This window comes from Dromiciops gliroides, chromosome 1, assembly GCF_019393635.1.
Source record: "Dromiciops gliroides isolate mDroGli1 chromosome 1, mDroGli1.pri, whole genome shotgun sequence".
NCBI classification, from domain to species: Eukaryota; Metazoa; Chordata; class Mammalia; order Microbiotheria; family Microbiotheriidae; genus Dromiciops; species Dromiciops gliroides.
Genome location: NC_057861.1, coordinates 75,491,898 through 75,635,255, shown reverse-complemented (window position 1 = coordinate 75,635,255; position 143,358 = coordinate 75,491,898). Strand labels below are relative to the sequence as shown.

The 143,358-nt window shown below is 43.8% G+C and overlaps 3 protein-coding genes across 5 annotated transcripts; 1 reads left to right on the top strand and 2 right to left on the bottom strand.

The window, feature by feature from the left end:
• Window positions 1-30,244: 30,244 nt before the first annotated feature.
• On the bottom strand, window positions 30,245-90,538 carry IQANK1 (IQ motif and ankyrin repeat containing 1). Its single transcript, XM_043991136.1, has 14 exons — window positions 90,382-90,538; window positions 75,134-75,226; window positions 68,236-68,369; window positions 67,915-68,079; window positions 66,920-67,111; window positions 66,024-66,149; window positions 57,798-57,937; window positions 57,585-57,639; window positions 54,692-54,784; window positions 31,692-31,800; window positions 31,411-31,504; window positions 31,121-31,255; window positions 30,650-30,778; window positions 30,245-30,419 (listed from the first exon to the last, which is right to left on the bottom strand). Exons 1-14 carry the CDS (start codon window positions 90,536-90,538, stop codon window positions 30,245-30,247), a joined length of 1,797 nt encoding a protein of 598 aa, XP_043847071.1.
• A 5,935-nt stretch (window positions 90,539-96,473) lies between these two features.
• Window positions 96,474-122,250, top strand: FAM83H (family with sequence similarity 83 member H). Of its 2 annotated transcripts, XM_043978723.1 has the most exons (6): window positions 96,474-96,575; window positions 104,413-104,907; window positions 117,007-117,171; window positions 117,384-117,508; window positions 117,735-120,745; window positions 121,532-122,250. In XM_043978723.1, the coding sequence occupies exons 2-6, from the start codon at window positions 104,431-104,433 to the stop codon at window positions 121,537-121,539; spliced, it is 3,786 nt and encodes a 1,261-aa protein (XP_043834658.1). In that variant the 5' UTR covers window positions 96,474-96,575; window positions 104,413-104,430; the 3' UTR covers window positions 121,540-122,250. The 2 variants fall into 2 exon arrangements, with proteins under 2 accessions (XP_043834658.1, XP_043834657.1); XM_043978722.1 differs by having other exon boundaries at window positions 117,735-122,250.
• A 1,461-nt stretch (window positions 122,251-123,711) lies between these two features.
• MAPK15 (mitogen-activated protein kinase 15) lies at window positions 123,712-138,377 on the bottom strand. Of its 2 annotated transcripts, XM_043986943.1 has the most exons (14): window positions 138,119-138,377; window positions 136,346-136,444; window positions 136,189-136,218; window positions 134,462-134,552; window positions 134,195-134,325; window positions 133,585-133,748; window positions 133,167-133,306; window positions 132,732-132,789; window positions 127,868-128,005; window positions 127,322-127,427; window positions 126,538-126,775; window positions 126,117-126,235; window positions 124,573-124,707; window positions 123,712-124,206 (listed from the first exon to the last, which is right to left on the bottom strand). In XM_043986943.1, the coding sequence occupies exons 1-14, from the start codon at window positions 138,185-138,187 to the stop codon at window positions 123,985-123,987; spliced, it is 1,740 nt and encodes a 579-aa protein (XP_043842878.1). In that variant the 5' UTR covers window positions 138,188-138,377; the 3' UTR covers window positions 123,712-123,984. The 2 variants fall into 2 exon arrangements, with proteins under 2 accessions (XP_043842878.1, XP_043842963.1); XM_043987028.1 differs by lacking the exon at window positions 126,117-126,235 and having other exon boundaries at window positions 123,985-124,206.
• Between the last annotated feature and the right edge of the window lie 4,981 nt (window positions 138,378-143,358).

The window sequence follows — 143,358 nt, the reverse complement described above, 5'->3', positions numbered from 1 at the left end:
TAAAAGTGGAATTGCTGGGTCAAAGGGTATGCACAGCTTTATCGCCCTTTGGGCATAATTCCAAATTGCTCTCCAGAATGGTTGGATCAGTTCACAGCTCCACCAACAATGAATTAGTGTTCCAATTTTCCCACAGCTTCTCCATTCTATCACTCTTTTGGGGGTAATTGTATCAGGAGCTCTGTGCATTTAATGTCTTTCCTCCACCATCTTGGCTCTGCCCCCTATTTGTATCTAAATACCATTTATTTTGTGAGTAAATGCCTTTGCTAAAGAACTGAGTCATCTGGATGGTTGTTAAGGTAAAACACACTAATGGGGGCTTCCCCTCCTATTTTCCTGCAGGGTTAGAGAGATTATTACACCCAATTGAGTGTGTACATTATTTCTTCCTTGAGCCAATTCTAATGAGATTGAGGTCTTTGAGCCAATTCTGATCAGTTTTAGGCTCATTTACTGCCCAGATTAAGCAGATTACTACACCCAGTTGGGTGTGTCTCTTAGTCCCTCCTTGAGGCAGCTCTGATGAGTTTAAGGTCATTGAGCCTTTTCTGATGAGGGTAAAATTCATTTACTGCCCTGCTCCTCTCCCATCTCTTCCCCCACTCCATAAGCCTTTTCCTGTTACTTTCATGTGTAGGATGTCACTTCTGCCCTTCCCCCTCCCCCAGCGAATTCCCTTCATCCTTCAATTTAACCCTAAAGATGTCATCACCTAGCTAAGTGACACAGTGGACAAAGCATCACCCCTGGACCCAGGGGGATCCCAGCCAAAACCCGGCCTCAGACACAAGACAGTCACCCACTGTACAACCCCAGGTATGTCCCCCAGCTCCAATTTTTTATAGTTCTCTAGGGTCTTGTATTTGAAAGTCAAATTTGCCATTCAGTTCAGGTCTTTTCATCACAAATATCTGAAAGTCTTCTTTTTCATTAAAGTCCCATTTTTTCCTCTGAAAGATTATGCTGAGTTTTGCTGGGTAGGTGATTCTTGGTTGTAATCCCATTTCCTTTGCCCTTTGGAATATCATATTCCATGCCCTCCGATCCTTTAATGTAGAAGCTGCTAGATCTTGTGCTATCCTGAATGGGGCTCCACAGTACTTGAATTCTTTCTTTTTGGCAGCTTGCAATATTTTCTCCTTGACCTGAGAGCTCTGGAATTTGGCTATAATATTCCTAGGAGTTTTCCTCTTGGTATCTCTTTCTGGAGGTGATGGGTGGATTCTTTCGATTTCTATTTTAGCTTCTTCTTCTAGAATTTCAGGGTAATTTTCCCTAAGAATATCTTGGAAGATGGTGTCTAAGCTCTTTCCTTGATCATGGTTTTCAGGTAGACCAATAATTTTAAAATTATCTCTCCTGGACCTATTTTCCAGGTCAGCCGTTTTTCCCAGAAGATATTTCACATTGCTCTCTATTTTTTTATTCATCTGGATTTGCTTTATCGTGTCTTGGTTTCTCATAAAGTCACTGGCTTCCATTTGTTCAATCCTAATTCTTAGGCAATTATTTTCATCAGAGAGCTTTTGTACCTCCTTTTCCATTTGGTCAATTTGACTTTTCAAGCTGTTGACTTTTTTCTCATGTCTTTCCTGCATCACCCTCATTTCTCTTTCCATTTTTTCTTCTATCTCTCTAACTTTATCTTCAAAGTCCTTTTTGAGCACCTCTCTGGCCTGAGACCAATTCATATTTTTCTTGGAAGCTTTAGATATAGGGGCCCTGATGTTGACATCTTCCTCTGAGGGTGCCTCTTGGTCTTCCTTGTTACTGAAGAAACTTTCTATGGTCCTCACCTTTCTCTGTCTACTCATCTTGCCTTTCTTTTACTTGACTTTTAGCTCCTTAAAGTGGGGCACTGTTTCCAGGCTGCAGTATCCCAAGCTTAAGAAGTCCCAGGTGGTATGATTTAAGAAGAATCAGGTTCTTCACTCGCCTGGCCTATTCCCTGGTCCTTAGAAGACCCCAGACCAACTTGCTAATCAACCAGCTTTGTGTGTTGTGGTTTTTAGGCCTGATGAGCCTGTGCCCCACCTGGGCCACTGCTACTCGAGCCTACCTCCTGGTTCTCAGCAGGAGTATAAAATCCAAGTTCTGCCTTAGCACCAGCATAGAGCCCTGTAGTCTCCCCCCTGCCCAGGGCTCAGCCCACTCATGAGACTGTGAGCTTAGTTCCAGATAACACTGGTGCTTCAGCTGATTCAGAGGCTCTGGGGGTCTGCTTTTCTGGGGAGGCCTTCCTGGGACTGGATCTGTGTCAGGGTGACTGTGGGGTTGGGCTCAACTCCTGTATCATCACAGCAGTTCCCTCCTTCTGACCTTCCAAACCGTTCTTTCCTCTTTTTATTTCTTTAAAAAAATATCGTTTATATGGGATAGCTTGCTGGTAGGGGAAGAGAGAAGGAAGGATACGGGGGAAATTTTAGATGATATGAAAACAAAACATTAATAAAATTTCATTTTTAAAAAAAGATCAATTTTTGCTCTCTGGGATCATACATGGTTTTGTAAGATAGATTTACTCTTGGATCTCTTTTCCTTTACAGTAGCACCTGCCAAATCACAGTTGATTCTGACTGTTGTATGTTATTACTTCAACTCTTTCTTTCTGGCTGCTTGCAATATTTTTTTCTTTGACCTGAAAGTTCTGGATTTGGTTATGACATTTCTGGGCATTTTATTTGAGGTTTCTTTAAGAAGACACTGAGTGGATACCTTCTATCATCACTTTGTCTTCTGATTCTAAAAGATCTGAGCAGTTTTCATTTATAATTTCTTGAAATATGGCATCCAGGCTTTAATTTTTTTTTCTTGTCATGGTTTTTTTAACAGTCCAATGACTCCTAGATTATTGCTCCTTGACCTATTTTCCAGGTCAGTTGTCTTTGATAGTAGATATCTTATATTTTCTTCTGTTCCCCCACCCCCTGCAATGTTTTGATTGTTTTCTACTATTTCCTCTTGTCTCATGAAGCCATTGACTTAATCTTGGTTCATTGTACTTTTCAGAGAGTCCATTTCTTGGGTGAGGTTTACCACTTTTATGATAAACTGATTACTATTGTTCTTTTATTTATAGCTCTAATTTGTTTATAATTACATTTTACTTCTCTTGCTTCACTTCTTCCAGATAATCTAATAGTGCCTTTGGCAAAGCCATTTTCTTTTCTGAAGCTCTGTGTGCTATTGTTGTGGGTTTTTTTTTTTAATTATTCTTTGGGGTTGGTCTTTTAGGCCTTTTTGGACTCATACTATTTCTTTTTTTAAAAAAATAATATTTCCCCCCAATTACATGTAATGACAATTTTAAACATTCTTTTGTTTTGTTTTGGTTTTTGTTTTTTTTTTGCAGGGCAATGAGTTAAGTGACTTGCCCACGGTCACACAGCTAGTAAGTGTTAAGTGTCTGAGGCCGGATTTGAACTCAGGTCCTCCTGACTCTAGGGCCGGTGCTCTATCCACCTCACCACCTAGCTGCCCCAAACTTTTTTTTTTTTTTAAAGAATGTTTAGGGGCAGCTAACTAACCTATGCTAACTAACAATATGTTAATAACAATATAGAAAAGGAAGAGAGGAAAGTTTTGTCCAGAGGGGCAATTTTTTGTCCTCATGAACCGACGCTTTGACATTAGTCTTGCAAAGGGAGGGCCTCTGCAGAGGGTACATGTTACAGATGGTGTATATTATAACAGAAAGAGAAAAGAGAAAAAAACCAACAACAACAAAACAAAACTGTTCATTTAAAGTCTCTGAAAGTCTTTTCTCAGATATCCTCTAGGTGTAGTCTTGGAATGGAAGTCTTTTCAGGGGTTGATGTGTGGATGCTGGTAATCATCCAGGAAAATTTCCTACAAAATTGAGCTTAACACAACTTTAAAATAGCTTTGTCAATAATCAAACAATGAAAGTTCTCAAAAACATGTCTAAGGGAATTCAGAATCTTAGTTGTTACACATGAAACATATAATAAAACAAAAATTGAAACATTCTTTAAAATTATAATATTACTGTAGTCCCCCTTATGGAGGGTAATTGAGAAGACAATTGCTGCAATATTAATTTTTTAAAATAATTTTTATCTTTGTCTCATCACTTTTTGCATCATCTGCCTAATTATCCTCATGCCATTACAAGAAATTTAAAAATCTAATATAATTGGTAACAGATGTCAAGGCCAAATTCAACACTGTATTTATCATGACACCTGAGATAATTATGGGGGTTACCATAAAAGAACAGAGAAATGATGGGATATGAGCATTCCCACACTTGAGCAATATATACTGCCCATGCAGTATGCCAGGTTTAAAATAGGTGGATGGAATATATGTCCATGCCACCGAACATATTGGAGGAAACTGAGTCAGACTTAATCAGATGCATGGGATTGAGATGTCCATGGCATCAGGCATATAGGAGGGAGCATAGAAGCCAGGTGTAGAAGTGAGATGGGTGGGATGAATACTTCCAGCCATCTGTACAATATTGTGGGGAAAAAGAGAATAAAATATTAAACCAAGAGAATCCAACCTCAACATTAGTCAAAAGCCGTTCCCTCGGCTATACCTTGACTTCATGCATGTCTCCCCTCATGTGACAGTTTAATGTCTGCTCTTGCATGTATTCCTCTTGTGATTGGATAGCATCTTGGCCAACTGGCATCTGATAACTCAGAATAAAGGCAATTAATGTCTTAAATGATAAGTTCCCATAATCCAAGTCTCATATGGATTTAAAAATTGAGGATAATAAATGCAAAAAAAGTGAATACATCTTGACTCAGAATATAATATATAATTATGCAACAATTTCAAATAATACCTTTTTTTTACTTAGTATACAATTACTTTTGTGAAAAATCGGAACACATTAAATACAAGTTAAAGCACAACACAATCTCAAAGAAAACTTTTTTTGATAAAAGAAAACTTTTACAAACATTCCCCTCTTTTTTTTTGGAATATGCTTATCAAAAATAATACTTCTAGAATCAATTTACAGTTGCCATGGCAACCAATTTGCCAGGGAAATGCTTTAAAGAGTTTGATCAAATAATCAGTTGAGAGAAAAAAATAGCAAAAACAAACAACTCAGAAAATGGGAGCACAATACTCCTAGAATTAACATTGTATTATGAAATCAAAACCATCTTGCAATGTTTCAAAATTAGATAGATGAATGAATAGAAGAAAATACACATGGAATAATAAAAGACAATGAAATTCAAACTAGGGAAATCTTAATGAATATGAACTTAACATTAATAAATTATAAAATATAAACTTGATCACATGACTATAAAAAACTTTTATAAATATTCTCCTTGTTTTAAAAACTAAGTATAAAACACAATATCAAAAGCATGAAAATCTCTATGAAAATTAGGGGCAGCTAGATGGCACAGTGGTTAAAGCACCGGCCCTGGATTCAGGAGTACCTGAGTTCAAATCCGGCCTCAGACAGTTGACACTTACTAGCTGTGTGACCCTGGGCAAGTCACTTAACCCCCATTGCCTGCAAAACAAAAACCAAAAAAAAAAGAAAAAACCAAAGAAAATAAACCCATACCATTAATTTCAAAATGTATATGTAATAGCATAGAAATCCTATGTAACCTCTGAACTGATACTATTACTGAGTGAATTCAGAACACTTTTCATTCCAATATCTAAAATCCCCAATACTCATATCAATACCTTGTTGCTTACTTCTACATTTCTGTAAAATATGTACCCTTCCATGGCAAAAGAAGCAAAGTCTTGAACTATGATTGTCATTCTTATTCAGCTTAAGTTTTTCTTCTTTAACCCCTCTATATTGTCTGTCGGGCTTTTCACCATACAAATGCTTTATAAGATTACTAATTAAAGACAAAAGCAGGTTAGCAAAATTATGAACAAAACGAGCATATCTGGAATTTAAAGGGTTTTCTAAGGTTGTCTCAGAAGCACAGCCAAGCTGGGGAAGGGCTGAGCCTGAAGCTGCAAATGTAGTTAGAGAAAGTTGCGCATGAGCATTAGATCTCTGGACTTCCCAGGCGGGGGAAGCAATGGGCTTGGCCATGGGAGGAGTAGAGGGTGGGGTCTGGAGAGGAGGGGAGGGACCAGAGCAATTTGAATCAGACAGGATTTTGAACTCAGGCCTGGATTCCTCTTCCCCCACTTTGCCTCCAGGTGCTAGGGGATTAAAAGCTTCTAGAGGGTGGGTCATTGCCTCCAGGCATGCAAAATTAGAGCAACAATTAGTGTTAGAACTGGGAAAAGCTGCAGGAATCTCTTCAGGTTTCTCTGAAAAAGCATGGTTGGGAGAGGGGGAGATATTTCCTTGTGTGAGTATGTTGCTGGCTCTTCTAACAAAAATAAAAAGAAAAATCGAAAATCCACAAAAACAAAGCATTAACATGATCTTATCTCCCATTTTTCTGGTTAAACAGACTAAAATCAAAAATAGGGTAATTAGGGAGTTTAAAAGGTCCATTTGAAAAAATTTAAAGGGAAAACACCAGGCAATTCAGCAGTACTTCGGATTTAAAGGTTTAGGGTAGGGGAAATTTCTTATCCAACGGAAAGATCCGAAGTGAGGTTCAGCTTTCCTCTTCGTGGTCAGCCATCTGTTAAGGGCTAAAATTCTAGCTAGTCTGTCTAAAATATCTAATGAGTGGTCGCCAATAAATTATAAGCTTTAGCAAGAGTTAGACTTTTAAGCATTTATTAAGGAGAATGAGAATTTAGTAAAGAGAAAAGAAAAGGCCTACATTCATCTATCTATTAAAGGGAGAGCACATTTCTAGCTCCACTCTCCACCAGAGTCCAAAGGAAAACCAGAGAGAGCGCTAGTCTCTTCCTTCTTCCTCCCACTACCCAATGTCACTTCCTGATGCCCAAAGAAAAGACTCCTGGTCTTGCCCTCAAAGACCTTCGCTTCATGGGCAGAACTCTTCTACAGTAAGTCTCCAGCAGGTGGCGTCATTCCAATCGTTATACACCCACAGTATATTAGTTGCACTTATAATATTTCTTGATAGTGATTGGTATTATCTTTTGTTTATTCATCTCCAGCCTCAGTTCCTGAATCAGGACTATATGCCAGGGTCAGGGTCTGTCCCCTTCTGCCCTTTTGAGTGGAGTAATTGGGTGTTGTTTGTTCCTGATCTTGACTATGTGGGATGGTTCCTGCTGCTGACTACTACTTCCCCTGTATATCTGCTCTCAAAGTGCTGGTAATGTTCATTCTCCCCCTCCTCGAACAAAGCCACTGAGATTCATAGCATTCGATCTTCAGAGCCCTCTGAAGAATCTCATGTCAGGGTTCTGTGGGCTTCCAGATCCCCATGGGTACCTCTGGTCTGGATGTTGCTGGCTCCTGATCCACATCCAAGGGCTTACTCCCATGCCACAATCCCAGCTGTGATTCCCATTCGGTGATGGAGGCCGAGCTAATCTGCCATAACACAGTTGCTGACTCCAGCTGAAGCCACTTCAGGAGGCATCATTCAGGTCTATGACCACCCTAGAGCTTCCTCATCTTAATCCTCTAGTTTTTTGTTCACAGTCACAGAGTACCATACACTCAAGGTGTCTCTAACCCCTCTTGGAAGACTGCCCACCCTGCCCATTGGTCTTTCTTTTTGTCTGGTCCTGGACTGCATGAAGGCCCTTGTTGTGGTTTTTCTCTGGAATACCTGATCATCACTCTGTCTGATGCTACCATTAAATGTCCCCCAGATTACATAATTTATCATGTAACTCTCAAAACTGTCCTATTTGTCCATGACTCTTTCTGGGCTTCCTTTTGTTCTTGTCTGTGTAGCTATCTATCTATCTATCTATTTGGTTTTTTAAAATTAGATTAATTAATTAATTTTTTTGCAGGGCAATGAGGCTTAAGTGACTTGCCCAGGGTCACACAGCTAATAAGTGTCAAGTGTCTGAGCTCAGATTTGAACTCAGGTCCTCCTGAATTCCGGGCTGGTGCTTTATCCACTGCACCACCTAACTGCCCCCATGTTTAGCTTTTTAAAAAGATGTTTCACTGAACCTCTTTCTCTACTCCCAGCCCCCACACTTTTGCTTACTCTATGTCCCCTTCTCCACATTAGAAAAAAAGAAAAGAAAAGAAAAACCAAGCTCAGTAACAAATATTCATAGTCAAGCAAAACAAATCCCTACATTGGCTGTATCTTGCATTTCTTATTCTGTTTCTTGATGCAGACCTTTTTGTGATAGGAAGTGGGTAGCATCACCTCTGTGTCAGGAAGTGGGCAACATGTTTCATCATCAGTCCTCTGGAGTCATGGTTGGTCATTGCATTGAATAAGTGTTCTTAAGTCTTTCAAAGGTGATAGGTTTTAAAAATTGTATTATTGTTTTTGTATAAGTTATTCTTCTCTTCTGTTTATATTACTCTTCATCAGTTTAGTTCCCCTGAGACCACCTCTTTTGTTTATTCTTACAATGCAACATTATCCCACTATTTGTTATGAGGGTCTGGGATCATGCACATTTGGTAAGCCTGTTTCTGGGAAGTACCTAATGACTATGAAGGAAGGAGCATGGGGTCTCCACTTCAGGGTATTTAGAAGATAAGTTTCTTGTCAGCTTACCTTCACTGCCACTGCAAGAACTGAGAGTATATTGGAGAGGCACTAATCTCTCATGGTGGGCAGCTAGGTAGCTTTGTGGAGAGAGCACTGGTCCTAAACCTGGGAAGAACTAAGATCAAATCTTCCTCAGACACTTGACACTAGCTGTGTGACCCTGGGCAAGTCACTTAACCCCGATTGCCTCAAACATTTGAGGCCATCTCTAATCATCCTAATATATATCTTTTTTTTTTTTTTTTTTGCGGGGCAATGAGGGTTAAGTGACTTGCCCAGGGTCACACAGCTAGTGTCAAGTGTCTGAGGCTGGATTTGAACTCAGGTCCTCCTGAATCGAAGGCCAGTGCTTTATCCACTGCGCCATCTAGCTGCCCCCTAATATATATCTTGCCACTGGACTCAGGTGCCTCTGGAGGAGAGAGTAAGGACTGGTGACTTTACATAACTCTCCCTCACTTAAATCCAATTCACTGCAAGTCATGATATCAAATCCTGATGTCATGATTCTCTCCAAGGATGAAAGACAAACAACAATTTGTCATGATGCCTTCTTTTCCTGCTTGACTTAGTAGGAGGAAAGAGACATTCTATGAGCCTCTGGGTGGGTGGAAAAGCCTTGGATCATTCCCACACAGAGCCAAGATAAGGCCTGTGAACTTGGGCCACTGTTCTTTGCCACTGTGCGTGTTCTGTTGTGGTGAAAATATCAGAAGCTATGAAGTCCAGGACCTCCCTGAATGGCCCTGAAGGTTACAGACTTGCCTTTCATGAGGTATGAGAAAATGGGTAGTTGTCTACTCTCAATGGGGATATAACAGTCAATCATACTCCTCCTGACCTGTTTTTAGGACAAAGGTCTCAGATCCCCTCTTCCCCCTCAGGCTAACAAAATCACATGGTTAAAGGAGTACTGGTTTGAATAAGTTCTGCTCCTGAGTTGTGTCCATATAAGGAAAAATAAGGTGCATTCCTGAGTTATACCCATATAAGGAAGAACTCATTAGGGATGGGAATACTGTATTCTGATTAGCTAGTTTTTGTGCATAGATTGTAACCCTTGAGTAATCAGACCAATGATGAAAAAGGGGAGGGTCCATTCGCTTTAGGGACTAGGGTTTAAATTAGGGCCTTTGAGCCCCCTTTCTTTGCACCCACTAGCTGCACACTAGGGTGCCTCCTTCTCAGGAGAAGGAAATAAAAGAGCCTTTGTCACATCACTGCTGAGTTCCTGAGAATTATTGAAAAGAGGATTGTTTTCCCTCACATGAGGCATGTTAAAGGTGTGTCAAGATAATGGAATGTGGTAGATGAGAGGATTCAGCAGATACTCAGGGGCCCACCTGGAGATCTAAACTGATTGAATTGGGTGAGAGCTGCTGACTGGTTAACTTCCAGTTAACTAGATTGTAAGCACATCTAGCTGGGACTTAAGAGGGTATTATTCTCAGAAGCTAAAAACTTTGAACTTTACATCGAGACCACCTTTGGGTCCAGTGAACCAATGAATTTGAATGACACTAGCCAATCAGCTTGAGGAACCTCCCATTTCTGGGAGGAGGACATGAAGGAGGAAGTGAACGCTGGTGGCAGGATTTCACATGGGAGTTCAGGAAGACTAGGATTTCCATGCTATAAGAAATCTGTTCTCAATCTTTCTCTCTTTACTATCTTATATCCTTTAATAAATTCTTAAAAGCCTAAACTCTTGGTGAATTTATCAGTGATTTAAGCCAGTTTCCCCCCAAATCTGGGGGGGACAGATTAGAACCCACATTTAGATTTTTTTTTAAATTTTTTTTTTTTTTGCAGGCAATGGGGGTTAAATGACTTGCTCAGGGTCACACAGCTAGTAAGTGTCAAGTGTCTGAGGCCGGGTTTGAACTCAGGAACTCCTGAATTCAGGGCCGGTGCTTTATCCACTGTGCCACCTAGCTGCCCCACATTTAGATTTTTAAACAACACAAAGGAACACTTTCTCAGTTCTGTCTGATGCCAGGTTAAGGCAAAAAAAGTTTTGGATAAGCGTATATTTGTACTTTCAAGGTCCATATTCAAGGGATATAACAGCTGGTCCATGGTCTAACCAAAAGGAGTGTAACTATTGGAATGACGCCACCTGCTGGAGACTTACTATAGCAAAGCTCCGCCATGAGGAGAAGGCCTCTGAGGGCAAGCCATGTGGTCAAGGTCCTTAGCATCAGGAAGTGATGCTTGCTCGTGGGTACTGTCTACCAACGCTACCAGCCAATCAACTTGAGGAGCCTCCCATTTCTGGGAGGAGAACATGAAGTAGGAAGCGGATGCTGGTAGAGGGTTTCTTCTCTTTTTTTGTTCCTGACCTCACCATGGCTGGTCAGATGATGGGGTCTCTTAGAAATAGTTAGATTTTTACCTTTCTCTCTGATCCTAATGCTCTTTAATAAATACTTAAACATTTAAATACTCTTGCTAAAGCTTATAATTTATTGGTGACCACTCATTAGATTTTAGATAGTTTAGCTAGAATTTTAGCCCCTTACAGGAGGTAAGCAAAGCAAGCAAGAGGAGAAGCAAGCAATGGGGAGATGAATCAGGCTGGTCTTGCCCTTATCTTTCATGCATTTGCCCAATCCAGTCTTCCCAGAAATCTATACCTACCTAAAACTGACTCCACTTTTACATGTTGATCAGCATTCCACTAGGGATGACTAATTTTTCCCTTACATGAGGAGTTGCTGATTTATCGCCATCAGCACTTTCACCTGATCATAAATCAATCTAGCCAAATTAATAGTCTCAAGAGGTTATACCTTACATAGAGAAGTTCTACTGCCTATAGCTTAGAGCAAGGTATAGTTGTTCCTGTGTTGATAGTAATTACTCAAGGCATTGGGAATTGTTTTGCACTGTAACATAATACATGGTAATACAATAAAAAAATGCAAAGATTCAGCAACAATTCAACATCAGTAAGCACAATAATCAATCAGTAATCAATAACCCAGTGAATTAATCTATAACTAATTATTCCCCTCTCTCATTTCATGATGTTACTAATAATACAGATAAACAAAATAATGGATGAGTTGGGTAAATAGACCTAAGGTCTATAAGTGATGTTAAAAATGTTATAGGGGACAAGGTAAGAATGTTTTCTCTCAAAACCTCAACAAATAACATGTCCCTTTCCTTGTTTCCATTTCCTCCCATGCTTTATTTATAGTAGTTGTATTATAGGATTTATGCAATCCTTTCCTCTTTTGTGAGGAAATGTCTTGATATTTGTTTCAGAACAAGAACCAAGTAAACCTGTATAACATAGGTTTGAAAAGACAGGCTTTAAAAAAGCCAATTGTATTTTAAATAGAGCTTCTCAACTACCCTTTAAACTCAACTCACTCTGGCTTTTATTGAATATCCAATAAAGAGCCCCAATCCAAGCTTCTATGGCTCTTTGTTTAGGTTTTGAGGGTTTAGAATGAGTGTAAATGACAATTGTTTTCTGTTTTGGTCAGAAACTGGGGCTCTTGCCCTACCAGATCGATAGTTTTTCTGATGATAAATTGAACCATCTTTAGTCATTGAATGGGTGTAGCCTCAGACAAACTGAGACCTGGGAAAGACCTTCATTTAAAAAGCCCAGAGTCACCTACTGCATCTAGGGCCACTGCCTCAGTTATATCCAATTCATGTGAAATTCAAGACATTACCCTCTTCATGTCTTCAGTCCTCTTCAAGAATGAAGGATGAACAATAACAACACAAACGCAAACTTTAAGGAATATAAGCAATATTATTTCACATACAAAAGTGAAACTAAATATCCCCCTAATACCAACTTTTGGGGGTCCTTGAGAGTCCAAATAAGCCAGTGTAGGACACAGACAGGTAAACAGATATTTATTTACTTAAGAGTATGATATGTACCATCAATAGATGATGGGCATATGCATTTCAATTCCTCAGGTGACATATATGTGTATATGTATGTGTATATATATATGTGTGTATGTGTGTGTGTGTGTGTGTGTGTGTGTGTATACATACATCTATATATATATATATATACTGTAAGGGGCAAAAATTCTAGCTATGCTATCTAAAATCTAATGAGTGGTCGCCAATAAATTATAAGCTTTAGCAAGAGTATTTAAGTGTTTAAGTATTTATTAAAGAACATTAGGATCAGAGAGAAAGGTAAAAATCTAACTATTTCTAAGAGACCCCATCATCTGACCAGCCATGGTGAGGTCAGGAACAAAAAAAGAGAAGAAACCCTCTACCAGCATCTGCTTCCTACTTCATGTTCTCCTCCCAGAAATGGGAGGCTCCTCAAGTTGATTGGCTGGTAGTTTTGATAGACAGTGCCCATGAGCAAACATCACTTCCTGACGCCAAGGACCTGACCCCATGGCTTGCCCTCAGAAGCCTTCTCCTCATGGCGGAGCTTTCCTACAGTACCTCTCCAGCAGGTGGCATCATTCCAATCGTTACAATACACAGACACATACAGACATATTCTCTCTTCCTGAGCTACTCAAGCCAGAGTAACAGCTTCTTACAAAGCAGTTTTACTAAGATTGTAGGTAGGAGAAGGTACGTATGAAAACAAAAGGTATCACACAGAAAGAAAAAGAAAAATAGCAAATACAGGACTAAAAAGAGTCAGCTATATTTTCCCCAAAATCCAATTTCAACACCTCCTAATTAGAACTAAATAACTTTAAAATAGAACTAAACCAACATCTAATCAAATAAGATAATAATTGTAAAGTGCTTAATACAAGTGCCTGTCCATAGTTAGCCCTATGTAAATGTTAGGCCTGGGAAAGACCCTCACAAGTGCTCTTGTCACAGGACTTTGATGACTGTGGAGGAGAGAATGAGGCTGATCACTTTGTTCAACTCTGCCTCACTTAAATCCAATTCATCACGAATCAAGCCCTCACCCTGTGATGCTATTGGTCCACTTTGAGAACAAAGGATGCGCAGCAACAACATTTTGAATAAGAGTACTGTAGTTGGCCTAGGGTCAGTCGGAAGGTTCTTTCTGTGAAGAACAAAATGATTAGTTGACTTGTTGACAAGAGGCTAGATATGTATGGTTTATGATTAGAACTAGGAGGTACCAGGAGCTTAGGAATGTAAACAAAACTGTTTCAAGCATCCCCAGCCCCCCAAAAGCTGTAATTTTCCATTTCCAAGTTACCCCCATCTACCCCCCTCCAGTTATTTTGCAATCTCCTCACTTAGCACATAGCCTTCTTTGTCTGTGAACTTATATAAGATCAATTCTTTCCTCACTCAGAGAGGTAGTTTCCATCTTGCCTTTGCCTCCTGGCCATGTATTCCTGTTTTCTAATAAACCTCTTTATTTTACAAGATTTGTTGTGAGCCTCCAATTCTTTGGGTGAGTTAGTCCTCCTGAACCAGGTCAGAGTTCTGGAGTTCCATCCACAGTGTACATGCTTTACATATTTCTAAGATGTACTGATGTGTGCTAGTGGGTACTATGGAATAATAGATAGAGAACTTGCCTCAAAGCAGGAAAGACCTACCTGCCTCTGATATATACTGACCACATATCCATAAGCACATTATTTAACCTTTCAGTGCTCCAGACCAAAGCTTCTTAAACTGTGGGACCTATAACTGAATGTGGAGGTTGTGAAGAATTTGGCAACAGTAAAAATAGGTATGAATACCCATTTTATATATCTATATACCTCGGGTCATAAACATTTCTTGGGTGAAAAAGGATCTCAAGTGGAAAAAGTTTAAGAAGCCCTGCTCTAGGCAACTTTTGAAGACATAGATAGAAGGGAAACTTTGGTACCTATGAAAGGGATTACATATTAACATTTGCATTTTCCCATCTCTGTTTCAAGAGAATGACTTTAAATATAAATTGAACTTATCTCTATCTAAAATTAGATTTAGGCTGGCTGTTAAAAACAAGATACATTAAATTGCAGTTATAATTTACTACTATATGTTTCAGAAAATTAACTATATCCCTGAGTAATCTTTTAGTTCTACTTTGGGACTTATACTTGTTTGTGGCATAGGAAAATTAATTTCTTCAAGGTCTATTCTCATGTTGAAAGAGGAGACTGTAGGGGGCAGCTTGGTGGCAAAGTAGATAAAGCACCAACCCTGGATTCAGGAGGACCTGAGTTCAAATCCTGCCTCAGACACTTAAGACTTACTAGTTGTATGACCCTGGCAAGTCACTTAACCCTCATTGCCCCACAAAAAACAAAATAATTACATTCTTAATATTCAATCCTTGTAAGCTATACTGTTTCCAAGCTATACTGTTACTAATAGCACCCCTTCTACCTCCACTTTCCCATCTTGAAAACTCTTCTTCCTCCTTTTTCTTCTTCCTTCTCATCCCCCTCCTCTTTTCCCTCTGTCTAAATGGGGACCCTTACATGAGGGTGCTCTGTCCAAAGGAATATAATTTTTTTAATAAAGTATTTTATTTATTTTTTCCAGTAACATGTAAAGATAGTTCTCAACTTTTGTTTATACAAGCTTTCCAATTTCAGATTTTTTCTCCCTCCCTTCCCTCCCTCCCCTCTCCCCTAGACAGCAGGTAATCTGATATAGGTTTTATATATATATATGTGTGTGTGTGTGTGTGTGTGTATATATATATATATGTATATATATACACATACATATATATAATAACATTAAACATATTTCTGCATTAGTCATGTTATAAGAGAAAAATCAGAGCAATGAGGAAAAACCTCAAAATAGAAAAACAACAGCACCCAAAACAAAAGAAATAGTATGGTTCATTCAGCATCTATACTGCACAGTTCAGGAATATAATTTTTAATTGCTTATACTTGACAAGGTAACTTGGGGTTGGGGGTAGATTTTTATCTTCCCTATTTATTCTTTTTTTTTTTTCAAAAATCCTGGGACAATTAAGTCTTTTGTCTCGTGTGGTTTTCATTTATGATTTCTTGAAATATAGCTCTGAAAAAACAGGCTTTGATAAAGTCCATTGACTATGCCTTTAAACCCAAATCACTCTGGCTTTCACTAATTGGCCAATAATAATGAGCCTCACTTGCTCATTGTTTGGGTTTTGATGGCTCAGAGTGAATGTAAATAGCAATTATTTCTGTCCTGGATAGAAACTCTGAGAGTCTTCCCCTCCCAGATCGATCCTTTTGTGAAGGCAAACTAAGCTATCTTCTGTCTCATTTTTTACCTAGCCTTAACTCACTGAATGGGTGTTGCCTCAGACAAACTGAGACCTGGGAAAGACCTTAACTTAAAAAGGTCAAGGTCTCCCATTGCATCTTGGCTATTGACAGTCATCTTGATTTATATCTTGCCACTGGACTTCAATGACTCTGGAGGAGAGAGTGCAGCTGATGACTTTGTGCAGCTCTGTCTCACACAAATCCAATTCACTTGCAAGTCAAGACATCACCCTTCTTATATCATTGGTCCTCTTTGAGAAAAAAAGGACAAACAGCAGGCTCACTCCAGAAGCCTTGATTAACTAAAATATATAAAGTATCAAGAAGGAACAAAGGACAGTGATTTAGATGACAAGCTTTTTAAGCTGACCTTGGGAAGGGCAGTTTATTGTTCTGTATATGAGGGGTGAACAGTGGCTTGTAAATCTGTGTTGGCCTGGGGATGGGGGCAGTTATGAAGGAAGCCTCTGTTTCTTCTCTACTGGAGTAGAGAGAAAATCTAAACAGAAAAGGGAAGATGAGCCAGCTCATTTATAGTGAAATGGTGACTAGTTTAAAGATGGAGTCACTCATGTCAAGACAGATGGTACAGGGCCCCTCTCTCTTTGTCTTTACATAAGCATGCCTCTGTTTTTCCACTGGCAAGCCTCCTCTGCCTGTATTTTAAATTAATTCCAGGCCTTGGCAACAGATTGAATGTCAGGAGTGAAAGAGAGGAAGGAATCAGAGACGAAATTCAGATTGTTAAACCTGGGTGACGTGGAGAATGCCATACCCTCTACAGTAATGGGCAAGTTAGGAAGGGAAGGGGGTTTGGGAGTAAGGTAATGAGTTCAGCTTAAGGCATGGAGAGTTTAAGATGTCTACAGGACATTCAATTTGTTTTTTTTGTGTGGTTGTGGTTTTTTTTTTGGTGAGGCAATTGGGGTTAAGTGACTTGCCCAGGGTCACACAGCTAGTAAGTGTCAAGTGTCTGAGGCCAGATTTGAACTCAGGTCCTCCTGAACCCAGGGCCAGTGCTTTATCCACTGTGCCACCTAGCTGCCCCAGGACATTCAATTTGAGATGTACAATTAGATAGTTGGAGATGTAAGAATGGAGGTCAACAGAGAGGTTAGGGTCGGATAAGTAGGTGTGAGGATCATCAGCATAGAGATAATTGAATGATATAGTGGGAAATGGGGTACTTTGGTGGGAGTTGGGGTTCTTAGGAATTCCTCTTTAAAGAATTACACCCTCTTACACACAAAAGTAGTTAGAATAAGGTGGTAGTTTATTTAGGGCCAAGGGAAGGGAAGGGTAGGGGGAGGGAAACCATGAAAGAAATCCTTGGACTTTTCATGGGGAGATTGGCATAAAGCACATGGCTCAGAGGTACCAAATCTCCTCGAACAGGAGACTGGAAGGTACTTTTATAGAGGCCTGATGAGGGTGGACCATCTGCCTGTGGAAAGTTCCTTTAGTGAGGGAGGACCATCTCCCACTGGTGGTAGCTGGGGGAATTGGGTGAGGAGTGGAGGACCATCCCCCACTGGCAGTAACTAGAGGAATTGGGTGAGAGGTGGCTACGGATCCCTCTTCAGAACACAAAGGCCGCAGCCACACCCAAATTTATCTCCCTAGGGTAAGGGAGACCAGAATGAAGGTTGGGAATCTGAAGCTAGCTCAGTCTGATTTGGTTCAGTTTATCTCTCTAGGCGTTATCTGTCCTCTCGTTTAGTTTCTCAAGGAGAAGGTTCCTTGATGTGCCCCAGAGAACTTCTAGGGTGCTCTGCACCCCATGACAAATCCATGGACAGTCATGAAATCATGACAGCTTCACCTGGAAATGCATCTGGTTAGTCAATTACCAGGTTATGATGAATCACAGTTAGTGAATGTAGGGGGCATCTGGATGAAAATCCATCAAAGGACAGGGAGAAGGGAAGGCCAGATAGGTAGGAGTAGAACTGGGAGAGAGTGGTATCTGGGAAAAAACCAAGGGAGAAGAGAGCATCAAGGAGAAGAGGGTGATTAAGTGTCAGAGGCTGCAGAGAGGACAAGAAGGAGGAGTATTGAGAAAAGGTCATTGGCTTTTTTTTTTTTTGTGAGGCAATTGAGGTTAAGTGACTTGCCTAGGGTCACACAGCTAGTAAGTGTTAAGTGTCTGAGGCCGGATTTGAACTCAGGTCCTCCTGACTCCAGGGCCAGTGCTTTATCCACTGTGCCACCTACCTGCTCCTGTCATTGGCTTTTAAGAGATCATTGGCAACTTTGGAGAGAGAAGTTTCAGTTGAATGATGAGATCAGAAATCAGACTTGTGTTGAGTAAAATGACACTGAGTTAAGTTTTTCAGGCAAGATGACAATTTAGTAACAGTGACTCATATAGCTGGGATGGGGGAAATGCTCTTTATTGAGATGCGGGCAAGGTGGAGTTCTGGGTGTTTGGGGAATATCACAATTGACTACAGCTGGGAAAGGTGTGTTGGTCTTCAGGTGTGCATGATCATGTCCCTCTCTAACAATTAAGAAATGTTAATTACTTTATGGGGATCCAGCTGTATCCTGAAGTCTATGCAAGGGGAAGACTTGCTTTCTCATAGGAAGAGATAAAAACTATCTGAACTAAATGAAAAAAGGAAAAGACAGACCATGTCTTTTGGAGATGGTAATTTTGTGGGACTAAACAAGTGAGTGTCCAATAAGTACCCAAGGGCATACCAGCATGAGAGGAGAGATGACAACCTTTCTTTTAAACTCAACTATCAGCTAGCTCAGTTGGATTTCTGAGCTAAACTGAAACCAGATGGATGCAGATCCAATTATAAAATTAGTTCAGCATAAAATCAGAACCAATACAGGAGAAATCAGAGGTACTATTAATTTTTATCTCTCACAGACTGTAGAGAACTAGGAAGACAGTGAGAGGAAAGGAAATGGAAGCACTAATTAATTGTAGATGGCTTTCTCAAGGAATTTAGACACAAAGGGAGGAGAGAAATGGGATGACAGCTAGTGGGGAAGGATGGATCAAGTGAAGGTTTGAGGATAGGGGAGACACAGATATGTGCGGTAGTTTTCTGTGGCAGCTTCCTGACACAGCTTCCCTTACTCTGATGTATCTTCCTCCTCACACACAACCTGCTCCCCACAACTTCTTTCATTTCTCACCCCCCTTCCCTAGTGAATTCCCTTGTTGAAGCTTCTTCCCGCTATGAAATCTGATTGACCCCAGCTTCTCTGACATGGCTTCCTGGCTAGGGTTCAAAATCCCAAACCATGAGGACTCCATTCCTCTGGGACCTGATGGGTGCTTGTGACCATGTGAGTCACCATACCCCGACTGACTGACCAGATGCATTTCCAGGTGTGAAAAAACAATGGGGTTCTGGGGGACCCAGAGGACCCCCCACTCGAGGGAGCCTTGCTTGACCTCTTAAGGCCAGCCCAGAGTCAGTAGAATTGCAAAGGAGGGGCAGCTAGGTGGTACAGTGGATAGAGCACTGGCCCTGGATTCAGGAGGACCTGAGTTCAAATCCGGCCTCAGACATTTAACACTTACTAGCTATGTGACCCTGGGCAAGTCACTTAACCCCAATTGCCTCAAAAAAAAAAAAAAAAGAATTGCAAAGGAAATGTAGATAGACCTTCCTGACTAGCTCAAGGAAGTTAATTCACCTAGGCGACCCTCCAAGTCCTATCAATCAATGGACTGGCCAATTAGCTTGGATCAATGTGCAGTGACCCACCTCTACCAGAGAGAGGATAAAAACCCTTGGGGCAAGGGGCGGGGGTGTTGTTCTTTTCTCCCTTGCTCTCTTGCCCTCTCTCTCTAGGCCTGGGATGCTGGAGGGGGCAGCCACACTGCTCCTGCTCTCTTCTTTCTCTAACTAGGTATGTAGGGCTTCTGAACTTTCAGAGCTATATGCTCTTTCTTTACTAACATTTAATATGCTTTAATAAATGCTTAATGCCAAAGACTGATGCTATAGCCTCTAATTTATAAGTAGCAATATATTAGAAACTCCAGCTAAGTTCCCTAAAACCTAGGACAGAGACAGGCACCCCCATATATTTTGTTTCTTTCTTTTTTTCCCCCCCAGGGCATTGAGGGTTAAGTGACTTGCCCAGGGTCACACAGCAAGTAAGTGTCAAGTGTTTGAGGCCAGATTTGAATTCAGGTCCTCCAGAATCCAGGGCCAGTGCTTTATCCACTGCCCCATCTAGCTACCCTACCCCCATATATTTTCAAATGACATGCAGGTGAAGACAAAAGGGGCTGTGTCCAGAAAAGCTAGGTGCCACTATATCCTTGTAGTATATCCTTGCTGCAATAGGGCAAAGTAAACTTCTCCTTTGTTAAATGTTCAATGTCTCATGAATGCTTCATTTCATGCCAACATCTAACCTGACTTATGAGGGTGCTTGACATGCTCATAATAGCTTGTTTATAGGCAGTAGGAAAGCAGCCTCTAGACAAGGAGAGATTGAAGATAAATAAAAGAGTGGGAATGATAGAGGGGACAATCTGTTGGAGAAGATAGGATGGAATGGGATCACATTGGAAAGTGGAGGTGTTAGCCTTGGCAGGGAGAAGGACCCACTTCATTATGTGAGACAGTAGTGAAGGAAGAAACAGTAACAGAAGGCTTCTGTGTGACGGATGGTGTGAAAGGAGGAGGAGGGGAGAAGAGGGAGTTCTTAGTGAATGACCTCAAACTTTTTCAGTGAAATATGAGGCAGAGTTTTCAGCTGAGAGAGTGAACGGAAGCAGAGCTTTGGGAGGCTTGAGGAAGGATGAAAAGAATTTGGAAGAATCACTGTGGTAAGTGGCAAAGTGGGTCAGTTAGGAAATGTAAAAGGATTGCCTTGCTGTGGTGAGGATCCAGTTGAACTTGTGAAACAAATTTATAGTGGAGGCAGTTGGCATGGTTTCATCATTTTCTCCAGCATCATTAGGGGGCAAGAGAAGAAGATGGCATAGAGTTGAACTGCTTCACAAAGGGTCAGTTTGGAACGGGGGAGTGTGTAGCCAGTGCGGGGGTGATAGCTTAGAAAAGAGCTGAAGGGTAAAGGGATTGGAGGATGATGTGAGGACAAAGAACAGGGTTTTGGGGTTGCAAGGGAAAGGAAAAATCAGAATGACAGCAGATTGTGATCAGATAAGGGATTCTGATTACCATCCCCAGGCCCTTGGGTGGAAGGGGCTTCTAGACAAATGCAAGGGCACCATCACTATTTGTGTTGTCTGGTGTATTTCTTGTAAAGGAGGTGATTCTTTCAAATATCCCATTGTGGGTTGCTATAGAAGGACTTTGGGTAACCTTCTTTAAGTTAAAATGCCCCAGCACATTCAACTCTGCATTGTGTTTCCTTTTGGTGCCTTTAACGATGTAACGATTGGAATAACGCCACCTGCTGGATACTAACTGTAGAAGAGTTCTGCCCATGAAGCGAAGGTCTTTGAGGGCAAGACCAGGAGTCTTTGGTATCAGGAAGTGACGCGGACTAGTGGGAGGAGGAAGGAGGAGACGGAGGCGCTCTTCCTTTTGGACTCTGGCGGAGAGCAGGAGCTAGAAATGTGCTCTCTCTTTAATAGATAGGAATCTAGGCCTTTCTTTTTTTTTTTAAATATGCTTATCAAAAATAATACTTCTAGAATCAATTTACACTTGCCATGGCAACCAATTTGCTTTAAAGAGTTTGATCAAATAATCAGTTGAGAAAAAATAACAAACACAAACAACTCAGAATATGGGAGCACAATACTCCTAGAATTAACATTGTATTATGAAATCAAAACCATCTTGCAATGTTTCAAAATTAGAGATGAATAAATAGAAAAAAATACACATGGAACAATAAAAGACAATGAAATTCAAACTAGGGAAATCTAAATGAATATGAACTTAATATTAATAAGAGTATTACAAAATATAAACTTGATCGCATGACTATAAAAAGCTTTTACAAATATTCTCCTTGTTTTAGAAACTAAGTATAAGACACAATCTCAAAAGCATTAAAATCTCTATGAAAATAAACCTATACCATTAATTCCAAAATGTATATGTAATAGCATAGAAATCCTATGTAACCTCTGAACTGACATTAATAATCTGAGTGAATTCAGAACACTCTTGATTCCGATATCTAAAATCCCCAATACTCATATCAGTACCTTGCTGCTTACTTCTACATTTCTGTACAATATATACCCTTCCATGGCAAAAGAAGCGGAGTCTTGAACTATGGTGATGATTGTCATTCTTATTCAGCTTAAGTTTTTCTTCTTTAACCCCTCTATATTGTCTGTCAGTCTTTTCACCATACAAATGCTTTATAAGATTACTAATTAAAGACAAAAGCAGGTTAGCAAAATTATGAACAAAACGAGTATATCTGGAATTTAAAGGGTTTTCTAAGGTTGTCTCAGAAGCACAGCCAGGCTGGGGAAGGGCTGAGCCTGAAGCTGCAAATGTAGTTAGAGAAAGTTGAGCATGCGCATCAAATCTCTGGACTTCCCAGGCAGGGGAAGCAATGGGCTTGGCCATGGGAGGAGTAGAGGGTGGGGTTTGGAGAGGAGGAGAGGGACCAGGGCAATTTGAATCAGACTTGATTTTGAACTCAGGCCTGGATTCCTCTTCCCCCACTTTGCCTCCAGGCACTACGGGATTAAAAGCTTCTAGAGGGTGGGTCATTGCCTCCAGGAATGCAAAATTAGAGCAACAATTAGTGTTAGAACTGGGAAAAACTGCAGGAATCTCTTCAGGTTTCTCTGAAAAAGCATGGTTGGGAGAGGGAGAGATATTTCCTTGTGTGAGTATGTTGCTGGCTCTTTTAACAAAAAGAAAAAGAAAAATAGAAAATCCACAAAAACAAAGCATTAACATGATCTTATCTCCCATTTGTCTGGTTAAACAGACTAAACTCAAAAATAGGGTAATTAGGGAGTTTGAAAGGTCCATTTGAAAAAATTTAAAGGGAAAACACCAGGCAGTTCAGCAGTACTCAAGATTTAAAGGGTTAGGGTAGGGGAAATTTCTTACCCAACCGAAAGATCAGAAGTGAGGTTCAGCTTTCCTCTTCGTGGTCAGCCATCTGTTAAGGGCTAAAATTCTAGCTAAACTGTCTAAACTATTTAATGAGTGGTCGCCAATAAATTATAAGCTTTAGCAAGAGTTAGGCTTTTAAGCATTTATTAAGGAGAATAAGAATTTGGTAAAGAAAAAGAAAGGCCTAGATTCCTATCTATTAAAGGGAGAGCACATTTCTAGCTCCTGCTCTCCGCCAGAGTCCAAAAGGAAGAGCGCCTCCGTCTCCTCCTTCCTCCTCCCACTAGTCCGCGTCACTTCCTGATACCAAAGACTCCTGGTCTTGCCCTCAAAGACCTTCGCTTCATGGGCAGAACTCTTCTACAGTTAGTATCCAGCAGGTGGCGTTATTCCAATCGTTACAACGATGATGGTGGTGATGATAACAGTTAATATTTAGATAGAGTTTGCTTCATGCTGGCACTGTGCTAAGTGCTTTACAATTAACATCTCATTTGATTTTCACAACAACCCTGGGAAGTAGGTGCTATTATTATCATCCCCATTTTACAGATGAGGAAACTGAAGCAATCAGAGGTTAAGTGACTTGCCCAGGGTCACACAGCTAGTAACTGTCTGAGGTCTGATTGACTCTAGGCCCAGCACTCTATCTACTGTGCTGGTTGGTTAGTTGTTGTCTTTTGTTCTCTGAAGAGGACCAAAATGACATAACTACATTGGAGTCAAGGTACAGTGTGGCTAACGGTGGCTGATCAGGCCAATATGAGCTTGGAATGTTCTACCACAGCTCAGGCACAAATAGTTCATATGAACATTTGGGGTGGAGATGTCTCTAAATTTGTGCATTTTTTTTTTTTTAGCTACTGAAATTCTGCTTTGCTACCAGAGCACAGTCTTCTTTGATGAGGCCATGCCACGTTGGATGATCCTGTGCCAGTGTCTCCCATGTCAAGCAATCAATTCCAAAGTTTTTCAGAGATAACCTTCTCTCCCACACTTTCCTCTGTAGCCTCTCAAATACTGTGCTAGCTCTGGCAATGTGTGTGTCAACCTCATTATCAATGTGTACATCCCTGGAAAGTATACTTGCCAAGGTAAGTGAACATATCCACGGTATTCAAAACTTCTCCATTTCCTGTAACCAATGGTATCGGGTATGGATGGTGTGATGCTGGATGGTGGAGAACTTGTGTTTTCTTGTTATTGTTAGGTCAAAATTAGCACAAGCAGCAGAGAGTCAATCCATATTTTGTTGCATCCAACTTCAGATCATACAGATCATACTTCTAAGGTTCTTTAAAGCTCTAAAATCAGAATATACAATCATCTGTGAACAAGAAAATCATGCACCAACACTCCCTCCACGTTAGTCTTGGCTTGTAGCCTTTTAAGTTAAATAATTTACTACCAGTGCAGTAGCATGAGAGCATCGTCCATTATCCAGAACCCATGCAAGCATGCTGTTATGAAACTGATGTACTGTACTGATGAACTTCTCCAAGCAACCAAATTTTGACATACTTTTCTAGCCACCTAGCTACCTAGGAAATGAGCATTGTGTATGAGAAGTAGGGCTTAAGAAAGGTGGTTATGTTATTTATGCATAGTTTCCTGATAACCTATTTGGGTTCCCCATCTATTCAAGTACACAACACTGAGCCTTATTATCCCATGAATCTCTTTTAGACTAAGCTAGATGATACTTGCCTTTAAAGCAAAAACATTTAATATCAAGGTACTAACAAGTGAACCACAGTGTAAATCTTCTCCAATTAATTCTCCTGTCCTCCCAACAAAGCTGGAGAAGGACATATGAGTTCAAATAGATGACGTGGGTGTCTGAAATTGTCTCTTTTTTTTTTTTTTCATTTTGGCCAGCAGCTAGCAAGAACTTTCAGTTTGGGGGTAGTACCCACATCTGCATTAGAATCATTGCCTAGGGGCAGCTAGGTGGCACAGTGGATAAAGCACCTGCCCTGGATTCAGGAGGACCTGAGTTCAAATCTGGCCTCAGACACTTGACACTTACTAGCTGTGTGACCCTGGGCACGTCACTTAACCCCAATTGCCTCACCAAAAAAAAAAAAAAGAATCATTGCCTGCACCAGAGACTCTCTCCATAGTTATCTTTGACACAATCCCCGGTGTACAGGAAGAAGGGGAATGTTGTGTCAGAGTATTCTTCAATGAGTTAGTGTTGGAACTATGAGCAAACCAACGCTGCTCTGTGATAAGCTTCTATAAAGACAGAGGCAAACTCTACTATTTTACTTCTTGCATATTTGACATTGCCTCTCCCACCTCCCACCTTGTTAGACTTCAAACTTGATGAGGGCAGGGATGGTATCTTATATAACTCCCATTTCTCCCACAACACGGGATAGTTAATTTCACTGAATCACATGACGAGGAGAATATCATTTCCTTCCTGTCTCTGTTCTTCTGTGACTAGGTTCCCTTGGAACCTCTCTTTCCTTGCTGTAGGAGAAAGTCAAGTGTAACGAGGTTTTTCTAAGCCCTCCAAGAAGTGGCTAAGGTAGTTTAGGGAAGACAAAGAAATGTGTTCCAGTATGTATCTTTCAGAGTTCTTCAGTCCTTGAAGAGACTACCTAAAATAAGGTTTATGGATTTGGGGGCAGAAATCCATTTGAACTCCATTTTGGATTTTGCTTCTGAACCTTGGAGTGACAGCCCATGCCCAACAGCAGCTACATGTATGTGTGGTAGGAGTAGTGGAGGTCAAGTGGTAGGTAGCAGTCCTGTATGGAGAGGACATGGGGAGTGCTAGATTCAAAAGTGAGGACCTCAAGAACAGGGCTGATTTAACCAAGGAAGCAGTGTTGACCTTTATGACCTACTCAATCAAGGGTGGTAGTGAGACCTGAGTTCATTCTTGGAGTGCTCTGAAGGCCTATGTAGAGACCTTGGTTACTGTGAAACTATAGTAGATGGGAAGAAGGGCAGATATGGAACATAGTGGAGTGGGATTTGAGACTGACTGACATGAGGAGGGCATACCCACGATGAAATACAGCCATGGTGAGATGAATTGACTCCAGTCAGAGCTTCCTCTCTCTGCTCCATCAGAGTACTTGCTGAGAGAATTTCAAGTTCTAAAACTTGCCAAATCCCTTCTCTTTTGCATTACCTCCTCTCTGTCCCCTGCCAGCTTTACTAGCTAGGATAAAGGATGGGGAAAAAGGAGAATAGATCCTCAGGGTTATCCTGCAGCTTATTTGAAAACCTCATATACAGTTTGCGTTTTTAGGCTACTTGCCTATTTCAAGAAACCACATGATTATTGAGTGAATTCTCAGATCTTCATGAGAGATGATTCCAGAATTGGAATGGGACTCAAAGAGATGAGGAATTTCTTGTTTTTGGTAACTGGGGTGGGGCGTATTCTGGGTCATATCTCTAGACCACTGTTAAACCTTCTGGACCAGGTTAAACCTTCTGGACTCATGGGCTTGAGAGAAATTGATGAGAAGGGGAGTATCTTACTTGATGACCAAATACAACCCCACTAGCTGGTTAATCACATCACCTGCTGCTCTCAGTGAATTGTAGAAAGCAGGGAAATAGAGTCACTAGTGGGTAGCTATAGCTCTGGAGTACATGTGTGGGTGGTAGGAGTGGTGGAGGTGATGTGGTAAGTAGTAGTCCTGTGTGGTGAGGACATGGGAGGGTGGAAAAAATTCAAAAGTGAGGACCCAAAGTACAGGACTGGTTTCACCCAGGGAAGCAGTGTTGACTTCTATGACATAGTGAATCAAGTTAAGATTTCTACACTGAGAGGGAAAGTTAGGTAGAGCTCATCTTGCTGAGTTCAAATCTGGCCTCAGACACTTACTAGCTGTGGGACCCTTGGGCAAGTCACTTAACCCTGATTGCCTCAAAAAAAAAAAAGTATTTCCTACAATTAGGAAATCATCAGTTCTGGACTCTATAAACTGTTTCCAGTCATTGGGTGAAAACCTCTAGTGTGAGAGAACCCATGACCAGCCAAGGCATCCTGTTCTACTTTGAATAGCTTTGTTAGAAAGTTATTCCTTAGATAAAGCCTAAATCTGACTAAAATGCTTACACCTTTACTTTTTTTTTTTTTTAGTGAGGCAATTGGGGTTAAGTGACTTGCCCAGGGTCACACAGCTAGTAAGTGTTAAGTGTTTGAGGCCAGATTTGAACTCAGGTACTCTTGACTCCAGGGCTGGTGCTCTATCCACTGTGCCACCTAGCTGCCCCTACACCTTTACTGGTTATTCCTAGTTCTGCTCTCTGGGGCCCAAGCAGGACCAGTCTAATCTTTCTACTTGACCACCCTTCAAATACTTTAAAGACACTATTATCTTGCCTTTTAAGCCTTCAGCTAAATGTTCCCAGTTCCTTCAAGCAATCCTAGCAGGGCATGATCTCACCATCCTGGCTACACTCTCTTCAGCTTGTCTTGTGTTTTGGAAAATGAGGTAACATGTACAGTGGAAAGATCATTGGTTTTGGAGTCATGAGACCTGGGTTCAAATCAGACCTCTGTCACCACCTGTGTGACTTTGGGCAAGTCAACTAATTTATCTGGTACTCAAGTTACTTCTGTAAAATGAGAGAGTTAGAATTGATGAACTTCTAAGGTTCTTTAAAACTCTAAAATTATGATTGCAAGTGAAGTGAATACTCCAGAAATGGTCTGACCACTTTCCCTTAAGGAAACTATACTTCTATTATTGGAGTCTCAGACAGTGCTAGTTTTTTTTTGGGGGGGGGAGGGTGATAGGGGAATAAGTCCATTAAAACCTTTTTACATGGGTTGTTGTCTTGCCAAGCCTTGTTTTTTGTTTTTGCAGGGCAATGGGGGTTAAGTGACTTGCCTAGGGTCACACAGCTAGTAAGTGTCAAGTGTCTGAGGCCGGATTTGAATTCAGGTCCTCCTGACTCCAGGGCCAGTGCTCTATTCACTGTGCCACCTAGCTGCACCCCCAAGCCTTGTGAAATTAAATTTCTGAATCCACATCCAAGATGGGGAAAGGTTGATCATCTCCCTTTGCTCATCATTGCACAGCCATTGTACAATGCTTAGGGGTTGTTAATGAGCCACCATTCTTTAGCTTCTCATTCTTCATTTTCCTTTGCATAGCAGGGGGTCTACCTTCCCACCCCCACATTTACTCAGTTGACAAGACTTGTGCATTCTCCCTCAATATTCTTCAGATCTCCTTTCCTCTCCATCATCCTTCAGTCCCTTTTCTTCTCACACTGGGACTATTGCTATAGCCTCCTAATTGGGGCCTTGTCTCCAGTTGTTTCCCTCTCCAATTCATCCTTCACATCACCTCTTGGCATCCTAGGTGTCCTTCAAAGCTTAGCTAAGGTGTTGTGCTTTTGGGGGGGGCCCTTCTCCCTCCTCCCCCCCCATTTTAAATGCAAAGCCTTTTCCTGATCCCTACAAGTGTTTTCTTCCTCTTCAGATTATCTTTTTACTTATCTGTGGAATATGAACTCCTTGAAGGCAGGGACTATTTTGTTCCCTTCTTTGTATCTCTTGTGCATCATCTCAGCAGAGTTGTAATCAGGGTCAGGGTTAAGGTCCAGGGTTCCTTATGGTAGCCTGTCTTTCCCACATCTCTACAATTCAGTCCTGAGCTGCCATCTCTCATGTAACTGCACTCAGACTGTCTGCTATCACACCAAATCCATTCAATTATTATTTTTTAAATTCAATTCTTTTCCCCCTAGGTAAAAGCATTTCTAATTATGGCAGAACTTTTGTTGTTTTTGCAATAAATGGTTACCGTTTGTTGTGGGAAAATTGATTCTATTCTGTAATTGATTTCATGTTGAATTGGTTGGATGAATATGGACAGACACCTCCCCAGAAGGCAAGAAAAGTTACTGTTGGCCTTACAATAAGTAACTCCGTTTAGAACCGGACGGTCCCTTTAATTTTTCTTTTGATTTTTTGCTTGATAACTGTCTTACTCTTTGTTGATCTCACTTGGGATTTCCTTGGTAAAGATACTAGAGTGGTTTACTATTTAAAGATACTAGAGTGGTTTACCATTTCCTTCTCTAGCTTATTTTACAGATGAGAAAACAGAGGCAAACAGGATTAAGTGACTTGTCCAGGGTCAAACAGCTAGTAAGTGTCTGAGGAGGGGTTTGAACTCAGGTCCTCCTAAGTCCAGGAACAGCACTCTATCCAATGCACCACCTAACTGCTCCATCATTTTTTTTTTTTTTTAGTGAGGCAATTAGGGTTAAGTGACTTGCCCAGGGTCACACAGCTAGTAAGTGTTAAGTGTCTGAGGCCGGATTTGAACTCAGGTACTCCTGAATTCAGGGCCGGTGCTCTATCAACTGCGCCACCAAGCTGCCCTCCATCATTTTTTTAGATGAGAAAACTGATAATACGTAACAGTTGAAAGCCTCCTAGCTTTGGAGTCAGAGGACCTGGCTGTAAGCCTTCTCTGCTACCTCTGGGACTCTGGGCAAGTCACTCCTCCTCTCTAGGTCCCAATTTTCTCTAGTTGTAAAATGAGAGTCAGACTTGATGATCTAACTTCTCTCCAGTAACTCAGAATGTATGACTGTGATGGCACGATGGTACCTCCTTCGGTGGGGCCAGCAATGATATGTTCCTTATTCCTGCCCTCAGAAACATGTTCGGGCTTCTAACTTTATATTTCAAAATTGATGCTGTGACTTGTGACATCCTGTACCAACTTGTTACCCAAAGCTCGACATGTCTGATGGATTCATCCTGGTGCTACCAGGACTGAGGGTTGGGTGGAGGGGATGGAGAAATCAGGGGTTGGAGGTCAGTCCAAGAGCCAGGCTAGCATCTGCAGGACTCTGCTCCTTAGGCATCAGTTAAATGAGAAAAGATTCTCAAAGCCACCATTCCTTTCAGTATATTTGTCTTGCCCTGCTTGCCTTCTGCCACCTAGTGTCCAGTTGAGGATTTCCCAGGGCAGGAAATCGAGGGAAAACTATTTGCTCCTTATAACTAAGATTCATTGGAAGGGCTGGGCAAAGGAAGTGAGCTGCCAACAACCACCTATTACATATACACAGTGTCTTCCTCCCACTCCCAAACATAGAGATATACCCACAAAGGCTTTTGATATTGACACAAATGCAACTCTCTCCTTCCAAAAATAAACCCAAGATCAGGCTGGGACACAATGCCCCCCTGTCCCATTCTGATACAACATAAATACATAGTGCCCTACACACACACACACTTTCCTCCATGACACACATATCCCAATCCAGATACATTCATCTTCCATCCTCTTCCTTACTGTGAATCTCTTCCCAATTCCAGCCATGGATAATGCCCAAGGCCTGAAAACACGATTTATTGTCCAGTCCCACCCTGCCCTTTCTTGTTGCAAGATGCCTAGTATCGGTCCTTGGGCAGTAGCACCTGGATGGGGAGGAGGGCCTGCAGCTGTGGGTCTGGTGGCCTTCGGGTTTTTGTCAGGAAGACCACCTTGAAGTGAATGGTCCTAGAGATCTGGAACTGGTTGCGGTCATACTCAGGACCATCTCCTGGGCGAAGTAGGGACAGGAATCTGGAGGTAAGGGGTCAGTGGAGTCAGGGATGGTCAGTGGAGTTGGGGGAGGTCACTGGGATCAAAGAGGGTCAGTGAGGACAGGGAGGGTCATCTGGGTTAGGGAGCTGCTGGGGTCAACAGGGTCAGGGAGGGAGGTTACTAGGATAGGCAAGAGTCTATGGAAGGATTGCCCCCTCTACCCTCTGGCCCCCCATCGTAGCCTCCCTAAGTCTCCTTCTCCCCCACACCTGTCCTTGTCTAGCAGTTTCTTGGAGAGAAGTTCCTGGGCCAGTCCAGGCTGGATGGCATCTAGCTGCCTTTTCACAGTCTCGAACATGTCAATCTCACGCATATCAAACACCATGGGTTTCCCAAACCTAGGTGCCAGCCCCAGAGTGGGGGGAGGGAAGGACATGTCATGGATATCTCCTGTGCACAGGCCCCGGGATAAGAGGCCCATATGCCTGGGAGGCCTACTGTCAGGAGGAAGAAAGGATGCAAAAGGAATAGGGGATCCTCTGAGGAGGGTATCAGGATGAATGGCATAAAACAAAGGGGGTCTGGTTGTGGCGGTGAGGCCAGAATCAAGGTAGGGAAGGGATCATTCAAGCTTTAGGAGAAGCTGCTCTGGGAGTTAATGGGGATTTGGATCTGGACAGACTTGTGTGGGGGCATACATGTATGAACAGGAATGGGTTTGTGGCTCCCTTTCTCCACACCTGAGGGCCCCAAGTAGTGCCAGGCGCACACGGTCAGGCTGCATATGGGCTGGGTTGAGGGTGTCCAGGTAGTTGGTGTCTTGGTAGCGAAGGAATGTGGCTGCCTGGCCTGAGGGATCAATAACCAGAGGCCACCTGGGGAGGCCATTGACAACATAGCTATGACTTTGACGGGCCCTTGACTTTACTCTCCACCCCCTAGCCTCCCTTTAGTTAAAATAACTTCCCAACTCCCCAAACCCTTTTGATCATCCCAATACCCTGAGGTTCACTGTCCACCCTGCACTGACCGCCCATCAGCCTGGATCCGGTTGCCTACATCCTTGAGCAATACATCATGGAGTTCGGCCACTGGACACTTCAGCCCAGGGAGCTCTCCTTCCTCTGTGGGAATTAGAATGGAAACCCAAAGGCCTTGCCCCCTGCCCTCCCAATACCAACTTTCCCTCCAAAGGCCCCAGATTCCCTCTCCCCCCCCTCCTTTCTGACAGGTCAGCAAAGGGCCCAGCTCAGCCAGGGTCCTGAGTACCCAAGTACATAAACCTCAGAGTACTGAGGCCCAGGTACCCACCCTCCTGGGTCTGTTCTCTCAGCTCCAGTCGAGCCAGTGCCAACTTCTCTTCTGCCTTCTCTGCTACAATCCGCAACTCATCCACCAGCGTCTCAGCATCTTTGATGGCCTAAGATTTGTGATATCTGTGATTCCTAACCCTGAAACTCCCCTGACCCAGTAATCCCTAAACTTGCTCCTGCTTACCCTGGCCCTTTCTCTGACCAAATCCCTAGCTTTCCATTGTAACCTTCTGTTACCCTCAAGATAAAATGGTTGCACAATGAATTCCCTAATCTGACTACCTTTGACCTCCCTGTGTGTCCCCCTGCAGTGACGACTTAGACTGTGACCATCACAGTATTGTCCCCAAAGGTGACTTCTTGTTATCATCTGGGTTGACCCTCCAGCTCCCATACCCATGTATCCTTTGGCTTACTGAAGGGACTATACCCATAGCCTCCGATCTTCTGTAGGAGAAAGAGAACGATCAGAGAAGAAAAAAGGACAACTTGGGAGGGATAGAATGAAGGTAACAGACAATGAAGAGAATGTAGAACGAATCAACTGTTATTTTGTTTGTTTTCTCTGCCAACCAGAATGATCTTCATATGGGGAAGCAGAGAAGTATAATCACCAGGGAACTGAAACACAAAATTAATGAAGAGATGGGAAGAGAGAACCTAGCAGCCCTCAATTAATTTCTTGCCAAGCCTAGGTGAACTCTACCCTGTGTTACTGGAAGATGTGATTGTGGAACCATCGTCAGTGAACTTTGAAAAACTGGAGAATGAGAAAGGCTGTGGGACTGGAGAAGGACAAATATTCAAATATGGAAGTGGTAGATTCCTCAAATTGTAGACTGCTGAGCTCAGCTTTGATTTCTTACAAAATCTTAGAAGATATTTTTTTTTGTTTTGTTTTGTTTTTTTGTGGGGCAATTGGGGTTAAGTGACTTGCCCAGGGTCACACAGCTAGTAAGAGTTAAGTGTCTGAGGCTGGATTTGAACTCAGGTCCTCCTGAATCCAGGGCTCTATCCACTGAGCCACCTAGCTGCCCCAGAAGATATTAAAAGGATGGTTTGTGAATAATTAGAAAGGAGAGTAATGATCGTGAAGATCTAACATGGTTTCAATCAAGAACAAGACGTTCTAGACAATGTCAAACACATAGTATTTCTGGAATTCACATTTATGAGGAAAATTTTCATCATATCCTTATGGAGAAAAGTAGGCTATATGATAATATAGTTAGATTAATTTGGGATGAGTTGAATGACAGAATCCAAAGAGTAGTCATCAAAGGTTCAATGTCAGCTTAAAAGGTCTCTAGTGGAGAGCTCCAAGGCTAGATCTTTTTGACCATGGCCTATTCAACAGGTTTGCCAGTGACTCAGAGGAAGGCACAATTATCAGATTTACAAATGATATAGTGCTAAGAGAGAAAGATAGCACCTTGGACAACAAAGGTTAAAGTACTTGGCCAATCAAATAAGATGAAACTCAGCAGGGACAGACTCTACTATCAGATCCCCTGGAAGAAAATTGTCTGAAAATGGGCAAGATAAGAGAGAAGGGCTTGAGCTGAATAAGAAGGAAATTGTGAAAGTGACTGGACTTGGAAAGAAGGCCAGAGATTTATTTTGAAGAAAAATTTGGGATAAATTGAAGGATTTGAAGGAGAACACTCATCAGGTCTAGCTTTAGGCTTTTGTGAGAGAAGGTTATAGGAGAAAGAGCAGGATTAAGGAGTGGGAGATAAGATGGCAGTTAACAAGGCAAAGCAAGGCAAAAAAGGCAATTACTATAAAACAAACTGGTAAAGTAAACTGGTAAGCAAAACAAACCAGTGTAACAAATAAGAGGTTGTTTGTCCTTCACACTTGCAGAAGACCAAAATGACATCACAATGTTGGGGGCCAAATGTAGAGTATGTCCAACTGTGGCTGATCAGACCAGTATTAGCTCAGCAGGCTCTAACCACAAATCAGGCACAAATAGTTCATATGAACACTTGGAGTAGAGAGGTCTCTAAATTTGTACATCTCACATTTCTTTTGAGTTACTGCAATTCTACTTTGTTCATAGAACACCAGCATCTTCTCTGATGTTGGCACATCATGCTGGATGATCCTGTGCTAGTGTCACCCACGTCTCATGATCATTTCCAAAATTCTTCAGAGAGATCTTGAGAGTGTCCTTTTATTACTTATTCTGATCACCATGTGAGCCCTTGCCATGTATAAGTTCTTGTAAAATAGTCTTTTAGGCCATTGTACATTTGGCATTTGAAAAGTGTGGCCAACCCATCAGTTACTCTCTCTTCAGTAGAGTTTGAATGCTTGGCACTTCATCTAGAGAAAGGACCTCAGTGTCTGGTGCCTTATCCTTGCAGGTGATCTTCAGAATCTTCCTAAGACAATTCAAATGGAAGCAATTCAATTTTCTGGCATGGTACTGGTAGACTGTCCAGGTTTCACAGGCATACAACAATGAGGTCAACACAATGGCTCTGTAGACCTTCAGTTTGGTAGTCAGTCTAATACTTCTTCTTTCCTACACTTTCTTTTGGAGTTTCCCAATCATTGAGCTAGCTCTAAGAGAACAGTGTCTCAACCTTATCATCTATGTATACATCTCTGGAAAGTATACTTCCAAGGTAAGTGAAGAGGTTAGTTAAAGGGAAAAGAAATAGAATGTGGTTGTAAAGTTGTTGAGAGAAAGGAAAGAAAATCAGCTATGGATAAATTGTATAAATGTGAGAAAAGATTGTGGTAAAAGAAAAGAAAACAAAATCCAATCTGAATGGATTAATAAATAAGAGCTAGTTTTAAAAAAATCAATGCAATAGTTAAACATTAACTAATTCGATTAAACAAAGAGGAAAACCATATTAATAGTATCAAAAAGAAAAAAGAAAAATTCACAACAAATGAAGAAATAAAGGAAATTTTAAGAAATTATTTTACCCAACTATTTACTAATAAAATTAACAAATTAAATAAGACGAATGTTTATGAAATGCCCAGTTTAAACAAATAAGAGGACTTAACCCAGTTTCAGAAAAAGACTACAATTTGCAAGCCTAGTATTAATCAAAAGCTTGACCTGCAACACAAAAGCTCTCTCAGTCTTACATTAAGGGGGTATGACTAGGAATACCCTGATCAAGGGTCAATTTCTTGTTAATCATAGTAATGAAGTGAAAACATGAGAATTTTATTCTGGTATTGTTGACTCCCCATACTCAAATGGATCTCTCAGTGGAGGGAGATGTTCAGTGATGCAAAGTGCAACCCATTCATGCCTATCCATCTTGTGCAGCTCTTGTTTGTGTCCTCCCATCAGTTCAGCACAGGGGATTTACCCAATGTGTAAGGGGAGTGGGGTTCTTATTTTTTCTTTACAAGAATAGTAAAGCTGTGATACACATGGGCTGTCCGTTGTTTATCTCTTGTTCTTGCCTCTTGACCAACTCATCTTTTTCAATCAGACCTTTCTTTGACTGACAACCTTTAAATCTGGTTTTTCTTCATAGTTCCTTATTCTTTTATGTGGTCCAGCCTGCCCACACTCACCATTGCCCTTTGAGTGCCACTTCTTTTTAAGTTTTTGGAGACTGAAGTGTCCCATGACTTGTAGCCATGCAACCTTCAAAAAACACAGATACTAAGAAGATGGAACTTTGTTTCTGGAAGAATGTTGAGATTGTTAAAGGAACTCTACAATTTCTCACAGGCAGTACAGCTGGTTCTCAATTCTGAGCTCAATTTGTTGTCAGTTTACAGTGTCTATCCTAGATTTGTATACCGATGCACAAACTTTATAGGTTATCCATCCATCTAAGTCATAATCTGAACAGCAGACATTATTCATTCATAAATATGTTTTTTCCCTGCATGGATAGTTAGTCTTCACTGTTTTGAGTGGTCCAGGAGGCTTTGCAATGTTTGTGGCTTCATGCAATCATAACAATATCATCTGAAAACAGAATATCTTGGACTTTGCCATGGATTTCCTACATTACACTGGCAAACACTTTGGGTGGACATATGTCTATATATTTTATAGTTCATCTAATATTAATAACCAACCAGAAGGTCACTTTCTTATTATAATTATCAAGGAATCTTGGGAAATTTTGATGATCACATAGGAGATACCTTGTTAGAAGGGAGCCTTTAAGGCAGTAATTTGTTCTACTGAATCAAGAGGTGTTTTTTTTTTCTTAAAAAAATTTATTTGTCAACAAGAAACCCAGAATAATGGGATATCAATCAGTTAACAAGCATTATTAAGAGCTTATTATGTTACTAGGAATTGTGCTAAGTGCTGCGGATACTAAAAGGGGAAAAACAGTCCTTGATCTCAAGAAGTTCACATTCTAATGGAGGAGACAATAGGCAAAACATTTATGTACAAATAAAATATATACAGTGTAAAGGGCATGAAATCTCAGAGGGAAGGCACTAGCAGCAGAGGGGACTGGGAAAGGACTCTTCCAGAAGGTAGGATTTGAAATGAGTCTTGAAAGAAGTCGGGGAAGTCAGAAGACAGAGATGAAGAAGGGCATTTGCTGAGCATGAGAGGACAGCCAGTAAAAAGGGATAGAGTTGAGGGAGGAAGTATTGTATGGGGAAGAGTAAGAAAGCAGATGTTGTTGGATCAAAGATTATATGGAATGTAGTGAAGCGTAAGGAGACTAGAAAGTCAGGGAGGGGCTAGGTTGTGAAGGGGTTTAAAAATCAAACAGAGGATATCTTTTTTTTTTTTTTTTTGCAGGGCAATGGGGGTTAAGTAACTTGCCCAGGGTCACACAGCTAGTGTCAAGTGTCTGAGGCTGGATTTGAACTCAGGTACTCCTGAATCCAGGGCCGGTGCTTTATCCACTGTACCACCTAGCCACCCCAAGGATATCATATTTGATCCTGGAGGAGGAAATCTGGGAGGACCAGGACAAAGCCTTAGGAGACAGTTAGTAGGCCTGATAAGATTGAAAAAAACAACAAAGGGGACTGAAGAGCCTCAGGCAGACAGCTACAAGAATCAAGAGGAAGCAAGTGTCATGAAAACCTAAGGAGGAGAAAGTATCTTGTTCATGAAGAGCATGATAAAGGTTGAAAAAAGGCCATTAGATTTAGATGTGCTATGCTTTACACCTTTAAGTCAGTTGTGTAATTGTAAAGAAGTCATCTACTGTGGAATATCACTGGTAAATCCTGTATTTTCCACCCGTAATAATAGCTCACATTTATATAGCACTTACTATGTGGCAAGGTACTATGCTAAGCACTTTACAATTAGCATCTCATTTTATCCTCACACCAACCATGGGAGGCAGTTGCTATTATTATTTCCATTTTAGAGATGGAAAAACTGAGGCAAACAAAGGGTAAGTGACTTGCTCAGGGTCACACAGCTAGTAAATATCTGAGACTGGATTTGAACTCAAGTTTTCTTGACTGCAGGCCCAGTGCTCTATCTATTTTTTTTTTAATTTTTTTTTTTTTAGTGAGGCAATTGGGGTTAAGTGACTTGCCCAGGGTCACACAGCTAGTAAGTGTTAAGTGTCTGAGGCCGGATTTGAACTCAGGTACTCCTGAATCCAGGGCCGGTGCTCTATCCTCTGCGCCACCTAGCTGCCCTGCTCTATCTATTGTACCGCCTATCTCTTCCTTGATACATACGTAGAATATTCTCATATAAAATTTATAAGGATGGGAGGACAAGCCATTTAGGCTTGTTATCATTGATGTTCTCAGCCATCTTTTTTTTGGGGGGGGTATTAATAGTGTCTGAGATTTTTTTTTCTGATGCCATTGGTATTTTCCACTCTTTCACATCCTTTTGAGAATCAATCCCTCATGAGTGGGTCTCTATCTTTTTTTTTTTTTCTGTTTTGTTTTGTTGTTTTGCGGGCAATGGGGGTTAAGTGACTTGCCCAGGGTCACACAGCTAGTAAGTGTCTGAGGCCGGATTTGAACTCAGGTCTTCCTGAATCCAAGGCCGGTGCTTTATCCACTACGCCACCTAGCCGCCCCCTGGGTCTCTATCTTAATTATTGCTGGCAAGATTCTTTTTTCTTTTTTAAAGAGATTTATTTATTAATTTTTTTTTTTTTAGTGAGGCAATTGGGGTTAAGTGACTTGCCCAGGGTCACACAGCTAGTAAGTGTTAAGTGTCTGAGGCCAGATTTGAACTCAGGTACTCCTGACTCCAGCGCCAGTGCTCTATCCACTGCACCACCTAGCTGCCCCGCTGGCAAGATTCTTGCCAGAGTCCTCCTTAACAGGTTGATCCTTCACCTGGAAGATGATCATCTACCTGAGAGCCAGTATGGCTTCAGAAAGGGCCGAGGAACAGTTGATATGGTATTTGCTGACTGACAACTCCAGGAGAAATGCTAGAACAGAGGTCTGTACACAATGTCTGTAGACCTGACCAAGGCTTTTGTTATTGTCAGTTGTGAGGGTTCATGGAAAATTATGTCAAAATTTGGTTGCCCAGAGAAATTCATTAGAATTGTATGTCAACTTCATGACAGCATGCTTACCTGGGTGAGTTCTGGATAATGAATGGACGATGCTTTTGCACTTTCCCACTCAACAATGGAGTGAAACAAGGCAGTGTGCTTGCTCCCATGATTTTAATTTAATTTAATTTTCTACATTCGAGTCAAGCTTTTATTAACAAGGTTGTTGTCACTAAGAACATGATTTCTCTGAGCTTCAATTTCCTTAATCGTCAAATGGCTCTCATGCATTTTATTTTATTTAAGTGACTTGCTCAGGGTCACATAGCTAGTAAGTGTCAAGTGTCTGAGGTCGGATTTGAACTCAGGTCCTCCTGAATCCAGGGCCACCTAGCTGTTCCCATTCCATGCATTTTACCATGATGTTTTCAGCCATGTTGTCAAACACCTTTAGTGAGGATGAACATGGCATCAAAGTCAGCTGTTGCACTGATGGTAAATTATTCAGCTTGAAAAGGCTACAAGCCAAGACTAAAGTGGTACATGATTTCTTGTTTGCAGATAATTGTGTACTCAATAAAGCCTCTGAGGCTGAGATGCAACAAAGTATGGATTGACTCTCTGATGCTTGTGCTAATTTTGGTCTAACAATTAACACCAAGAAAACACAAGTACTCCACAACATCCATACCCAGAACCATTGGTTACAGCAAATGGAAAAGTTTTGAATACTGTGGATAAATTCACCTACCTTGGTGGGATGCTTTCCAGGGGTATACATATTGATAATGGGGTTGATGCATGCATTGTCAAGTATTTGGGAGGCTCCAAAGGAAAGTGTGGGAGAGGAGGCATTAGATTGACTACCAAACTGAAGGTCTACAGAGCCTTTGTGCTGACCTCATTGTTGCATGCCTGTGAAATCTGGGCAGTCTGTCTACCAGTGCCATGCCAGAAAACCTCCCACTGGAATTGTCTTAGGAAGATTCTGAAGATTACTTGGCAGGATAAGATAACAGACACTGAGGTCCTTTCTCAAACTAAACTGTCAAGCATTCAGACTCCACTGCAGAGAGCACAATTTTGATGGGCTGGCCATGTTGTTTGAATGCCAAATGTACATTTGCCTAAGAGACAATTTTATGGGGAATTCACACAGGGCAAGCACTCACATAATGGTCAGAAAAAGTGATACAAAGATACTCTCAAGGTCTCTCTTAAGAACTTTGTAATTGATTACATGACTTGGGAGACACTGGCACAGGACTGCCCAGCATGGCATGCCCTCATCAGAGAAGGTGCTGTGCTCTATGAATCAAGCAGAATTGAAGTAGCTCAAAAGAAATGCAAGATGCTCAATTTTAGAAAAGCCACCCCAAATGTTCACATGGACTATGTGTGCCCAACCTGTGATGGAGCAATGTGAGCTCATATTGGTTTGATCAGTCACAGTTGGACACACTGTAACTTGACTCTAACATAGTAATGTCATTTTGGTCCTCTTACAGCAACCAACCAACTAAATTAATCCCTCAACATCTTTTTTTTTTTTTTTTTTTTTGCAGGGCAATGAGGGTTAAGTGACTTGCCCAGGGTCACACAGCTAGTTAAGTGTCAAGTGTCTGGGGCTGGATTTGAACTCAGATCCTCCTGAATCCAAGGCCAGTGCTTTATCCACTGCACCACCTAGCTGCCCCCTATCCCTCAACATCTTCAAATGTGTAACCTTCAGGCAGCTGCATGTCCTGCCTTTCTTCTCTACTTCTACCTCAGTCAAGATGGTTCAGGTGTGGTGTTTCTTGCGATTGAAGAGAATTTGTTATGAAAATTCCTTGGAGATCCATCTTTATTCTAGGCTCTTGGGCCGGACCTTGCTAAGCTGCATCTCTCAACAAGCTTTCTGTAAACTGATTTTATCCCCCATTGCAGCTCTCTATCCATACAGACATTTCAAACTGGCTCCTCTCAAAACTCAACATGCACAAACTGAACAAATTCTCTTTTCTCTCAAACCCTCCCATCTTCCAAACTTCACTATTTGCCAAAGCCACGGTCTCCTTCCTGAATCCCAGGTTTGTAGCTTCAGCTTATCTTTGACTTCTCTTCTCCCTGACCTTACATGTCCAATCATTGTACAAATCTTGCCACTTCTACTTTCCTAACATCATTTGTACATGATTCCTTTTCTTTCTTTTTTGTTGTTGTTTGTTTTTGTGGGGCAACGGGGGTTAAGTGACTTGCCCAGGGTCACACAGCTAGTAAGTGTTAAGTGTCTGAGGCCAGATTTGAACTCAGGTCCTCCTGAATCCAGGGCTGGTGCCACCTAGCTGCCCCTGATTCCTTTTCTTGTTTTGTTTTTTTTTTTGGGGGGGGGTTTAGTAAGGCAAGGCTGGACTTGAACTCAGGTACTCCTGAATCCAGGGCCAGTGCTCTATCCACTGCGCCATCTAGCTGCCCTCCCCCCCATTCCTTTTCTTAATTCACACAGCTGCCACCTTAGTTTGGGCCTCATCATCTCTCACTTAAATTATTGCAATAACCTTGTAATAAGTGTCTCTGAAACAAGTCTCTCAGTGTTCAGGCCTCTCTTACAAACTGTTGCATGTTGCAAACATGTGATTGTGACCATTCCATTTCCTCATTCCATCAACTTCAGTAGCTCCCTATTGCTTGTAGGATAACACAAAGACTCCTTTGTTTGTCTCTTTGTAACTTGTCTCCAACTCATCTTTTCAGTCTTGTGATATATTCCTCTCCTTCCCACAAGCCATTCAAACTAGCCTTCTCCCAGGTCCTCACACAACTCTCCAGCTCTGTGGCCTGTACACTGGCCACTCTCCCCACTCCCCTTCCCCTGGAATACACTCCCCCCTCACCTCTACTGTTCAGAATCCCTCCCTTTAAGACAAAGCCCAAGCACAACCTTTAAATCTGACTCTGAAGAAGGGATGAAAAAATCTGCTAACCCTCCTTCTTTGTAGAGATTGGGGATTATGGGTTTGGAACATTGCATATACTGGCCCATACAACCACAAGATCTGACCTGATGGGATTCAAGGTAGCAGTGGCAGCGGCAATGATGCTGAATGGGCAACTCTATAGCACCTGGGCAGGAATCAGCTTGTCAGAATGAGTCCACTCATTCAGAATAAAGGGGCCCTAGAGTCAGAAAAGGAGATTGTTGACTACAGATCGTAGAGCTTTGGCTTAAGTATGGGATTGCCCATTCATGGAGATTGTGTATCCCTTGTCAGAGAAACAATATTTGTGTTGAATGACACCTAGTGAAAAAGCTTACTTCAATCATGGCCACAGAGACAAGATAAAACCCAGAGGAAAAGATGCTGCTTTGGAGAACCCAACAGTCTGGGGCACAGAACCTGTCTCCATAACAACACTTTGCTATAAACCTATATATGTATAAAGTCTGAAGTTTCCAAGATCCATAGATTTTAACCAGTAATGCTTAGCCCATTTCTATATATTACCTCACATCAGTTCTTTATTATCTTTGGGAAACTTCTCAAGTGGATGGTTGGTATTTTGAGACTTTGTGTGTGATAGTGTTATAAGAAACTAAAGACCTCATTTTACCTGTGTGGATGTATAATGAGAGGTTGGCCTGGGGGACCAATCCTTATGAGCATGACTCAATCTGTTCAGCTGAGGCAAGCCCCCAAGTGATTAGATTGTGAGTTCCTTGAGGGAAGAGACTGTCTTTTGACTCTTTTTATATCCTTAATGCTTAGCACAAGTGCCTGGCACATAGCGGGCAGGTACTCAATGTTGATTGACTGACTGATCAAGTGGAAAAGGCCAGAAAGATTACTTCCAGGTGAGTTATGATGGCACATAATAGAAGTTCTGTGGAGAGATTTAGAAACGTGCAGACATTATGGAACTGGTTCCAGTCTGCCGAGCACATGTTAAGTGGCAATCCCTTTGAGTCATTGAAGTTGAGGATACTTTCAAAAGGCATTAGTTGGACTTGGCTTCTCTCCTTCTTAGTTGGATCTTTTGTCTTACTTGACTCCTTCACTTATGACTTCTGGTGAGGGACAATGTTCTAAGGGGAGAGGCCTTGGGCCCTCTTCCTCTGAATCTGACATGTGGCCCCATGAATATGGGTCTGTTTTTTCTTTTCTTTTCTACATTCAACTCAAGCTTTTATTAACAAGGTTGTTGTCACTAAGAACATGATTTCTCTGAGCCTCAATTTCCTTAATCATCAAATGGCTCCCTTGCATTTTAGCGGGATGTTTTCAGCCATGTTGTCAAACACCTTCAATGAGGGTGAACATGGCATCAGGGTTAGCTACTGCAATGATGGTAAATTATTCAGCTTGTGAAGGAAGTTGGAGGCTGTGACTTTGTGGGTTTGAAGGGTTGAGAGAACAGGCCATTCAGGAGTCCAGGGGTCAAATCCTTGACAGATTTTACAGCCAGTCTAATATCAATAGCCTGACAAGTGAACTTTGGGACCCAGTCTAGCTGTAGCTGAGCTGATGACTCATCCAGCACTAAGACTGTATTTGAATATGACTTGGGGTGGGGCAGAAGCAATGCTATGTATAAACCATGTTAAGTATGAGTCTACTCTCTAGAGACTAAGGAAGTTATAAGGGGAAATGTCTGTACTATCTTTGAATTTCCTCCTGTAAAAGCTAATTGATGCTAATCGATTACTGGGGTGCTAGTAAGTGGTGATTGACAGTGGGTTAACACCTAGAATGGGGGCTCATGATAATTAATATTATTTTTTTATTTTTATTTTTTTGGGCAGGGCAGTGAGGGTTAAGTGACTTGCCCAGGGTCAAGTGTCTGAGGTCGGATTTGAACTCAGGTTCTCCTGAATCCAGGGCTGGTGCTTTATTCACTGTGACACCTTGTTGTCCTAATGATAATAATAAATAAGAGGCCCCCAACTCCTCAGTGGCACCCTTAAAATCCTAAGGGACATATGTAGCAGCCTGACTCTGAGAGACTGAAGCCAGAGATTATTGCTACTATGATACTAACCTCCCTTTTCTCTCCTTGATACGGTCTGTGATATGGTGATGTAATTGACATATTCAGAGAGTGGGACTGCAGTTTGAAACAGATTTTGTAGTATTAGCTGAAGGGTCATTTGTAACACTGAATTGTAGATGTAGCATTTTTCCTTTTGAGTTCTAAATTTAGTTATGACCTACTTTTAACAATGCCTTTGAAAAGGAAAATTGCATTCTAGGTAAATTAATTTGCTTACCTAAATTCAGATAGCTGGGCTTTGTCTGGGTGGTTAATGATTTACATCTAGTTAGTTCCTGCATACATAAATTGGATGCAAATAAAATGATTTTACATTTTATAGTTAACTCTTAACCCCCCCACCCAACCAAAGCCATTGCATATATTGGGGGTTTTTTTTGCATATATTGTCAAACTTAGTTGATGTGCTTATTCAGTTTTTCCTGAGATGTTTTTTCCCCCTCTCTTTTTTCTCTGGGAAGGAAAGGGGGGCAGGAATAATAATTAGAGATGAAGGTGATGTAAAAAAATATATCAATAAAAGTGGAAAATTTTAAAAAGCTTAACCCTGAACTTGTCTTTTCCCAGAGGCATTACCATGGAAACAAGACATCAGAAGTGCCTGTCTTACGGGTGGACAGACATTACACAAAGTCCCCCAAATGCTTGTGATTTGGAATCTGACAGGCTTCCAAGGAGGAGTTACAATTAATTCTGGAGACATCTCAGATCTGAATGGAGCCCTATCTGAGACCACATCTTGGACTGTTTGGCAGAGGGCTAAGTAATTCCTGATGGCCATCACCCATCTGACAGTCTCAAGGAAGCCTGGAGGTCTGGATGAGAACAGAGTGAGGAATGGGGCAGACCAGATAATCCTAGGTGTGAGTGGAACCATCACATTACAGAGACTGGTGAGATGGACATACCTTGTCCTTAATCTCTTTCTTTTCCCTTTCTCCATTCTTGGCCAGGTGAGCTGCCTTCTGTTTATCAGTCTGAACTAATTTACTGCACCCCCTGACCATCATCACCATCACTATTATTATCACCAGCAGCAGCAGCAGCAAAGGTTGGAGTAAAAGAAAAAGGGAGAGAGAAAATCAATGCTGTTTTCTGTTAATGAAGGGAAAGGGAGTGATAAAAGCCAGTTCTGAACCTTATGCATTATGACCCAGTGCACGGGGAATTTAGGCAAATTTTTTTCCTGATCAATTTTATTCTTTAAGGTTTTTGAAGTCGTTATAAAACATACCTGATGATCATCAACTTGAGCTTACTTGGCATCAGTTTGAAGCAAAACAGGGGAGCATATTTCTTAAAAGGAGAAGAGACTATTTTTCCCTCAGTAGAAGCAGGAGATGTCAATTGAGAGAGAATCTGATTGACAGAAGCAGCTAGGTGGGACAGTAGATGGAGCATTGCACCAGAAGTCAGAAAGATCTGAGTTCAAATCTACCTCCAGACACTTTCTGGTTGACCTTGGGCAAATCATTTAACTTCTGTTTGCATTAGTTTCCTCATCTGTAAAATGGGGATAATAACATAACATCACCTGAAAACTTCAGTGTTGGTATTTACACTAGAAATTGGCACACAGTACAAATCAAAGTTTGATTTATTGTTTTGTTGATTGTCTCTATTCAAGAAGTGATGGGAAAATATCAATAATGCAGATTAAACTTTAAAGTGTGTTATGTGAACATTTTTTTTTTTTTTTGAAATTTAGTTGTTAAACACATCCCTGTCCCCAACTCATTCTTGTAGGTCCAGTTCCCTGGAGAATGATTACTCCCAGGTTCGAGATACTCTATGAGCCTGTACTTCTTGTTTTTTGGGTTTTTTTTGTAGGGCAATGGGGGGTTAAGTGACTTGCCCAGGGTCACACAGCTAGTAAGTGTCAAGTGTCTGAGGCCAGATTTGAACTCAGGTCCTCCTGAATCCAGGGCTGGTGCTTTATCCACTGCGTCACCTAGCTTCCCCAGAGCCTGTACTTCTAAAGAGTTCATCAGTGCCCACCATTACCTATAACTTTTACTCTAGTCAGCTAGAGCAGGTTTTCTTAAACTTTTCTCACTCTTGACCCATTTTCACCAGAGAAATTTTTACGCGACCCCAGGTATATGAAATATATATATATATAAAACCTTTTACTACTGCCATTTTTTTTCAATCACCACATTCAGTTATGCAACCCCATATAGGGTTGAGACCCACAGTTTAAGAAGCTTGGAGCTAGAGGATGTTTAGCTTAATACAAAGGCATTTATTGATATTTTATAGTAAGAAGAGCAGTAATTCAATGTATCTACCATAACTCTGGGGCACACTCTCCCACAAAATACACACAGTGTCAGTGGGAAGAGTGGGATAGAGTTTACAAGTGGTAAAGAATGCATCTAGGGGGACAACTAGGTGGCACAGTGGATAAAGCACCGGCCCTGGATTCAGGAGGACCTGAGTTCAAATCCGGCATCAAACACTTGACACATACTAGCTGTGTGATCCTGGGCAAGTCATTTAACCCTCATTGACCTGCCAAAAATCCAACCAAACAAACAAACAAAAAGAAGTGAAGAATACATCTAGGGAACACATGTGGCCAAGGTACTTTTGGGGAGGAACAACCAACTCAGGCCACAGATGCTCTTGGGTTGCAGGTGTTAAGGGTTAAAATTCTAGCTAAACTGTCTAAAATATCTAATGAGTGGTCGCCAATAAATTATAAGCTTTAGCAAGAGTTAGACTTTTAAGCATTTATTAAGGAGAATAAGAATTTGGTAAAGAGAGAGAAAAAGGCCTAGATTCCTATCTATTAAAGGGAGAGCACATTTTTAGCTCCCTTCTCCGCCAGAGTCCAGAGGAAAGAGGCCGAGACTGAGCGCCAGTCTCTTCCTTCCTCCTCCCACTAGTCCGCGTCACTTCCTGACTCCTGAAGAAAAGACTCCTGGTCTTGCCCTCAAAGACCTTCCCTTCATGGGCAGAACTCTTCTACAGTAAGTATCCAGCAGGTGGCGTTATTCCAATTGTTACACAGGACCCATGTCTTCCTACTACTCCTGCTGACCTTGGTTTCACAGTCTCTGATGGAAGTAGCTTTACTTTTTGATGATAAACACTACTACCTCCACCTTTGGACTCAGCTGACACCCTGGCTTAGGGCACTACTATTCATGTTGGGAAAGAACCAGAGCCTATACACTAGGACCAGAAAGAATCTTGGCTCTGGGACCTATCTCCTAAATTGGATCCCAGCTCCAGGTCTTGGGCTTTCAACTCCTTTTATCCATTCCCTTTACTTGATTCCAAAGCTCCAAATTAAAAGGCAGCTAGATGGTAGAATAGATAGAGCACTGGGCCTGGAGTCAGGAAGACCAGAATTAAAATTTAGTCTCAGACACTTACTAGCTTGTGTGACCTTGGGCAAACCACTTAACCTCTGTTTGCCTCAGTTTCTTCAAATGTAGAATGGGGATAACAATAGCAGCTACCGGGGCAGCTAGGTGGCGCAGTGGATAGAGCACTGGCCCTGGATTCAGGAGGACCTGAGTTCAAATCCGGCCTCAGACCCATGACACTTACTAGCTGTGTGACCCTGGGCAAGTCACTTGGCCCCAATTGCCTCACCAAAAAAAAAAAGAAAAAAGAAACAATAGCAGCTACCTTCTTTTCAATTTTGGACTCAAGCAAGCCACAGAGTCTGTCCAATACATACATGTACATGCATTTATTCTACCAAAACATTTTTATAGTCAACAAACAATAAATAAGTACTGTGGAATCTTAGATACTTTAATTTTCTTTACTATAAAGTTGTGGTGTTCTGTAATTTTTGCAAAAACCCACCTATTCAGGGGCAGCTAGGTGGCATAGTGGAATAAAGCATTGGCCCTAGATTCAGGAGGACCTGAGTTCAAATCCAGCTTCAGACACTTGACACTGGCTGTGTGACCCTGGGCAAGTCACTTAACCCTCATTGCCTCCCCCCCCAAAAAAAAACACAAAACAAAACACAACCCCCCACCTCCACCTATTCTCTTAGAATTTTATCAAAGATGCCCTTGATGGGCATGTTGATTATTTTCATAAACATTTTGTAGGTATGCCAAATAAGCCAAGGGGTTAGTCATTAATGAAAATTTCTCAGTTACCTTTTTTTGATAATAAGATTTTCCCTAAGTCTCCTGTCTTCTCCCCTCTTTGAGATACTTTGAAATTGGATCCCTTGATGTCCTCATAACTGTGTCACCTTCAGCACAGACCTTTTCTGTATTTACTTTAGTCTAGACTAGCTGCTTTCCCCACATGTTTTCTTTAGTGGAATTTCCACTTCCTCATATAGCATATCAGGGATTGTGATATTAGAGTCCAGATGTGGTGGGGGTCCATTGTCATTAAGAAGAATAAAAGAAACATTTATAGACTTTTGATATTCATTTGTTCATTCTTATTATTTGTTCATTTGTTCCAGCTTTATCCTTAAAAGTCCTTGGGATGATTTTACTTAGTTGGGTCTCTCAGAAAGCTTTCTTTAAACTTGCTTTTTCTCTCCATTGCTTCCCGCTATTTTATGAGTTTATGTGGGTTATAAATAGTCTACCACCATCTTATGTAAGATTGTATAAGTAAGTTTGGATTCTAAAATGATTTTGTCCTTGACTGCCAGATATTTTCCCTTGGCAAAGAGAAGAAATATAACTTAGTAGAGGTGATTTTCTAGTCTTTGTTCTCCTCCATATGGTGACTGAATTATTTATATTGGTTAAGCTTTCTTACAAAATGGCAATAGTCTGTGCTACTCCACCATTCTTTTTTCCATTTCCATTTTTTTTTGTGGGGGGTTAACTTCTGGTTAACTTCTAGTGCTTCAATTGGGTGGCATCTTTTTCTCATTTTTGTATTTCTTTAAGTTGATATTGATTTTGAACTTTGCTCTAATGAGTCAGTGTAACTACATACAGATGACTGATTCAGAAATTATATGGGTATCACTGATGTGTTGTTTTAGAGAAGTCTGTTTTGATGGTTCAGGTTTAGAACTAGACCAAAATGAGCTACTCACAGATCATTTAAGACTTAATGATAATAAGTTTACTTAACTGTACCAAGAAAAGAATGTTTGGCAAGAATGTAGCATTGGTTCAGGAGGATATAACTTTCCTGACTCCATATCTGCTAAGGAGGCATGCCAGTCAGAAGCAGGTGCCAAGTTTGAGGAACCCTAAACTCCTTGTGTACTTGGGTGAATAGGAAGCTATGTCAATGGTTTGAGTCTTGGTCCCCTGAACCAAAGAAGGCTCTGAGCATGGTTTCGTTTTCTTTTCTTTTCTTTTCTTTTCTTTCTTTTTTTTTTTTTTTTGCGAGGGGCAATGAGAGTTAAGTGACTTGCCCAGGGTCACACAGCTAGTAGGTTCTCCTGAATCCAGGGCTGGTGCTTTATCCACTGTGCCACCTAGTTGCCCCCTCATTACCTATATTTTGTTTTTTGTTTGTTTGTTTGTTTGTGGGGCAATGAGGGTTAAGTGACTTGTCCAGGGTCACACAGCTAGTAAGTGTCAAGTGTCTGAGGCTGGATTTGAATTCAGGTCCTCCTGAATCCAGGGCTGCTGCTTTATTCACTGTGCCACCTAGCTGCCCCCACCATTACCTTTAAAAAAAACAAACCCACAAAACTAGCCTGTTTGGTGTGAAATTGTTGCTCCTATGACGCCATCAATTAAAATATAATCTATTTCATGTGATAGAATATTATTATGCTATGAGAAACTGAATATGAGGAATTCAGAGAAAAATGGGAAGACTTGTATGAAGTAAACAGAACCAGAACAACATATATAATTACATCATATACATCCCTCCTACCCCCCTCATTTGGGATTTCTCCATCATGCCCTACCCCTCTCTCTAAATTATCATTGAGAAATCTCATTATCTTGCCAGATCCAATCAGCCTTGTCACTCAAACCTTATCAGTACCCTCTGGCCCTCTGATTGGAAGGTAGAGTCATAAACTCCTCCATTTAAGGAAAGGGAACAGGACAGACATCTCCACAGACTTCTCCTTTCCCACTCAGCTGCACTCCTTTTGGAATTTTTTATCTTTTTACCATCTCTACTCCATCATCCACAGAAATACCTTTTTTCCCCTCTCCCCCCTCCTTTTGTGTATTTTCTTTCCCTATTAGATAGTAAGCTCTGTGAAGCACATTTCCTGACATAGTAAGGGCTTAACAAATGTTTATTGTCTATTGATAATTACTACAATAATATGAATGAAATCAACACTAAAAGGAAGTAAAATTCTGATTAGCTCTAATCCTGACTTGGTTCCTCAAAACTTCAACTCTTTCTTTCTACCTGCTTTACGGTATTTTTCTTTGACATTGAAGGGCTGGATTTTGGCTTTAATGTTCTTAGAAATTTTAATTTTGAGATTTCCTTCAGGAAGTGATTAGCGATTCATTCTATTTTCATTTTACCTTCTTGTTCTAATGTGTCTAATATGTTCTTTCACAATTCCTTAAGATTTAGGCTCTTCTTTTGGTCATGGATTTTATGTAGTCCAATGGATTCTTAAGTTGCGTTTCCTTCATCAGTTTCCCAGATGAGTTGTTTTTGACATCTTAAATTTTTTTTATTTTAAAAATCTTTTGACTTTGTTTTAATATTTCTTTTTGTTTCATGGAGTCATTAATTTCTCTCTTTCTTTTTTTTTTGGCAGGGCAATGAGGGTTAAGTGACTTGCCCAGGGTCACACAGCTAGTGAGTGTCAAGTGTCTGAGGCTGGATTTGAACTCAGGTCTTCCTGAATCCAGGGACTATGCTTTATCCACTGTTCTACCTAGTTGCCCCAAGTCATTCATTTCTTTTTGGTTCATTCTAATTTTCAAGGGATCTATAATTTGGAAAAGATTTTGTACCACTTATGCTAAACTGTTAATTCTTTTTTTCCATGTCTTTCTCTCATAGTATTCATTTCTCTTGCAATTCTTTTCTCTAATGCTCTCATTTCATTTATAAAATCTTTTTTTTTTTTTTTTTAGTGAGGCAATTGGGGTTAAGTGACTTGCCCAGGGTCACACAGCTAGTAAGTGTTAAGTGTCTGAGGCTGGATTTGAACTCAGGTACTCCTGACTCCAGGGCCGGTGCTCTATCCACTGCGCCACCTAGCTGCCCCCCATTTATAAAATCTTTTAAAAACTCTTGCTTCATTTCTTCCAGGAATTCTAGCTGGACTTGTACTCAATCTGTGCTTTGCTTTGAGGCTTTCCCTGTAGAGATTTTGGAGTCTTTCTCATCATCTAGGTGGGTGTCCCTGTCACCATAATAGCTCTTTATGGTGTGATTATTTTTTGTTTTCTCATTTGGACAGTATCTTAATTACTCTTTATAGATATCCTAAAAGCTTTATGATTCTTAGCATCTTCCTCTATCACTGCAGAGGCATTAAGTGGCCACATAGGGTTGAGGGCCATTTTGCATTTTTCTTTATTATGGCCAAATAATCCATCACTTAATCGCTGGCCTACTGATGATGAGCCTTTTTGTACTTAGCTAGGTTGGTCTCCAGAAAGCTGCTATACATTGTTGCTAGGACCATACTTAATGCCTCTTTCAGCATGGAAGAACCTGCCTAACAGAATTATGTTTTGCTAGTTAAGTCTTTAAGAATCATCTCCATGCCACAATGAGGCATGACACAAATATATTAAACAAAATAACCCACCAAATGAAATATAACAGCATATCAAAATATTGTTTACAAGCCAAGTAGTACTTATATAAGGAATGTATATTCAATAGTAGGAAAAAATCACTATAATAAGTCTTAGAAATAATAAAAATTATATAAAAAGCATAAAAGGAAAGGCCTTTGATAAAATGCATTATCCATTTACAAATTAAAAAAATTTACACACAAGTATAGAGATTTTCCTTAATATGAAAATGAGATTGAATTTAGAGAATATAGAATTCCATTGTATTTCTTATTTATTGATTATTTTTAATTTTTTTTGGTGGAACAATGAGAGTTAAGTGACTTGCCCAGGTTCACACAGCTAGCAAGTGCCAAATGTCCAAGGCCAGATCTGAACTCAGGTCCTCCTGAATTCAGGGCCGACACTTTATCCACTGTACCATCTAGCTACCCCCATTTGTTGATTATTTTTGAAAAGCATATCATTCAGGAGAACAAAACTTAGCTTTAAAGGTTCTTTGACAATAAATTATTTACCGTACATATATTAATTAGAAACCTGACAAATGCGATTGCTGAGTTTTATTCAACAATCACTTAAATATTAACATTAATCAGAGAATAGACCAGTGAGATGTTTGTTACTCACCTTAGATGTTCACCACTGTCATGGAGAATGTCCTATTCAGAGTCCCAATGGAGGAGGTATTCTCTATAGATGTCAAGGTTCTCCAGATACTGTTTATAGCTCAAACACTAGGGTTTCTTCAACGAGATCTAAAGGCCACTCAAAAGAGTTCAGGTAGAAATCCACAGAGGAAAAAAAAAGCAGATGAAGGATATATATTGTCAAGTTAATGACACTGTTGGCTAGGCTGTCCTCTGTGTTGGTCTATTACTGCACACATTTGGGATGGACCCTGTCAATGGATGATGAGCTAGAACCAGAAGCAAATGAAAATTCATGATGGATCACATGTAGGAGACTGTGAAGTATGCTCAGTGATTCCAAGCTTCTTTTTACTTAAAAGACTCTCTTTAATGCCAGTGTTTTCCTGGTGATGTCATATGACCGTGATTCATGGAATACTATGCTCTCAGAAGAATTAAAATTTCAGGCAATCTGAAAGGCATTTGAAAAACTCAAGCTGGATACTAGCAGGCTGTTGCATGTTAACAGGGATAATTTATGAGTGAGGAGCAATTATAAGAGACATCATCAAGAACATGAATAAGAAAAGAAGGTGGCCCCATTAAGATCCAAAAAGATCTTAACAGACTGAAAAAATTTGGCTGGCAGGGGGAATAACATGGTCAAACTCATGGTTAAGGAAAATCACTAGGGCAGAGGTACAGAAAATGAGTTAGAGTGGGGACAGACTTGAAGTGGGGAATCCAATTAGAAGGCCATTGTGAAAGTCCAGACAAGAGGGATGAGGACCTGAATTAAGGTAACAGTAGTGTGAGTACAGAGTATAGGACACGTGAGAAATATTGTAGGGAAAGAAATGAGATTTAGCAACTGATTAGCTATACGGGGTGAGCAAGAGGGAGGAATCAAGGATGACAATGAGGTTTTGAACCTTAGTAACGAGAAGGATTATGTTGAGGTGCCCACAACAATAATAGGGAAGTTCAGAAAAGGGGAAGGTTTTGGGTGAAAGATAATAAATTCTGTTTTGGCTATATTGAACTTGAAATGCTCATGGGACATCCAATTCAAAATGTCCAATAGGAGTTGGTAAAGCAGGACTGAAGCTCAGGAGAAAGACCAGGGATGGATATATAGATCTTGGAATCTTCTACATAGAAATGACAGATACATGGGTGTTGAGAGATCCCTAAGTGAGAGAATAAAGGGAGACAAAAGACAGAGATTTGGCTTAATGTGGTGTGTGTGATTTGAATGAAGACCCAGGAAAAGAGACTGGGAAGGATTTGACAGGCAGGAGAAGAACCAAGAGAGGAGTCACAAAAACACCAAAGGAGAGATCATGTATCTTCCCAATAGAATGCAAGCTCCTTGAGGACAGGGATCATTTTGTTTTTGTCTTTGTATCCCTAATGAAGGCTCAGTGCTTGGGGCACTTGAGTCTGTTGAAGGCTCAGTGCTTGAGGCACATGTTGAATCTGTTGTAGAGCAAATTCTTGCTCTAGTAGAGGTTGGGCTAGGTAGTTTCTGAGTTCCTTTCCAAAGTTAAGTTTCTGTAATTCTGTAATTTTGGGCTGAGGCATCAGAACCAAGGAAAGCCTGGAGTGCAGTCGCATTGCCACCATCTTTATCCACAGCCACTCAATCAATGAGCCTTCTCTTATCTAGTCTTCTTTTACAATAGCGTTCATATCAGTCTCCTCTTCAATATCCCCTAGCTCAAAGCTTCTTAAACTGTAGATCATGGCTCCATATGGGGCTACATAACTGAATGTGGGGGTTATGAAAAATTTGGCAACAATAAAAGGTTATGTATACCTATTTTATAAACCTATATACCTGGGGTCATGTAAAAATTTCTCAGGTGAAAAGGGGTCGTGAGTGGAAAAAGTTTAAGATGCTCTGTGCTAGCCTACATGGGGACAATAGCCTCCTAAGTAGCCTCCCCTCCTCTGCTCTCTACCCCTTACAATCCATTCTGTTTGATTAGTCCTTCAAAAGTGAAAGGTACCTCACTGACCACAGAATAAAATGCCCACTCCTTAGCCTAGCATTCAAGCTCCCCCTCCCTCTGGCCCCAATCTGCCTTTTCAGTCTCATCCCCCAACTATTTCCAATTACTCCCCAACACTTGTCACCCTTCACCCCAGCCAAAGTAGACTACTCATCCTCATTCTCCCAACCCTCACCCGCCCCAGCCAGTAGGCTCCTTCCTAGATTTGCACTTTAGCTTATGATATTCTCTCTTCTTCTACCCCTTTGCATATCTCCAACTCCAGATCCTCAAATGCCCATCTCCACTCTCATATCCTCCCTGCAGTCTTCACCCTAGCTCACAGTGAGGTCTCCCTCTCCTGGGGACTCCTGTAACACTTGGAATCTATGTGCATAATTTACCTCAATAAGGCAGGCAAACTAACACATATTATGTTAGAGAAAACCAGCGTGTTTAACATTTTAGCAAGAGTTATGCATTGTCTTGGGCTATTCTGAAGCTTTTTGTGTCTAATCTCCATCCAGCTCCACCCCTACCTCCAAGATTAGGGCCTGGGTCTGCTTATTTTGTGTCTTCCTCTGCTGGGCTAATGCTTTCCCCTCCAAGGTTGCCTTCCATCCATTCTGTCTGTACCTTGTATGTGTTGTCTCCCTTGTTAGAATGCAAGCCCCTTGAGGGCAGGGACAATCTGCTTTTTCTTTTTATCACCAGGGTTTAGCAGAATGTCAGGCATATAGTAAACAATAAATGTTTGTCTGACTGATTGATGGATCTGACAGGTATATCTAGCTTAGGGAAGATGATGGGGGAAATGAAACGGTCACAAAACCATATTCAGATCCTTGATTCAGATCCACTGGCAGAAAAGTTCCTAAAAATCACAGCTACCCAGAGCCAGAACTTTGCATGATGTCAGGAAAAACTTCCTAACAGTTAGACTGTCACAAGGTGGAATGGGTTGCCTAGAGAAGTGAGTTCCCCCTCCTTGGAAGTTTGGTCAATTTTACTATTTATTTGTACCCTTCATTGTGACAGCCCTCTGGTGTGACCTTTTCTCCTTCAGTTATCCCTCCCATACAGTGGTCCTCCCTTTTGTGTCATCCACACCTCCTTCCCTGTGGGGACCCCTCCAGAGTGACTTGTCACCCTCACACAATATGACCCTCTCCTCTAGCAGTGGCACCTCTCCCACCTGCAGAGTAATCTCTGTTTTATCCATCTTCTTCCTTTCACATTTGTCGTGCTCTGTGATCCTCCTGTTAAGTTCACAGTAGGCTCTTTGCAGCTGTTGGGGGGCAAAGAGGAAGGTTGGTTGAATCGGCCTGCTCTCTATGGGAAGCTCATGATGGGGGATCTGGGTTTGGAAGGCTCTGGATTTAAGGATCCTAGGTTTAGAAAATCTGACTTTAGGGGATCTTGGATTAGAGGGACCTAATGGAGGTACCTAGGAGTAGGGGGCTACATTGGTGTTTAAAGGGCCTGGGTTGTGAAGATCTGGGTTTTGGGAGAAATGCTGGGTTCTTGAGGACCATAGAATGGGGTACATAGCTTTGGGAGACTCACTCTGGGGAGAAGACACAATCATAAATGATTCTGAGGAGAAAGAGGAGCTAAAGAGACAAGTGACTATACAGGGACCTCAATGATTAATTCAAATTCTAAAGAAATATAGGCAGAAAAAAATGGAAGCAAGAGCAGATAACTGAGGATGAATGAAAAAGGATAGTATTGTCCTGTAAGAAGACCTTGGGGAGCAGCTAGGTGGCACAGTGGATAGAGCACCGGCCCTGGATTCAGGAGGACCTGAGTTCAAATCCAGTTTCAGACACTTAACACTTACTAGCTGTGTGACCCTGGGCAAGTCACTTAACCCCAACTGTCTCACACAAAAAAAGAAGAAGAAGAAGAAGAAGACTTTGGACAGGGGATGATGCATGGGATGAGTTGGGTAGGAAGGTAGAGGACAACAAAGCTGGCTTTGTAAGCTATTCTGTGGCCAAGAGTAGGATTAAGACCTAGGAAGGACTGCTGCTCTAGGTGGATGATGGTGGATAAAAGCAAAAAGGCAGAACTAGTCAGCCCTTATTTTTCTTTTGTTTTCTCTTTCAAGAAAAACAATCCTTATAGTTGGAAAAGAACAAAACAGAAAGGAATTGTGGGGAGAAGAAATTCAAGATAAGTGAGATGGTAAAAGAGAAGCCAATTTTCCTCAGTAAATTCAAGCCAATGCTTGGACTTTGTCCCATGGTACTGAAATAAATAACTGACAGAGGTGACTGCTGATGTACTGTGCATGATCTTTGAAAGATTTTGGAGGATGGCAAAGGTTGCTTAAAGAACTGGAAAATGGCAAAGTTGCCCCAATTTTCAAAAAAGAGAAGAGGGTGGAGTCTGTAAACTAAAGGACAATGAGCCTCATTCTATTCCTGGCACAACTTTGGAAGGGATGATTCTATTCCTGGCACAACTAAAGGGATGGTCTGAGAACATTTAAAAAGGGAAGAAAAATCACTCACTCACTCACACATACACACACACACAATCAGAATACAACAGGTTCAACAAGAACAGGTTATTCCAGACCAAGCCTCATTTCCTTTTCTAACAGAGTAGCTAGACTGGTAGGTAAGAGGAATATTGTAGACATAACATACTTAAGAAAGCATTCAGTGCATTATTTCACGTTATCTTTGTGGACAAAGTGGAGAAATGTGGGCTCATTGATAATACAAGGAGGGGAATTCAGAATTGGCTGAATGATTAGACTCAAAGAGTAGTCATTAATGGGCTCATGTCAACTTGAAGGGTGGTCTGAGAGGTCTGCTCTCAGTTCTGTGATATTCGATGTTTTTATCAATACCTTGAAGCCAGGAAAGGCATACTTATCAAATTTTCAGATGGCATGGAACTGAGAGGAATCTCTAATACAGTTGAGGATAAAATTAGGATTCATAAAGGTCTCAAGAGGTTAGAACAATGGGGTGAAGCAAATAAGATAAAATGTAACAGGGACAAATGTAATTTCCTACATTTTGGGTTTAGAAAGTCAATGTCACAATTACAGAATGGGCAAGCAACAACTGTATTAGAGTTCCTGTAAGAAAAGATATGGTTGGGGGTCTTAGTGGACTTAGTGACCAATAAGGGTAAAAAGTGGACATGGCCTCCACTATGTTAAAGCTCTCTTGCTCACGCTGCATTCAGAGAGTTCTGGCATACAAACTACAGGAACAGTCCTGCTCCAGTCTCCATGGACAGAATACATCAATACATCTCGTGATTAATTGTGATTGATGCCACCCTGACTGATTGGAAAGCATACAGAAAAGGCTGGTGAGAGCCCTGGAGAATAGGCTCTGTTGGTTCAATGGACTGGAGATATTTAAAGAAGAGACTTAGGAGGGAAGTGATTTTTTTTTGTTTAGTCATTTTTCAGTTGTCTGATTCTTTGTGACCCCATTTAAGGTTTACTTGGTAAACCTTTGCTAGCTGTGTGACCCTGGGCATCATTTCCTTCTCTGTTTCATTTTACAGAAAAGGAAACTGAGGCAAACAGGGTTAAGTGATTTGCTCAGGGTCACACAGGTAGGAAGTATCTGAGGTCACATTTGAACTCAGGTCAGGTCTTCTTGATGCTGGGCCTGGTGCTGTAGCCACTGTACCACCTAGCTGCCAAGGTAGGACATGGTATCTGCCTTCATGTATCTGAAGGATTGTCATGTATAAGAGGTGCCAGATGGGCTTCTTGACCCTAGGAAGGCAGAATTAGAGATAATGGATGGAAGCTGTAGATGAATTGATGTAGGCTTGATGTATGAAAACATGTCCAAAGAATTAGAATTGTTCAAAAGTGAAATGGCTGCTTCAGGAGGTAGCGGATTCTCCCTCTCAAGAAGTTTTAAAGTGGCAGGTGGATGCTTGGGGATGCTGTTGAGGGGATTCATGATAAAGTAAGGGGTCTACTAGATACCCTCTGATGACTCTTCCAATTGGGACTCAGTGGGATTGGGAACCTATATTGGGAATTTGTTTGGGTGGGGCATGGTTTTGAGGGACCATGGGGTTAGCATCCTGTTCATATTAACCTCCTTTTGACATCGTTCCTGTTCCTTCTGTAGCTCCCGCACATTGGCAGCCATTCTGTAAGAATGGAAAGGGGAAGTGAGGGTGGTGGTTTCCCCCAGTCTTTACCTCTATGCACTCTAGCCTTCACTTGCACCCTGAGACCCACCCCAATGCCTCTCATCTAATACCTGAAATGGCCTCCCTCTCCCCACCCTTCCCTTTCCCAAGGGCACCGCTTGGTTTCTGCTTCCTTCTGCTTCTGGGCTTCTTGGGCCCGACGTTCCTGCTCAGCCTCCATCTTCTTCAGCATGGTGTCTGTGAGACTAATGTCCCAGGACCTCAAGACATCTACCACAGCATCCAGGGAGGCTACCTACACATGAAGTATACAGGAAAGACATGAATACATGCAGGTGGGTATACACGCCTATGTTAGGGAACCTGGAAAATAGAGAGGTCAAACATTTTTACCTCCATTTCATTTTGTTTTGTTTTTTGGCAGGGCAATGGGGGTTAAGTGACTTGCCCAGGGTCACACATCTAGTAAGTGTCAAGTGTCTGAGGCCGGATTTGAACTCAGGTACTCCTGAATCCAGGGCCGGTGCTTTATCCACTGCGCCACCTAGCTGCCCCCTTTACCTCCATTTCTAGATAAAGAAACAGGCTCAAAAAAAGAGAATAACTTTCCAAAGCTAGAATGTCTGATCCAGAATGAAAAACCCTGGCATCCTAATTCCAGATCCAACACTCTTTCTATCATACCATACATCATCATAGTCATTAGAATGTGCATCATTGCAAGTTTATGTTATCACTCCAGAAACATTCTGATACTTTACTGAGATATGGAGGTAATCCTGGACCCTCTAAGGTGATGGTACTAGATCAGTAGCCCTGGCAGGTTCTACCTAGTGGAAAAGATTTGAGGACAATTCCAGCTAAGTGTGTAGGGTTTGGTGCAAGCTGATAAATTCCTTGGCCACGGTAGCCCCCAACATAAAGAAAATCACACACTGAACTCCAGTACATATGCCCTACCCCTTTAGCTTACACATTGATCAGGGTCGAGGGGCAAAAAAAATGGTGGCAGAGAGGGCTAAGAATCACATGGTATTTATTTGTTTATTTATTTAGTGAGGCAATTGGGGTTAAGTGACTTGCCCAGGGTCACACAGCTAGCAAGTGTTAAGTGTCTGAGACCGGATTTGAACTCAGGTCCTCCTGACTCCAGTGCTCTATCCACTGCACCACCTAGCGGCCCCCAATCACATGGTATTTAGACCCTTTAAAAACATTAATTTAACTGTTGGTACTATCAATGTGAACTCCATTTCCAACTTGCTGACACCATTGGGAGAACTGAACCACATGAATATTGACATTTTTGCTACAGATGAAGACAAAGAATCTGCAACTAAATGGAAATGTTGCTCACAGGTTGTCCTTAGACAAACTGGAAAAGTTGGTTTCTTCATGCACCCAGAGGCAATAAGAAACATCATTTTATAAAATGATTTGTCATCTCGTATTTCAACATTCCAGCTAAACATAAGCAAAACAGTACAGAAATTCTAGGAATGACTTAATAAAGTCCTCCAAACTAAGTCAACACATACTCAATAACTTCAAAGTGAAAGTGTGCATACAGAAGGGCAGTGAAAAATATGAGTTAGGATTAAAAAAACAAAGGGGCCCAAATCTTATAGATTATTAAGTATCATGGATGCATATCACACATGCTTAAATTAAAAAAAAATTTACTTCATTGTTTATGTTGTTGTTGTTCAGTCATGTTTGACTCTGTGACCCCATTTGGGGTTTTCTTGGCAAATATACTAGAGTGGTCTGTCATTTCCTTCTCCAACTCACTTTTTTTTTTTTTTTGTAGGGCAATGGGGGTTAAGTGACTTGCCCAGGGTCACACAGCTAGTAAATGTCAAGTGTCTGAGACCGGATTTGAACTCAGGTACTCCTGAATCCAGGGCCAGTGCTTTATCCACTGAGCCACCTAGCCGCCCCCTCTCCAACTCACTTTATAGATGAGTACCTGAGGCAAATAGAGGTTAAGTGACTTGCCCAGAGTCACACAGTTAGTAAATGTCTGAGGCCAGATTCAAACTCATGAAGATGAGTCTTCATCATTCCAATCACAGCACTCTATCTATCACACTACCTAGCTGCCCCCACATATACTTTCTTCAAGAAGAGAGTCAGAAGGAAATGGATGTGATAAGCACTGAATCATACAATGAAAAATGAAACTGTCCATATTTTTTAACACATGGGATAACTGTAGATACGGCAATCATTGTTTCTCACATGCAGCAGTTCATTTCCTATCACCATGGCTTTAAACAGGTGCTCCTTAACACCTGGAATGCAATCCCTTCCTTCCCTCCATCTCATAGAATCCCTCTTCCTTCAAGACACTGTTCAGCCCTTCTTGATTTCCCGCTTCTCTGTCACATGTCAGCCCTACATTTTCTTTCTTTTGCCCATTGTCCTTGTGCCTCTGATTCTTTTTAGTTCAGCCTAAGTCCTGAGTGGGGTTCACCTGAGGTCCCCTTCCTTCCTCTCAGTCTATCTCTTTTAGACTGTGTCTCTTTAAGAATTCCAGGGCATGACTCAATTACACCTTCTGGCTCAAAGACTTCGGTATTCCTAATATTCAACCCCCTATTATACTAACAAGATTTGAATTGACTGGCTGCCTTTTGAGGGGCATAAGTTGCTACCTTGGGTATTGAATTTCTTCCCAGCTCAGGAAGATACAAAGTTATCCTAGAATCAAAATTGGAAGGTGGAATTTTATATCACTTTTTTTTTTTTTGCAGGGCAGTGGGGGTTAAGTGACTTGCCCAGGGTCACACAGCTAGTAAGTGTCAAGTGTCTGAAGCCAGATTTGAACTCAGGTACTCCTGAATCCAAGGCTGGTGCTTTATCCACTGCGCCACCTAGCCGCTCCCTATATCACATTTTTTTAAAAAAAGCTCTTTGGAGAAGAACTCCAGGAGACAGTTGAAGAGAGCTGCTGGAGATGGAAGACACTTTCCAAGAGGCTGACTCTAAGCCTTGTAGTAGCCAGAACCTTTTCCTTTCCCTGGTCCACAACTTGGCTTATTAAGAGAAACCAACAGGACATTGCTGCCAAACTAACTGGTTGGAAGGCATCCAGGAAAGGGTGGTGAGAGCAATGGAGAATAGGCCCTATTGGTTCAATGGACTGGGGATCTGAAGAAGAGACCTAGGAGGGATGTAATTTTTTATTGTTCAGTCATTTTTCAGTTGTGTCTGATTTTTTGTGACCCCATTTTGGCAAGGAAATTGCTAAGAAAACCCCAAATGGGGTCATGAAGAATTAGAAGTGACTGAATGATAACAATAGAAGGCTGGCCTGGCTTGTATTTGCATAATGCTTTTAATGATGAAAAATTACTCCTTGAAAAAAAATTCTCAGCACCAATATACTCCCAGTTTTTAGATTATATGTTAAATTTCCTGGTAATGCTCTAAATGGGAGATTCTTATCCAATGATCAGTGCGTTATATTACAGAATGAAGTTAATTATATCAATATTGAAATTCTCGGGGGCAGCTAGGTGGCACAGTGGATAAAGCACTGGCCCTGGATTCAGGAAGACCTGAGTTCAAATCCAGTCTCAGACACTTGACACTAGTTCTGTGACCTTGGGCAAGTCATTTAAACCTCATTGCCCTGCAAAAAAAAAAGAAAAGAAAAGAAAAGAAATTCTCAATATAAATAAACCCAAAAGATATGAGGAAATTGTCATAAAATTGAACTTACAGGTACAGGTTCTCCTTGGAGAAGCAAATAAAAGAATTGATGGAATTGTTTTTTACCATACGTCTGAAGCATCAAGAAACACCATTTCATGTAATACTTTGGCATCTCACATTTCATCTTGTCTGAATAATTATAATAATTCCAATTCAATTGAGCAAATTTTTATCATCCTAACTGATGTCCCTGCTTCCAGGCCCTACTTTATTCAATCCCATTTTTCCTTTTTTCTAAAAAGAATGTTTTATGAATGCTTTTTAGGAGAGATCCTGATTAACCTGATGAGTCCCTGAATTAGCTTGATGAGATTGCACAGTGTGGACTTTTGTTGGAAGGGGTATGACTCATGAAGGTAGACCAGTACTATAATTCCTTGCTGAGATGACAAAGAATTCCTCTAGGGGCAGCTAGGTAGCTCAATGGATAGAGCACTGGCCTTGGACTCAGGAAGACCTGAGTTCAAATCCGGCCTCAGACACTTGACACTTACTAGCTGTGTGACCCTGGGCAAGTCACTTAACCCCCATTGCCCCACCAAAAAAAAAAAAAAAAGAATTCCTCTAATTGGTCCCTGATGACTGGGGATGGCTAAAAGATGATTGGTTGGAGGCGGCTAGGTGGCGCAGCGGATAAAGCACCAGCCCTGGATTCAGGAGTACCTGAGTTCAAATCCGACCTCAGACACTTGATACTTACCAGCTGTGTGACCCTAGGCAAGTCACTTAACCCCCATTGCCCCGCAAAACAAAACAAAACAAAAAAAAGATGATTGGTTACTGAGAATCAGGAGAAATGGACTGGTCAAATTAGCCGTCCCCATTCTGTGGTCTACAAAAGCAAGTTGTGAAACAGCTTGCCCCTTTTACCCATTTTCCTTTTTGTGTGCTTTTTCCTCCTTGGCTTTGTAGACCAGAATGCAGCAAGGATGAATAGAGGGAATTTTCACCCCTTGAAGTAGCAGAAATGGATGGCTTTCAAGAGAAGCACATGGCAATCAGATCAGTCTTGCCTAGGAAAGCCTGAGATGGGTCTTTCTGGACCTCCAATTCCTGGATGCCTTTTATTGTTCTGTTTCTTCTCCTGAGCACAGATTAAAGACTAGTGACCCTGAGAATGGTCATTTCCAGTCTTAAGGGTTACCTCATGAATAATCTTGAGTTTGAATTCTAAAGTTTGAGAGTTCATGGATTTGAGCCAGGAACTGTCCACCCAGAGGGAGATTTCCTTCACAGAACATTTGTTAGAGAAAGAAGAGGGCTTCCATTGGATCACCCTGCATCTAGAAGACCAAAACCAGGACATGGAGGTGGCAATCTGGATCCTGCCAACCGTTTACGATATTGTAATGAGTCACTTAGTATGCCTGAGGTGAAAGGGGAATATTTATTTAGCAGTGCCTGCAAGGGTCTTTTTTTTTTTTTTTCTGATCATGAGACAGGGTGGTGTTTCTAATCAGTCTAATAAGCTGTTTGAGTCTTTTATGTTTCTATATTTGTTCATGGATTCCTGTATATCTTTTACATTTTATGCAGTTTCATCAGTGAGTGGAATAAAAGTTGTTACCTACCCCATACCCTATGCCTTTATTGTACACTTAGTGCCTGTGAAGGAATTGGCAACCTGTATTCTACATTTGGGGAGACCATACTTTAGAGACTTTCTTTTAGAGACCTTTGGGGTCCTGCCTTCAGGAGTGAACTTCACCTATATGAGGCCTGGGTCCTTGGGAGAAGTGGGCCATAAGGGACATTTACATTTCTATCATTTCTCAATCCTCCCAATCTCAGAAAAATTCCACTGTGTAACAAAGAATCACAGAGTTTTAAGAATTGTAATGGGGGGCAGCTAGGTGGTACAGTGGATAGAGCACTGGCCCTGGATTCAGGAGTACCTGGGTTCAAATCCGACCTCAGACACTTGACACTTACTAGCTGTGTGACCCTGGGCAAGTCATTTAACCCCCATTGCCCCGCAAAACAAAACAAAAACCAAACCGAAAGAAAGAAACAAACAAATACATTTGCTGGATTTAACATGATTTCTCATAAACATTTGTGGTCAACCCTGCTTGTATGTTACTCAGTGTCTCTTTGTTTGTGGTATGAGGTTGAAATCAGAGCCATTATTGAGAAAGGGACCTTTCCTAGTGAAGGACTGTGCTCTAACTCCAATCCATTGTTGTTTTTTTTTGTTGTTATTGTTTTTGTTTTTTAGTGAGGCAATTGGGGTTAAGTGACTTGCCCAGGGTCACACAGCTAGTAAGTGTTAAGTGTCTGAGGCCTGATTTGAACTCAGGTACTCCTGACTCCAGGGCCGGTGCTCTATCCACACCTAGCTGTCCCTCCAATCCATTGTTTTTGTTTTTGGGTTTTTTTGGTGAGGCAATTGGGATTAAGTGACTTGCCCAGGGTCACACAGCTAGTAAGTGTCAAGTGTCTGAGGCCGGATTTGAACTCAGGTCCTCCTGAATCCAAGGCCAGTGCTTTATCCACTGCGCCACCTAGCTGCCCCTCCAATCCATTGTTAAGAGTTTTGCTTTCTAACTGGGGGCATAAGTATGAGCCATTTCATAATTTCCCCTATAAGTGTAGAATTGCTATGAATTTGGGCCTTATATTAAAAATCTACCTTACAGATGTGAATCAAAGTTGGATTTGTGGGAGTTCATCTGGGGTCAACATTTTTTCCCCTTTCTTTTTCATTTCCCCTCCCTCCCATACTGCCCAAGACCTTGTGATATCAATATTTCTAGGGTTTATTTCTCATCTTGAGTTTTAAAACAAATTTTGTTGTTATAATTTTACAATCTATTATTTGTTTTATTACTTGAGTTGGAATCTGAATTAAGCCTGATCATATCTAATTTTGAGAATTTTATATATCAATTGTTATGAATGCAAATATTAATGTACATAAGGGTTTACTGATCTTTGGCATAGACACTGTATATGGAGGGACTGAGGATATTATGAAAGTTTTTTATTTATTTTTTTGTTTTGTTTTTGTTTTTTGGTGAGGCAATTGGGGTTAAGTGACTTGCCCAGGGTCACACAGCTAGTGTTAAATGTCTGAGGCCGGATTCGAACTCAGGTATTCCTGAATCCAGGGCCGGTGCTCTATCCACTGCACCATCTAGCTGCCCCTTATTATGAAAATTTTGAAGAACAATGGGAGTTAGGGGACAGTAGGATAATCACCTAGGATGGGGGTTAATACAAACCACTATAGATGTGCTGTGTGAATTATCAAAGTCATGTGAACATAAAAAGTTACCAGAAAAAAAAAGGGAAAATAGATCCACTAATGCACTGTTGGTGGAGTTGTAAACTGATTTAGTCATTCTGGAAAGAAATCAGGAACTATGCCCCCCAAATTATTAAACTGTACATACCCATTGAGTTCTAAATACTAGGTCTATATGCCAGACAGATCAAAGAAAAGAGGGAAAAGATCCATATGTACAAAAATATAGCAGCACTTTTTGTGGTATCAAAGAGTTGGAAACTGAGGGGGTACTCTTCAACAGGGGAATAGCTGAACACGTTATATGATGAAATACTGTTTTGATGCAAGAAATGATGGAGGAGATGGTTTCAGAGAAATTTGAGAAGACTTGTATGAACTGATGTAAAGTGAAGTAAGTAGGACCAGGAAAACAATGTATACAGTATCAACAATATTGTAAAGATACACAACTTTGAAAGATTTAGGAACTCAGATCAACACAGTGACCAACCAAAATCCCAGAAGACTCATGGTGAAAAACACTACCTACTTTCTGATAAAGGGGTGAAAGGCTCAGAGCACAGAAAGAGACTTGGGGGGGCGCAGAATGGCCAATGTAGGAGTTTGTTGTGTTTGCTGTTAGGATGTAATCTCCTTGAGGTAAGTGAATGTCTTTTTTCCCCTTCCCCCTCTTATATTTGGCAACTAGGCAGCACAGTGGATAGAATGCTGAGCATGCCTCAGACATTTATTAGCAGTATAATCCTGGACAAGTCACTTAGCTTATCTACCTCAGTTTCCTGAACCATAAAATGGTATATTACATCTACCTCATTGGGTTGTTATAAGGATGGAATGTGATCATATTTATGAAGTGCTTAGTATGCTGTCTGGCCCGTAGAAGGTAGTTCATAAATGCCTATTCCCTTCCCCTATTTGTATTTTTTGCACTTAGCATAGTTTCTAGCACATAATCACTGCTTAATTAGAGGCTTGTTTCCTTCCTTCCTTGACTATACTTGTTTATAAAATAAGGGTTTGGGATGGTTTTTTTTCTCCCTCAGTGGGGAGAATGGGGATTTATGGGAGAGGAGGTGGGAGGAAGAGAAGGAAGACTTTCACTGAATGAAAAAAATTTATGAAAAAAAACTTATTTTTAAAGAAAAGAAAAGCTAAGAGGCAGTAGAATCAAGGCTAGGGACAGCAGCGGGCCAAGGTTGGTGCTAGAGGAATTAAAATGAGGATGGGGTCTTCTCTAGAAGTCTCAGTCTGGGCTTAGAAAGAAAACGTGAGCCCAAGGGTCTAGAAGGGGAGCCTACACTCATGGTTGAGTGGATGGAAAGACTGGCAATCAGGTTTATTACTTTATATGGAGGGGTAGACATCCTGGTAGGGGGTGGAGGGGGGGCAATAGGGTAATTCATATCCACACCTGCTCTGGAGTATTTCCATCATCTGCATAGATTCGTGGATCTGATCCATGCTGCAAAAGCATCTCCACTGCAGCCAAGTGTCCACCAAAGGCAGCTCTATACAGAGGGGTCCGACCAAAGGCTCCCTGGGTGGGAAGAGACTCCCTGAGTAGGGCCTCCTCAACTACTTCCCTCTTTTCCCCTCATCCAGGACACCTCTTTTCCCTCCCTCCCGGGATTCCCTAAGCCAAAGGCCCTAGGCCTTCCTAAGTGAGGGCTACTCTTCTTTCCTCCCTCCTTTCCTTCCTTCCTTCCTTCCTTCCTTCCTTCCTTCCTTCCTTCCTTCCTTCCTTCCTTCCTTCCTTCCTTCCTTCCTTCCTTCCTTCCTTCCTTCTTCCTTCCTTCTTTCCTTCCTTCTTCCTTCCTTCCTTCCTTCCTTCCTTCCTTCCTTCCTTCCTTCCTTCCTTCCTTCCTTCCTTCCTTCCTTCCTTCCTTCCTTCCTTCCTTCCTTCCTTCCTTCCTTCCTTCTTCCCTCCCTCTCTCCCTCCCTCCCTCCCTTCCTTCCTTCTTTCCTCCCTCCTTCCCTCCCTTCCTTCCTTCCTTCCTTCCTTCCTCCCTCCCTTCCTTCCTTCCTCCCTTCCTTCCTTCCTTCTTTCCTTCCTCCCTCCCTCCCTTCCTTCCTTCCTCCATCCTTCCCTCCCTTCCTCCCTTCCTTCCTTCTTTCCTTCCTCCCTCCCTCCCTCCCTTCCTTCCTCCATCCCTCCCTCCCTTCCCAGGACTTCTTGGGCCAACACTACCACACCACCATCTACTACCCCTATTGTCTCATCACCAGAACTCTCTAAGCTAGGGCCCTTAGCTTCCTTGCTTGTATTCACTTCCTTATCTTCCTCTAAGTCCCCCTCTCCCTCCATACCTTGCAGTTGGGGTGGGCACCGTTCTCTATGAGGAACTTGATGGCAGCAGGATGGCCTCCTCCTGAAGCCTCTGATAGTGGGGTGTTCCCATTTGCATCTGTGCATTCCACCATGGCCATGTGGCTCTTCAGCCTCACTGCTTTCCCCCGGTCATCACGGCCCACGCCCTCCCGGGTCAGCACGTCCCCTACCTCCACAAAGACCCACAACATGCCCAGTGACACAAAGGGAGTGACAGGAGAAAACATGTCCAGGGGCCATATGGGCATAAGTGCTCATGTGACACAGCCTGGAGACACACAAGTGGGGTGACAAAAGGACATATTCCTCAGTGACATGCCTAGGGATTAGTGGATAATAAAGTTGCAATGGGTAACATGCAGAGGCACACAGACTGGGATATACATTGGGTATGTGTGAGGAGACCAGGACAGGAAGAGACCTGGATGACCCATACAGGGGTCAGGTCTAGGGGAAGCAGGGGACAAGTGCAGAGACAATCCTCTCTCTTAATGTTTCAAGTTCTGAGGTCTATCCTCTATCTGACCCAGGAGTAAATACTCTCATGTCTTCTGCCTGTTCTTCTAATGGAACATTGGGTACCATGAAAGTATATGGAAGCTGGGACACTGGTCTGAGGATAGGAGACCACCCTTAAGGCAGCTTTGGGAAGACTTCTGAAGCTCATGGAGCCATGGTTATATCCTCTCTGAGCTCTGCTTTGGATTCTGAGGTATCCCTTGGAATAAGCTAGACAAGTATTTGGGAAATAGGTGTCAACATGCCCCTGCTGCCAGTCCCTACACCTGACTTCATTAATGATTATAACTTTGTTCTGGTCCTTGATGAATCCTCAGTGACCCCTTTGTTGACCATTTTGGCTCTATTCTTATCCCTGGATAACCCAGCAGTTTACCTTGGCTGACCTCTTGCTGACCTTGAACTGACCTATGGATGAGACCCCTCACTCATGCTTGGAATACCCCATGCTGACCTCTTTCAGCACAGCCTTCATTTCCTCTACATCTCCCTCAAATGCAGCTTCCAACATCCGTTTCCGCCGCTTCTGCTCCTCCAGCCGCCTTCGACGTTGCTCTTCCTCCTTCTCACGCTCCCGTCGAGCCTGTTCCTGCTCACGCTTCACCATAGCCAGGAAGGCCTAAGAGCCAAAGTGTGGTTTCCTCTCATCTCTCGGTGTACCAGCCCCCAAAAGTCAACTTTAGGAGAAATGTGGCAAATACAGATTGCAGGTTGCTGACCCCTGGTCACTGTGACAAAGGTCACTGTGGACCATCCATCTAGTATGGGGTCCTACCTCTTTTTGCAGCTGGTCCATCAAGGCTGTGTATTCTTCCCGCTCTTTCATTCGACGGGTTCGTTCTTTTCGTGCTAGGTGCCTCCTGTAGGCACACTGAATGGTGATTGCTGCTCGATCTTCCCGGGAAGGACCTGTGGTGGAGATGAGGGAGAAATGAGAACCCAAAGAAGAAGATGTGTGTATACACATATTATATACATGAACATTGAGCATGTGTACACACACACACACACACACACACACACACACACACACACACTCCATTATTAGTCTCTGCTGAGTTTTAGGACATTTCAAAAGCAGATTTCCCAGAGTCATTCCAAACTCAATATGTCTAAAATTTAACTCATTAATGTTTCCCTTAAACCTTCTAGTAATTCTAGAACCCTCCTTCAAATTTCCCTGTATCCATTGAAGGCACCACCATCTTTGTGGTCACCCAATTTTATATGGTATTTATTTGGTATTATCCTAGACTCCTTCCTTTCCTTTGTTCTACGTATCTAATCAGTTGACAGATCTTGCCATTTCTACATTCAAAACATCTCTCATATTCAACCCCTTCTCTCACACACCTACCATTTTAGTTCAGGACCTCTTGCCCAGATTATTACAAAAGCCTTCCAGTTAGTCTCCCTGCCTCCAGTCTCTCACTACCCCCTTCTTTTGTACAAACACTTTTCTTTTTTTTAAGTGAGGCAATTGGGGTTAAGTGACTTGCCCAGGGTCACACAGCTAGTAAGTGTTAAGTGTCTGAGGCCGGATTTGAACCCAGGTACTCCTGACTCCAGGGCCGGTGCTCTATCCACTTTGACACCTAGCTGCCCCTAAGCACTTTTCTTTAAGCACAGGTATGACCATGTGACTCCTCTACTGAATCAACTCCAGTAGCTTCCCTATTGCTTTTGAACTCTATTTAGCTTTTAAAGTGCTATATGACCTGGTCTCTGCCTATCTTTTCAAGCCACTGGACACTTCTCTGCCCCCTACATACAGTAATCTATCCAAATTGGCCTTCTTCATACACATTCTACCTCCTATTCCCAGGCCTTTGCATTGACCACTCCCCTGAAAGAGATACATTCCTTTTACTTACTCTGTCTCAGAGAGTCCTTCCCTTCCTATAAGGCTCAGTTTAGGTACCATCTTTTCCTGATCCCAACTGCTAGTGCCGTCCCTCCCAAACTACCTTGTATTTGACTATTCTGTATAGAATTGTATTTATTCACCTTATAGTTATACTGAATGCATGTACAGAAGTAGTTATTTATTCTTTTTATGTTTATCCTGTATAAATTTATTTATATCTTGTCCCCTCCATTAAATGTAATCTTCTGGTGAGTTGTTATTGCTTTATTCTTTGTACTTTCCTTCTCCTCCCTGTCCTGCTCCTGGTTTTTAGGATTTAAAAAACATGCAGCTTTTACTAAGCCTTGCTGACTCATCCTGAAACTTCCCTCAGTGCCTGAGGCCTTCTGGATTTGGGACAGCCTACCACTCCTACTGTCTGCTCACTTTGGAATCTCCTTCTCAGCTACGGTGTAGTGGAAAGAGAAGTAGGCCTGGAGTCAGGAAGACCTGAGTTCAAATGGTTCTAGCCGTGTAACCCTGGGCAAGTCACTTCACCCCAGTCTGCCTTAGTCTCCTCAACCGTAAAGTGGGGATAATAATAGCACCTACCTCCCAGGGTTGGTGTGAGTATCAAATAAGTTAACATTTGCATGGTGCTTAGCATGGTTCCTGGCATATACTACATACTTAATAAATGCTTGTTTCCTTCCTTCTTTCAGAAAGGCTGCCCTCCCCTTTCTCTCATTGGTGAGTTCCTCCTGGAGCTTCCATTACCTGGAAGGGCCCAGTCCTGCTTGTCAGCTTTCACACTCCCAGCCCAGTTCCTAACTTTCTGAACTTCAAAACCAAGTTCCTCACTTGCACTTTTCTTCTCCTCAGTTCCCTTCCCCGACTTTTCAACTTCCTTTTGTGTGTTATCTTCCCCCATTAGAATGAAAGCTCCTCCAGAGCAGGGAGTATATTTTTTTTAATTGCCTATATTTGCTTAGCTCAGTGCCTAGCACATAGCAAGCACCTAAATGCTTCCTCCCTTCCTACTTGAATAATTCCATCTTCTGCCTATTGCTGTTTCTCACACTTTCCTCTTGGTTGGCTCAGTGTTAACAAGCCAGCTTCACTGTACATCTTATATAAGAGGCACGGTCAGTTAGTTGGTCAGCAGGTATTTATTAAGTGCCTATTAATGTGCTAGACACTGTGCTAAATGCTTTATAGATATTATCTTGGTCTCAGAGGGAAGTCAAAAGATGGAGGTCTGAGAAAGGCTTCTTGTAGAAGATGGGACTTCAGCTGAGATTTGAAGGAAGGCAGAGAAGCTAGGAGGTAGAAGGGAAGAGAGAGTATTCCAGGAATGCAGGACGGTCAGTAAAAATGCTCAGAATTAGGAAAGAGGATGTCATAGGCCGGTACCACTAGATTGCAGAGTATGTGGAGGGGAATAAGATGTAGAAGATTGGAACAGTAGGAAGGGTTATGAAGGGCTTAAAAACCAAACGCAAGGTTTTGTATTTGATCCTGGAAGTAGTAAGAAGCCACAAGAGTTTACTGAATTAGGAGGTGATATGGTCAGGTCTGCACTTTAGGAAACTGGGTAGCTGAATGGAGAATAGATCATATTCCTGGAGTCAGGAAGACCTGAGATCAAATTTGATCTCAGACACTTACTATTGTGAAAATGGGCACCTGGATTTGCTTGAACCCTTCAGCTATCCAGGTAACCAGAACTGTATAAGGACTGTTTTGTACACACCAAAAATCCTTTTCATGACAAAGAGTAAACCTAGCTGGAAGTTCAGTAACTCTCAAGTCAATCGAAGACTTATCTGACTTATGTGACTATGAGTATGGACCTTATCTTCAGCTATAATTCTTTTTCTTTTTGAAGAGATCTCCTCATCAAGACTTTGAACTAAACTGTCTATCACCAAGAATGCTTTCTGGAAACACACACACACACCATCTCCCTTTTTAAGCCCATCTTTTCTCCAAATTCCTTACCTGTGTTTGGTGTTATATTCAGCAATAGGCTGGAGAGCACCCATGATCATGTTTGATTTTCTTCCCTGCTTAATAAAACCTTTCTTTTAATTTTTATAGACATTATCTTTCTCTGGCTTTCCTTCCCTTTTAGGAAGAAAGGGATTTAAATCTCAAGAATTGGCCTCTGTGTTCACTGGTCTTCCCCTTTGGGGAGAGATCTAAATTTCATTAAGAGAGCATTTGCCTCAGTTTACACTAGCTATGTGATCCTGGGCAAGTCCCTTAATCGATTTGCTTCAGTTTCTCCCATCCCATCTGTAAAATGAGATAATGATAGCACCTCCCTCTCAGGGTTGTTGTGAGGATCAAATGAGATATAGGACACTTAGCCTAGTGCCTAGCACATAGTAAGCACCATATAAATATTAGCTATTATTCTGTTTTGGAGTAAAGAAAGACTTGAGGCAGAGACCAATCAGCAAGCTGTTGTAATAATCTAGTTGTGAGGTTATGAGGGCCTGCTCAGACAAACAGAACTACGAAAAATTTAAGAAGCCAAGGTCACCTATTGCATCTTGGACCATCACCAGTCATCTTGACCTTTGTCTTGCCCCTGAACTTTGATGACTCTGGAGGAGAGAGCGAGCCTGATGACTTTACACAGCTCTGCCTCACTTAAATCCAATTCATGGGCAAGTCAAGACACCAGGCTTATGATGTCATTGGTCCTCTTCAAGAATGAAGGATGAACAACAATATGAGGGCCTGTACCAAGGTGGGGACAGTGTGTCAGAGGAGAGAATGGGACATATAGAAGAGATATTATGAAGGTAGAAAAACAAGACTTGACAACTGAATGGATATGGGTGGAGAAGGTGAGAGTGAGGAATTAAAGATTACACCTTGGCTTGTGAGCCTGGGAAACTGGGAGGTTGGTGGTACCCTCAAAAGTGTTAGAGAAATTGGGGGCGGCTAGGTGGCGCAGTGGATAAAGCACCGGCCCTGGATTCAGGAGTTCCTGAGTTCAAATCTGGCCTCAGACACTTGACACTTACTAGCTGTGTGACCCTGGGCAAGTCACTTAACCCCCATTGCCCCACAAAAAAAAAAGTGTTAGAGAAATTAAGAAGTGGTGAAGGTTTAGAGGGAATGCTAATGAATTTGGACATGTTGAGTTTAAGAGGTCTAACATCAAGTTCAAGATATGTAATAGGTCGTTGGAGCTGGGAAATTAGAGCATGAGAGAGAGGTTAGAGCTGGACAAGAAGATCTGAGAGTTGTCTGCAAAGAGGTGATAGTTGTAACCATGGAAGCTGATAAGATCGTCAGGTGAAATAATATAGAAAGAAAAGAGAAGAGGGCCCATGATAGTAGTACAGGGGATCCAATGGTCCACACTCTTTATTAAGTGGTCATAGTCTTATTTCCCCTGTTATGGTGGGAGTAATATCCTAAGGTCCTACCCTATGCAGGTTAGGCTAGTTTTTCTTTCTTTTCTTTCTTTTTTTTTTAAAAACTTTTTTATTCATTTTGAATTTGAATATAAAAAGACCAAAAAAAAGCATTCCCACGTACACAGCACAACACAAAAAGAGGACTCAATATGAAACCATGACTCTCCAGTTCATAGTTTACTTAAAAATAAAAAAAACCAACTATGTAATAAATGCTATATGTTTTCAAAACTACCCTGCTTTTCTATGCTTCCTTCTGAGTTTCTTTTTTTTTTGGTTCTCTGCTGTGCACTTTTTATTTTTTTCTCCCTCCCTCATGCCACACTAGAAAAGGCCACCATTTGACACAGATATGTCTGTGTGTATATATGTATATACACACATGCATGCACACACACATATACATATATATGCATGTGTCTATATATGTGTGTCTATATATATGTATATGTGTGTAAAACCATACTATAAATACTTCATTATCAATTATTTTTCTGGAGGTGGATAGCATCTTCCTTCATAGGTCCTTTGTAGTTGATTTGAGTATTTATAACACTTCAAATAACTTAGTTGTTCACAGTTGTTCTTCGAAAAATATTGCTGTTACTGTATATGATGTTCTCTTGGTTCTGTTCACTTCACTCTTCATTATTTCATTTTAGAAAAACATGAAATGAGTAGGCTAGTTTTTCATTTAAAGTATTTGAAAATATCCTTGAGGCTTAATTGGCCCAAGGAAATAAGCTTTGAATCACTGACATAGCTTCCTGGTAGCCATTATACAAGGAATCAGGATTTCTTCCCTTAGGCTTTAAACCAGCAAAGCCAATAGAGAGGCAAGGCGGGTACAACCAACTAATTTTTTTTTTGTTTTTTTTGTTTTGTTTTGCAGGGCAATTGGGGTTAAGTGACTTGCCCAGGGTCACACAGCTAGCAAGTGTTAAGTGTCTGAGGTCAGACCTGAACTCAGGCCCTCCTGAATCCAGGGCTGGTGCTCTATCCACTGCGCCATCTAGCTGCCCCACAACCAACTAATTTTTGATGCTATATCCTTATTGCTTTAGCTAAACTAGTTATGCTTCTTTTTTTTGGTGAGGCAATTGGGGTTAAGTGACTTGCCCAGGGTCACACAGCTAGTAAGTGTTAAGTCTCTGAGGCTGGATTTGAACTCAGGTCCTCCCGACTCCAGGGCCAGTGCTCTATCCACTATGCCACCTAGCTGTCCCAAGGACATTCTCTTGTTAAGGGCAAGGTAGTCAGATGTTCCTGACCTGCCAGGAATGGGGATGGGCCAGCCTGAGAGCCTAGGTAACTCTGGGCCTCATTTTTCTATTTTAAAATAAAGAGGTTAGACTAGATGATCTCTTCATTTCCTTTTGGTGCTAGCATTATTCCTTGAAATACAGAAGATTTCCGGCTACTCCAATATCCAGGTTCAACCCTGCAAAGGCACAAATCCTTTCACTGTTACTACAGAATATGAAGAACGTGATGCCCAGCTTTAGTGAGCAAAGGGCCTCAGGATATAGAGGAATAGAGAAGGAAGAAGTGATGGGAGATGTCAATGGTGTAATGGGGACAGGGAATAATAATTTATATAGTGCCTACACTGTGCTAAATGGCTTTTCTTTTTTACAAATATTATCTCATTTGAGCTGCATAACAACCCTGAAAGGTAGGTGCTATCCTTATCCCTGTTTTACAGGTGAGGAAACCAAGGCAGACAAAGATGAAATGATTTTCCTGGGCTCACAACCGCCTGAGGCTGGATTCGAACTCTAGTCTTTCTGACTCCAAGTCCAGTGCCCTATCTATTGCACTACCCGCGGCCTCTGGGTAGAGTGTAAAGGCTTAAAAGGGGGCTGTGAGGCAGTTAGGGAAAACTTGGCAATATGTCCTAGGGATCCCAGGACTCCAGAGCTGGGTGGTTATTTCTCTTTCCAGCCAGAAGAGGGAGACTACACATAAAGACAGGGACACACACACATAGCTATACTGAGAGACATACACTTAGAGACATATATAGACACACAGGGAGACATACATACATTTGTGGATATATATACATACATACATACACACACACATATATAAAATGTATATGTGTGTGTTTGTGTATACACATATACATATACACAGGCACATAGATAAACAGAAGACTGAGTTTCAGATCCAAAGCATCCCCATACCCCTTCTCCTGAGTCTGCCTTTACTTAATTCCCATTTCCTTCACCTAGACTGAGCTCCCCAGTCCAGTGAAGAGAGAGACAGAGAGGTAGCCGGGCACTCAGGGATCCCTCACTCTAAGGGTAAGCTCTTAGCCTAGCCCTCCAGGAACCTTCAGGATGCTATAACACATTTGTGATAATGCTGGACCTGTTCTTTCTTACCTTTGGGAGGGGTGGGTTTGTCTGGAACTGAAGGTACGGAAGGTACAGATTGTTTGGTCTTCGAAGGACTTTTAACACCACTGGGCGACTTCCCTGGTTTGAGGAAGATAGTTGTTAGTAAGAAGAATTGGAAGCATGGCCCCCAGTGCCCCACCCCAGGAGTCACAGTCATGTTTATGGGGCTCCTAAAAGGTTCCCAGCGTCTGCCTTTAATGAGTTCCCCCTGCACTAAACAGTTTTAACAAGCCAACTCCATATGCACCATTATTAGCAGCAAAACCCCACACACAACATTGGTAATTAACGAACGTCACAATACTCCTCCATTGGGGGATCCCTCATTAGGGAAGGATTCAATCATTCCACTAAACAAATGTGCATTGAGCACCTACTATGTGTAACAGTAGGTAACAGGCTCACTCTGTGCTGGGAGTTAAGAGATATAAAGATGAAAAAGGTACAAAGTCGCTGTCTTCAAGGAGCTCACCTTCTGTTACAAGGGCACTTGGACAAAGTTAAGCATGACCTCATGCTGGGCTATGACTAGAAGCAAAGAAGAGGTCCACAAAAAGTGACATGAAACTCATGAGGAGAGGGATCACTTTCAGTGTGGGGAGGGGGAGGGAGGCTGGGCCTGAAGGAAAAGGATTTCAGTAGAACAAGACAAAGTTGGAGTGTTTGGGACTTGGGACTGCAGGGAGTGGGGGGTGGAGGGAAGAATGAGGCTTCAGAGTGGCTAGTAGTCCAGCTTGCCTACAACTTCAGCCAAGTGAAGGGTACTAGTGTGAGATGCCTTCAATGTCAGACTAAGGCATCAGATGAACAGGGTAACCCTTGGTGGCTTTTTGAATAAGAGTGTCATGGCCAGGCCTATGTCCTAGGTATATTAGCAGGGTGGTAATATGAAGCATAGACTCAAAGGGAAGAAAGGGGATGCACAGGTGGTTCAGGAGACTTGTATGATTGTCCAGACAAAAGATGAACTTGGAGAATGGTTTGTTGTTTTTTAGTCATTTCAGCTGTGTCTGACTGACTCCATTTGGAGTTTTCTTGGCAAGGACACTAGAGCAGTTTGCCATTTCCTTTTCTAGCTCATTTTACAGATGAGGAAACTGAGGCAAACAGGGTTAAAGGACTTGCCCGGGCTCACACAACTAGTGTCTGGGGTCAGATTTGAACTCAGGGAGAAGAGTCTTCTTGACTCCAGGCTCAGTACTCTACAATGCCACAAATGAGAAACCTGAGGCTGTGATGGCTTAAGTAACTTGTTTAGGATCACACTAACTCTAATCCAGATCATAGCACATCCCTGGATACCCTCTCCAGGCATACATAGACCTTCTCCCATGGACCCCAATGCACTGGGCTGGGAGAAGAACATATACACCACCCCCTGCCCCCATTTCACATGGAATAGGTTTGGAATTTTGGATTTGAGGAGGAAAAAGACTGGAATAGCCACTGGGGGAAAGGGCGTCTCTACATTTAAATTCTCTTATTTTTAGTAAAGTGGGAGATTGTTGTTTAGTTGGTTCAGTTGTATTCAACTCTTTGTGACCCATTTGGGGATTGTCTTGGCAAAGATACTGAAGTGATCTTCCTTCTCCAGCTCATTTTTCAGATGAGGGAACTGAGGCAAATAGGGCTAAGTGATTTGTCCAGGGTCACACAACTAGTGTGAAGGGGGATTTGAACTCAGGGCTTCCTGAGTGTGATAACTCTAGCTTAAATGCTTCATAAATTATATTCATAAGGTATTTTTTCCCTAAGAAGTATCTGTTATTGAATCAATTTTGTTCTTTAGTTTAAAGGCTTTCCACAATCCATCAGTCAATATTCATTCATTCATTTATTTATTTGTTTGTTTGTTTATTTTGCAGGGCAATGAGGGTCAAGTGACTTGCCCAGGGTCACATAGCTAGCAAGTGTCCGGTGTCCGAGGCTGAATTTGAACTCAGGTCCTCCTGAATCCAGGGCCAGTGCTTTATCCACTGTGCCACCTAGCTGTCCCCCATCAGTCAATATTTATTATCCCCATACTAAATACCAGGCACTGAGGATATAAAAGGGAGTCAAAAAACAGTCTCTGCCCTCAAGAAGCTTAAAATCTAATGGGGGAGACAACATGCAAACAAATGCAAGCTAGAGTCAGGATAAAAAGGGAATAATTATAAGAGAGAAGGCATTGGAATTATGAGGAATATGGGAAGGCATCCTGTAGAAGGTGGAACTTTAGTTGAGACTTAAAGAAGCCAGGGATGTCAGTAGTTGGCATGGAGGAGGGATAGTGTTCTAGGCGTGGGGGACAGACAGAAAATATGCCTGGAGCTCAGAGGTGGCCCATCTTGTTTGTGGAACAGCCAGGAGGCCAGGGACACTGGATCAAAGAGTACAGGTGATGAAGGACTTTGAATGCCATATAGATTTTGTATTTGTTACTGGAGTTTAAGGAACAGAAGGCTGATGGGTTTGGATCTGTGCTTTAGGAAAACCACTATAAGTGGCTGACTAGAGGACAGATTGTAGTAGGGCAAGAATTGAAGCAGGCTGACCCACCAGCATCTAGTACAATAATCAAGGGTGAAGTGATGAGGGCCTGCAGCAGGGTGGGGGGCAGTGTCAGAAGAGAGAAGGGGGTATATTTGAGAGATGTTGTAAAGGTGAAATCAACAGGCCTTGGCAACAGCTTAGAAATGGGGGTGATGGTGGGGAATCCAAGATGACTCCCCAGGGAAAAAAAAAAAGATGAGTTCCTGGTTGAGAACCTGAGGAACTGGGAGAGCTAGATTCAAACCCTGTCTCACTTACTAGCCTATGACCCTGAGCAGATCACTCAGCCTCTCTGGCCTCAGTTTACTCATCTGTATCAGACTGGGGGGAAATGTAGCAATTACCTCAGAGGGTTGTTTACTGCTAAAACCCAGAAGGAGTTTTATATGTGTCAGTTACTATTATTGTTATTATTAAGAGTTGATGAGGATGGGGCAGCTAGGTGGCAAAGTAGATATAACAAACTCCTCCTCCCCCATTCAGGAGGACCTCAGTTGAAATCAGGCCTCAGACACTTGACATTTACTAGCTGTGTGACTCTGGGCAAATCACTTAAAAGAGAGTTGATGAGGGTCTGAACTAGGGAGGTGGGAATCTGAATGTGGAAAAGGGGATAGATAGATTTAAGAGATGTTTTAGAGATCTACTCAACAAGAAGTGACCACTGGTTGCATATGAAGGGTAAGGGAGTGCAAAGGATCATAGGACCCTATGTAGATTAAAAAAAAAAATAAACATTTTTATTTAAAGTTTTGAGTTCCAAATTCTATCCTGTCTTCCCTCTCTCCCCTCCCCCTTTCCTGAAGTGGTGAGCTATCAGACACAGGTTATACATGTGCACTTCCTATGTAGATTTAGAACTGGGAGAAACTTGAAGGTCATCTAATCCAATCCCCTCATTTTACAGATGAAGAAACAGGCTGAGAGAGGCTAAGTAATGCCCAGGGTCACACAAGTAATAAGGGACAGAGTCCGTGTACTCTGTACCATACTCCAGCCCCAAGTTATGTTGCAACACCTTTCTGGGGGAAATTTGGACCTGTCTGGCCACTGGCCCAGAACCCAAACTCAGCCTTAACCCATTTCCCTCTGAAGGTAGCTTCAGCTTCTTTCCATAAAGCATAAAGGGGAAATTGAAGCCCAGAAAAGATCAGTGACTCACCAGGCCACCCAGTAAACCAGGGTCATGGGAAGGGGGTTGGGGTTATGACAGAAGTAGCTTCGGTGCCCACTGGTACTAGAATTGGTTCCCCTCTCCTTCCATGCTCACCAATAGCCCCACACTACCCTCACGACCACTTTCTCTAACATTCTGTTTTGTCCTGCCCAGCACACCCCTCCCCCAACAGGGCTCTTCTTCTTGCCACTTCTCAGGGCCAATGGAAAGAGGAAAGAAAGGGAGGGGAGGGTGGGGAATCAGGGAGATGGGGGAGGGGTCTGGGAGGCCAAACCTGAAGGGCCGGTAGGTTGAGAAGTTTATTGAGCTCTGGGCGTTGGCGTGACTCACCCAAAACAGACTGTGGTGGGAAGAAGTGAGGAAGGGGAGGGATCGAGATATTACTGTTAGGGAACCCCCACCCATACCCCTTCTCTAGGACTGTTTGTCTCATCTGAGTCCCACCCAATTGCACCCCTTCTCCCCCTTCCTATTTTTCTCTCTCCTTAGGACCAAACTCATCTGGGCCTTTATATACCCATGTATTTTAGAGGAATTCGATGAATAATTACCCTTTCCTTAAAGAAGTCTCCTTTCTACACTCACACAAGCAAGGAAGCCTTGAGTCTGTGTGAGAAATATCATATCAAGTAATGGGATGTTGAGGGAAGGGGGAGAAGCTGGTACAGGAGTCAGCACTTCTGGCCACCCTTGGGCCTTCTCCCTGGGTTTCCTGACTGCAGGGTAAAACTCACACTCATACATTTGGCATCCGAGGCCCTCTGTGATCTGGACGGTCTGGTTTTATCTCCTCTTGTTTCATCTCTGCACACTGTAGGATACCCTATTCCCAGATTCTCAGATCAAGAAGGGACCTCAGAAGTCTAAACCAAGCCCTACCTGAGCGGGAGTCCTCTCTGGGCCATTTCCAGCAAGTGGTCATTCAGCATTTATTTGTGGACCTCCTGTGGCAGCCCAGTCTACTTCTGCACAGCTCTTTGTCAAGAACCTTTGCCTGACTTCTCTCCTGGACCTGCCTCCCTTCAGCATCCACCCTTTGCTGGGCGCTCTGCCCTCTCAGGCCAGCCTCTTTTAGTACATGAAGGCAACAATCCCGCTCCTCCTCAACCGGGCTGCTTACAACCCTCAAATACATCTTGCACTTTCCAGGGCTTCCAAGCATCTGCTCACCCAAGTTCCCTCCACCAACCCAAACCTAGCAACCATTACAGGTCCACTTCTAGTCTGTCTACAGGCTCAGGCTTCCCTCAGGGATCAGCAGACACCTCATTTCCCTTACCCGCCCCACACTGACTGCCCCAGTCCATAAAGATCCCTTGCTTCCTATTGGTTGTATTCCTCTGAACCCATAGAGCTCAAGGTATATCCCTGTCAGTCCCACTCCTCACTTAATATTGCTCATGTGCCAGCCGGTACTGTTAGTAATAGTTTCTTGCATATCTCACAAGGGACAATGCTGTAAAAGAAAAAGCCCTGGATTTGGGCTCATGGGAGACCTGGGTTTGAATTTAGCCTTTGATATTTCCTAGAGATATAACCCCGGGCAAGTCACTTAAAACTCTGAGCTTTGGTCTCCTACCATATCTGTTAGTGTGAGGATCAGATGAGATAATGTATGTAAAACCCTTTGTAAACCTTTCAAAGACTATATGTGTCAGCCAGAATCTCAAATAGCTCTGAGCATAGGGATTATCCTCTCTGTACTGTTTTCCCAGTGTTCCTCTAGCAGCTCACACAGACTTCAGAACTGCTGGATCTCAGGTTTGTTTCCCTGGTCAGTGGGGTTTCAGTCAGTAGGTTGTGGGGCTGAGGTGTTTGTTAGTCAGTGAGTGAGGGAGAGCTTGGGTTCTGGCTTTCCTCTTGTCAGTGAAGGTCTGGGACTCCTCTGAATTCCTAGGATTTTTGGAGCAGAAAGGGGTGTTCAAGATCATTTAGAGAAGTGAAGACTCGTCCAGTGTCACACAGTAGGAAAGTCAGAATTCAAATTCAGGTCCTCAGATTTCCAATTCAATGTTCTTTCCTTTACACCTTGTTACCTTTCAAAGTTAAGATACTTAAGATATTAAGTACCCTTTTTTGAACAGTTACACTATTTGAACAGGTAACTATTCTATGATCAATGGTTTGTCACTACAAAACCAAGTGGTCAGTGAGGGTTCAAGACATCCTTGCTCCTTAAGAGTCCAGGGCACCCAGGCTAAGTGAGGGTTTGGGGTTTGAGTTTCCCGGTCCATCAACAGGGGGTTGAAGTGAGTCCATATAAGGCAGTGCTGTGGGTGTACGCCCAGCCCAGATACAGGACCTGACAAGTTGCTGTAAACACATTGTCAGCTCCTGCCTCTGTGAAAGCTGCCTCTCTCGCTCTGTCTCTGTGTAGCTCTACCTTGGTTTGGCTAAGCAGGCCTGTGGCCCATAAAGTCCCTGCTGCCATGTGTCAGCCTGTTAGTCAGCCTCTGAGGCCTGGCTGAGAGGCGGCAGCTCGGAGTCCCTATAAACTCTCCAACCTAGCCTGGCCTAGCCCCAGCCTTCCTGGGCTGAGAGAGACACTCGGAAGGCTTTCAGGCTAGAGGTGCTGGCTGGAGGAACCGGGAGGGTGCTTGGGGGAGAGGCAGACGGACCAGACAGGATACCGGCTGGCTGACAGGCAGGCAAGCACGGGACCACGGAGGGGTGAGCCTGAGGGCTGGCCTATCCTGGCACTCACCTCTGGGAGTTTGTGCCACCCCCAAACACTATCTTTGCTGGAGGCTGGTCAGAGATGACACTTTGGGCAACATGACCAGGACCTCTGGGGTGTTGGGGAGTGAGAAGGGGCTGTGACCAGTAGGGCAGGGTAGATAGTCATTTCAGGGGCAACAGCCTAGACTGGACACCATGTCTGGGAAGCGAGGTCGGTCCCGTAGACCCCGAACTAAGAGACAGGGACGGGGTCGGAAGGGAGGGGGTGAGACAGGCTCTGTGGTTGAGACTAGGCCATTGGCCCCAGGGGGCCCCCAGGATGGGGCGGGTCAGGGAAAGCACGTGATAGAGGAGATGGGTGAGATGGGCAAGCCAGTTCCTGTGGGGCATCCTGGGCCAGTGGTCAGGTCAGAGTGCTCAGGGGCAGTAGAGGTGGCAGAGGCTTCAATTGCAAGCCCAGACCTGGTGTTGGTCACAGCCATGGAGCTGGGGGGATATGGGACCAGTTACCCTGACCCAGCCCTGGCACAGGAAGTATTGAGACTCCAAGAGGTCCAGCTGTGTCTGGAGAGGGAGCAGCTCTTATTGGAAGACCGCCGGCGGCAGATCCAGCTGCAATTGCAGCTAGAGGAGCAACTATGGCGGGAAGAGCAGCTATGGCAAGAGGAACAGCGATGGCTCGAGCAGTTACAAGAGGAGCATGCATGGGTACGGATGGAGGGGATTGAGTTAGCCCTGGAGCTGGAGCAGCTAAGGACAGGTGGCTTTGAAGAGCAGGAGGAACAGGTGCATGGTCAGGTAAGTCACTGAGGAAAGAACCAGGGCCTACAGCCAAGGGGTACCACTGGAGGTGGTGTATGTATGCAATCAGTCACTGATCTCTTGGAGGGATGGAGAAACCACTGATAGTTGGCAGTACACAGAGAGACTGGGCACTGACATCTCAATCAGAGGACAAGCTGGTCACTGACCCTGAGGGGACCAGACAGGGAGAACTGTGTCCTCTTGGGGAGGGGGCTAGCCGGTCACTGAGTCTTTGGGGAGGAATAGCTATTGTTTATAGGGGAAATTGGCAGAGGCAATAGAAAAGACATTGCTTTAATGGTATATTGGGCATTCGATGAAATGTCTCTTTGAGAAGGAGCTGGGGGATAGATCATATGATATTTAGGGAGGCAAGCAATTTGGGGGATGTGATGGAACACATTCTGGGCAGTGGGTTGGCAGATATGTGATGGAACATGTTCTGGGAAGGGGCTGCTGAAAGACATGATGGAACATGTTCCAAGCAGGAGTGGGGAGAACTGGCAAACATTTGATGGATCATGATGTGGGCAAGGGGGTTAGCAGTCATATGATAGAGGGTGTTGTAAGCAGAGGTGTGGAGGATGCCTGATGGAGCATAAGATGAAATGTGTTCTACGAAGGGTTTTGGGCAGATGACAAGCATATAGGATGGGCTATATTCTGGGTAGGGGTCTATAGGACCAGTGATGCAATCTTTTGGGGGAAGAAGTCAAGGGGCTGCGTAGACATATGTGATGGGGAATGTTCTGGGAGAGGATACTAACCACATGAGGAATGTGAAATGGGCACGCTGGAAACTAAAGGTCTATGAGTTGGGTTTACAGGACCCAGTATGGGAGAAAAGAGGGGATACTATAGGGTCCTGGGTCAGCCTGAGGGAGGCAAGTAATAAGAAGAGGGTAGGTATTAGGGGAGAAGTTGTTCTTGTGGAAAGGATATATATGCACTTTTGTGTTCAGCTGATGCTATGTTGGGAACAGTGTGTGTGTGTGTATGTGTGTTTTGGGGGCAGTGTTCCCATAAAGAGGATGTTCTCAGGAGCAGGGCATATGCACGTATACATGTGTGTATGGGGAAACATCTGTTTACTTGAAGTGTTTGTTTGTGATGGGAGGACTGGGCCTGAGTGTGGTGAGTCAGGACTGATGGAGAGCAGAGAAAGCTCATGTTTCTAAGCATCCTTTTCTGCCCTACCCCCATGTCCCCTTAAGGGCTGATTTCCTAGTTGATTTGTCCTTCTCCCTGGCATTTATTGGGTGCTTAGGGATCAGGGAAGCACGCCATGGCTGTACTCATTACTCTCATTAAGGAGGCTGTCCCTAGCCTCAGACTCAGCTGGGGCTATTTCAAGGACTCAGGTGTGAGGCTTGGGGAGATGGGGGTGGGGAATGGTACTAAACAGTTGCTCTCCCTCAACTTTCCCGGGGGTGGGTTCTTCTGGGTCCTTTGATTCAGCATGGGAAATCCTGTAAGATCTAGAGTTGGAGGGACATAGAGTTGGATGTAGGATTGGAGAGAATGAATGAGGAGGGTTGAGGGTTGTGAGTAGTGTGAATTTCTGAGCCTGAGGAGATCAGTATATGCTTGCCTAAACTGGACATGGATTAGTGGTAGTGACATTGGTAAGTGTTGATATGGTCCTTTTTGAGAAGGAAAGACAACACCAACAACAAGTACTGATAAATGGAAAGACTGAAGTCTTTCTGTGACAGTAGATAAGGTTTGGAGATGTAGAGGAATGAACTTTACAAGGTTTGTTTGAATTTCACCAGCATCATCTTAGAGCAAGCTGTGGTCAGTCAGGGTCTTGCAGAGGTGAGAAAAACATCTCTGGGGGCACACTGAACTCAGCCCGGATCTCTCAGGGTTCACTAGAGGTTTTTTTCTGGGATCACTCTGGGTTTTACTGGAATTGCTTATTCTAAGGACCAGAGGGGACAATATATTTAGACTGAGGCTGTTTTGTCCTGCTATATGGGGTTTCTTCCTAATCTCCTCTTCTCTGAATCTTATTTTCCTTCAAGGGTCAACTCAGGTGTCACCTTCTCCTGGAAGCCTTCCCTCATCTTCCCAGGTGCTAGCGCCCTCTCCCTCCTCAACTTTACTTGCCCTGGACATCTTTGTTTCCATGTTGTATTTCCTCTACAGAATGTAAGGTCTCAAGGAAAGAGCTGTTGTATATTTGTCTCTTTATCCTCAATGCCAACATCAGTGTCTTACAAAATAAGTCACTTAATACATGTTAGATGAGTTGAATTGAGACTCTGTTTACTGTACCCTGGTTAGACATTTGGAGGACTGTGTTCAGTTCTGGGTGTCATACTTTAGGAAGGGCATTGATCAGCCAGAGAGAGAATAGAGAAGGGCAGTCAGGATGGGGAAGGGCCTACCATTCATCCCACGAGTAATAGTGGAAGGAACCTTCCATCTAGTCTGTTTGTATCCTGTATTTACTGACTAATTTACATATTTTCTCTGCCCCTTAGAATGTAAACTCTTTGAGGGCAAGGACTGCCAATGACTTTGTGTGTGTGTGTGTGTGTCTCCAGAGCTTAGCCTGCATGCACTGAGTGAACTTGGGAATGATTAGCCTGGGGAAGAGAGGACTAGGGAAGTTCCAAAGGTCTGAGTGCAGTTTTAACCTTTGGGACACCTATTTATGAGACTGTGCTAAGCTATGGGACTATAGCTTTAGAATTGGAAGCAACCTCAGAGATCATTTGATTCAGCCCACTCACTTTTCAGAGAGAGAAACTGATGTAACTCAAGCTTATATGGGTAATAAATATTAGAGTCATGATTTGAACCCAAATCCTGACTTCAAGTACAGTATTCTTTCTACCATAATATGACCCCTTAAGTCTCTTCTCTGATCTCAATATCTACCCCATTTTGGTTTTACCTCCCCCCTCCAAAAGACAAAACTCATACCTAGCCATGGGTAGACCCACATCAAATTTCACTTGATCTCATCACTAAATTCAAGCCAAAATCCCAACAAAAATCTTTTCCATAGCACATCACCCAATACCACTTCCTCCCCTTCCAACCACACCCTCACAGCAAGGTTACAAGAGTGACACTATCCTGAACTAGAGGGGCAACACAGGCTTCTCTTTTGACCATTTTTCCACTCCAAATTTCAAAATTAAGAAGGAATTTCTGAAGATGGTTAGGGGTGGAATAGGGTTTGAAGGATCTCTCAGTAGGTCAGAAGTAGATTGAGAAGGCAGAGTCTGAGGGATACCCATTAGTCCGAGATAGATTTGGAAGAGGTGTTGAAGGGAGAGTGTATGGTAAGTCTGAATGTTATTCTATAGGTCAGAAGAGACACAAACGGGTGTCTCAGGACCACTCAGTGAATCAGATATGGATTTTAGAGAGGGGTATGAAGGTCCTCAGTAGTCAGTGGAGAAGGTTAAAGGGCACAGTGAATAGGGGGTTGGGGGTTGAGGATCCACCCTGGGATTGTGGATGGTAGGACCCCAAGTGGGTTAGGGGAAGCCCATGAACTCACCAGCAGGTGCCCTTGATTTAGGCCCAGGGGTAGGCCTTGTCACCTTCCGAGATACTGCAGGAGATCTGCCTCCCCGCTTTTTACCACTCATCCTCTTGTGACAGGGGGAGTTGACTGAGAGGGGGATCAGAAGGAAGAGACAGGCAGCAAAATGACTGAAGAGGGTGCTAAGGATGGGGATTACTGAGGAAGATTCAAAAGGAAAAACATAGAGAAGAATTCATAGGAGAGATGGGGGTGGGGAAGAGAAGGAAGCATCAGAGGAAGGAGAGATGAGGATAACAAAAGAATATGAGTGGATATGTGAAAAGAGGATCAAAGGAGAGGAGAGGAATGAGGGGGAGAATCAGAGTATATTCATTCATTTAACAAACAATTTTAAGTGTCTACTATATACCGGGCACTGTGTTAAAGGAAGGTCTGAAGGAGGCAATCAGATAAGGGGTGGTCTGGGGGAATATCAGAGGAAACAGGGAGAGGCAAAAGAAGGGCAAGGGAAAGAGTGATTGAGAGGGAGAATCAGAGGGGATAGGGAGCTTTGTGACTGGGGAGGTGAGAAGAGACAGGGAAGGGGTAACTGAGGGCAGAAATAACTGAATCCAGGGGCAGCTAGGTGGCACAGTGGATAAAGCACCGGCCCTGGATTCAGAAGGACCTGAGTTCAAATTCGGCCTCAGACAACTGACACTTACTAGCTGTGTGACCCTGGGCAAGTCACTTAACCCTCATTGCCCTGCAAAAAAAAAAAAAAAAAAAAGAAATAACTGAATCCAGCTCCTGTTTTTCTCCTGAGCTCCAGTCCCACATCAATGAACATACGTCTCCAAATGGATGTTGATAGATATCTTAAACTCAACATACCCCAAATGGAATTCATTATATTTTCCCCTAAGCCTACCCTTCTTCCAAACTTCCATATTTCTATTAAGGGTACCACCATCCTTCTACTCCCTCAGGTTTCTCTATACCCCTGGAGTCATTGCTTCTCTCTCTTTCACCCCTCCTCCAATTTATCTAGTTAGTTGCCAAGTTTTGTCAATCTTAACTCCATAACATCTCTTGAATCTGTTCCCTTCTCTCTACTCACAGTACCACCACACCTTAAATCAAGTCCTTATCACTTCTAGCCTGCACTATTGCAACAACTCTATTGCTCTTTCTGCCTTCACTCTCTCCTGTTTCCAACCCATCCTTCACATGGCTGCTAAAATAATCCTCCTAAGACAGATCTAAAGTCACTCCCCTGCTCTGTGGTTTCCCATTGCCTATAGGAAAAAATACAAACTCCTTACCTTGGCATTTAAGACCCTAGATGAACAGGATCCCATCTGCCTCTCCAACATAATTTCTATTCCCCTGAAAAACTGGACTCCATACTCCATCTTCCCACTCCATACATTTACACAAATCATTCTTCAGGCTGGAAATGAACTCCTTCCTAATCTCCTCTGCTGAACCTTATTTTCCTTCAAGGGTCAACTCAGATGTCACCTCCTCCTGGCAGCCTTCCCTCATCCTCCCAGGTGCCAGAACCCTCTCCCTCCTCAACTTTCCTTGTCCTGGACATCTTTGTTTCCAAGTTGTATCTCCTCTACAGAATGTAAGGTCTTAAGGAAAGAGCTGTTGTATATTTGTCTCTTTATCCTCAATGCCAACATCAGTGTCTTACAAAATAAGTCACTTAATACATGTTAGATGAGTTGAATTGAGACTGTTTACTATGCCCTGTTTAGACATTTGGAGGACTGTGTTCAGTTCTGGGTGTCATACTTTAGGAAGGGCACTGATCAGCAAGAGAGAGAATAGAGAAGGGCAGCCAGGGTGGGGAAGGGCCTACCATTCATCCCACGAGTAATAGTGGAAGGAACCTTCCATCTAGTCTGTGTGTATCCTGTATATACTGACTAATTTACATATTTTCTCTGCCCCTTAGAATGTAAACTCTTTGAGGGCAAGGACTGCCAATGTCTTGGTTTTTTGTTTTTGTATCTCCAGAGCTTAGTCTAGTGCCTGTACATAGTAAGCTCTTAATAAGTGCTTGTTGATTAAGTGAACTTGGGAATGATTAGCCTAGGGAAGAGGTGGAGAGGGAAGTATTTGAAGGCCTGTCATGCAAAAGAAAGGCTAACATTTATAGCTCTTTTTGAGGTGGCAAGCAATGGGAATCTGAGGGAGTGCCCATAAATTGGAGAATGGATAAACGAGTTAGGGGAGATAGATGTGATGGAATACTATTATGCTGTAAGAAAGAGTGGAGATGGTTTCAGGGCAACTAGGTGGCACAGTGGATAAAGCACCAGCCCTGGATTCAGTAGGACCTGAGTTCAAATCCAGCCTCAGACACTTGACACTTACTAGCTCTGTGACCCTGGGCAAGTCACTTAACCCCCATTGCCCCACAAAAAACCAAAACAACAACAACAACAACAACAACAACAACAACAAAAAGAATGGAGATGGTTTCAGAGAAACCTGGGAAGACTTATATGAATTGATGCAGAGTAAACAGAATCAGGAGAACAACTTCTAGGGACAACAATTTATACAAAGACAAATGACTTGGGAAGAATTAAAAACTCCTATCAGTGACCAACCAAGATTCCCAGAGGATTAATGATGAAACAAGCAACCCACTGCCTGACAGGTGATGGAGTTTAGAATGAGACATTTTTTGGTTGGACATGGCTAATAATGAATTTTATTTTGACTATATTTTGGACTGGGTTTTGTTTTCCTTTAGTTCCCTTTGGGGGAGAGGACTTGAGGGAATAGGGTGAAAAGGAATATTTTTGCTGATTGAAAAATACATATTTTTTGGGGGGGGGTGAGGCAATTGGGGTTAAGTGACTTGCCCAGGGTCACACAGCTAGTAAGTGTTAAGTGTCTGAGGCCAGATTTGAACTCAGGTACTCCTGACTCTAGGGCCAGTGCTCTATCCACCGTGCCACCTAGCTGCCCCCCAAAATACATAATTTTTTTAAAAGGTGGAAAGAACTAAGAGCAGTAGATGGAAATTAATGTCTTCCTATCCATTAGGAAAGGGGTCCTTAACCTTTTTTTTTTTTTTTGTGAGGCAATTGGGGTTAAGTGACTTGCCCAGTGTCACACAGCTAGCAAGTGTTAAGTGTCTGGGGCCGGATTTGAACTCAGGTCCTCCTGAATCCAGGGCCGGTGCTCCATCCACTGCGCTGCCTAGCTGCCCCCTTAACCTTTTTTTAAATACATAAAATAAAGTACACAGGATTATCAAGGAAAACAATTATGTTGAAATACAATTACCAAAATTAAAATAAGTTCACAAACCCCAGATGAAGAACTCCTGCTCTAAGATAAAAGACAAATACCCAGACTGCATTGAAAGCATTTCACAATCGAGTTCTGGCCTTTGTTTCTGGGCTTATCATATCTTTTCTTCACAAACTATGCTCCGGCCAGATGGGCCTAACTGTTGCACCTCAACAGGGGCACTCATCTCCATGCAAAACATACTCCCTCTTTAATGGTATCTCTTATCTTCTTTAACGTTCAGGTTTTTTTATTCTCTTAGTTGTTAATGCTCTTTCTCTCCCCTTCTCCTCCTCCAATGATCATGTATCTACTTATGTTTATAGACTCTAAGCAGACTTCTTGATGGCAAGGACCATTGCTTTCATTTTGTTTTTGTATCACCAACACCTAACTCAAAGTTCTGCACAGCGCAGAAGCTTATCGAACGCTCACTGGATTTGGACTGGGGTGCCTGAGGGGAGACTGAGTAAACAGGGAAGGAGAACTAAAGGAGGTTCAGAGAAAGGCAGGTGATCAGAGGAGGATGGTAGGGGGTGATCACAGTGGGAATAAAAGAGGAGGGGGTGATTGAGGTGGGGGGGGTCACTGAAGTAGGGAGGATTAGAAGAGCTAAGGGAGGGGGTAATTGGGAGGGTGGCTGGGGAGGAAAGAGATGAGACTGAGGTGGAAAAGGGGATGACCAAGGAAGAGGGAACTGAGGTGGTGGTGGGGTGTCAGAGGAGAGAAGAGGTGACTGAAGTAGGGAGGATCAGAAGAGGTGAGGAGTAGTAACTGAGGAGGGGAGATTCAGAGGAGATGGGTTTGAGGAGGGGCTGAAACTGAGTTGCGTAGGTCGGATGAGAAGGGGATGAGAGAAAAGCTGAAGAGGAGTGACTGGGGCACAAGGTGAGAGGCAGAGAGAAGAGGGTGGCTAAGACGGGTGGGGGGGGTTGATAGGAGAGGAAGGGATAACCGAGTGGGCATGGGTGGTCAGAGGAAAGGGGGATGACTGAAGGGGGATCAGAAGACACGAGGAGAGTAACCAAGGTGGGACGGTCAGAGGAGAGGTGGGGGTGACCGAGTCGGGGGAGTATCGGAGTGGGGGGGGGTGACTTAGAAAGGGCAAAAGGAACTTAGGGGCAGGGCGGGGAAGAGGTAGAACAGGTTTTCGCAGAGAGGTCGCTAGGACCCGTTTCCGGTTCCGGTCCCGCCCCTCCCCTCTTTTTCTCCTCCCCTCCCCAAATTTCGCACCTGGGCGGCGGCCCGCCCCGCCCCTCCCGCTGCCGGCTGGGGCTGGTTTCCCGGCAACACCGAGCTTGTAGCCGCCTGCGCGCTTTCGGCCTCTCAGGTTCCGGGCGGGTGTGGAGTCAGTGCGCGTGCTCGCGCGCGGTCTTGCAGGGCTCGGCATGACCACGTGGGGGCGCCCCCGCCTAGTGGTGTGTCTGCCAATTCTGGTGTGGGGGGGAGGTGGTTCCCTTTGAGGTCAGCTTTTTCGAAGGTGGCGATCAGTACGGTCATAATCTAGGGCCAACAATTTGGAGAAACAGCACATTTGGGGACCTTAATTTTATGGGACAGTCAGTTGTGCAGACTCAGGGTTTTAAGTTTGCTGCAGTTTTAGCGTACCCTTACTAAGAGTATTTTATAAAATCCACCTTTTAAAGGTTTGGTGGCTCAGTGGATAGATCACTGGACTTGAATTCAGGAAGACCTGAGTTCAAATTCTGCCTCAGAAACTAGCTGTGTGACCTTGCACACTTAACCCTGATTGCCTCACTTTCTGCATCTGTAAATGGCAAATCACTCCGGTATCCTTGCTAAGAAAACCACAAATGGGGTCACAAAGAGTCAGAAATGACTCAACAACAACAATAACAACACAGGTTTAGTGGGACTTATGTATTTTAGCACATTCCCAGATTAGATGTTCTGTAAATCTTGGGTTAGGCACAGCTAGGTGGAGAAATAGATAGAGTGTCAGGTCTGGAGTGAAGAAGACTCATCTTGAGTCCAAATCTGGCCTCAGACACTTATTATCTATGTGATCGGGCAAGTACCTTAATCCTGTTTGCCTCCTGTTTCCTCACCTGTAAAATGAATTGGAGAAGAAAACGGCAAACCACTCCAGTATCCTTGTCAAGAAAACCCCAAATGGGATCATGAAGACAGTCTTGCGTTTCCTTAAGTTCTTGAACTCAGATCCTGATATAACCACCTGCCTGTTGGTTATATCCTCCTGGATGTCCTATAGGAATCACAACCCCCAATCAGTATGTTCTACCTTAAACCAATCCATTTCCAGATTTTCTGTGGAAGGCATCACCATCCTTTTTGGTCACCCAGCTTCCTTTGTACTCGAGGAATCATCCTTGACTCTTTCCTTTCACTAACCTCATACCGTACAATTAGTTGCCAAGGTGTGTGAATTCTATCTACTTCTACACTATACCTGGCATGCCTCAACTCATACCACAAGCACCCTGATTCAGGTCCTGGTCACCTTTCACCATCTCTTGCCTCCTACTTGGTCTCCCAATCTTCATTCTCTCCGATCTCTAACTTTGTCTTCCATTCAACTGCCAAACTGATATTACTAAAGTATAGGTTTGACTATGTTATTTCCTTACTCGATGACCTTCAGGCTCCCTATTGGTTTTAAGATAAAGTGAAAACTGTTTGGCATTTAAAGCCTTTAAAAATCTGGCTCCAGCCTAACTTTCAAGGCATATTACACATTATTCCCTTTCACACACTTAGCATCCAGCTACAGCCAGTATGCCAACTCTTCCCCATAGTGAACCAACTTTGGGCCTTTGCTCATGTTGTCTCCCTCTCCTCCCCAACCCCTTACCTAGAGTGCTCTCCTCGATCCTTTTAGAATGGTTCAGCTCAGGAACCACCTCCTATGCCAGCCCTGTTCAGATCCAGTTATCAGTACCCCCCCCAATATATTTTGTACATGCATATGATTTTCCATTAGTGAAATGTAATTTTCTTGGGGTTAAGGACTGCTTCATTTTCTTTTTTTGTCTTTGGGATGCATTGCCCAGCACAGTGTCCAGCATATAGTGGCTACTTAAAATATTTGCTGGATTGAATTAAAGCAAACTTACATTTTTAGTCAGTGACCCACAAACCTTTATTAAGTGCCTACTATGGACTAAACACTGGACTAAAAGCTGGGGATGCAAGGAAAGGCAAAAGACAGTCCCTGCCTTTGAGAAGCTGGTAGAGTCATGGGTGAGATGATATGTAAATAGTTAAGTACTTACAAGATATTTAGATGGAAGATAGCTTGAGAGGGAAAGACACTAGCAGCCAGGGGGGTGGGATGGGAAAGGCTTCCAGCAGAAGGTGAGATTTGAGCTCAGTACTGAAGGAAGGGAAATCAAGAGGCAGAGGTGAGGGAGGGGGGCAGAGTATTCCAGACATAAACAGGGTAAGGGCACTGAGAAGGGAGACAGAGGTCACTTGCGGTTGGATCATAGAGTTCATGGAGGGAAGTAAAGTGTAAAAAGACTAGAAAGATAGGAAGGAGCTAGGTTATGAAGAACTTTATTTCTTTTCACCTTTTTTTTTTTTTTCGGGGCAATGGGGGTTGTGACTTGCCCAGGTCACATAGCTAGTAAGTGTCAAGTGTCTAAGGCTGGATTTGAACTGAGGTCCTCTTGAATCCAGGGCCAGTGCTTTATCCACTGCGCCATCTAGCTGCCCCTCACCTTTAAAAAAAAAAAAAATTTCAGTTCCAAATTCTTTCCCTGCCTCTAGCCCCTACCCCACCCATTGAGAAGAGGAACAATATAATGCCCATTATACGTGTGAAGTCATGCAAAACATATTTGTGAAAAGTTTTAGATGTCATATAGAGTTTACATTTGACAGAGAGGCAAAAGGAAGCCACTAAAGTTTATTGATTAGGGGATGACACGGCTAGACCTATGCTTTGGGGAAATCATTTTGCTAATTGTGTGGAGGATGGATCGGGATGGGGAGGGATACCAGCTACGAGGCTATTGCAATAGTCCTGGCAGGAGGTAATGTGGTTCTAATCTAGGGTTGCAGCTTTATGAGTGGAGAGATGTTTTGGTAAAAGAGAAAAGATTTGGCAAAGGACTGTGGGTATATAGGTTATGTGAGGGTGAGGGGCTGATGGAAGTGCCCTAGATCAGGCCTTAAACTTTTTCTATTCGCAACCCCTTTTCACCTGAGAAATGTTTACGCATCCCCGGGTACATAGGTATATAAAATAGGTATATGTAACCTTTTACTGTTGTCAAATTTTTTGCGACCTCCACATTCAGTTATGGGATCCCATATAGGATCAGGACCCACAGTTTAAGAAGCTTGGCCCTGGATAGTAATAGGAAAGTTAGGAAGAGGAGAAAGTTTAGGGAGAATGATAAATGCAATTTTGGACATCTGGGTTTGAGATGCCTGTAGGTCCTCCAGCTTCAAATGTCCAGAAGGCAGTTCATGATGTATGACTGTATAGAGTTAGGGCTGGATATTTAGATCTGTGAATCATCTGCACCAAGATAATAATTGAATCCATGGAAACTTAAAAGATCACCATGTGAGATAGTACTGAGAAAAAAGAGAAGTCTCAAACAGCTCCTTGGGGTGGGGAGAATGACCTGTATGAAGAACTAAGAAAGGAAACAGAAAAGGAGCAGTGGGGCAGATAGAAGAACCAGGGGAGAAGAATGTCATGAAAACCCATAAAGGAGAGAGTATCCAGGAGGAAAAGGTGACCAATGGTATCAAAGACAGCAGAGAGGTCAAGGAGGATGAAGACTGAGAAAAGGTCATTAGATTTAGCCATTTAGGGATTGTTAGTAATTTAGGAGAGGGCAGTTTCAATTGAATGGTAAACCTGGAAGTTGCAAAGGGCTTAGATGGGAGGGAGGGGAGAGGAGGTGGAGACACTGATTATAGATAACTTTCTCGTGGAGTTTATCCATAAAGGGAAGGATGATAGCCTTGAGGAGATAGATAGGCTCAAGTGAAGGCTTTTTAAGGATGGAGAGACGTGGTCATGTTTATAGGAAGCAGGGGGAGCCAATAGATAAGAAATTGAAGAAAAGAGAGAGTGGGGATGATAGCGGGGGCAATTTGCTGGAGAAGTAGGGAGGGGTCTGACCTTGGCAAGGAGAAAGGCCACCCCTTAATCTGAGAGAGGAGAGAAGGAGGAGGCAGTGGTGGCAGATGTCTGAATGATAACATGAGGAAGAGAGAAGGGGGAGCTCTCAGCTGGTGTAGTATGCCTCATCCTGGAGAGTAGGAGTTGGGAGTACTGTGGGAGGCTTGGGGAGAAATGAGAATGGTTAGAACAGCAGCAAATCGATTAGGTAGGACTAGAATGTTTACCTTGCTGCAGTGAGGACCCAGTTGAGATTAGATAATATAGATTGATCCCTCATTTTCTCCATCTCCTTTCACCAACATTGGATAGGAGTTAAGGAAGCAGGTGGTGGGAGTAATCCAGGGTTGGGGTTTGTCAAGATGTGATTGTCAACAGAACAAAGGGGTGACAGATTCAAGGGTAACGAGTAACTTGGAACAGATCTGTTCTTTTTTTTTTTTTTTTGGCAGGGCAATGAGGGTTAAGTGACTTGCCCAGGGTCACACAGCTAGTTAAGTGTCGAGTGTCTGAGACTGGATTTGAACTCAGGTCCTCCTGAATTCAAGGCCAGTGCTTTATCTACTGTGCCACCTAGCTGCCCCCACAGATCTGTTCTTAACCTAGGCTCTGTGAATTTACTTTTAAAAAATATGTTGATTGTTATATTTCAATATAATTGGTTTCCTTTGTAATCCTGTATTTTATTTTAGGCATAAAAATTATTTTAAGAAGGGGTAGTTTTCTCTTGGTGCCCAAGGGGTCCAGGATACAACAAAGGTTCAGACCCTTTGGTGGAGAATATGTAAAAAACATTCAGCTCCTGCCAGACTACAGACACTTACAACTCCTTGAATTGGTCAGCCTGTCTCAAATCTCCTCACTATCTCACATTCCCAGAATGTGCCCCCTCCTGATCTCTGCCTTTCAGATTTCTTGTATTTTTTTCAAAATTCAGCCCTGTGAAGCCTCTCCATATCCCAGAACCCCTCCCCAGCTGTAGTACTCCCTTCTTTCTCAAATTCATTCCATTTCAAGTTATTTTGTATCACACTGATTTGTATACAAAGTAGTACAGAGGAGACAGGGAAGGGGTAGTTGAAGGGGTTTTGAAGTTATCTCTCTCCTTGGGGAAGGTACTGTCTTTGTATTAACAGAAGTTAGTTTAGTGCCTTGTATATGGTAGGTGTCTAATAAATGTGTTTAATGGAATTCTTTCCATTCCATTCTGCAAACATTTACTAAGTTATTTATTGTGCATAAAACTGTACCAGGGGGTTAGGGAATACTTGGCTGCACCCTGGTCTTTGATCATGAAGGTCCCTATCGCCTGGAATGCCCTCTCTCCCTCTCCAATTGAATTCCTTTCTGTTTAAAGCTCAGTTTAAAAGTCATCTAGAAAGCCTTCCTGGATTCTCCCAGTTGAGAACAACTTTCCCCTAGCCTCCCCTTAGATGGCATTTTCTATCACAGTCCTCAATGCATTTTTTTTTTTTTGCGGGGCAATGGGGGTTAAGTGACTTGCCCAGGGTCACACAGCTAGTAAGTGTCAAGTGTCTGAGGCTGGATTTGAACTCAGGTCCTCCTGAATCCAGGGCCGGTGCTTTATCCACTGCACCACCTAGCAGTCCCCTCTCAATTCATTTTTGATGTGATAGAGTTTATTAAGATAGAGTTGTTCTGATAGCCTCCTGTAGAATGGTAACCCCTAGGTGGGCAGGGACAGTGTTTTTGAAGCTCAGTCAAATTGGATAACAGGAGATGAAGGTTTTGCAGCCCATATTCCACAGCGGCCTCAATGTCTTATTATAAGCCCTCTTTGATGGGTCTGTGGGATGAGGAGAGAAGTCGGAGACAGTTCCAGGGTCAGGGGGCTTAAAGGGTTCACAGTTTGGTGTAATTCTTCCTCTCCTGGAGAGAGACAGGTCCTGACCTGGGGAAGGCTCCAAGGGGAGCCTTGTCTGCCCCAGGGGACCCTTCCTCCGGGTCTCTGATTTCTGCCCCAAGTGAGGTCTGGGGACAGAGGAATGGTCCTGGAAGGGAGCAGGGAGAGGAGGGAAGTGAGGGAGCTCCGGGGTTTGTGTGTCTCCCTCTCAGCCGGGGTGGGGCCTTCTTCCCCGCCCCCCCAGAGGTGCTGCCCAGGCAGGCCGGGCAGGCAACAGGAGGCTGGGCAGGGCTGGGCCGGGGGAGGGAGCGTGTGAATCAGTCCGTGGGGCAGGGAGGCTGGGAGCGGCTGCGGGGTGGGGTGCGGGTGCGGAGGGGACAGCCTGGGCCGGCACCAGGTCACTGGTCACCTCCGGAGAGCCCTGGGCCCGCACCTGGCCAGGTAAGGTTTCCCCTGCCTCCCTTCCCTCATCACACTGCGGGGGTAGGGTTAGGTCAGGCTTGAGTTCCAGCACCTTAGGGAGAGCTATGGGAGAGGAGATGGTGGGGGTGGGAGGAAAGGGGAGGTGGTGAGCCAGATGCCCAGATCCAGACTTTGGAGGGTCTCAGTGTATGTTTGTGTGCATGTGTATATGTGTGTGTGTATTCACATGTGCTCAGAGTGGGGATTCAGGACTCGTAAGTACAATATGTGTGAATCCCTCTGGGTGTGTCTGTGAAAGTGAGTGTGAGAGACAGGGGGCTGGGGTTGTGGGGGACATCCTGGCCTAGCTCCATACCTTGCCTGTCTTTCCCTCCCTAGTCTGATTTTTTGGGGTAGCTTAGGAAAGTTTTGGGGACCCGGGGCCTTTAATGTCCCCTTCATTCCCCCACCCACTTCCTTGGCAGGTCTGCCCCTTCTTTCAGCTCTCCTGAGCCTGCCTGGTCTATGGGAGGCAGGGAACTGAGAGGGCAGGATTCCAGGTGGGGGAAGTGGTGTCTCTGGAGGGGGCCGAAGATCAGAGTGAGGTCACAATGATCTGGGATCTGGGAATCGGGCCCTGGGCAGGTTTGGGCGAGGCGAGCTTTGGGAGGAGGATTTAGTGACTCCCTGCTCTTCTTTCCTGGGGCCAGGAAAGAAACTCCAGCGTTGTGGAGCAGCCTTAGGGGGGTCAGGGAGTGTAATCCCCTCTCTCTTTGAACCAAAGAGGAAACTGAGGCCCAAGGTGGTATGAGGGCCTGGTAGGGTGGGGGAGGGGTGGGAAGCACCTGGGGGATGGTGCTTGCCCTAGGGAATGTCCAAGGCAGTTGCCAAAATGAGACTAGAACCTGGGTCTTCCAACTGTTAGGACTGGGGGCAGTTATTGTCTGCAATTAACTAAAGTTAACTGGTTGTCTCTTTTCCCTTTCAGTTTGTGGCCCCATTTCCTCTCTTTGGCCCTTGTGGGTTTTTTTCTGAGCTCTACTTCTTGTCTGGGCCTTACTTTCTATGGCCCCACTAACCAAGATAAATAGCCCCTTGTTTCCTCTCCGTGGCCTCCACTAATGTGAACTGGTTTCTTATTTGAGCTCCCATGATGTCCTGTCTGGTCCCCACATCCAGTATATGAACCCATTTCTACTCTGTCTCCTTTCCCGTTTAGCGCCCAACTTTTCTCCTGTGGACCTATTTTTTGTGTGAGCGCTTCTGGAAAGTTTGCCACCCCATTGCCTAGCAGTCCTGCTTCCTGTCTATGCCCCCTATGCCCCAGCTAAACTCCCCTATTTCTTATTGGTTTCCCTTATATCCTAGTTAAACACTCCTGCTTCTTGTCTGTATCCCAATTTCCTATACATACACCCCTACTTCCTCCCTGTGTTCTCTATTTTAATATAAACATGCTACTTCCTGTCTATGCCCCCCATTTCCTATATGAACACTCCTCCTTCCTGTCTGTGCCCCCATTTCCTATGTAAACACTCCTACTTCCTGTCTGTGTCCTCGATTTTAATATAACCCCCTACTTTTCTGTCTGTACCCCTCATTTCCTATATAAACACCTCTCCTTCCTGTCTGTGCCCCCATTTCCTATATAAACACCCCTATTTCCTATATGCCCTCTATATCCTAGTTAGACTCAACTACTTCTTGTCTGTGCCCCCATTTCCTATATAAACATCCCTACTTCCTATCTGTGTCCCCTATAGCCTAGTTAAACTCTTACTTCCTGTCTATGCCCCCATTTCCTATATAAACACTCCTACTTCCTGTCTGTGTCCCCCATATCCCGGTTAAACTCTCCTATTTCCTTTCTGTTCCCTCTTTCATATATGGACCCCCTAATTCCTGTTTGTGTCCCCCAGCACCTATATGAACACCCCTGCTTCCTGCTTTGCCCTCACCTCCCCAGTAGCCTAGATTAGATAAACACCCCTACTTCCTGACTGAGTCTGGTTGTCTATGCCGAAGTGTTGGTCATTAGTGCAGTTTAGGGCAGCAGCACTTAACCTGTTTTATGTTGTGGATCCTTTTGGCTGTCTGGTTCACCTATGGACCCTCTCTCAGAATGTTTTTAAATGAATAAAATAAAGTTTTTAGAGTTACTGAGGAAGCCAATCATATTATAGTTATTGAATTTTTTTTTTAAAGTTTGCAGTCCCCAGGTTAAGAATCCCTGGCTTTGGAGTGTTTCTTGTAGAAGATATTCATTTAAAGTTGTGGAGGGTCATGATTATGATGATTAAAGGTCAGGGAGGATAGGAGCATGGGGCTAGGAGTCAAAGGTCAGAGGTTTGGGGGCTGGCTGGAAGGTCATAGTTCATCGAGTTATACTAGAGAGGTGGAAGTTGAGGCTGATGTTAAAGGCCCTGGGGACCAGTCCTAGTCTTCTAGGTTCTGGGGGCAGTGAGAAGATCATGGATTTGGGAGATTATCTACTTACAGAATGTCAGCACTGGGCCCATGGGGGCCATCTTCTTTCTGTGCAAGAATCCTTTCTTCTACATAACTTGACAATTCCCTCATTACAAATGGGTAAACTGAGAATCAGAGAGGGAAAGTGAGTTGCCTAAGTTCCCACAGAAGAAAACAACAGAGCCCAATTATCTTTACTATGCCATAATATTTTCAGGGTTCCTTCATTTGTATTTGAGGGGGACACGGGGATCAATGAACTATCTTTGAAACTATTCTGGACACATAAAATGTAGCTATGGTAGAATGTAAATTCACTGAAGGTAGGGACTAATTCATTTTTGTTTTGTATCCCCCAGTGCCTAGCCAATGTTCTGCACATAGTAAGTGCTTAATAAATGCTTATTGATTGATTTATTCACAGACCTTGTGTGGTCAGTTGAGGCTATGGCCCCTCCCCAGCTCAACCCTCTCAGTTCCCTGCCTATTTTAGGGAGTTTGTGATTCCTACAGGGATAGGGAGCTCCCCTGGGTTTAGGGTTTGAGCAGACCCATCACAGGAGGGAGGTGGTTTGCCTTATCCCCTATTCTTCGGAGGGCACATGGCCTGTCTTATATCCCAGAACCTCTTTTAGGGTTATTTCTTGATATCTGAATTTAATCACTCCTGTTATTGCCTCAATCCTGTCCTGTGGCATATACTCCAGGAAGGACAGTCCAGACTCAGGGAAGGTAAAGGACTTTAACTTTGCTTGTCAGACTTGGGAGTCCAGATCTCTTTAGTATTCATCAGGATAAACTATGAGTCTTCATTCTAAGGTCACGAGGGTTGAGGGCAGGCACCCAAGAGGCTATTTGTAAAGAAAAGCTAGGAGGAGGATGGAGGGAAGAAAGAGTACAAGTGAATGAAAGATGGATAAAGCACTGGCCCTGGATTCAGGAGGACCTGAGTTCAAATCTGGGCTCAGACACTTGACACTTAACTAGCTGTGTGACCCTGGGCAAGTCACTTAACCCTCATTGCCCTGCCTTCCCCCCTTCCCCCCCCCAACCCCTCCCAAAACCATAAGTGAATAAACGAAGGTAAAGCTCTTGAGAAATAGAAGTGACTGGGGTAGAATGAGAAGAATTTGGGGGGAAAGAGGATTTTTTAAAGGGAGAAAGGGACTGGATGAGAATGAGGTAAGAGAAGGGGATAGAGGGGAATGAGAAAAAGGAACAGAGGGAGAATAAGGATTAGGAGAGAAGTAGGGAGGGAGAGAATGTAGTTTAGGGAGAAAATGAGTGGTGTTGAAGGAAGGTACAGTAGAATAGGGATTGGGATGGTAAGAATTGGGTTAAGAAGAAATGAGAGTCATTGAGGAATCAAAGAATATCAGAGTTGGAAGAGACCTTGGAAGCTGTGAAACCACCTTGTACCTGGGCAGGAATCCCCTCTACGAAATTCTTACCTGAAGACCTACTACCTTCAGAGGTTGCCCATTCTATTTTTGGACAGATTTTTTTTTTTTTTTGCAGGGCAGTGAAGGTTAAGTGACTTGTCCAGGGTCACACAGCTAGTAAGTGTCAAGTATCTGAGGTCGGATTTGAACTCAGGTCCTCCTGAATCCAGAGCCAGTGCTTTATCTACTGTACTACCTAGCTGCCCTGGACAGATCTAATTGTTAGGAATGCCCTTAATTTTTAGGGAGAAAGGACTGGGAGAAGAAGGGGTTTGCAAAGCAGAAGGAGCTGGTTGTGGTGTACTGGAAAGGCCAAGTTTTAAACCCCAGCAGTAACACTTGTGTGTACTACCATAGGCTGTCACATCCACTGTGATGGGGTACAGGAGATTCTGTGTGACCATAAGTTAGTTACTTTCCTCTCTGAATCTCAGTTGCTTCATCTGTCAAATGAAGGACTTGGATTAGACGTGTAAGGTCATGCAAGGTTCCTTCCAATGCTAACATTTTATGAGTCTATGAGGGTAACTAGAGAGTTGAAGGACCTGGGGAAGAATGACAAGTATAGGGAGGGTGTGTGTATGGGGGCATAGCCCAGGAGGATCAAGGCCAAATCCTAAGTGGCAGAAATTAAGGTGTAAGACAGGTGTAAGAGCTGCTTATGCTTGTAGACATTTGAGATCCATTTAATGTCATATTGCTACATTTTTAGATGGGGAGTGGGGGACCTACTGTATACATCAGGATCTTCTCACCTCTTGGTGGTAAAGAGATGTATTTGGCTTTTTCAATTCTGGAGAAGCCAGTAAAGCAGGTCTGCTTGGAGGATTTTATCCAAAAAAGGTACCAGTTCTTGAGCCATACTTTTGCTCATTCTCCCCCTCCATGCCCCCTTCCCACAGATCCTGGCAAATTACTGACTGTGAGTCCAACAACAGGGAGGTTCAAATACCTGGTTATCGGTGCTGGAAAGGTGGTAGTAATTTTTTTTGGAAGGAGGGGAGTGGTTTAACAGCAGAGGCTTTTGGGGGTGGTGACTGCAGAGTTTGCAAGGGTAGCAGTAGTTAGTGTATATAGGTAGGGTAATAGTGAAGTCAGGGATAAATTGGGTAACATGTATTCAAGAATTTAGTAAAAATGTATTTTTTTCCTTTTTTTTTTTTAAGTTTTTATTATTCCTGCAATGGAAAGAGCTAGTCCCAAAGTTAGGAAGGCTGGTATTCAAATCCTGCCCTTGGTAACATACTGACCATGTGACTTTGGGCAAGTCAATTTCTCAGTGCTCCAGGCAACTCTTTAAGACTCAAAATTGTAGAGTCCTTGCTGACCTGCATTATAGAGGGAGTTTCCCCGTTTGGGATTTGCTTATGCCAATGAAATTGAGTCCCTGTCCTCATTTTTTCCTACAGATTTAAAAAAAGGAAAAGAAAAAGTTCTGTACTCATATATAGCATGTGAGAAACTTTGTCTAATCAAGAGGAAGGAAACCTACTTTATATATATAATAGTCTAACACTGTGCTTAGCACTTTTGCAAATATTATCTCATTTAATCATTACAATAACCCCATTAGGTAGGTGCTTTTATTACCCCCATTTTACAATTGAGGAAACTGAGGCAGACAGAGGTTAAGTGATTTGTCTAAGGTCACATGACTAGAAAAAATCTGAGTCTAGATTTGAACTCAGGTTTTCCTGACTCCAGTCCCAGCACTGTATCCACTGCCCCCATATATGACAGTGGTTGGCTGTCACAAGATCAATCCACCTCAGAGGTGTGGTACCCTGCAAAGAGCCCTGGACTTTGGGGACTGAACTTGGAGTTGTGTCACCTGCACTCAAGTCTGCCATTAGTGCCTGTGAGATTCTGGGCAAGTCCTAGCTCTCAAATTTCCCTCTCTATAAAATGAAGGGATTGCCTCTAGATTAGATGACTTCTAACATCCTGCACTGGTGATTGATCGGGTACAGGAGAGGTCAGCCTATGTGTGGCTAACACATGCATCTAGAACTCCCTTGGAAACAAGACTCACTTCTGTGCAGTGTAGGATGTGGTTTGTAGGATGGGGAGAAGGAAGGTAATTAGGGTCTCGAGGAGGTAAATTTGCTTCCTTTGGGGAATAGGGTCTGTCTGTGGAGCAGAATTAGGGGTCTTTAGAGAAAGAGCAGTAACCTGTGTGTGTATAACATTTTAGGATTAAAGCTTTAGAGTTGAAAGACTTCAGCTGGAGGTCACATAGTCTAACTCCCCTCATTTCACAGGTCCTGAGATTAAGTGACTTCCCTAAAATCATATGGGTAGTGTCAGAGTCACAATTTGAACGCAGGTCCTCTGACCCCGTGTATTGTTCTCCGCCTTCACCCTAACCCCCAGTGTCTCAGAGTTGGGATATAATGATAACTACTTGTCATTCACAAGTGTGTGTATGTGTGTGTGTGTATGTTTGGTGAGGAGAGATAACTAAGCTCTAGGAATGAGGACAATAGGTTGGTAATGGCAAGGGGTTACCGTGTGTAAAACTTTTAAGAAGGTAATAACAGCAGGGTCTTGTGTGTGTCTCGGTACAACAAGCAGGTTCTCTATGATCTTTGAGAGGAGGGTCAGAGGAAAACAAGAGTATGTATATGATTTGAGGAGAGAGTGTGGGGCAGGTAACAATTTGTGCATATGTGATTTTAGGTGATTGACAAGTGGATTTCTCTGTTGGGGGGCTGTTAGTGAAACGGTTAACAAAAGCACATGTTTGAGGCTTGCGTGTGTATAATTTCAGGGGATGACAACAGCATATGTGTGTAAGTAATTTCTGGGCTAACAAGAGCAGGTTTTATTTATGTGAAATGGGGTGGGGTTGATGGAGTAGTATATGGGTTCAAGTAAGTAATGGTGGTGGTGGGGCATGTATGTATAGAAGCGTGTGTGTGTGTGTGTGTGTGTGTGTGTGTGTGTGTGTGTGTGTGTGTGTGTGTGTAAATGGGAAAGTAACTGGTCTCCAGCTGATTGCTTGGGAGGGTTAACTTTTAACGGTCTAGGGCTTTTCCACTCCGGGTTTTCCAGTTGCCCCACTGAGGGGGTGTGGCTGGACCCTCCCCCTACCTCTCCCCGCCCAGGTAAAGGCAACCTGAGGCTCCAGGTCCCCGCCCCTGGGGCTGCTCTGGCCCTGCCCCCCTCTGGGAGATGTGCCATAGGGGTGGAGCCTGGTATCGCCTGACGCAATTTCCCTGCTCCCCTCCAGGCTGGGTGGAGGCAGCTCAGGCCTGGACACCTGGGTTCCTTCCTTTCCTCCTGTGTTAGTGAGAGCTCATCCCAGGCTGGGTCTTTGGGGCTTAGACCCTTGGCCTTAGGGGGTTTTGAGGGGCTGTGTTCCGGGTCCTGTGCCCCTTTGCAGCAAAAATAATAGACGTGATGAGATTTGGGCTCTTGAATCCCTGGCTAGAAGTGATTACAAAGGATAGTGGAGAAGAGGAGGTTCCCTACACCCCTTTGAGCCTCAGTTTTTTAATAAAATTGAGAGCCTTAGATTACATTATCTGTAAGGTGCTATGTAACTCTGAGTCATAGGATACTATGGTTTCAGAAGGGTGCTGATCCCCAGGCTGTAGGGAATAATGGGAAAACTGAGGGCTACTTGTGGGTCTGCCATAAGGTGGGTCCCTTGTTCCTGCAGAATCAGAAGGAGCTCACGTCCTGACCCTTCAGGGAGAGCTCATCCATCCAACCCTTGTGTCTGGCTTTCCCAGCAAGCCATGATCTCTGGGGGGCTCCTCAGGAATGTAGCCCATCTCTCCACCCATATATGGCCGTGTGATTGGCTGTGTTTGTGCTGGTTGTGTGGTGTGCATGTGAGGATGCGATCCTCCTAGGATGGGATGTGTTCCTGGGCTGTGTCTGGAGGGCATGGCCTGTGCTTTCTCACTTTTTGAAGGACAGGCTCCCTGGCCCTAATCTGTTCTTCCTTTCTGTTGCAGCTCCCGGGCCCGACTGCCATGGCTCGCCGATCCCAGAGCTCCTCTCAGGGGGACAATCCCCTGGCCCCGGACTACCTGCCCCCCCACTACAAGGAGTACTACCGGCTGGCCCTAGATGCCCTTGCTGAGGGGGGAGCTGAGGCCTATCAACGCTTCCTGGCCGATGAGGGAGCCCCTGATTTCCTGTGTCCAGATGAGCTGGATCATGTGAGCCGACATTTGCAGCAGCCACAGCACGCCTCCCGGGAGAATGCTGCTGCCCGAGGAAGTGCCTCAGGATCCCTTCCCCAAGCTGATGGTGATGTGGACATGGACGGCTCTTCTGGTACCTACTGGCCTGTGAATTCAGACCTGGCTGTGCCTGAACTTGACCTCGGATGGCCTATGACCTTTGGCTTTCAGGGCACTGAAGTTACCACTCTGGTGCAGCCACCACCACCTGACAACCCTAGCATCAAGGATGAGGCCCGTAGGATGATCAGAGCTGCCCAACAGGTCAGGACCAGCCATACGGGGGCAAGGGAGAGATGGGGGTAGTAGAAGCTTTAAGGACCAATCAGCAAGTCTGTACTGAGCAACCGTGTTCAACTCTGAATGAAACCAAGTTATGGAAGAACAAGGGGGGGGGGGGTGCAGAACCAGGCCCTGTCCTTAGGGAAGCTTATAGTCTAGAGGAGAAAAAGTAGAAGCCGACTCAGGGCCTGCCTGGCCTTAGGAAGCTTAGAGTCTTGCGTAGACAGGAAGAAGAGCAGACCAGGGCATCATCCTCTGGGAGCTCACAATCAATCAATCAGCAAGCATTTATTAAGTGCTTACTCTGTGCTCGGAGCTAGGCCTTGGTGATAGAAAGAAAAAGCCAAGACAGTCCCTGCCCTCAAGGAGTTTGGATTCTCCTGGGGGAGGCAGCATGTGTAAGGCATATACAGAGTAGATGGAAGGTAACCTTGGAGGGGAAGGCATTAGACCCAGGCCCTACACATGGGGAGTGGGGGTGGGATGAGGAGAGGAGCACACAGAGATTAGATACAGAGAACAAAACTAAAATGTATGGAACAGACGGTGGTTTTCCTTTGCTTAATGTATTTGAGAAGGAGGGAGGGAGGGAAAGAGGGAGAAGGAGAGGGAGAGGAAATGGGAAGGAGAGAGAGAGGTGGAAGGAGATGGGGGGAGGGAAGGGAATGGGGGAGAGAGGAAGGGGAATGGAAGGAGGGGAGAGAGGAGAGAGAGAGAAAGGGAAGGAGGGAGGCAAGGGAATGGAAGAGAGAAAGGGAGGGGGAGAGGGGGAGAAAGAGAAAAAGAAAGAGAGAGATGGAAGGATTGGAGATATGGTCAGCAAGGGGTGATTTGTGAGTTCAGAATCAACAAGCTGGCTCTATGAGTGATGGTGAGATTTAAGGTATGATGAACCCCATCTCTTTGAGGTGAAGTGAAGGTGAAGGGTCACAGGAGTAAAAGAGGTTAATGTACCGGGAGGCCAGCTTATGTGAGAGGAGGTCAACATGTATATTTAAGTCCTCTGGTAGGAGGGGAATACTTGGGTTTGAGGGAAAGACTTGGAACCAGAAAGTGAACTTGAGACAGGAGGGAGAGTTCTCTGGAGGCTGGTAGATCCTATTATCAAGCAACTGATCAAATACTGTAGATGAATGGATTAGGTGGAGTTGCCGAATGAATAGTAGGCAATGGAAGGTCTGGATATGGCCCTGGGGAGCAAAGAGTAGGGCAGCTCTTTTACCTGGCTCATTCTATCAGTGGACATAAGAGAAGGAGCCCTGGGCACTGGAGAAAAGGTGACTGGTGATGAAGTGTCTTAAAGAAACAAGTTTCTAGGCACCTAGGTGGCTCAGTGGATAAAGCACTGGCCCTGGATTCAAGAGGACCTGAGTTCAAATCTGGCCTCAGACACTTCATACTTACTAGCTGTGTGACGCTGGGCAAGTCACTTAACCCTCATTACCCTGGAAAAAAACCAAAAGAAAGAAAGAAACAGGTTTCCATGAGCATAAGAAGAAGAAAGATACATGAAAAGACAGAGGAAGAAAGGAGTTTTGGAAGGAAAAAGCAAAGGAGGAAGGGGAGTGGTAGGATTAGCTGTCAGGGAGAGGTAGCGGGTGAAGTTGGCTTTTGCTTTGGGAGACATTGATGCTGAGTCACTGTGATTGGGAGTAGTAGCTACACATTTTCAAATTTAGTCACCAGTTGCTTGGAGCCTCTACCTTTTGTTAACAGCTAAAATTCTAGCTAGTCTGTCTAAAATATCTAATGAGTGGTCGCCAATAAATTATAAGCTCTAACAAGATTTCGACTTTTAAGCATTTATTAAGGAGAATAAGAATTTGGTAAAGAGAGAGAGAAAGGCCTAGATTCCTATCTATTAAAGGGAGAGCACATTTCTAGCTCCGCTCTCCACCAAAGTTCAGAGGAAAGAGCCTAAGACTGAGCGCCAGTCTCTTCCTTCCTCCTCCCACTAGCCCGCGTCACTTCCTGACGCCAAAGAAAAGACTCCTGGTCTTGCCCTCAAAGACGTTCGCTTCATGGGCAGAACTCTTCTACAGTAAGTCTCCAGCAGGTGGCGTCATTCCAATCGTTACACTTTGGAGTCCTGTGATAATGGAGGGCAGTGTTGGTGTGGTATTCCCTCTCCCAACACTGAAAACTTAGGGGCTGGTAGCAGGGAGTTAAGGTAGGAGGTCCAGATCCCCAGGAACTGGACTAAACTCACAGTTAGCACCAGCTTGGTAGCTATATCTCAAGGTGGCAGAGGATTAGGCATACCCAGGCATTACATGGAATACATGGAATATGTACTTGGTTCTGTGTCAGTCCTGATGTCCAAGTCTCTGGTCCTTCTGGCATTCAATCTGTTCAGATCAGTTCAACTCAGAGTCCCAGTCAGCTCAGTACTAAGCCTTTGCCTAGGATCTCCTGCTTTCTGGCTCCAGGTCTGGTGTCTGTGGTGTCATTCCTGTAGCTCTAGACCTGAGTCCTGGGCCTTAGGTTTCTCATGATGTAACTTAAGATCCCATTAGCTTTTTGGGCCGCCACATCACACTACTGAGCTTGCAGTCCACTAAGAAGCCCAGATCTTATTCAGACAAACTCCTGCCTAGCCACATCTCTGCCATCTTATAATCATGCAGTTGATTTTTTGGAATCCAAACATAATGCGTCACCTTTATACCTACCCAATTTCATCTTGTGAGATTTGGCCTAACATTTTAGCTTATAAGGATCTGCTCAGATCCTAACTACCATTCCCTGTGTTGGCCATCTTTCCCTCTCAATCCACAGATTTAATAAGCATATTCTCTCTCTCTCTCTCTTTTTTTTTTTTGCAGGGCAATGAGGGTTAAGTGACTTGCCCAGGGTCACACAGCTAGTAAATGTCAAGTGTTTGAGGCCAGATTTGAACTCAGGTCCTCCTGAATCCAGGGCCGGTGCTCTATCCACTGTGCCACCTAGCTGCCCCTCCTGATAAGCACATTCTCTAAGCCAATGAAAATGTTCAATCTTTTAAGGTCAAGCACATATCTCTAGGGCACTACTGTAGGAATGATCTTCCAAGTTCATATATCAAACTTTTCATGATTACTCTTTGGGTCTGGCCATTCAATCAGGACTTAGGCGAAATTTTGGTAAGCTCTAGAGCTCTGGTATTGGAGGACTGAGAGACTAGGTGTGTGTTTATATGGGTGGGGTGTGTGTCACTCACTAACAGTGGGATGCCAAAGAGAGGCAAAGAGAGGAGCAGGCTTAGGGATCGATAATGAGTTTCTTTTTTTTTCCCTGGGCAATGAGGTAACCCTTGACTTGCCTAGGGTCACACAGCTAGTAAGTGTCAGGTGTCTGAGGCCAGATTTGAACTTAGGTCCTCCTGACTCCAAGTGCAGTGCCCTCTTTACTGTGCTACCTACCTCTCTGACCAGATCCCTAACAGCTTGTCACATTCCATATTCACAGTCTCCCTCCTTCTACTGTGTGGGTTTCCTTGTAGTTCTCTGACTGGTTTATCATTCAGTCATTTTTCAGTTGTGTCCAATTCTTTTGTGACTCCAGTTGGGGTTTTCTTTTCTAGCTCATTTTACAGATCAGGAAACTGAGGCAAACAGGGTTAAGTGACATGCTCAGGGTCACACAGCTAATAAGAGTGTGAGGCTAGATTTGAAATCATGATGCTGAGTCTTCTGACTCCAGGTCTGCTGCTCTATCCACTGTGACACCTCGCTACCCTCTAAGACTGATATCTTTAATTGAAATTCATTAATGTTTGACTAATTTTTAGTGTTAACATTTAAATTGCTGTAGCTTACTGCATATATTCTTTTTTTAAAAAAATTTTTTTAAGTGAGGCAATTGGGGTTAAGTGACTTGCCCAGGGTCACACAGCTAGTAAGTGTTTAAGTGTCTGGGGCCGGATTTGAACTCAGGTCCTCCTGACTCCAGGGCTGGTGCTCTATCCACTGTGCCACCTAGCTGCCCCATATATTTTTCTTTTGATTCTTTTTTCACTCTATCATTTCATTCAAGCCTTGCCGTGTTTATCCTAATGCTTAATATTAATAATTTTTTATGGCACCATAATATTTCATTACATTCATATGCCATGGCTTATTCTATCATTCCACAATTGATGAGCATTCATTCCACCTTTGCCTCCCCTCCAATTATCTGATTAGCATACTTGTCCAAACTGCAACCTTGTATAAAAGGACAGACAGTCTTTGATGAAAACAGGTATACCGTGTTTCCTTGGTAACTGTACAAATTTTAGGAGGGAACTTTGTGATTTAAAGAATATTTCTCTCTCATCTCTGTAAGTGCTGAACTATTTTCAGTACATTTATCCACCAGACACATTATATTTGCAGAGCTACAGAAGGGCTCTCTCTTTTTTTTTTTTTTAAGGAACTTGATGGTTTTGAAGGTCCATTTTATACTAGAATATTTCTACCTCTTACCTTAGTTATCCTCAGCTGTGGATAACTTGATTTCTAGACTTCCAGCTACTTTTCCCAGGCCCAGTAAGTCATCTCCAAGCTGGGCTTAGAACCCAGACTACTGGGGTCCAGGGATAGAATGTTTGCTTTTTTTGTGGGCAGATCCTACTTTACCCTGACTCTTCTCTAGCATGGTGCCCTAAGCCTTGGTTAGCACAATGCCTGGCACATAGTAAATGCTTAAAAAATACTTGTTGATTTGATTTGGGAAAGCAGGTTTCAAAGGATTCAGAGGAAGTATGGGTATAAGCAGAAGGACTAAAATTCTGCAGTAGAACTCAGCTCAGGAGGTTTGAGAGATGCTTAAAAATGAAGTCCTGAAGACACAAAGGGAAAGAATTCCAACTAGAAGGAAAATGAATTTTATCTGAAGAGACCAATGTAGATATACAGGGAACACAATAACCAACTTAGAATTTACTGTGCTGAAGGGTGTGATGTTACTTTCCTCGAATAATTCCAAATTTGTTATCAGAATAGCCCCACAATTCACAGGTCCACCAAAACTTTATCTGCATGCCTGACTTCCCACAACTCTTTCAACATCAGTCCTTTCCATTTTTTATCATCTTGTCAGTTTCCTGGGTTTAAGGTAGTCTTAGAATTGCTTTCATTTGCATTCTTCTTTTGAGTAATTTAGAACATTTCTTTCACCTAGGTTATAAATACCCTAAATAGAGCTGGAAGGGACCTTAAAGGCCCTTTCATTCAACCTCCTCATTTTACAGTTGAGGAAACTGAGCTCAGAGAGGTTAAGTGAGTTGCCCAAGGTCACACAGGTTGTAAACATCAGAGGTGGGATTTGAATATGAGTCCTCTGACTTTAAATATAGTTTGTTCTTTCTATTTTGCAATGCTAACTGCTAGCAATTTTTCTTTTGAAAACCACATATTCATCTCCACTGACTACTTATCTAATTGAGGAATGGCTCATTGATCTTACTAGTTTCAGTTCCCTATATGTCTGGAATATCAGACTTTTATCAGAGATATTTGATGTCAAAATCCCCCCCTCCCTCAATCTGACAGTTTTGTCTCATTCTAGCTGCATTGATTTCATTTGTACAAAAACTTTTATATTTTATCTAATTTTATTTTTGATGATGTGAAGTCATTTGGAACTGATTCTCACTAATGGGAAGGATCTGGTTACTGGGGTGGAAATAATAAGAGAAAGTGATTTCTCTCATCTGTAGTCTGTGATAGAGAAAGAAGAAACCTGGATGTAGTTTGATGTGTACTATAGATTTTGGGAAACAAGTTTCTAAGGGTTCAGAGGAAGGATAGGCATAATCACAAGAACTAAAAATTGTTCAGGGGAAGTCAGCCCAGAAGGTTGAAAGATGCTTAAAAATGAAATTCTGAAGACACAAAGGGAAACCATTCCAATGAGAAGAAATATCGTTAGGTACTGAAGGAATTGCTGAGCCACTATCAGTAATATTTGAAAGATTGTGGGAAATAGGATAGGTAGCATAAGATTGGAGAAAAGCAAATTTCTTTATTTTCAAGAAAGGGAAGATAATAGAGTCTGTAAAGTACAGGCCAATTAAATTGACTTTAGTTCTCAGGAAGATTATAGAATGCATCATTATTTTTTTTTAAGTGAGTCAATTGGGGTTAAGTGACTTGCCCAGGGTCACACAGCTAGTAAGTGTTAAGTGTCTGAGGCCGGACTTGAACTCAGGTACTCCTGACTCCAGGGCCCGTGCTCTATCCACTGCGCCACCTAGCTGCCCCTAGAATGTCTCATATTAAAGAGGTAGCTGGTGAACATCTAGAAAGGAAAGCCAGTATTATCAAGAACTGATATGGCTTCATGAAGAACAGGCTTTATAGACAAGCCTTATGTTCTTTTTCAATAATGTTCTTTTTCAATAAGGTTACTAAATTTGTAGATTGGGCAATGCTATAGATATAGTTTGTCTAGATTTTAGCAAAGCATTTTATTTTATTTTAAAGTACTTTATGGAATGGTCAGAATGATTCTGAAGGAATTTAAATTTTTTCCTCTAATTACATGTAAAGATAGTTTTCCACATTCATTTTTGTAAGATTTCGAATTCCAATTTTAATTTTTTCTTCCACCCTCCCTTCCCTTGCCCTTCCTGAAGCCAGCAAGCAATCCGATATAGGTTATACATTACAGTCATGTTAAACATATTTCCACATTAGTCATGTTGTAAGAGAAGAATAAGATCAAAAGGAAAAAAATACAAGAAAGAATAAACAACAACAACAACAACAAAAGTGAAAATAGTATGCTTCAATCTGCATTCAGACTCCACAGTTCTTTTTCTAAATGTGGAGAGCGTTTTCCATCATGAGTCTTTTGCCATTGTCTTGGATCATTGTATTGCTGAGAAGAGTTAAGCCTATCACAGTTGATCATCACACAATGTTGTTGATACAATGTACAATGTTCTCTTGGTTGTGCTCATTTCACTCAGCATCAATTCATGTAAGTCTTTCCAGGTTTTTCTGAAATCTATCTGCTTATCATTTATTACAGCACAATAGCATTCCATTACATTCATATACCACAACTTGTTTAACCATTCCCCAATTGATGGGCATCCCCTCAATTTCTAATTCTTTGCCACCAGGAAAAGAGCTGCTATAAATATTTTTGTACATGTGACTCCTTTTCCCTTTTTTATGATTTCTTTGGGATATAGATCTAGTCATGGTATTAGCAAAGCATTTTAAAAAAGATTTCATATTCTTCTTTTTTTTTTTTTGTGAGGCAGTGAGGGTTAAGTGACTTGCCCAGAGTCACACAGCTAGTAAGTGTCTAGTGTCTGAGGCTGGATTTGAACTCAGGCCCTCCTGAATCCAGGGCCAGTGCTTTATCTACTGCACCACCTAGCTGCCTCGATTTCATATTATTTTTGTGGAGAAGATGGAGAGATGTCAAGTAGATTGTAATACTAAGAGATGGATTCAGAAATGACTGAATAGCTTAGACTCAAGGAATAAGTTGTTAATAATTTGATGGAAGCTTAGAAGGTGGTCTCTAATGAAGTAGTCCAGGAATCTCTAGCTCTGTATATCTAACATTTTTTATCAGTGAATTGGAGAAAGACATAGAATTCATACTTATCACATTTTACAGATGACACAGAGCTGAGAGGAACAGCTAATACACTGGATGATAGATTTGGGATCCAAAAGGACCCTGACAGCCTCTCAGAGCATTGTGCTGACTCTAATAAGATGAAATCCAATAGACACAAATGTAAAAGCTTGCACTTGGCTACAAAAGACTCAACCTCACAAGGATAAGCAAGGGAGGTATGAGACAGCAATTCTGAAAAACATCTGGAGGTTTTAATGGAGGTAAGCTCAATATGAGTCAGCAGCAGTGTGATGTGGAAGCCAAAAAAAACCCAGGTGATCATTCACTACCCTGAGGGGCATAGCTTCCAGGAATAAGGAAGTGATAGCTCAACTCTGCTATACCTTTGTCAGATCTTATCTGGGGTATTTTCAGTTCTGGGAATCACTGTGTAAGAAGACATTGATAAGCTGCAGAGTATCTAGAGGAGGGCAATTAAGATGGTGAAGGGCTGTGAATACATGTCACATGAGGGTCAGTTGATGGAACTGGGCATGTTTGGCATGGAGAAGACCAAGAGGGGGGCACAATAGCTCTTCTCAGGTATTTGAAGGGATATTATATGGAGGAAAGGACTTGTTCCATCTGACCCTATAGGGCAGAACCAGATGTAGGAGGTAGAAATTGCAACAAGTCAAATTAGTTTTGATGTCAGGAAAAACATCTTAGCAATTTGAACTATCTAAAAGTGGAATGGACTGCCGTGAGAGATGGTGGGTTTCCCCTCCTGGGAGATCTTCAAGTAGAGACAAGATGACTAGTTGATGAATATATTATAATCATTTGAGTATGGGTTGGGCTGAATGGTTGCTGAAATCCCTTCCAAATTTCAAATTCTGTGATTCTGTATGGCTGACATGACCTATTCTTTCCCCTTCTTCCTCTGTAAAGACAGAACTCTCTTGTTATTTTTTTCTCTCTTGTTATTTTAAGGAACCCTATTTCTACCACCTCTCTTCTTCTCACCCTGAAACATCTTGAAATATTTGTGCCTTTCTCAATTTTGTTTGTTACCTTTCCCTGGTTTTGGAGTTTTGTTTATTAGTTCCTTTTGCTTGCTTGTTTTTACCTAGTTATCTAATTCTCCTTTTTTTCTTTCTCAATTAAGTAATCAAGTAAAAACATTCCTCTTCCTTCAGCTTGTTTTGATCATTAACTTTAAAAGTTTATTTTCTGTGCTTTTTTCTAAAAAGGATTTCTTTCTTATATTCATTATTTTTCTTCTCTTTCTGTCTATTCTAGACTTATTCTTTGACTCATTGCCTTTATGCTTATTTAGTCCTTCTTTAGTCTGGAATTTAATTCCTCATGGAATGAAAGCTTCTAAAGTACCTATTTTGGGTTCCTTCTAAACATCTTCTAGGTTATTTTCTCCACCTCTCTCCCTCCTTCTTCCTGTTGTGCCTTATTCTTAGAAATACCAATTCCTGCAGGTGATAGAGAGAACATTGCTCCAAGGAAGGCATTTTCCTGTATCTCTGATCTTTTGGTTCATTATTAACCTTTGCCCTCCCCTTTGGTCACTTTTTTCCATTTGTCTTGAAATCTCTTCCCTGGGTTGAACCCTCTCACTTTTCTGTGTGTCAGTTGCTCCCACAAGCTCTGATTTCTCTTCTCATGAGGCAGGATGAGTGTCCTCTCTCTAAGTACCAAATACCTGTAGATTATGTCCATTGTTAGGTCCCAATCTCCCTTTATGGAATATCTCTCTTCTCCCATGAGAGATAGCCTTTTCCTACAAGATTTCATTCTTTCTTCCCTCCCCCAATTTCAATCCCTCCCTTTTCCTTCATGCCCAATCTGATGTAGGCTCTCTTCCTGAGAGACTAGAGGAATTAATTTTCCCTTTATTGTTAGCCTTTGACTTAGATTACATCACATATTTCTTCCCTCCCCCCCCCCCCTTTTTTTGGCAGGGCAATGAGGGCTAAGTGACTTGCCCAGGGTCACACAGGAGTAAGTATCAAGTGTCTGAGGTCGGATTTGAACTCAGGAACTCCTGAATCCAGGGCCGGTGCTTTATCCACTGCGCTACCTAGCTGCCCCTGATTATATTACATATTACCCTTTATCTTTTTCTTCTCCTCCTCCCCTTTTATGCATCCTCTAATTTTGTAATTTAGTCCTTCAAAAAAAAATTGATTCTCTTGTTAGGAGGAGTGTGGTGAAGTTTTAATCTGTGATGTTTCAGACCCTCTTTTCCACTATCACTTCTATTTGATTGCTACTGACCCTTGTCATCTTGTGTGCATTTAGAAAAGAATTTCTTAATAGTTTCTGTGTGTGTGTGTGTGTGTTATTTTGTTCTTGGTTGCCATATTCATTTCCAAGGAACACATTGTTCCATTCTCCCCTATAGTTTCTAGTGGGTGTAGAATAGTCTTGTGTTATTCAAAATAAGGATAATATGTCATGTACTCTTATCAAGTCAAATCACTCTCTTGGGCATTAGCTCACTATTAACTATTTTTATTTTGTTCTTTCCAGTTCAAAGAGCATTTTCCTTGGTGGAGAAGACAAACAAAATATGAGTCAAGCAGTTTTGCCTTCTTTCTGTTGTTAGTTATCATTATCTCATTCACTCTAGTAATAGTCCTATCCCTTCTTTGCTCCTTCTTCTAACATAGCTTCTAATATAACTAAGAAAATTGTTTTTGTTGTCCTTAGATTTCTTCATCAGCTTTAGCTCATTTGAGCTTTAGCTCCTGACATTTCTTACATATAGAACCATGCCATGCTTTACTATTTTTTAAACAAATGTTTTATGGATACTTTTTTCTTTCTCACATCACTGTCACTTCCCAATGACTTCTCCCCACTGACCCTGACCAAAAAAACCCTCTCTTTTTTTGTAATAAAGAAACAAAATGTAAGTGCAAGAGTATTGCAGTTGTAGGCCATACATCTCTGCTGAGAAGGAGGAGGGGTACTTCCTCATTAGACTTTTGAAGTCAGGATTAATGACTGTATTAACCAGAGTTCTGATAGACTTTCAGTGTTGTTTTTCTTATATTATTGTGGTCATCTTCTGATGGTTCTGCTTACTTCCTTCTGCATCACTGCACAGAAAACTTCCTTAGTCTCTCTAAATTCTTCATATTCATTGTTTCTTAAGATATAACTTATGTGTGGCATCACATTCATATACCACAGTTTGTTTAGCTATTTTCCAACTGATGTGCACTGACTTTGTTTCCATTTCTTTGTTACCACAAAAAAAGATAGGGAGCTGTTGTGGTCACGATCCTGGACTTGAAATCAGGATGGTAAGGTTTCAAATCCTGCCTATAACACAACTCACTGTGTGATCTTGGACAAGTTTCTTTTTTTTTGCGGGGCAATGGGGGTTAAGCGACTTGCCCAGGATCACACAGCTAGTAAGTGTCAAGTGTTTGAGGCCGGATTTGAACTCAGGCTCCTGAATCCAGGGCTGGTGCTTTATCCACTGCACCCCCTAGCTTCCCCCTTGGACAAGTTTCTTAACCTCCCTTGGCCTCAGTTTCCCTTCTCTAAAATAAGGGGGTTTGACTAGATGGCCTTTGAGGTATTGTTAAGCCCAGTGCCATGCTTTTGTATTTAACCCATGTGATGTAATCTTGCTTCCATCTTGGGTTTTAATTCTGTGGTAACCATTCTCTTTCTCCCCACCTCCATGTCCCAGTATGAAGATCATTCTACATGGTAGAAAAAACCACTGGAGTGGTTCACTCATTGGTCAAGTCATTCCAGCTATTCTGCTCAATTGTCTTCTCCCTGCCTTGTTCTGTCTCATAACTCAAAAAGCCAGTCCTCTTTGTTGTCCTTAGCGTTCATTGTCAGCTTCTTTCTGGCCCTTGGTGTTTCTGATGCCACTCTCAGGTCCTCTTTGCATTCTTCTTGTTGCCTCAGTTGAGTGGGCAGCATGGTGTAATGGGAGAGCAGTTTGATGTGGAGTCAGGGGACTTGTGTAGGAATCTTGTGTCAGACACTCGTTGTATAACTAACTGTTCCTTCACCATTCTGAGCCTTTGTTGTGTGACCTGTAAAATGGGTTTAAAATTACTAGTAGTTCCAATCTCATAGAGTTCCTTTGAGGATCATGTGAGATAATATGTGGGAAGTGCATGGTAGGCTTTAGATTGCTATGTAAATGGAAGCTATTTTTTCTTATCTTCCTTGGTAGGCCTGTTTGTTGGAAACAGGAAAATTTAGAAATAGGAAACAAACGATAGGGATAAATGTGTATTTCTCTGGATGTAGAATTTGTGAGCAGTTGGGTACATTTCCCAGGGACCAGCCTTATTTCATTATATAAATCTAGGAGAGGGAGTGCATACTGGATTGCAGATGACTTCTTCTTAGGAGTGTGAGATACTTTGTTGAAGGGGACAGATGGGAGAGAAGGGTTTCAAGGCTATATGAATCAGGAGAAGAGGAGTCTCCTTACCCCAAAAGTAGCACTAATTTGATCAGCAACACCTCTCCCCATGCATCTTCCAGGTGGTGGCCATCGTGATGGACATGTTCACAGATGTAGACCTGCTAAGTGAGGTCTTAGAGACAGCTGCCCGACGTGTCCCTGTCTATATTCTCCTGGATGAGATGAATGCTCAGCACTTTCTGGACATGGCTGAAAAGTGCCGGGTCAACCTGCATAATGTGGATGTGAGTGACTGTGGGAAGAAGTGGGGGATAATTATGGGAGGTTCAACCCGAGTCTCATGGACATCAGAGGCTGGTGAAGGGGGCAGAGGAGGAGGTAACAAAGGGCAATCTTAGTCAGTGTGGTTCCACCTATACCAGGTGGGTTCATTTGGTGGGTGAGTCTGTGTGGAGATTGCCTTGCTGCCTCTGCCTCATACCCCTTTCCCATCTAGTTCCTCCGGGTTCGCACAGTCTCGGGCCCTACCTATTACTGCCGCACAGGAAAGTCGTTCAAGGGCCATGTGAAGGAGAAGTTCCTATTGGTGGATTGTGCTGTGGTGCTGAGTGGGAGCTACAGGTGAGTTGCTTCAGGAGTGGGGTGGATATGAAGAAAAAAGACTTGGAGGGGTGAAGAGTCTGCTTTCCCCATCTTCCTACTTCCTCCTTAAATTTGTATCCTCTCCACTGACCCCTACCTCCCTCTGCTCCCAATTTCTTGGAGTCTTTTGAGAAGATTCACTGTGGCATCCCTCCATTATGGTTTGCCTTCTCCATCCCTGACCTCTGTGTCTCCTTCCTTTTAGCTTCATGTGGTCCTTTGAGAAGATTCATCGAAGCATCGCACATGTGTTCCAGGGAGAGCTGGTATCCAGCTTCGATGAGGAATTCCGCATCCTCTTTGCTCAGTCTGAGCCATTGATCCCTGCAGCTGGAGCCCTGGCCTTGGCCTTGACCCATGCGGACACTTACGCCCTGACTCCCTATGGGGGCCCAGGACCCCTAATGGGGGCTCCTCTAGGAGGACCAGGGTCCTTTTTCCCCAAGCGTGCCCACTTGCTGTTTCCACCACGTGATGAAGGCCTGGGCTTCCCCTCCTTCTTGGACCCTGACCGTCATTTCCTGTCAGCCTTCCGTAGGGATGACCTGCTTCGGCACTCAGGGGGCATGGGAGACATGCATGGGATGAGGATGCTTCCACGTCGGCCTGGCATGGAGATGGAGGCTGGGCATGGTGGGGATCCCAGCACACGTGGCTTCCTCCGTGCCAAGCACCTGGAGATGGAAGCAGGGCATGGTGGAGACTCTGGTAATCGTGGCTTTCTCCGTGCCAAACATCTGGAGATGGAGGCTGGCAATAGTGGGGACCCCAACTCCCGTGGCTTCCTCCGAGCCAAACATCTGGAGATGGATGCCTTCAAGCGGCATACCTTTGCTGATGGAGCCATGGAGAACTTTGCTGCATCCCGCCAGGTGTCCCGTCAGATGTTTGTTAGCCACGGTGATGACTTCCGCTTTCAGACTAGCCACTTTCACCGGGACCAGCTCTACCAGCAACACTATCAGTTTGAACCCCAGTTCACAGCTACCCGGCCCCAGGGCTTGTTTGAGAAGCTGAGGGCTGGACGTCCAGGTTTTGGGGAGCCTGAAGATTATGGCTTAGAGGGGAGTCCCCGTTTCCCAGAGCTAGAGTCAGGTTTTGGCCCTCACCCTGAGGGCCCTGGTGGACACCTGCGGCTGGACTATGTGCCATCCAGTGCATCGAGGGAAGTCCGACATGGTTCTGACCCTGAACCCCGTGGACTGGAGCCTGGTGCCCCACAGCGCCCTAATATTGGGCAAAGGTTCCTTTGTCAGACATCACCTACACAGAAGCAGAGTTTGGAGCAACGGTGGTTCCCACCAGACACTGACCAAGAAATGGAACCCAACCGGAAGGGCGGGGCTGAGGGCCGGGCAGGGCTACGCAACTGGCGCATCTCTTCCTACCTCAGCGGCTGCCACTCTGACGGTGGAGACGAGGGTCTGCCTGGCCCCATGGAGGCAGAGTCCTATGATGAAGTCCTGGGAGATGCCCCTGGCCGCTATCCCTTACCCACTGGGGACCTGCTCCCCTCCTCTTTCAGGACTGGGGGGCCCTTTCCCCCAAAGGTTGTAGGTGGGGGGGATGGCCCAGAGCGAGAGGCGACTGAAGGGGCAGCCTTGGTCAAGCAGGACTCATTCCGCTCCCGCCTTAACCCCCTGATCCAGAGGAGCTCCCGGCTTCGCTCCTCCCTCATTTTCAGTTCATCCCAAAAGGAGGGACCTGGAGTTGGGGCACCTGGTACTGGGGCTACAAATGAGAAGGTACAACTCTTCCAGAAGGAGCAGACAGTCAGTGAGACAGTGGGCGAGGGTGGTGAGACAATCCGGACAGCCTCCTCCTCCAAAGTGGCAGAACTGCTGGAGAAATACAAGGGCCCTGCCCGGGACAGAGACCGGGACCGGGACCAGGATAGGACAGGTGGTTTGGTCACTGTTAGCAAAGCAGCAGTGTCACAGTCGTGGCGGGAAGAGACTGGGACAGGTAGCGGGGGTACAGAGCGACGTAGCCTTGAGAGCTGCCTCTTAGATCTGCGTGACTCTTTTGCCAGTAGGCTGCATGAAGAGGCTGAAAAACAGCCCGGGGCAGCCACTCTGAGTGCTGCCCAGCTTCTTGACACCCTGGGTCGGGGGACTGACAGACTTCCCTCTCGATTTCTTGCCTCTGATGGTAGGGCTGCCCTGGCCCAGGGCAGGGCAAGTCCTCCACCTGAGAGGAAAGGAAGCCCCACACCAGCCTATCCAGAGAGGAAGGGGAGCCCTGTGCTTGAAAAGAGAGGGAGCCCCACACCAGCCTATCCAGAGAGGAAGGGGAGCCCTGTGCCACCTGTCACTGAGAGGAAGGGGAGCCCAACTTTGGCCTATCCTGAAAGGAAGGGGAGCCCTGTGCCACCTGTCCCTGATAGGAAGGGGAGCCCAACCATGGCCTATCCTGAAAGGAAGGGGAGCCCCACCTCGGCCTATCCTGAAAGGAAGGGGAGCCCCACCTCGGCCTATCCTGACCAGCGCAGCAGTCCCCTACCTCCAGTGCCTGAACGGAGAAGTAGTCCCATACCCCCGGTGCCTGAGCGGAGGAGTAGCCTCACATTTGCTGGGGACACCCAGAAAATAGGGTCTCCTGGGGAGGAAGATGCTGGCCGACCGGAGCCCAGTCCCATGGAGTTCCTGCGTAAGGGATCACTTCGCCTGAAACAGTTGCTGAGTCCCAAGGGAGAGAAAAGGCTAGAGGAGGAGGGTGGCTTCTTAGGGCCCCAGGAGAATGGGCAGCCCGAGGGTCCCCGCCGACCATCATGGGGAGATAGCCCAGAGATAGGAGCAGAGGAACGGGGCTCCAGGCCTCGCCTGGCCTCTGCCACAGCTAATGCCCTCTACAGTAGCAACCTTCGAGATGACACCAAGGTGATACTAGAGCAGATCAGTGCTCACAGCCAGAAACATCGTGGCGGGGCTGGATCTGGGGCTGGGGCAGGGGGCGCAGCCCACAGCAGCCCTGAGCTGTACCGCTCGCCTGCTGCTGCCCTGGATGCCAGCCGGGCCCATGAGATGTCTGACAAGGACAAGTGCTCAGCTATCTTCCGCTCAGACAGCTTTGGGGGTCAGAGTCGCTTCAGCCGCACGCTGCCGGCTAACCTGGAAGAGCGAGATACCCTGCTACGGAAGATGGAGAGTATGCGGAAGGAGAAGCGTGTCTATAGTCGCTTTGAGGTCTTCTGTAAGAAGGACGAGGCTGGGGCAGGTGAGGCTGGGGCAGGTGAGGCTGGAGGTGAGACTGATGCTAGGGACCGCAAGGTGGGCAAGTTCATGCCCAAGATCTTGGGCACCTTCAAGACCAAGAAATGATCCAAAACCCTGGGAATCTTTCCTGCCCAGAGTGTCACCATCATTGACTCACATTACCACTAACACTCAATTCCTTTGTGGGTCCAGTGACTAAGTCAGATGCCAAGTCTCTAAACAGGGTAGGATGGGATAGGGTGGGGAGTGGGTATTGGATGTCCCCTTGGGTTTATGAGGGAGAACATTGCCTAGAGGTGGACCACCCCCACCCTGACTATGCTCACAAGTCCAGTGCACTTGGGCAGATCTAGTCCCCACAATAATGTACTACTGCCTTGCCTGCCTTTGGAATGGGGCTTTACATTTTGGGGTCACTATTCCCATCTGCCCATCCAATTATATTGGTCTGTCCATCTGTTCATTTTCTATATCCTCCTTTACTCAAAAGCTCTTACCTTCAATTGGAAGGTGTATACTCTGTTCCCACTCCCCCCTTGCCCCACCTCCACACGCTGATCTGCTTAACTCTGTGCCTCTCCCTTCTCCCACTGGTCTGCTCAACTCTCTGCCTCTCCCTTCTCCCACTGGTCTGCTCAACTCTCTGCCTCTCCCTTCTCCCACTGGTCTGCTCAACTCTCTGCCTCTCCCTTCTCCCACTGGTCTGCTCAACTCTGCCTAGTGTGATTGCTCGCTCTCTCTTGTGCTCTCTCACTCTCTGTCTCTGTCTCTCTTCCTCTCTCCCCAGCCTGTTAATGCATCTCTCAGTCTGAGGAATTTGGAAGTAACAAATCCTCCTCCGAACAGAGCCCTACAGTTTATGAAGAGTATTCACACACTATCCTCATCACGGCCTTCTGAGGTGTTTTTCCAGGTTATACAGCTTAGGAAACTGGACCTGGAACAAGAGACCAGGTTTTCTGGCTCCTTGTCTAGTGCTCTTTTCCACTGTACCAAGTTGCCTTTCCAATAGAGAGACAGGGTGGAAAGTCTTTGCTCTGTGAGGGTGTATATGTCTTCTCCCAGGCGAACTTTTCCCTGCTTAGGGGAGGGAGGAGGGAACATGAGGGCAGGGAGAAGCCTATCTTGTAGCATTTACAAGGAAGGTAGCCTTACCAGCACCAGGTACTGTGTGGAGCACCCAGGAGGCACTTAATAAAAACTGGTTGATTTGCAGGTTGGATGGGGTGGGACCCTGGGGAGGTATAGGCTTTGGTTGGGTCTCCAGAAAAGGGAGCTCAGTGCTGCCTGAGGTTCTGAGCTAGCATCATATTCTTAGATGGATGTGTGTCTCTGTGGGTATTGAAGAGGGTCCCCAACGATGATGGACCTAAGATGCTAGGAGAGTTCCCCCTGGGGAGGGGATGGCACGACTCAGTGCCTGGGTGTCCTCTGCCCTCTCCAGGGAACCGGGAGAGGGAGGGATGAGGGAAGACTAATTTGCTGCATCAATAAATTAGACTTGAATTTATTAAGCCTGGCTTTGGAGTCTTAGATTCTTCACAACTACACAAACATCTGGTCAGGAATGTATTAGGAGGGGTGTGTGAAACATTCATAGTGAGATGGAGTCAGTCTGGGATTATTGTGACATAGAGGTGAATCACACATAAGACCAACGTTAGCACCTGCGTGGGCCTGTGCCTTGTCCTCCGAGGTATGTGCAGGATGTGGGCAGGGCTGACTGGAGGAGGAGGAGTGAGGAAGCCAGGGAGCTCAGAGACCAGAGATCACTGACATGCCTTAGGAGATTTCTTGTCACATTATTTCCACCTGGTTCTCTATAGTTACTTAGTCATTGAGAACCCTTGCTTGGAGGCCCCAGTGCACTGATCAGGCCTGGCATCCAGGTCTCCTGGCCTTTAGGCTATTGCTTCTTCCCTGGACCAGGCTGCCTCTTAAGCAGGCGGGAGAAGGAAATTCTTTGCTTTGAGGTAGGAGACTAGGGAGTGGCTGCACCCTGGGAATCTGTCCCTTTTTCTCAGGGGATCAAGGAAGAAAAGAGACCCTGGTAAGAGAATGAGAGTTGGAGTGGGTTTGAGGCTGGCAGAGTCCCTCCCAGGAGGCACACAGGAACTGACTTCCTCCACCCTCTTTTTTCTATCATGGGCTTGGTGGGTATCACTCCATTTAAGAAAGATCCAGTTATCCCTAGCCAATGGCCCTTTCTTCACACACTGCTCCCTCTTCTTGCTCAGCACACATTTGGACGGGGCTAGGGGCTCAAACATATGATGTGCCCACTTTGGGATAAGGAGGCCTCAGGTGGGGGCCAACTTTGCCAGGCAGTGAAGAGGAGGAAGGAGGGCTTGCTTCTTTTGAGAGCAGGCCTGAAAAGCTTTGGAGAAGTTGTTTCCAGGGCCAGGGGCAAGGGGCCAGACAGTCTTGGTGAAAACACCAAAGACAGCCCAGTCTTAGCACAGCTGATTCCTCCACTTTACTCCAACTTTCTGCCATTCAGGTCATCTAATGGGGAAGGTGTCCGTATGTCCCACTGACTCAGTGAAGGATTGTGGTCTCTGATGTTCTTCTAGACTTCTGGATGCCTGCTTACCTATACCCTCCCCATGACAAATGCCCTGGTTAGGACCCCACAGATCCACTGGAGAGCTGAGATCCAGCCCCGAGATTCAATAACCCCTTGGAGTCAGACCCCTCCAGTCTGCCCTGAGACACCCAGCGCTGCATATGGGCAACAACAATAAAATAAAAACATGGTCATGAATGATACATTTGTATGTGGAGTCTTGCAGTCCTGGCAAGAGAAGTGATCAAATAAAGACTGTTACTCACAGACACACATAGTCCTGGGTAGGGGGCAGGAGAAAGAAAGTCAGGGTTTGAGGGAGCTCAACTCCCTATCCTGGAGGAATACCAAGCCATACAGAAAATCAGAGACTTTATTGTTGCAAATAAATTGGTGTTTATGGGAAGGGTGAAGGGAACAGACTCCCATGGCTGTAGCCAAACATTCCCCAATCTAGAGACCCCACTGAGTGAGTCAGGGAGGACAGCTCAGATTGGGAGTGTCTGAGTGAGGGGGCTTCAGTAAGGGTTCAGGGGGTCATGAGAATCAGGTGAGGGAAGTCCATGGGGTGATGCAAGCTAGGGGAGATCTCTGGGGCCGGGGGGCAAACAAGGACTAATCAGGGGCTGGAAGAAGTACACTGGGGGAAAAGTGAGGATGTCTCTAGAAGGGAATCAGGATGGAGGTACATGGGGGAGGGGATGGAGGGAGGAGTAAGAGAGGGGCAGACTATACAGGGCTGACCTGCAGATGGTTCCATAGGCCTGGGAATAGCCTCCTAGGGAGGCCTTAGCTGCCCCTATAGTCCCCTGGGAGGCAGAGGACTGGAACATCCTCCTTGCGGGCCGCAGGAGAGCTCGAGTATCCTGAGTGGGGCCAGGGGGCAGGCGAGGGACCTGGCAGGAAACAAGAATTCACGAGGGAAGAGGGGATCAGTATCGGCAGTGGATAGTTAATGTTGGGGAAATGCCAATGTCAGGGAAGGGAAAGTCAGCACCAGGGGGAGAGAAGGACAATCAGGATCATAAGGGTTAGAGGGAGGAGGGACCTGAGGGATCATCTAGTCCAATCACCTCATTTTATAAGGAACTAAAACTCAGAAAGGGTGAGTGAGTGACTTGGTCAAGATCATACAGCAGAGCTGGGATTCACACCCAGGTTTTCAGGCTACTTAATGCCTAGGAAGATGCAGCTACTGCCTGTGGAAGGAGAGTCAGTGTCTGGAAAGTGATGGCCAGCACTATGGGTCTGGTTTCCCTCACCAGCCTGGTGCTTGTGGACGCCATTACACCCATCAGGGAACTGTCCTTTCGCATTAGGGCCTGGTTGGTCACTGCAGCTGCTGCCTGGGCAGTGAGAGACGAAGGAGGCAGGGCCCACCTGAGGCCTGGCTTCTCCTAAAAACAGAGACACGTTAACCCCTTGACTGGCGCAGACAGGGCTATTGCCCTGAGGTGAGCGATCCCATCCAGAGATGGGGGACGCTAGGGCTGCGGCAACAAGAATTAAAGGTGGAGGGATGGGGACGAAGTGGGTTAGGAGACGGGAGTCAGCGTGGCCATGTTTATTCACTCTCCTGGGTCCCGGAGGCCTCAGGGTTCTGTCCCCCACTGTTCTTTCCACCTTCTCCCTTTAGTGCCATTCACTTTAATGCAGGTGATTCCCAGACTTGGGCATGTCTCTCCTGAGCCCCCAAGCCTTATTTCCAAATTCCTGCTGGACCTCTCCACATGGATGTCCTTCAACTTGACGTGTTCAAGGCTGAAATCATCTTCTCTCCAAAACCTCCTCTTCTTTAAGTTCTCTAATTTTGTTGGTGACACTATCCTCCTCCTCCTCTCCTCTTCTTCCTCCTCTCCTCCTCTACCTCTTCTCTTCCTCCTCCTCCTCTCCCCCTCCCTTTCCCCTCCTCTCCTCCTCCACCCCCTCTCCTCTTCTTCCTCCTCTCCTCCTCTACCTCTTCTCTTCCTCCTTCTCCTCCTCCTCTCCCCCTCCCCTCCCCCTTCTCTCCTCCTCTTCCTCCTCCATCTCCTCAGGACCAACTCCTTAGTCATCTTGGACTTACTTATCCTTCTCTGTTCCCCCACACATCCAATCAACCACCAGATCCTTTTGATTCTACCTCTACCACAGCTTTTGCATCCATCTCTTCCTCTCCCACTGCAACCACTGTTAACATTGTTTCCCTGCCTTCGGTCTCTCCTCCTCCCAACCACCCTTTAGAGAGCTGCTCCTTCAGACCTCCTGCCGTGTTTGACACACCCTTCCTTGACCAAAACCCTTCAGTGGCTCCCTGTTGCCCCCACCCTTCTTAGCCTGGCGCTTCTGGCCCTGCTCAGTTTGGATCCCAACAACCTTTCTCACCTTTCCCACACTTTACATTCCAGATCAACTGGATCCCTCCTGACCAGGCTCTTGTGCTGACTGACCCTCCCTCATCCGGGCATCTCCTAAGTCATTCTCTGTCCCTGGGAAAGCACACATTTCAAGCCCAAATCTCTGCCTGCGGCAGCCCCTTGGCTCTGCAGAGACCTCGCCTGTTTCCTCCATGATGCCTGTCCTGTCACCGCCGCTTAGGCCCAAATGGAACGGATTCCTCCTCCCCTGGCTATCACACTGTCCTCACTTTGCACTTCACTGACTGAGTGTGTTCTTTTTTCTGCTCTGGTGACACGTGGGGTCGGATTACACGGAGATCTCAGAGGGCAGGGAACTCATTCACCGCTGTGCTTTCCTAACCCAGCAAAGCCCGGCTGAAGATACTGGGCGTAGTAGGTGTTAGTTGATTAGAAATGAATAAACTTACCCCAGGGGGGCCAGTGACAGTGCGAGCATCACCCCCATATGATTGTCCCCTCTTTCCTGAGAAACCTCGATGTTGTAGCCAGATGAAGGGTGCTGACCCCTGCCGGGGACCAAGGGTGTCTATGTTTGGGGTGGGGGGGAAGGAGCACATGATGGTGAGGGTCAGGGTCGTACCCCTTTGTGAGGTCTAGCATGATAACTGTGTGGGTTTGGGTCAGGGGATCAAATACCATGGGGAGGTCAAGGGTTATGACACTAGTGCAGGGAGGAGGTTGGATAACTGATAACATACCTGATTCAGATCAGGCATCATACATTGAAGGGTCACAGAGTCACATACCAGTGGGGGAGGGGATTCAGGGTCATAGCATATAGCAAGATCAGAAGTCACATATTAGGAGACAGGGTCAGAGATCACATACCATGACAGGGAGCAGGCTCACTCTGCGGCCTGGGTCCAGGGATTTGTGAATGCCGTTCTTTCAAGGCAGAGGTTCTCGGTTCCTCTGAGGCCTGGGCTGGCTCAGAGGTAGAGTTCGGCAGGAGGGGATCCTTTTGGGAGGGCAGGGGCACAGAGCTTGATCTGGGATGGTCCCCCGGGGCTTCTCTCTGAATCTCTGGCCTTTGAAGTCGATTGCTTGCCCTTCGCTCCAGGATCATCTATAGGAAGGGGACATCAGAGTCCATCTGGGAAGTATTCAAAGTAGGGCAATATTGGGTAAGGGATTAGCTGGGTTGAGGGGAATATCTAGGCTGGGGAAAAACTCATGGGTGTATAGAACCTTAACTGAAGATATTCCTGGACTGAGGGAACAAGTGGGAGTGAGAATGTCATGGGGAGGACTGATGCTCAGGCAACTCGGTGGGCCGGAGGCAGGGAGGGAGCATTTGGATTAAAGAGTACTCAGGACAGAACTCACAAGAACACCGGGCAGAGAGATGACTGGGGGAATCCCCAGTGCTGCCATCCAGGTTCTGGGGTGTGTGTGTGTGTGTGTGTGTGTGCTCAGTGCATGCATGTGGCAAGTGCACATCATCTGCAGTGTTTGCGAGTGGCCATTTGTACAGCGTACAACACATGTGGTTATGTCTACATGGGGCACAAGGCACACCTGTACACATACATGTATACACACATAGGTGAGTGCGTGTATGTATGTACACATGTGTATCACGTAGAAAGAGGCAGAGGCTTCTGGAGATCACCTTGTAAAGCCGGTTGCGATATTCCACCACTGAGAGCTGCACGCCGTCGTCCACAGGCAGGATCACTTCATAGTCCAGGGCCGGTTCCTTGGCTGGACAGTGGAATCTGGGGTCAGGGGTTGGAGGAAAGTTTAAAGGTGGCTGCTACCCAGTGCTTACCTGGGGAACTCCTCCTCTACCCCACCTCTCCGCTCACACATATTAGGGGGCAGCTGTGACAGTTTCTCTCTAGGGAGTTCTACAGCCTCCATTATGACCTGCTGCTAGGGGGGTCTCATCTGGGAATCCTCTAAACCTGGACTTCTTTATCATTAGCTCATCAGCATCACATCAAGCAAGAGACTCCACATTTCCTTGCCTCCCCTCCCCCCATCCTGGCCTCCCTTTTCCCGTCCATGTCTGTCATCAGCCTTATCTGGGAACTTGCCAATCTTGCTCTCTGTGCTCGTCCCCTCCCACTCTCCCCCATGCTTAGCTCCTCAGTTCTGGCCTTCCCTTGCCTTGCCTCCCTCCACCATCAGCCAGAGCCAGGGCTTCTCTCCCCACCTCCTCACGTAGGGGTGCCTCAGAGCCTCATCTGCTGTCAGCCGCTTCTCAGGATCAAATACCAGGAGTCGTTGCAAAAGGTCCAGGGCCTCAGGAGGAGTGGTTGGTGGGAGGCGGGAGTCCAGGGTCAGTATCTGCCTGGAGGCAAGTGCTGATCTCACCACATACTGACCACTCTGCTGTAGTCCTGAGTCTGGGAGCTCCACTGTTACTCACTGTGCCCTCTAACCCCAGAGGGATCCAATGCTATGGCCATGGCAGCTCACTCCCAGGGATGGTGAATAAGCCACAGTTCTACTGTAAATTGATATTTACAAAGTGCTTTCTTTACAACCACCCAAGAGGCAGAAAGACAGATGAAGAAACTGAAGCTTGGAGTGACAAAAGGCCTTGACCCATGGTCTTATAATTAACTGATAAGTCTTGGGGTTCTTCTGAACCCAGAATCCTAACTCATGGAGTATGTCCAATCTGCTTGATGCAAAAGAACAAGGCTTAACAGACATCTAGGGAGGAGGTCCTGGAGGCCTTGGTTAGGGTGGGCACTAGAGAGATCCAAGTTGGCGTGAAAGCAGGAGGGGAAGAAGGAAGATGGAAAAAAAGAAAAAAACTCAGGCAGGATGACCTGGAGAGGAACTTGCAAGGTTAAAAGCAAAAAGAAGGGAAGGAGAAAAGGGGAGAAAGAGATGAGAGGAAGAGAGGAGTGAAGGCAGTAGGGCAGGAGGGATGGATGATGGAGGGATGGGTAGAGGAGAGTGGGAAGGAAGGTGAGAGGAAGGGAGAGGGGGTTAATTGGGAGGGGAAAAGTCCTAAAGAATTAGTGGGCTACTGAATATGACAGAAGCCGAATGGCTTTAGAATCTGTATCATGGACCACACATCACAAAATCAGAGTTGAAAGGAACCTCAGAAGCAATTTCTCTAGCCCAGCCTCTAACTAAATGAAAATCCAATCTACAACACACGTACCACAAGGTCTTCCAGCCTTGGCCTCAAGACAGTCCCCCTCCCCAGGCAGCCTACTCTACTTCAGTAGAGCAGCCTTCACTGTTAGGAGGTTTCCCTTGTAAATCTGCCCCTGTGCAGTTCACACTGTTTTTTTTTTTTTTTTTTTTTAGTGAGGCAATTGGGGTTAAGTGACTTGCCCAGGGTCACACAGCTAGTAAGTGTTAAGTGTCTAAGGCCGGATTTGAACTCAGGTACTCCTGACTCCAGGGCCGGTGCTCTATCCACTGCGCCACCTAGCTGCCCTCACTGGTTTTTGATGGTTCTGTCCTCTGGAGTTAATTGTTTTTGTTTTGGTGGGGCAATGAGGGTTAAGTGACTTGCCCAGGGTCACACAACTAGTAAGTGTCAAGTGTCTGAGGCTGGATTTGAACTGAGGTCCTCCTGAATCCAGGGCCGGTGCTTTATCCACTGCGCCACCTAGCTGCCCTGGAGTTAATTGGAACAAAATGAATCCTTTCTCATCCTAGTCTTTAAAACAGCTGAAGACAGCTATCATGTCCCCTGATAAGTTTTCTCTTCTTCAAGCAAAATATCCCCCGTTCTTTCAACTGATCCTCATACGGCAAGGTTCCAAGACCCTTTGCCATCCTGGCTGCCTACTCTGGACTCTTTCTAGCTTATTAATATTCCAGAACTGAGCACAATATGTGCTCATAAAATGTAACCTTACCAGGGTAGAGCCCAAAGGAACCATCACCTCCCTAGTCCTGCACACTAGGTCCGTACTGATGAAGCTTCAGATCGCCTCCACACCTCTGCTTCCAGGCGACTATATCTCCCAGATCTTTTTCAGGTGACATGCTGCCTCCCTATATTTTTCCCATCATATACTTGTAAAGTTGACTTTTCCTTCCTCCTCCCAATAGAATAAAAACTATGAGAGCAGGGGCTGTTTTATTGTCAGTGCATCTCCAGCACCTACCACAGTGCATATAGTAGGTGCAGAATATATACTTGTTGGATTGAATTTGAATCCAAATGTAAATATTGATGTTTATCTCTTTTAAATTTCATCTTTTTTTTTTTTTTTTGCGGGGCAATGAGGGCTAAGTGACTTGCTCAGGGTCACACAGCTGGTAAGTGTCAAGTGTCTGAGGCCGGATTTGAACTCAGGTCCTCCTGAATCCAGGGCTGGTGCTTTATCCACTGTGCCACCCAGCTGCCACCTAGCTGCCCCATAAATTTCATCTAATTAGATTCCTGTATTCTGTCCCATCGAAGAGAATCTCTCATATTCTCTCCCTGTTTATAACCCACCTGGCATACATACTGCTGCCAGAGTATCTTCCTAATGACAAATGGGAATGTGCAGAACCAAGGGCACCCTGTATAACCTTACATGAGCTGTGCCTAGCAGTGAGTATTCATTCTCCTACTGCTGTATTCCCCACCGTGAATATATAAGCATGTTTTACATGTCTATATATCCCCTATGGTTAACTTCCAGATCACATACTGGCTCCCACCATCTCTTCACTCTTTTTTTTTGTCATTGTGCACCGATCTTTAGGACACTCTCCAGGCTGCCTCAGTGACGTCAACATCCACACTCATCGCGGTGGGTTCCCTTGAATTTCCTAACGTCTCTGCCTAGGCAAGGCCCTGAGCTTGGCCACAGCACACCAATCTCCAACCCTAGGAAGATGGAGCATTTACTTTTCTCTGCTTGATGGTTAGTGAGCTTCAAGGAACCTCACTGACCAGGCACCTTAAAAACTCAGCTTGGCTCTTGCTGAGCAAACCCCTTTCACTATCTCTTCTTGATGGCTTATCACATTCCTCACAAAGCTCCTTTTAAATCCTGTCTCCTCTCAAATTCCACAAAGACTTAATGCTTATTGACAAATGAAAGGAGGGCCTTGAAGAAAGCCCCTGAGGCGCTCCAAAGACTGTTGGAAGCCTATCCACCGAAAGAAGTACTCCTAGGAGGTATCTCTAGTTTTTTCCTAACTCAGTTCTAATGTAATTGGCTTCCTGGTGCTGATCCTTATAACCTGTTGCCTAGAATATCCTAAAAGCTTTCTAGCTGGTTTCTCTACCTCAGAGCTCTTTTCCTCCCCAATTCATTATCACTCCTTTGCTCAAAAACCTCCCGTGGCTTCCTCTTCCTTATAAGATAAAATCTAAACTCTTCAGCCTAGCATGTAAGGCTTTCTCTAACCTATCTTTGAGCCTTATTTCACATTGCTCTCTTTATTTCATATAATTTCTCTTTCCTAAATACACTTCTTGAAACAGGATTAGTCTCTTAAATTTGTGGACAAATGAAATTAAAAAATTAAGAAAAGCCTAATGCTTATTTGAAAAACCTCTATTAGTTAGTTGTTGATTGAATGAACTGCATATACGCCAATACTGGCAGATATTATAAGGCAGTGCATCTCATTTAGTGGTTCATGAACCGTTTGGGTGGTCACAATGATTGTCCGAGGGGTTTGCAGTAAAATTCTTTAATATTGCCTTAAATGGTAATTAATTGCAGAATATTCTGAGTAGTTTATTTAATTGTCCTGGGAGTTCACAACACATTTTGTTATTGTTATTGTTGCTGTTGAAACTGTCTCTCAGAACAAAAAATGTTTGGAATTACTGCTGTGAGGTTTCAGATAATATTAACAATTTTTACTATATGACTGGGCTTGTTTTTATACTTTGCTGTTTCTTAAATCTTTGTATTTTCAATACCTTCATCCTAGAGTTAATGAAGTTGTGTGTTACAGCCATAATCTTACATCACAAAATATATCTCTGACTTGTTTCCCCTTCTTGTTGGAGAAACCACTTTTTTTTTTTAATTTGTAATTTTAATATAAACTTTCTTTGAGCCTTTTTTTTGGGGGCAGGGCAATGAGGGTTAAGTGAGTTGCCTAGGGTCACACAGCCAGTAAGTGTCAAGTGTTTGAGGTCGAATTTGAACTCAGGTCCTCCTGACCCCAGGGCCGGTGCTTTATCCACTGTGCTACCTAGCTGCCCTAATATGAGCTTTCTAGTCTGAAATAATTTCTTAGCATTCTCTGGAATCTTTTGGAAGGAAGTTTAAAGTTTAAAGACCAGAATTCTTGTGCTAGATTGGGACGTTTAGTTAGATAGTGAGATGTCTATATCAGGAAATCATCCTCTAAGCAGCTGTTTCATAGAGGTAATAAATGTTTCTAATGTATTTGATCACTAACCATAACACTGAATGAGTTGTTCATTCCTTTTGATATACTCTCTATTCCAGTCAAACTAGACTGATCTTGATGTGTTTCCCACTTCTGTGCGTTACCATAGATTGCCCAGCATCCCTGGAATGTATTTCCTCCTCTTCTCCATCTCCTTTGGGCTTTTTAGAGCCTCAGATTTTGCTTAAAGTATTTTGTCTAAATCTCTCCATTGTTCCCAGTACACTCTTGTGCACAGATAAAGTGTAATACATGTGAGTCATCCTTCTAATAGCTGAAATTCCTTGAGAACAGGGACATAAGAAATGCCATGGGCAAAAAAAAGGGGAGGGCAGCTAGGTGGTGCAGTAGATAAAGCACAGACCCCGGATTCAGGAGGACCTGAGTTCAAATATGACCTCAGACACTTGACACTACCTTCATGACCCTGGACAAGTCACTTAATCCTCATTGCCCTGAAAAAAAAAGAAAAGAAAAGAAAAGAAACGCCATGGGTGTGCCTTGTTTCATCAATGCCTTCTACCAACAGCCCCTAATTTTAGTGATCATTTTGGCCTTGACCCAGAAAATATTGTGGTCAATGTTTAGAGTTACTTTCTATACCTAGCACTGAGTAACTGATCCCAATGTATCAAGAAGATAAAAGAAGCATCAGTCCTGCATAAACCCTTTCCCTTCAGGTCCACACTTACCGGGAGCCCATGCGGTGGAGGACAGAAGCACTGTAGCCTGAGCCAATGGCCAGAAAGTCTGGATACAAAGGAACAAAGAGGAATGAAAGTGCACAGATAGGGCAAACAGGAGAAACGGGGGTTCAAAAGTGAGGATCACCTCTTCTGGCCAAGGGTAGAATGACCATCCTTCCTGGTCACTCTTACCCACTCTGTAGGGACCAGGATGACTACTCGCCCACTCTCCAGCCCTGCCCCCTGCCAACTGTCAATCAGCTTCACTCTTTCTAGCTAGGGTCAGGGTGGAGAGTTCCCTGTTCAATTTCACCCTCTCTGGTTAGGCCACAAAGGGTCTGGAAGGGCAGGGAAGTATCTAGTTACTTAGTGACTATAAAGCAACATGGTTGGAACACCAGTCAGGGCTGGGATGAACATACCTCCTCAGTCAGTGCTTACCCTCTTTGTTTGGGGCTGGGATAGCTGCCAGGATTAGCTCAAGCTGGTTGAGGGTAGAAGTTCCTGGGAACAAAGGTCTCCCAAGCAGCATCTCCCCCAGGATACAGCCCAAGCTCCACATGTCCACACCCTGTGTATACCTGCAGGGTCAGGGGGGTAAAGACACATCTAGGATGGGGGAGGAAGATGAGGTAAGGATGTGGCTGCAACAGGTGTGGGGGTGAGGTAAAGATGAGGGCATGGCTGTGATAGGTGGCAGGGAGAGGGGACAAGTCTTGAATAAAGGTAAGGGTGAAGAAATGCTAGGTGTGAAGAGTAGGAAGATAGAAGGATCTTCAGGGCCCAGTATGAAAGTAGTTGCCCACCTCCCTATCCCTGTTTTCCTTGGTGTTTCATTCTTCTCCAGGTCCCCCATTACCGGTGTGAAGACAACAGGATTTCTGGAGCTCGGTACCAGCGTGTGGCCACATATTCTGTCAGGGCTGGGTTCCCTGGTTCCTCGTGAAGTTGATTTAAGGAACGTGCAAGGCCAAAGTCACAGAGTTTTACACAACAGTCGGCATCCAGAAGAACATTGGAGGGCTAAAAGGTGTGGGAAGGTTAAGGATTCTGGATGTGTATACACGAGGGCTAGAAAAAACTGCTGTAATGTTATGGGGGAGGTGTGAGGACCCAAGGAATAATGACCAGGACCTCCTGGTGGGTGGAGTGGGTACTTTGAGATTAAAGATGAAGATTCTAAGGAAAAGTGAGTCCAATAGGATGATGTGAGGATCTTGATGAGAGAAACAATATGATAGATGATATTTGTGTACTGTGGAGAAGTGTTTTATTTCTGAGGTGGTAGGAAAAATCTAGAATTGTATGTTACAGGAAACATTCTCCCTCCCCTTTTCTGTTAGGCATAAGGATCCTAGGGTATGAGTCAGTGAGGATTCTGAGGGAATCAGTGATGCAGGAGCCTGGTGAAACAGCTAAGAAGAATGGGGAGAAGGTGGAAGGGAGTAGATAGGACCTGGGTTTTTTACCTTTTGGTCTCTGTGGATGACATTCCCTGAGTGAATGAATTTGGTTGCGCGTAGGAGCTGGTAAAGGATGTAACACTTATGAATATCCTTCAGCAGGTTCCCTTTCCGTATGACAGAATGCAGGTCTGTGTCTGCAGAGGAAATCCGGGGGTTGGTAGTCAGGGGGTGGGCATATGGGGGATGGGATGATGAGATAATGTTAGAACATAAGGATTCACTCACCCATGTATACAAATTCAGGGCATGAGGGAAAGGGAACTCACTCACCCATGGATTCAAATACTAGGTAAATGTCCCTGTCATTTTCTGCCCTGATGACATTCAGAAGCCGGATGATGTTGGGATGATTATCAAACTCCTGAGGGTGAAAGATCAGGAAGCACAAAATTGGCAAGAGCTACATAAGGGCTTGGCTGATACTGACCTGGTGGTCCAGAGTGCACCTGGCTTTCTTGCTCAGGGGCAAGTCCATTAGGAGTCTTCTGTGGTTCCACTCTTTATCATTCTCGAGGTCCCTTGGAAAGGGTTCATTTAAGGACAGTAGTCTCTAACATAATTTGAAGAGAATCCATACTGTATATGTGAAGTACAGACTCACACAATCTCAGAGTGGGAAGGAAACTCAGATACCATCTAGTCTCATCTGAGAAGAGTATCTTCTATGACAACTTTGAATGTTAAACTCAAATAGAAACAGGCACCACTAATCTGTACAAAAGGATCCCTGTGGGCTGCATATTTACTGAGTTTTGAAATCTAGTGTTATCTGTGTTATATTGTATTTTTAGTTTGTTAAATATTTCCCAATTAGATTTTTTTTTTTTTGGTGAGGCACTTGGGGTTAAGTGACTTGCCCAGGGTCACACAGCTAGTAAGTGTTAAGCGTCTGAAGCTGGATTTGAACTCTGGTCCTCCTGACTCCAGGGCCAGTGCTCTATCCACTGCACCACCTAACTGCCCCTCCCAATTAGATTTTAATCTGGTTTGGGCCACAGGAGGATATATGGTACACCTATGGCCAGCTGGTCACTTCTGCACTACAAAGTATCCAATCAGTGTTTCTCTAGTCCAAATGAAAAGGAAGGATCCCTTCATATTTTAGCTCATTTCACATTTGAACAACTCTAATTGTTAGGATGCTTTAGTCCTTACATAAAACCAAAATCTGCTTCCCAAGAACTTTTACCTAATTCCTACTTCTTTTTTCTGGAGTTAAGCTAAAGAATTCTAGTCCCTCATTCATGTGGCCACCTCTCAAATACTTGAAGACAGAGATCAAGTTCCAGCCTTTTCTTTTCCAGGCCAAACATTCCCATTTTCTTCAACCGATCCTGAAATGGTACATGGTTTCCTGTTTCTTCATCATTTTAGGTGCCCTTCCTTGGATGAGCCCCAATTTGTCACTGTCCTTTGAAAATGTGGTGCCCAGAACTGAACACAATGCTCCAGCTGTGATTTGGCCAGGGCAAAGTACAGTAGACTTATCGTCTCATTTTTGATTCTCTTAATATAACCTAAGATCTCATTGGCATATTTGGTTTTCACATCAACAGTGAGTTTGCAACCTACTAAGCCCCCCAGGTCTTTTTCATATGAACTTATATCCATCCTCTCCTCCATATATCTGCCAAACAGATTCCTCTGAAGCACAGTGGTTGTCAAGTAAAATCTGGAAGACTGCTAGTTGTATACAGAGGGGATATTAGTCAAATTAGATAGCCACTGAGATCTTTTCTAATTCTGAAATCTTGTGATTTTGTAAGGCCAGACTCTTTTGGAAGCAGGGATGTTTTCCTCTCTACATAGGATTTTTCCTTAAGAGGCCTCTGATGTGTGTGTGTGGGTTTGATTAGGTACAGATACATCTGAACCCCTGGAGAGAGTACCCACATTAATGAGATCACAAATTCATTCAAGAATGAACCTGGGGCAGTATTTATGTGTCTAAGACCTGTCAGCATGAGGCTGGCTCATGTCATATCATAGCTGCTCACCTGGAGAAACATGATTTCTCGAAACGTTCTCTGTAATAAAACACAAAGGGCATTGCTAATGGTATGTGATGTTATTGAGCTCATTTCCCCAACTTGTCTGTTCTACCATCACCTTTCCCTCCCCTCCAAATTTCCATTTCTCCACTACTCCCTTCACCTGTGCATCTGTCTTGTTCCTGAAGGCATCAAAGATCTTCTTGATGGCTACAATTTCTCCTGTCCTCCGATCTACAGCTTTCCAAACGATGCCATAGGCCTGGGAGAGCAGAAACCGCGCCTTTTCCTTTCCATAAGACCTGGAAGGTTGGGTGGCCAGGGCCCCACCCCAGCTAGGATGGCCTTATCCCTGACCTCTATCCTCTCCACATCCTGATGCTAGTATTGGGCCTTCTTCGAATCCATTCCTCCCCACTTCTCTAACAATTCCTACCACACCTATTCTTCAGCACCCAACTTTAGTTTTTCTTAGGTCAAAAGGCCCAGGTTAGCTTCAGGGCTTAGCCAGAGACCTCCACAGCCAAGGAGTCTCATGTCTGAGGGAGACATGACCCCTAAGTACATAGAGAAACTCAATGGAACAAAATTGGCATGTGATATTCCATTATACAACTCTGATTTGTAGTCTTTTCCACTGCAAAAAAGCAAAATGCCTTGGAGCTATATTGATATTTATTTGACACTATATAATCTGCTACAATGCCTTTTTCTTGTCTCTCTGTCTTGCCTCCCCTGTTTTGAACTGAGCAGGAATGGGTCTCTCCCTCAGATCAGGGGATCCCTGAAAGTGCCACCCCCAACAAAGAACAAAAGCTCCATGAAAACAGGTAAGTGTATGTCTTCTTCTCAGAAAGATGATTGCCTGAGAGCACATCCCTGAGGGTCCCATTGCTTTTTGAGGGCAGGCAGGAGACAAAGCAGATGTCTTCCTTAGGGCCAGGCCCAGGGGCTCCCTAAGGTTTAGGCCTGAGTCCTTTCGGATCCTGGGGCTTCTTGAAGATAAGCAATGCTCTGTCTCTTCCTCAGGTACAGGGTTCCCTGAAGGCTCCTTAGGGTCAGGCAGGGCTGTCTATCCACTTCAGACAGGGGGCTCTTTGAGGGCAAGACCCTGGGTCTCCCATGGACCAGAGGCCCCTTAAATACAAACAAGGTTGTTTACTCTTCTCAGGCCCAGGGTTCCCTGAGGGTGCAGCCCTGAGTCCACAGAGTCCCTTAGATTATAGGCCTCCTTGAGGGCAGTTGAAGGCTGTTACCCCCTTAAATCGGGGCCTCAAAGAGGGCAAGTCTTTGAGTTTCCCATAGACCCTTTGCTCCTTGAAGATAGGCAGGGGTATGTCTCCCTTAGACAAGAGGCTCCCTGAGGGTAGGCCCCTGGGTCCTTACAGATAGGAGGGGCTGTAAGGGACCCTTATATCAGGATCTCCTTAACATGCCCATGGGTCCCCCACAGACCAGAGGCCTAGTGAGGTCAGGCAGGGGCTCACTGAGGGTGGGGTCCCTCGAGAATACGCTTCTTGAGAGTGCGGGTTCTGAGACCCCATCAGATCATGAAGCCCCCTGGGGACAGGAGGGGGTGTGTCTTTCTCAGACAGGGGGCTCCCCAAGGCCAGGGCCTTGGGTCTCTCAGATGAGGGGCCCCTTGAGGATGGAAAGGGTTATATCTTCCTCATTTTCTTGAGAAGGGGAGAAGGGGGGGCAGGCAGTGCGGGGGCCCTGGGTCCTCCTCAGATCATGGGTCCCTTGAGGACGGGCGGGGCTGTGTCTCCTCAAATAGGGGGCTCTCCTGGGGGCCCTTGATGGCAGGAGGGGGGTGTGTCTCCCCAAACAGGGGGTTCCACCCTGGGTCCCCCCCCCAGACCGCTGGCTCTTTGGGGCGGGCCGGGCTGTGTGCTTCCTCACACACCAGGAGCTCCCTTAGAACCGGGTCTCTCACCCCCTTCCCGAGCCGCCGTTTGATGAGGTAGCGCTGGGACACGTGTTCGTCCACCTCGGCAGAGCTCATGGCCAAAGCACGCCCTGTTCCCTTCGCTTCAGGTCAGGACCTCCACCTCTCCCTTCTTCTCCTTCCTCAGCTGCAGCTGTTGAAACCGTTGCTGTAGAAACCAGAGGCGATGCTGCGCTTGCGCCGGCCGTGGCCTCTGGGCCAATCCGAGGATCGTGCACGGGGAAGCCTGCCCCCTGCCTCCAGTTTGCCCCAGTCCTCTTTCTCTTCTCCGGGGTGACTTCCGGGAGCTCCGGGGCACGCACCTCTGGGGGAGTGGCCTGGAGGTAGCCCCGCCCAGGAGCCAGTGGCCACGCCCCCACTCCTTGTACTTTTTCTCCCCACCCTTACTAAGCCTCAGGATGTGGGATGGAGGTCGCTAAGAGTTTTATTCTTTTTTTTCCCCTCACGTATTGGTTTCCATTATTTCTGCAGCATCAGTTTATTGATTCGTTACCCTATTCTTACCTGGCCAATAGTATCTCATAGACTCAAAAAATTGAGGGCAGGAAGGGCTGAAATTAGAGTCCCACCTTTTCATTTCATAGAGAAGGAAACTGAGGCCCAGACAACTAGCCAGGTCACAGGATTGTATCCTTGTCTGTGCATGTATTATATGTAGGTCGGCATGCTTGTATGGGTATGAGTGCACGTAAGCTGGTGACCAAGAGTCAGCAGGGCTTCCTCAAGAACAGATCATGGGAGGTTAACCTTATTTCCCTTTTAAAATAATGATGATGAGCATTTATATAGTGTCTATGTACCAGGCACTATGCTAAGTGCTGTGCAAATATTATCTCATTTAATCCTCCCAACAACTCTTGGATATAGGGGCTATTATTATCCCCATTTTACATTTGAGGAAACTGAGGCAGAGGTCAAGTGACTTGTCCAAGGTTACACAGCTTGTAAGTGTCTGAAGCTATTTTTGAATTTAGGTCTTTCTGACTCCAGGCCCAGCACTTTTATCCACTGTGCCATTTTTAGCAAGGTTATTAAATGGATAGATTAATAGATACTTATTGACTGACTGGGTATATTTCACCTAGATTTTAGTATAAAATGATCAGTTTCATGAGTTTCTCAATCAATGTGATCTTTTTTTGAAGCCCTAAGGGTCACCTTCCCATGGAATATAGGCATCCACTTTTAGTTATAGGCAGATGGAAATGAGATACTGGAGGTTGGGTGGGAAGTTAGGGCTGGACAAATAGATCTGAGAGTCATCAGCATAGAGATGATCATTGAAACCATCGGAACTGATGAGGATCACCAAATGAAATAGTTTAAAGAGAGGAAGAGAAGGCCCAAGACAGAGCCCTATGGGACACCCACATTTAGCAAACATAACAAGGATGAAGATTCAGCAAAACACACAGGGAAGGAATAATCAGGTAAATAAGAGGAGAACCAAGAGAAAGTAGTAGAGAAAAGAGAATACCAAGGAAAAGGAGGTGATCAAAGATGTCAAAGGCTGGAGGATGAAGACTGAGAAAAGAATATTAGATTTGGCAATTTGGAGATCATTAAAAACTTTGGAAAGAACAGTTTCAATTGAATAATGAAGCTGGAGTTCAGACTGCAAAGAGTTAAGGGAATAAGAAGAAAGGAAGTGGAAGAAACTCTTGTAGAAAGCCTTCACGAGTTTAGCCAATAAAAAGGAGAGATAGAGGATGATAGTGGGGAGGGATGGATCAAATGAAAAATTGTTGAGGTTGGAGTTGACTTGGTCATGTTTGCTGATTGTGTGGATGAAGCCAGTGGACAGGGAGTGACTGAATATTAGTGAGAGAGTAGGGATAATGAGGCAGGGTTGGGTGGGGGAATCTTCTGGGAAATATGGTATGAAAAAATGCTATCATTTGTTCAGGAGAAAGGCCATATCTTCATGTGAAACAGGTGTGAAAGAGGAAATAGTAGGGGAAGGAATCTAAATGATGAGAGATGAAGAACACAAGAAAAGAGAGCTCTCTGCTAATGGAACTTTTTTTTTTTTGGCAAGGTTTTTCAGCTGAGAGGGTAGGGGTAGGGAGTTCTGGGGAGGTTTGAGGAAAGATGAAAAGGTTTCCAAAAGCCAATGTAGTAAATAGAATAGTGATTCAATTTCGAGAGGTATAAAAAGATTGCCTTGCAGTAGTAAGCTTGTATTTTAAGATTATGTAATATATAAATGTGAAGTGGTTTTTTTTATTATTTTTTTATTTTTTATTTTTTTAATTTTATTTTTTTATTTTATTTTATTATTTTAATTTTTTTTTTGTGAAGTGGTTTTTCAAGGCAGACGGAGAGGTGGAATGACAACCCATTATGATCATATAAAGGGATTTTAGAGTTCATGAACATAGATGTGAAACATTTGCGAGTGATGGAAAGATGATGGGGATAACCCTTGATGTGTATACTTTTGGTGGTGTGGAGGTGTAGTTCATAAAGAATGAGTAAATTGGAGAATTAGGAGGTTAGAGTATTTGAGGAAGTATGTATGCTGGAATTCCTTGGTGTGAAGGCAGGAGTTGGGGAAGAGAAAAAGACCTTGAGCCAGTCACCAAATTTATTAAGGAAGGAAAGAGAGTATTTTCAAGGTCTGTAGACAACAGTCATCAGATTCTTGATTGGATGATAAATATATATTGAATAAACCTTAAGGGAAGAGAGGTGACTGAATCATGGTGAGAAAGAAAGCCTGAAAGTGACAATGGGGAGCAAGGTGTAATTTAGTTGCCCCTCCTATGACCATTGAGTTTGGATGAATGAGTGAAGGTACAATCTATGTCCAGGAAGGCTTGAGAATTGGCTTTTACAGTGGAAGAATGGATAGCAGCAAAGTGCTGAGGCATTTTCTACAGAATGCCATGGCAAAAGCAGAAATGCCCATGTTCATTTCACCTGTTCAGGAAGACCCAGCCTTTGAAGTTCCTTTTTGGTTTACTCTAAGCAATAGACCCATTTCTCTTTGATACCCTTCTTTTCTGCTCTAGCTTTAAAACCCCTGTCTTTTGTTGTCCATTGTCCTCATTGCCACCCTCAGTTCATTCTGAGCGTTGACTCTTTAAGACATGTTTCTTATTTTTTAAAAATTTTTTTATTGATTTAAAAAATTCTTATATCATCATAGTATCTCATCTATCCCCCCTTCCACCTTCCTGAGAGCCATTCCATATGACAAATATATATTTATTTAGTTTTGTGAGGCAATTGGGGTTAAGTGACTTGCCCAGGGTCATACAGCTAGTAAGTGTTAAGTGTCTGAGGCTGGATTTGAACTCAGGTCTTCCTGACTCCAGGGCCAGTGCTCTATCCACTGCACAACCTAGCTGCCTCCAAATAATTTATTTTTAAGAGCAGAAAAACAGATCAGCATAATAGGTAGATACATTGAAAAAGTCTAAAAGCATGGGCAATGTGTATGACTGGTAGACTTCCCACTTCCACCAAGGGATACATGGTCTTCTCACATTTTTTCATTTGTGTCCTGCTTAATTTTTATCATTTTGTTAAATTTCCTTTTTCTTTTTGGTGGGGTAATGAGGGTTAAGTGACTTGCCCAAGGTCACACAGCTAGTGTAAAGTGTCTGAGACTGGATTTGAACTCAGATCTTCCTGAATCCAGGGCCGGTGCCTTATCCACTGTGCCACCTAGCTGCCCCTTTACATTTCCTTTTGATATTTATGTGTGTGGTTGGTTTTTTTTTCCATTTACATTGCTGTAATTACTGTGTATAAGGGGCAGATAGGTGATGCAGTGGGCACTGAGCCAGGAGTCAAGAAGACTCATCTTCCTGAATTCAAACCTGGCCTCAGACCCCTACTAACTATATGACTCTGGGCAAGTCACTTAACCCTGTTTGCTTCAGTTTCTCATCTGTCAAATGAGCTGGAGAAGAAAATGATAAATCATTCTAGTATCTTTGTCAAGAAAACCCCAAAAGAGGGGGCAGCTAGATGGCGAAGTGGATAGAGCACCGGCCCTGGAGTCAGGAGTACCTGAGTTCAAATCTGGCCTCAGACACTTAACACTTACTAGCTGTGTGACCCTGGGCAAGTCACTTAACCCCAATTGCCTCACTAAAAAAAAAAAAAAAAAAAAAAAAGAAAACCCCAAAAGAGGTCATGAAGAGTTGGACATGATTGCAAATAACTGAACAATAAAATTACCATGTATATTGTTTTCTTAGCTCTGCTTATTTCACTCTGCATCAGTTCATGTAGATCTTTCCATACTTCTCTGTATTTATCATATGCATCATTTCTTACAGAGCAGTAGTATTCAATTGCATTCATGTACCACAGTTTTGTGTACCATTCCCTGACTTGGCTTCCAATTCTTAACTATCACAAAAAGTATTCTAACTATTTCAGAGTGTATGGTAATTTTTTTTTTTCTTATCAATGACTTCCTTGGCGTATAAGCCCAGTAATGGAGTATCTGATTCAAAGGGTATTATGTTTTAGATACTTTATTTGCATAATTTACCTTCCAAAATGGTCAAACCATTTCCCAGCTGTACCAACAATGCGTTAGTGTGCCTATCTTCTCACAACCCCTCCAACACTGACTGTTTAGGTACATTTCTTTTGGGGCAGTGAGGGTTAAGTGACTTGTCCAGGGTCATACAGCTGGTAAGTGTCAAGTGTCTGAGGTCGGATTTGAACTCAGGTCCTTCTGAATCCAGGGCTGGTGCTTTATCTACTATGCCACCTAGATGCCCCTGGTACATTTCTTATAGAATTGTGCTAAGCATTTTTTTTTTAAAGTGGGGCAATTGGGGTTAAGTGACTTGCCCAGGGTCACACAGCTAGTAAGTGTTAAGTGTCTGAGGCCAGATTTGAACTCAGGTACTCCTGACTCCAGGGCCGGTGCTCTATCCACTGTGCCACCTAGCTGCCCCTTAAGCTTTTGTTTTTATCCTGTTACCTTGTCTTGCTCCTTTATTCTGTATTTATCTTAAAAAAAAAATCTGAGGAAGTTGGTGAGCCCTCTGTGCATTTACATCATCTTTAGACAACTCCCATTTTTTTTCTTCATCAGAATTGTTTCCTTTTGTCCCTTCAGAATTTCATTTTTTGAGAATTTGTCATCCATTCTCAACTGACTTTCAGTGAATAACTTTAGCCTATGGGATCTGATCTCTCCTTCCTCTGAACTCTTTGAAATGTATTTTCCTAAAAATCTAGGCTTCATACCTGACTAT

Bases quoted from the DNA above. Each gene is read 5' to 3' on its own strand.
- IQANK1 (XM_043991136.1), bottom strand. From the start codon at position 90,538: ATGCCGAGCCCTGCAAGACCGCGCGCGAGCACGCGCACTGACTCCACA. The intron at 75,227-90,381 runs GTGCGAAATTTG...TCCTCAAACCAG, and splicing joins CGGGGCGGGCCGCCGCCCAG to GGAAGTCGCCCAGTGGTGTT. The intron at 31,256-31,410 runs GTCAGTGCAGGG...TGGCCTCCCCAG, and splicing joins CGGATCCAGGCTGATGGGCG to GTGGCCTCTGGTTATTGATC.
- FAM83H (XM_043978722.1), top strand. From the start codon at position 104,431: ATGGCTCGCCGATCCCAGAGCTCCTCTCAGGGGGACAATCCCCTGGCC. The intron at 104,908-117,006 runs GTCAGGACCAGC...TGCATCTTCCAG, and splicing joins TGATCAGAGCTGCCCAACAG to GTGGTGGCCATCGTGATGGA. The intron at 117,509-117,734 runs GTGAGTTGCTTC...CCTTCCTTTTAG, and splicing joins GTGCTGAGTGGGAGCTACAG to CTTCATGTGGTCCTTTGAGA.
- MAPK15 (XM_043986943.1), bottom strand. From the start codon at position 138,187: ATGAGCTCTGCCGAGGTGGACGAACACGTGTCCCAGCGCTACCTCATC. The intron at 136,445-138,118 runs GTGAGAGACCCG...CTGCTCTCCCAG, and splicing joins AACGGCGGCTCGGGAAGGGG to GCCTATGGCATCGTTTGGAA. The intron at 124,207-124,572 runs GTGAGGGAAACC...GTTTCCTGCCAG, and splicing joins CGTCCACAAGCACCAGGCTG to GTCCCTCGCCTGCCCCCTGG.